At 45.3% G+C, this 143,786-nt stretch overlaps 3 protein-coding genes and 1 pseudogene across 4 annotated transcripts; 2 read left to right on the forward strand and 2 right to left on the reverse strand.

The window, feature by feature from the left end:
* The first annotated feature begins 25,017 nt into the window (after positions 1-25,017).
* On the forward strand, positions 25,018-63,011 carry NUB1 (negative regulator of ubiquitin like proteins 1). Of its 2 annotated transcripts, none has more exons than XM_023584009.3 (15): positions 25,018-25,460; positions 27,894-28,008; positions 31,423-31,590; positions 32,975-33,033; positions 34,396-34,466; positions 39,059-39,241; positions 39,846-39,937; positions 41,215-41,321; positions 49,605-49,791; positions 50,495-50,602; positions 51,363-51,515; positions 56,426-56,572; positions 60,223-60,318; positions 61,097-61,274; positions 61,549-63,011. In XM_023584009.3, the coding sequence occupies exons 2-15, from the start codon at positions 27,895-27,897 to the stop codon at positions 61,725-61,727; spliced, it is 1,842 nt and encodes a 613-aa protein (XP_023439777.2). In that variant the 5' UTR covers positions 25,018-25,460; position 27,894; the 3' UTR covers positions 61,728-63,011. The 2 variants fall into 2 exon arrangements, with proteins under 2 accessions (XP_023439777.2, XP_058153993.1); XM_058298010.2 differs by having other exon boundaries at positions 25,368-25,511.
* Positions 63,012-67,168: 4,157 nt separating this feature from the next.
* Positions 67,169-92,324, reverse strand: WDR86 (WD repeat domain 86). The gene is given in 7 exon segments (XM_058298011.2): positions 67,169-67,490; positions 67,929-68,032; positions 70,803-70,938; positions 80,997-81,236; positions 81,238-81,421; positions 85,026-85,167; positions 92,092-92,324. Coding segments are annotated over 7 exon segments (1,170 nt in total). The 5' UTR covers positions 92,255-92,324; the 3' UTR covers positions 67,169-67,289.
* Positions 92,325-117,572: 25,248 nt separating this feature from the next.
* LOC111759938 (UBX domain-containing protein 8 pseudogene) lies at positions 117,573-118,296 on the forward strand (annotated as a pseudogene).
* Positions 118,297-126,032: 7,736 nt separating this feature from the next.
* CRYGN (crystallin gamma N) lies at positions 126,033-136,791 on the reverse strand. The gene is made up of 5 exons (XM_071215527.1): positions 136,643-136,791; positions 135,217-135,664; positions 132,671-132,919; positions 130,519-130,664; positions 126,033-126,270 (listed from the first exon to the last, which is right to left on the reverse strand). The coding sequence occupies exons 1-5, from the start codon at positions 136,789-136,791 to the stop codon at positions 126,135-126,137; spliced, it is 1,128 nt and encodes a 375-aa protein (XP_071071628.1). The 3' UTR covers positions 126,033-126,134.
* Between the last annotated feature and the right edge of the window lie 6,995 nt (positions 136,792-143,786).

Here is a 143,786-nt window from a genome sequence, read left to right on the forward strand (position 1 = left end):
CTCTCTATTCTTTTTTTTTTAAGATTTATTTATCTACCCCCCTTTCCTCTCCTCCATCCTGCTGTTTTTGCTGTGTTGTCTTCTCTTCTCATTTTCTCTCCTCTAGGAGTCACCAAGATTTGATCCTGGAGACCTCTGATGGGGAGAGAGGTACCCTGTCAATTACACCACCTCAGTTCCTGGTTTCTGCTGCGCTTCACCTTGACTCCCCCCTTGTCTCTCTTTTGATGCATCATCATCTTGCTGCATGACTCACTTGTGCAGGGCACCGGTTCACCATGAGGGCACTTGTGTGGGCACTGGCTCACTGCACGGGCACTGGCTTGCTGCATGGGCACGCTTTCTCTTATTCTTTTTCACCAGGAAGCTCCAGGGGTCAAACCCAGGTCCTCCCATATGGTAGGCAGAAGCTCTATCACTTAAGCCACATCTGCTTCCCCCCTCTATTCTTTTTGATAGAAATAGATCAATTTCATTATTTTTAACTGATGTACAACATAAAGTATTTTATTGTATAAATACACCACATTTTCATTATCAATTCTCTTATTAATAGACAACTATATATAAATATTTGTTTAAAAGTCCAGAAAGCTGTGCTTTTCCTTCTTACATGCAATGTACTCTGATTATTTTTTATTGTATGTTATTTTATCTCATTAAAAAATGCCACTTGAGAAACAATGACCTAATTATAAGACTCTGGGTCAATGAAGAACAAAATCTTTTCTCCTGCCTGAGAATTTGACCTTCAGTTAACTTTCTAGCCTTTGTTCTAGAAACTTGATAAAGGTAAAATGTCAACTGTATTATTAAGGAATATTGCTTAAGACAGAAATGACCCCTGTTGGTAAATCACATCTAGACTGGGAGGAACTACAAATGTATTATAAATATCTGATGGGGATGCCATGTTTTGGGTTTCGCAGCCCATCTTAACTCTTATAATTAGTTATGTTCCTTGTAGGGACTTATAAGATATGGAATTCTTATAACACATATTGTCTGTTTTAAGACTTGAGACTTCTAAGTCAAACAGGTCTTGAACCTGTCTGACTTGAGTCTCATTTCCTTGCCCCTGAACCATCAGCTGGGGAGTAGGGCAAAGAGCATAACTCCTGGATAGCTGTGTGAACTGCTTCATACACTGCTGTCAGGACTACACTTCAGGAAGAGGGACACCCACTGTGGCTTGATGGGCAAGTTGGGTTTCCTCCCCTATATCCTTTGAGGTGAATTTAATGCCAAGTGTGACCTATGAGAGTCTTGTGAGTCTTACTGTTTAGTCAATCCACAAGCCAACATCAGAAGAAGACATCCTGGTGGGTATAGCAAAGACTCACTAATAGGGAAGTAGACTTGGCCCAGTGGTTAGGGCATCCGTCTACCAAACGGGAGGTCCGCGATTCAAACCCCGGGTCTCCTTGACCCGGGTGGAGCTGGCCCATGCGCAGTGCTGACGCACGCAAGGAGTGCCCTGCCACGCAGGGGTGTCCCTGCGCAAGGGAGCCCCACGTGCAAAGAGTGCGCCCCGTAAGGAGAGCCACCCAGCACAAAAGAAAGTTCAGCCTGCCCAGGAATGGCGCCACACACATGGAGAGCTGATACAACAAGATGATGCAACAAAAAGAAACACAGATTCCCCGTGCCGCTGACAACAACAGAAGTGGATAAAGAACACGCAGCAAATAGACACAGAGAACAGACAACTGGGGTGGGAGGGCAAAGGGGAGAGAAATAAATAAATAAATCTTTTAAAAAAAAAAAGACTCACTAATAGGTCATGACCCAGAGTTGGAGAAACACTCTTGGGGGATACATGTATATATGTAGAAGCTAGGTTGTTGTACTACAGGGTATGCAGTTTTAAAATTTTTCTACATGTTACCATGTCATTTTTCAAAGCATATAAATCATAATCCAACAGCACTATATGAGAATTTCCATCTTCCCAAATGTTTACCAACAATATGAATTATCAATTTTTAATTTTTTTCTCCCAACCTTTTGGCTCCAAACTAGATTTACTTGTTTTGAAGTCCTTTGGCCACCTCATCCCTGTGGGAATCTGACTGTCTCTTTTTATCTAATTTGCAATTCAAAATTACTTTTCCTGGGACGTGGATGTGGCTCAACTGATAGAGGGTCCATCTACCATATGGAGGTCCAGGATTCGATCCCCAGGGCCTCCTGACTCATGTGGTGAGCTGACCCATGCACAGTGCTGCCACGTGCAAGGTGTGCCATGCCACGCAGGGGCGTCCCCGCATAGGGGTGCCCCACTTGCAAGGAGTGTGCCCCACAAGGAGAGCCGCCCCATGTGAAAAAATCACAGCTTGCCCAGGAGTGGCGCCACACACACCAAGAACTAATGCAGCAAGATGATGCAACAAAAAGAAATGCAGTTTCCCAGTGCTGCCAGATAATGCAAGCAGACGCAGAAGAACACACAGCCAATGGACACAGAGAGTAGACACCGGGGGGGGGGGGGGGGGAGGGGGGAAGGGAAGGGGAAGGGGAGAGAAATAAATAAAAAAACAAAAACAAAAAAAAGGAAAAAACTACTTTTCCCCAATTTGCATGGTAGGTATTAAATACCAGTTGTAGAATTGAATATGTAAGCTTTATTTGGTGGAATATGAGCAAGTCAGTTTATTTAGACTGTAAAATTTTTTGTGGAGGAGTAATGGGAGGTAAGATGAATTGAGAAAGAATTCAGCTTAAATATAGTTTCAGCTGAGGTAGTAACAGTGAAAATATACAGATTCAACATAATCTTTATCGAAATCCCAGCTGTCTTTTTTTTCAGAAAGTGAGAAAGTGATCATAAAGTTCACAAAAAAATGCAAGGCACCAGAATAGCTTTAAAAAAAAAATCTTAGACAGGACTCACATGTCTTGATTTCAAAACCACAAAACTATAGTAATTGAGGTAGTATTGGGGGGAAGTAGATGTGGCTCAAGTGATTGGGCTCCCGTCTACCATATAGAAGATCCAGGGTTCGATTCCCAGAGCCTCCTGGTGAAGGCAAGGTGGCCTGTGTGGTGACCTGGCCCATGTAGAGTGCTGGCACACACAAGAGTGCTGGCCCATGCAGAGAGCTGGCGTAGAAAGAAGACACAACAAAAAGAGACACAGAGGAGAGACAAAAAAAGATGCAGCAGACCAGGGAGTTGAGGTGGTCGAAGAGATTGAGCACCTCTTTCCCACTCCGGAAGGTCCCAGGATAGGTTCCCAGTGCCATCTAAAAGAGAAGACAAGCAGACACAGAAGAATGCACAGTGAATGGACATAGAAAGCAGACAGGGAGCTCAAAAACAATGGGGCAGGGGCAAGTAAATAAATAAATCTTTAAAAATAAAAAAAGATAGTATTGGAAAGTAGATGTAGCTCAAGCGATTGAGCTCCTGCTTACTACATGGGAGGTCCCAGGTTCATTTCCCGGTCCCTCCTAGAGAAGATGAGCAAGACAGTGAGCTGGTGCAATGGGCTGGTGAGGCAAGCTGACGCAACAAGATAATGCAACAAAGGAGACACAAAGAGGAAACACAATGAGAGAGACAACAAAGAAGGGAGTGGAGGTGGCTCAAGCAATTGAGTGCCTCTCTTCCATATGAGAGGTCCCAGGTTCAAACATTCCTGGTGCCTCCTAGAGAGGAGACAAGCAGACACAGAGAGCACACAGTGAATAGACACAGACAGCAGACAGCGAGTACAATGAGGGGAAGGAATAAATAAATAACACAAAAAAATTTTTTTTTAAAGTTAGTATTGTACTGGCATAAGAATAGAAATAAAGATTAATGAAGTAGAATTAAGATTTTAGAAATATGGAATATACCCTCACATTTATGGTTAACTGATATTTATAAGGGCACCAAGACAATTCAATGGGGAATAATCTTTTCAATAAATGGTTCTGGAACAACTGATATCCTCAAGCAAAAGAATGAAATTGGACCCTTATCTCATACCATATACAAAAATAACTCAAAATAGATTATAGATCTAAATAAGAGTACTAAAACCATAAAATCCTAAGAAACAAACATAGGAGTAAATCTTTGTGACCACGGGTTAGGAAATGCTTTCTTTGATATGACAGCAAAAGCACAACCAACAAAAGAAAAATCAGATAAATTGGAGTTTACTGAAATGTAAAATGTTTGTGCTTCAAAGGATATCATTAAGAAAGAACCCATATAGGCGGAGACGAGGCATCTAGCCCTGCTCGGTGGGGCTGAGCCAGGCCGGGCCGCGGCGGCGTGCGGAGCCGGGCGGGGCTGGTTCAGGCCGCGGCGGCGGGCAACGGACGCCGGAGCGGGCCTGGGCCGCTGTAGCGAGCGGAGCCGGGCGTAGCCGGGCCGGGCCGCCGCAGCGTACAGAGCCGGGCGGGGCCGGTCCAGGACGCGGCGGCGAGAGGCGGACGCTGGAGCCGGGCCGGGCCGCTGTAGCGAGCGTAGCCGGGCGTAGCCGGGCGGGGCCGCGGCGGCGTAAGGAGCCGGGCGGGGCCGGTGCAGGCCGCGGGGGCGAGAGGCGGACACCGGAGCCGGGCCGGGCCGCTGTAGCGAGCGGAGCCAGGCGGAGCCGGGTCAGGCCGCGGCGGCGTACGGAGCCGGGCGGGGCCGGTCCAGGCCGCGGCGGCGGGAGGTGGACGCGGGAGCCGGCTGGGCTGCTGTAGCGAGCGGAGCCAGGCCAGGCCGCGGCGGCGTAAGGAGCCGGGCAGAGCCGGTCCAGGCCTCCGCGGCGGGCAGCGGCGGGCGGAGCTGGGCCTGCGGAGGGGTTTCTGTTCTTTGTTTTGTTTTTTTTTTTTTTTTTTTGGAGCATCTGCAGTACTGGGGAGTTCGTGGGCCCTGGGCGGCCTATTGGGGGTTTGTGGGAAGGGAGGTGCTTGCAGACCCATTTGGGCAGACAGACGGGGGGTTTTAGGGCAAAGCGGGGGGAAGTTGTTGTTTTAGATAGTGTTGCAATTGTGACACGTGTATACCTGTATCTCTCTTCCCCCTATCCGTTCCCCACCATTTGCCCATCCTCTTTTTCTTTCTTCCTTTCTTCTTGTCTTTCTTTTTTTCTTTATTATAATTAGTTTTTTTGTTTTTCGGTTTTCTCTTTCCCTCTTGTCCCTCATCTTCCACTTATTTTAATTCAAGTATACAATAGGTGCTACAGGGAACACCTCACATTTGCTGGGGTTTTCCCATCCTCCACTGTCTCATTTCTGTGTGAACTGATTTAGGCTACCTACACTATCCCCCTTCCCCTGCATCTTGATATCCACTATCATCTACTGTCTCTCCTATATTCCACCCCCCACCTCCCGTTCTTTGATCCACAAAGTGTCTAACTCTTAATTTCTAATACCTTTGTTCTGTTTTCTGTCTGTTATCCACTCTTGAAACTATTACCTTTCTTTTCTTTTTCCCTCTCTCATGAAAACAATAGCTTTGTAGTTTATACCATATTCCTCCCATATTCAGTCATCTACTTCATAAAAGGTACTCTACCTACAGCTATAACTCTATACAATCTACACGAATCTAACCTCCATCCTCCCAGATCTCATATTCTTGCTTTGTTAACATACATCACCAATACTACTTTACACTTTTCCCTTGCTTACACAATTGCCTTTCCCCAACACTAATACTTTCCTCTAAAGTGAGCTTAACCAACAACAAGTAACTAGAATAAGAAGAAAAAAGTGACAAAGAGAAGATATAACACCTATGCAAAAATAACAACTAATTAACCTCCAAGAGCAGACAAAGAAGCTAAGGAACTGATTAAATTCGTCAAAATAAAGAGATGACCAGAAAGCAACAAAAATCTACAAACCAAACCAATAATCAGGAAAACATGGCTGAATCCAATCAACAAACCAATAATCACGAAGGGGAGCAAAACTTGGCACAAGCAATGAAAGATCTCAGAACATTTATCACCGACAAATTTGATGCAGTAATGAAAGAGGTTACCAACATGAAGACATCACTTGGAGGGGAAATTGCAGATATACGCAAAAACATAACAGATATGATGGGAATGAACACCACAGTTCAAGAAATAAAAAATACACTTGCAGCAAATATCAGCAGACTAGAAGAGACAGAGCAGAGAATTAGTGATGTGGAAGACAGTACATCAGAAATCAAACAGATAGTAGAAGGGGTTAATAAGAAGATAGAAAAAATCCAATTAGGATTTAGGGACCTGAATGACAATGCAAAACGCTCAAACATACGTATTATAGGCATTCCAGAAGGTGAAGAGAAGGGAAAGGGGTCAGAAGGAGTGTTGCAGGAAATAATGGCTGAAAACTTCCCAAATCTACTGAAAGAGACAGATGTACATATCCAAGAAGCACAGCGCACTCCACAAGTCATAAACCCCAACAGGCCCACCCCAAGACATATACTTGTCAAATTATCCAATGCTCAAGACAAAGAGAAAATCCTAAAAGCAGCAAGAGAAAAGAAAACCATCACATACAAGGGAAGCTCAATTAGATTAAGTGCTGATTTCTCTTCTGAAACCATGGAGGCAAGAAGACAGTGGTATGATATAGTCAAGGTACTAAAGGAAAAAAATTTCCAACCAAGAATACTCTATCCAGCTAAACTAGCATTCAAACATGATGGAGAGTTCAAAATATTCGCAGACAAACAGAAACTGAAAGAGTACACCAACAAGAAACCTCCCCTTCAAGAAATTCTAAAGGGAGATCTGCAGGAAGAAAGGAAAAAACAGGAAAGGCAAAGTTGGAGGAGAGTATAAGACCAACAACAACAACAAAAAAGACAAAAAAAATATATACAAACAAAATATGACAAACACAAATCCAATCAAAATATGGCTAACACAAATAATTCCTTGATAGTAATAACACTGAATGTCAACGGATTAAACTCACCTATCAAAAGATTCAGACTGGGACATTGGATAAGGAAATATGACCCATCCATATGCTGTCTACAAGAGACACATCTTAGACCCAGAGACGCATGGAGATTGAAAGTGAATGGCTGGAAAACAATCATACAAGCTAACAATAACCAAAAAAAGGCAGGAGTAGCTATATTAATATCAGACAAAATAGACTTTAAATGTGAAACAATTGTGAGAGACAAAGAAGGATACTACATTTTAGTCAAAGGGAAAATCTGTCAAGAAGATCGAACAATCATAAATATCTATGCCCCTAACAAGGGTGCCTCTAAATACGTCAGGCAAACGCTGGAAAAACTAAGTGAAAGAATAGATACATCTACAATTATAGTGGGGGATTTTAATACACCACTATCAACTCTGGACAGAACATCTCAAAAGAGAATCACCAAAGAAACAAAACATCTGAATAGTATATTAGAGGAGCTCGATCTAATAGACATATATAGATTGCTACACCCAAACACAGCAGGATATACATTTTTCTCAAGCGCACATGGATCATTCTCCAAGATAGATCATATGCTAGGCCACAAAGAAAGGCTGAACGAATTCAGAAAGATTGAAATCATACAAAACATTATCTCTGACCACAGTGGAGTCAAGCTGGAGATTTGCAAGGGACAGAAGCCCAGATTTCACACCACGATTTGGAAATTAAACAGCACACTCTTAGAAAAACAGTGGGTCAAAGAGGAAATCTCAAAAGAAATCAATGACTATCTTGAAACAAATGATAATGATAACACAACATACCAAAATTTATGGGATGCAGCAAAAGCAGTACTGAGAGGGAAGTTTATAGCCATAAATTCATAGATCAAAAAAGAAGAAAGAGCAAAAATTGAAGAACTAACTGCACATTTGAAGGAATTAGAAAAACAACAACAAAGTAACCCAACAGGAAGAAGAAGGAAGGAAATAACAAAGATAAGAGCAGAACTAAATGAAATAGAAAATAAGAAAGCACTTGAACAGATAAACAAGACCAAGAGCTGGTTTTTTTGAGAAGATTAACAAAATTGACAAACCTTTAGCAACACTAACAAAGAAAAAAAGAGAGAAGATGCAAATACACAAAATAAGAAATGAGAAAGGCGATATCACCACTGACCCCACAGAAATAAAGACTATCATAAGAGGATATTTTGAAAAACTATATTCCAACAAAAATGACAATCTAGAGGAAATGGACAAATTCCTAGAAACACATAAGCAGCCCATATTGACAAAAGAAGAAATTGATGATCTTAACAAACCAATCACAAGCAGAGAGATAGAATCAGTTATTAAAAATCTCCCAACTAAGAAGAGCCCAGGGCCAGATGGCTTCACAGGTGAATTCTACAAAACATTCCGGAAAGAACTGACACCAATCCTGCTGAAACTATTCCAAAACAGCGAAACAGAAAGAACATTACCCAACTCCTTCTATGATGCCAACATTACCCTAGTACCAAAGCCAAACAAAGACATCACAAGAAAGGAAAATTACAGACCAATTTCTCTAATGAACCTAGATGCAAAAATACTTAACAAAATACTTGCTAATCGTATTCAACAACACATTAAACGTATTATACACCACGACCAAGTGGGATTCATCCCAGGTATGCAAGGATGGTTCAACATAAGAAAATCAATCAACGTAATACACCATATAAACAGATTGAAGGAAAAAAATCACATGATTATATCTATTGATGCAGAAAAAGCATTTGACAAAATACAGCACCCTTTCTTGATAAAAACACTCCAAAAGATTGGAATACAAGGGAATTTTTTGAACATGATAAAGAGTATATATGAAAAACCTAAAGCCAATATTGTTTACAATGGAGAAATCCTAGACTCCTTCCCTCTAAACTCAGGAACAAGACAAGGATGCCCACTGTCTCCGCTCCTATTTAACAGTGTCTTAGAAGTACTTGCTCGAGCACTGAGGCAAGAACCAGAAATAAAAGGCATTCAAATTGGAAAGGAAGAAGTCAAAATTTCATTATTTGCAGATGACATGATCCTATACATAGAAAACCCTGAGAGATCTACAACGAAGATTCTAGAACTCATAAATGAGTTTAGTAAAGTCACAGGTTATAAGATCAATGCGCAAAAATCAGTAGCATTTCTGTACACCAATAATGAGCAAGATCAGGAGGAAATCAAGAAACAAATACCATTCACAATAGTAAATAAAAAAATAAAATACTTAGGAATAAATTTAACTAAAGAGGTAAAGAACTTATACACCGAGAACTATACAAGATTGTTCAAGGAAATCAAAGAAGACCTAAATAAATGGAAGACTATTCCTTGTTCATGGATAGGAAGACTGAACATTATTAAGATGTCTATCCTACCAAAACTGATCTACACATTCAATGCAATCCCAATAAAAATCAACACAGCTTTCTTTAAGGAACTAGAAAAACTAACTATGAAATTTATTTGGAAAGGAAAGAGACCCCAAATAGCCAAAGACATACTGAAAAAGAAAAACGAAATTGGAGGAATCACACTACCTGACTTCAAAACATACTATAAAGCTACGGTGGTGAAAACAGCATGGTATTGGCATAAGGAGAGACACATAGACCAATGGAATCAAATTGAAAGCTCTGATATAGAACCTCACATATACAACCACATAATATTCGATAAAGCCACCAAACCCTCTGAACTGGGAGAGAGTGGCCTATTCAACAAATGGTGTCTGGAGAACTGGATAGCCATATGTAGAAGAATGAAAGAGGATTACCATCTCACACCTTATACAAAGATCAACTCAAGATGGATCAAAGACCTAAATATAAGAGCCAAGACCATAAAAACCTTAGAAAGCAGTGTAGGGAAACATCTACAGGACCTTGTAATAGGAAATGGATTTATGAATATCTCACCAAAAGCACGAGCAGCAAAAGAACTAATAGATAAATGGGACTTCCTCAAAATTAAAGCCTTCTGCACCTCAAAGGAGTTTGTCAAGAAAGTAAAAAGGGAGCCCACACAGTGGGAGAAAATATTTGGCAATCATATATCTGATAAGAAACTTATAACTTGCATATATAAAGAACTCCTATATCTTGAAAATAAAAAGATAAACAACCCATTTAAAAAATGGGAAAAAGACTTAAACAGACACTTCTCCGAAGAAGAAATACAAATGGCAAGAAAGCACATGAAAAAATGTTCCAAATCTCTAGCTATCAGGGAAATGCAAATCAAAACTACAATGAGATACCACCTTACACCCATAAGATTGGCAGCTATGAAAAAAACAGAATAATACAAGTGCTGGAGAGGATGTGAAGGAAGGGGAACACTCATCCACTGCTGGTGGGAATGCAGAAGGATCCAACCATTCTGGAGGACAGTATGGCGGTTTCTCAAAAAACTAGCCATAGATTTGCCATATGACCCAGCAATACCACTGCTGGGTATATGCCCAGCAGAACTGAAAACAAGGACACAAACCGATATATGTACACCAATGTTCATAGCAGCATTGTTCACTATTGCCAAAAGTTGGAATCAACCCAAATGCCCATCAACAGATGAGTGGATCAATAAAATGTGGTATATACACACAATGGAATACTACTCGGCTGTAAGAACAAACACACTACAAACACATGTGATAACATGGATGAATCTTGAGAACCTTATGTTGAGTGAAGCAACACAGACATTGAAGGACAAATACTACATGACCTCAATGATATGAAATAAACAAGCTGCCCTAGATAGCAAGAGACTGAACGATAGGCTTACAGGAAATCGGAGGGTGGAGGAAGGATATGAGCCGATGTCTGCAGGGGTGGAATTTAAGACAAGATGGTGGTAAGTATGAACACAAAGAAGAGATAAAAGGGGGGCAAGGGGGTGCCTTTGGTTGGGGCTTTGCGGGTTTGAGGGTGGCTGGGGAGGGACGGATGGGTAACGTTGCCCAAAAGTGGGGGGAGGGAGGGGTAGCATACGAACACAGGAGAGGGTCAGGTGTTGGTGGAGAGTAAAATGCAGAGAAAATCATATCAAAATATAATAAAGAGGGTTACCTGTTTAGAATGCTCGGAGGGGAGGGTCTGATGCAGGACGGGCTCCTGGGGAATGTCTAAATGCTCATTCTGCCAGAGTGGGTGACACCATGGGGTAGAAACCCAAGTAGTGAGAGTGGGGGTGGACCCACATCCTGGGGAGGACTAATGCCATCAAATAGAGGGAACTGTATCCCTCGAGAGAAAGGGTGGCTCCCAGGGCATTGGGGCAGTTGAGCAAGTTAGGCCCTGAACACTATTCCATCTATCTCTGGAAGTGGCTCCTCAGGAAACGGAGGTTGGCTGTCACTGTGGGCACCAAGGTGGAAGGGAAAATGGACGTTAAATGTGTGGAACCAAAGTAAATGGGGGGTAAGAGAGGAGTTTCTTGAGAGTACACAAGGATGGATATAAAACATGCAATATTACACCATAACATATAGGAGATGACAGACTGATAATGTAAACCATAATGTAAAACATAGGATAACTAAAAATGTAAAGAACTGTGTATCCTAAAGTATGCACCATAATGTAAGCACAGATGTCACCTTGTTAGAAAGCTAATGTCTCAGACTCTGTACATCACTTTAAGTAAATATGATATGAATAGGGCGTAAGAGTATCACTGTGGAAGGGAAAAGGTTTTCTGGTGGATGTGTGGGAGTGCTGTATATTATATATATACATTGCTGTGGTCTAGGACTCCTGTGCAGAAAAGCTGAATAATTAGGGGGGGGAAAAAAAAAAAAGAAAAAGAAAAAGATAGGATGTGGAATTTTTTCAAGTCAACATTCTTTATCTAAGCTCTTTATCTAACTTTATCCAAGTTCTTTATCTATCCTTTAAACCTATCGCTATATGCCATTCCCTAGTAAGGGACCATGACATTATATTGGGCTTCAAATTTCGGGGAGTTCTGGATCACAGAGTGTTTCAACAATGGCAATGGAGGGATACTGGTATGGGATACCAATGACAGGTGATATATGGCTGACAGGGAGCTGTACAGAACATATGTCCAGGGTGCATGGTAATGTTTGGATATACTCATAGTGGCAACAATTAAAAACCACAGCAGGGGGGGTACTGGGTTCCTGGCCAGTGGTGCTCTGTCGTGGTCCCTAGGGGAGCAGCGAAAGTCTCCCAGGTACAGTGGCGGGGACCGGGAGGGAGTGAGGGTTCAACAGTGAGCCCCTGATGCTAATGACTATGCTTGTGAGCTGATAAGCCTAAAATAAGAACAAGGCCTAGAGCAACATTGTGCCTGGGAATTTCCTCCTGTCAGCCTTCATGTTACTCAAATGTGGCCAGTCTCGAAGCCAAACTCAGCATGTAAATGCAATGCCTTCCCCCCAGTGTGGGACATGACACCCGGGGATGAGCCTCCCTGGCAACGAGGGACCACTATCAACTACCAACTGATGATGCAACTGGAAAATGACCTTATATGGAAGGTTCAATGCGGATCAGCAGAATATCCATGTCTACATAAAATACCATGACTTTAAAATGCTGTTTGACCTAAAGTAAGGGGGAAATGGAAAGGAGAAATGAGTTTATATGGCCACGAGTTTCTAAAAAAGAGTCTGGAGGCTGGCAGAAGGATTGCCCTCATGCACAACTGAGCAGAGTCAGAGAGACAGATAAAGCAGATACAACCCCCAGATATTGGTTCCTTTGAGGGCTAAAGAGACCCATGGGAGTTATGGTCATGGCCGATGGGGTTAACTACCAGGGCAGATGGCCCCTCTTTGGAAATGGTGTTTATGTGTGATGAATCTGGACTCAAATGGGATCTCCCTTCATAAGACTTTCATGCTAATGTGCTGGAGGTGCAGTTAATGTTGGGGTTTAAGATATATTTAGGGGATTTGAATCTCTGGACTGACAACGTGATAGCCAGGTCCTGAGCCTCAACAGACTCCAGCACCTACAATCTGATCTATTGGACTTACCACACTCAGCTAAGATGGAGTTGAAGAAGGACAACCACCACACCATGGAGCCTAGAGTGATTACAACTGAAAATGGGAGGATTGCATCCAGCATCCATGTGGAATCTGAGCCTCCTCTTGACATAGAGGTGCAATGGACACAACCAATCCAATGTCCACATAGAAGAGGTGGCATTGGATTGGGAAAAGTGGACATGGTGGACGATGGGTATGGGGAAAGGCAGGAAGAGATGAGAGGTGGAGGCGTCTTTGGGACATGGAGCTGCCCTGGATGGTGCTTCAGAGGTAATCACCGGACATTGTAAATCCTCACAGGGCCCACTGGATGGAATGGAGGAGAGTATGGGCCATGATGTGAACCATTGTCTATGAGGTGCAGAGGTGCCCAAAGATGTACTTACCAAATCCAATGGATGTGTCATGATGATGGGAACGAGTGTTGTTGGGGGGGGGGAGAAGGGGGGTGGGGGGGTGGGGTTGAATGGGACCTCACATATATATTTTTAATGTAATATTATTACAAAGTCAATAAAAAAAAAAAAAGAAAAAAAAGAAAAAAAAAAAAGAAAGAACCCATAGATTGTGAGAAAATATTTGGAAATCATATATCTGATATGGGACTGGTATCCAAAATACAGAAAGAACTTTTACGGTTTAACAATAAAATGACAAATAGCTCCATTTAAACATGGGCAAAGGATCTGCATAGGTATCTCCAAAGAAGATACTCAAATGGGCAAGAAGCACGTGAAAAGATGCCCAACATCATTAGTTGTTAAGTAAATGCAAATCAAAAACACAATTAAATACTACTTTATACCCACTGTGATGGCTATATACATAAAAAAAGACATAAGTGTTGCTAAGGATGTGGAGATACTGAAACCTTCACACGTTGCTGGTGATAACATAATACAATGCAGCTGCTTTGGAAATTTGGCAGTTCTCCAAAATGTTAAACATAGAATTACCATATGACTCAGCAACTCCACTCCTAGGAATATACCCAAAAGAAATGAAAACGTACATCCACAAAAATACATGAATGTTAATAGCAGAATTATTTAAATAGCCAAAATATGGAAACAACACAAATGTCCACCAATTGATGAATGGATAAACAAAATGTGGTAGACCCATGCAATGGAATATTACAACATATATGAGCCTCAAAAACATTATACTAAATGAAAGAAGCTAGACACAAAAGACCACATATTGTATGATTCCATTTATATGATATGCCCAGAATAGGCAACTCCATAGAGACAAAGTAGATTTGTGGTTGTCCGGGGCTGAGGTGATTGAGGAACTATGGGGAGTGATTGTTAATGGTACAGGATTTCTTTTTGGGATGATGACAATGTTCTAAAATGGATTGTGGTGGTGGGTGCACAATTCTGTGAATAGACTAAAACACATTGAACTGTACAATTTAAATTGGTGAATCGAACGGTATGGGAATTATATCTGAATAGAGCTGTTTAAAGTGAAAATGCATATCAATCTGAACTATAAAGAAAAGAACATAAATCATATTTTAAGATCGATCTATTGGAAGTGGACTTGGCCCAGTGGTTAGGGCATCCGTCTACCACATGGGAGGTCTGCGGTTCAAACCACAGGCCTCCTTGACCCTGTGTGGAGCTAGCCCACGTGCAGTGCTGATGCACGCAAGGAGTTCCCTGCCACCCAGGGGTGTCCCCGTGTAGGGGAACCCCACGTGCAAGGAGTGCACCCCATAAGGAGAGCTACCCAGTGTGAAAGAAAGTGCAACCTGTCCAGGAATGGCGCCACACACACGGAGTGCTGACACAACAAGATGACGCAACAAAAAGAAACACAGATTCCCGTGCCGCTGACAACAGAAACAGACAAAGAAGAACACGCAGCAAATAGACGCACAGAACAGACAACTGGGGTGGGGGAAGGGGAGAGAAATAAATAAATAAATAAATCTTTTTTAAAAAAAGATTGATCTATTGACAAATGTAGACTTTGTGGTATGTTCAGGAAAAAGATCAAGTTTTACTGCACTCAGTCACAAAGAAGCAAATGGCTTTTACCCTTGGTATTTTAAAAAAATAGTATTTTGAGTTTCTGCTTTCTTGGGATAACTGTTTTTGTCCAATGAATAAGGCCTGTCTGGAGTGTTACTTGATAATGAATGCTGTACCAGCTTTTGCTGCAGAGCAAACTACCCCAAAACCTAGCAGTTGAAAATAACACCATTTTTATTAAGCTCATGATTCATACATGAAGGGTGGGTCTTCTTGTCTGGGTTGACTCAGGAGTTCTCTAGGGGGTTTTCCCATGTGTCTGTGGCCACCTGGCTCTAGGACGGCTTCACTCCCATGTCTGGCAATTGGTAGGCTGATAGCCAGAGGTTCCTCAGTTCTCCTCCACACGCCCTTCCATACTCTAGCAGACTAGCTCAGGCCTATTCACATGGTGGTTTCCAGCAAGACAGAGCAAGCCCCAAGGCCCAAGCACTTCTCAAGCCTCTGCTTCCATCATATTTGCTAATGCCCCACAGGTCAAAGCAAATCACAAGGTCAAACTAGATTCAAGAGGTGACCTCTTGATGACATCTTCTAGTCATGCACACATCTTTAACACTGCCAAATTTCTGGTTAACGAGTAATAGTTTGTCCTCCTACTGAGTTTGGAACCCATTTTGAAAATAGTTTGGGGTCTGCTTGAAGGATCATCTTGAGTTATTCCCTCTGTAAATCCTTCCCCTATCCAGTACATAAGGCCTGGCAATTTTCAAAGAAATGAAATATGTTACATTTAATAACCCATACTACACTGAACTTATTAACACATCACTCAGAAAGCAGAAGGCAGTTCAGTTTTCTCCAGGCCTCAGGCTCACTGTTGCCAGTACTTGTTACACTGCCCTGAACTAATAATCCTCTTCATCGTCTGTGTGCAATCAGTCCTCAAGTCCTACTAGTTTCCCACTGCAGAGTTCACTCTGTTTCATACTCTCCCTCCCTTTTTTCCCTCTCCATCTCCAGTAAGATACATGTCATCATTTCATGTCTGGATCATCTCAGTAACATCTTTACTGTACTCCCTGCATCCAGTTTCTCCTTCCTCCACTCAATTCTGCATCTCATCATTAGACTGATCTTCCTAGAATTGGTCCTCACTAACCGAACAATCAATATAATATTTAGGATCCTACTGTTGAGAAATAAAAAGTATAACCTTGCAGAAAAAATATCTAACAAATCATTCTGGCCTCCACTTCTGTAAATCAGCCCATGAGAACATGGCTTTGCAGGAGAATATCAAAAGAACAACTCCTGCCCCCCGCTTCTGTAATCTCACAAACTACTCTGGCTTCCCACTTCTGTAAAATAGCCTATGACCTTGCACCTGCATGTTGCTTCTGTAATCCCACTTGCAAAATTTTGCCTAGCAATGCATTAGCCAATAAACAGAAGTCATGCTGATTCCACATAAATTGTATGAAAACTGAAAAGCGGGGTTCAGAATTTGGAGATGGACTCTCCTCTGGGCCTGCACATAATAAATCTGTCCCTCCGCCTCTCTGAGTGCTGTTTTGGGTTTTTCTGCTGCTCAGAACTCCTGGCTTTGCTGCAACATTTGGTTCCCTGACCAGGAAACCCAACCGAGCAGGCCCTTTGAGCCTACAGTTTGGGATTTGTGGGCGCAGTTGGTGGAGATCTCCACACATGAATGAATGAGGCGGCACCACCTGCCCCTTGACGGGGCTTCCTTTGGGGAAGGGATCCCTGTGGGCTGCGTCCTCTGACCTGGTCTGACTCAGGGGATAGGTGGATTGAACAACATCAGAAGACACCGCAAAGGCAAGGCCCCAGGGTTCTGAGTCCCAGTCAGGGCCGTCTATGGATGGAAGGGGAGACTGATCACCTCCCAAAATCTCAAGATTCAAGATTCCAGGATAAGGTAGTCCCTTGGATGGAACTCTGTGACCTCTGAGTGATTGAATGAATGAATGAATGCCTCTGCTGATCCCGTTTGTGCCTCCACAACCTGCACTACGGAGTCTAAGTGGGCCCCAATCTGCCCTCTGCAGCTATGGTATATGGCATAACAGCTAATCCAGACTCTACACAGACACTTTAGCTAAAACGAGCCTAAATTCTTGTGAAAGATGCGGACAGGTGGGCATCTGAGTGGCCTCGTGGAAGGCTTCCCTCCTTTGTTTGTCCTCGACACCGGTTCAGGGATGGGATCATCATAATCCAAACTCACAGTCTTAAATGGTATGTTAAAAATTTCAAAAAAGATTTCTCTTGGGATTATGGTGTCCGTAAATCCCCCAGAACTCTCCAGACTCTGTGTGAATTGGAGTTGCCTAACTTTGGTGTTAAGTGGCCCTCAGAGGGAAGCCTAGAGGTGGCCAAGATTTGTACAGTTTGGCAGGCAGTCAGCAGAACCCCCAGACACCCTGATCAGTGTCCCTACATCAATTCCTGGTTAGAAATTGCCCAAACTCTACCCCCTTAGGTTCAATTCAGTGTTGGAAGGAAGGATCAGAATAGGGTCCTAGTAACTCAAATGGCCAGACCTCAAAAACCTATTATTTTACGAAAATAAAAAAGTGGGAAGAAACCCACTACCCCCATGGTATGTTCCAGCCATTCCAGGACATCTCCCTGCCCTGGAACCTCCACAAGCAGATCTCCCAGAAACTCCTCCACCTTCAGTCTCCCCGGGCCCATCAGCAACCCCCCTGAGGGGGTTCCTGAAACCCTTTTGGCAAAAAAAACCCACAAAAACTCCAGTTAGCACAACTTGCACTTCAGATGCCGCTCTGTGAAACACAGGGTCCAGCCCAGATCAGTGTAGGCAGAACAGCCAAACTGGGGAGGCCAATTCTATTTTATCAGCCTTTCACAACTATAAATCTCTTAAACTGAAGGAACCACACCCTTTCATATTTAAAAAAGCCTCAGGCTCTAATTGACCTCATGGAGTCTATTTTCCAAACCCACTGTCCCACTTGGAATAATTGCCACCAACTCTTCCTAACCCTGTTCAATACAGAAGAGAAATTTCGAGCCTCACAGAAGCCAGAAAGTGATTGCGAAAACAGGCCCCCACATGTGTCTTGGAGCCAGAAAAATGGGCCCGAGAAGTGGCACCAGAAGCTCAACTGGCCTGGAACTTTAACAAAGATCAGGGACAGGCTGCCCTTCAGTGGTTTCGAAAAACCCTCCTCAGAGGGCTACAGGAAGGAGTGAGGTGGCCCACAAACATGTCCATAACAGCCTCCATCACTCAAAATCCTGAAAAAACCTCCGGGAATTTTTTATGAGCGACTCTGCAAATCCTTCAAGATTTACACCCCTTCAACCCAGAAGCCCCAGAAAGCCAGAGAATGGTCAACACAGCTTTCATTGCCCAGGCGGCACTGGACATCCAACAAAAACTTCAGAAGCTAAACAGGTTCACAGAGATAAACATCTCCCAGCTCCTCAAAGTCACAAACAAAGTATTCATCAATTGGGACAAACCTGCTGAGAGGGAAGCAAAAAAAGCCAATGAAACAGCAGTTCTCCCCGTTAGCAGTAGCCTAAAATAATCCAGACCCAGCCAATCAAGAAAGGTCATCCCAAAAAAGGGGGAATACTTCTCCCTAAAACACTCTGCTGCTGCCAGTACTGCCTGGGGTCACCTGGTTTATGTGTCTGAATTTTAAAAACTTTTTTTTCCTGCTTGCAGGTAGCTCCCCAGAGCCAGTCTCTATTTGCTTTTGAATGGGAGAATCCTGGGACTCAACAAAAGACTAAATTAACTTGGACTCGACTCTCACAGGGCTTCAAAAACTCCCCATCCTTTCTGGAGATACCCTGGTGGTGGATCTGGCTTCCTACCCATGAAAAACTTAAATTGTACTCTCCTTCGATATGCAGATAACCTCTTGCTGACTAGCAAAACAAAAGAAGTGTATGCCAGTTGCCCCGACCTCCAGGACAGGCCATTTCCTTGCCCAGATCAAACTCTATTCATAGACGGCAGCAGTTTTATCAGAGATGGAAAAAAGCTTGCTGGGTACACAGTCACCGCAGCTAAATAAGTAGTGGAAGTAGCTCCCCTACCTAAAGGGTGGTCTGCACAGCAAGCAAAACTCTGGGCGCTAATTCAGGCCCTATAACTGGCCACTGGGCAAATGGTAAACATTTACACTGATTCTAAGTATGCATTTGCTACTGTACATATCCATAGGGCAATTTATAAGGAGAGGGGACTCCTAACTGCAGTAGAAAAGGAAATCAAAAATTAAGAAGAAATCCTTCAACTACTGGAAGCAGTCTGAAAGCCAAGCTGGGCCACCATCATCCACTGTCAAGGACATCAGAAGGGAATGCATGCAGTTACTAAAGGAAGTACACTAGCCAATGAAGTGGCTCGACAGGCAGCCAAGAAAGCCCTCAAACTGCAAGCCCCATTGCTGGTACTTCACCAGTCCCTTTTAGGGCAACACACTGAAAAGCTAAACTATATCCGCAAAGAACAGGAGTGGGCTAAGAGAGAAAGAGGGCACCAGACCCCAGAGGGAAACTGGCTACTCCTGGATGGTCAAGTCTTCCTCCCAAAGGGGGCCGCCTACACGCTTGTTCAACAATACCACCAGCACACCCTCCTGGAAAAGACTGTTTTAAAAGCCCTGCTTAGGAAATATTACACCTGGCCTAGATGGCTTCGTTCTGCACCACCATTAGCAGCCGATGCCAAACCTGTGCTAAAAACAACCCCTCCCAAGGTCCCCAGGCCCTGGCCAGCATCCAACACACAAAAACTACTCCTTTGGTCCATGGTTCAAACCCTGGGCCTCCTTGACCAGTGTGGAGCTGGTCTATGCACAGTGCTGATGCACTCAAGGAGTGCCCTGCCACGCAGGGGTGGGGTGGGAAGGGGAGAGGAATAAATAAAGAAATCTTAAAAAAAAACAAAAAAAAAACTACTCCTTTGGAAAGCTTAACAATGGACTTTACAAAAATAAAACCAAGTCAAGAGTATAAGTACTTACTAGTAATAATGTACACCTTCCATGGCTGGGTTGAAGCCTTTCCCACCCATACTAAAAAGCAAAAAAAGTAACTAAAACTCTGCTCCAAAAAATAAATTCCCAGCATGGGATACCGTTATCCATAGGCAGTGACTATGGCCCAGCTTTCATGGCAGCCATCATCCAAGAGCTAGCAAAATGTTAGGAATTAAGTGAAAGCTCTGGGAAAGTAAAATGCATAAATCAAACCCTCAAAACCACCCTAGCCAAGTTCTATAAAAAAAATAACAACTAGCCTCCCATAAGTAAATCTGTTCCCATTAGCTCTCCTTAAAGTCAGACACCCCCGGACTCTCAGGCTATTCACCTTTTGAAATTCTGTTTAAACAACCACCCCAATTATTCAAACCTTTAAGAGAAATCTCAGGCTCCTAGGAAAAACTGGCCAGGAGTCTACCCTCTAGCAGTTAAAAAAAACCCTAGCCCAAATACACAAAACTGTCCTGTCTCGGGATCCCATCCCTTTAGGCCACCCAGTACACCCACACTTGCCCGGAGACATAGTTTCGATAAAAGACTAAAAGAAGGAGCCCTTCCAGCCCACCTGGACGGGCCCACCTACTGTTATCCTTGTAATCCCCACTGCTCTCAAAGTTTCAGGTATTGCCCCTTGGATTAATCATATTAGAGTTAAAAGGGCACACTCCAACAAAAAGCAAAACAACTGGACGAATCACCTTGTACCTGACTGTCCCTTAAAAATCCAAATTGCGCAGAGCCACCGAGAATTGTCATCACCTGACTAGATGGACTCCTGTTCCCTATAGTTCCTGCTCCTCTTCAAACTGCTCAGATTACTGTTTGGGACTGAACTAACAACTACAGCTCCCAGAGACTGGAATGTAATTTAAAAATTACTAATCTTAATAACGTATACTTGTGTTTTGTAAAATATTTTACTACCTTGTTTTTCCACTTAGCTCGAGCACCACCCTATAAAAATTATAAGGGTGTTAAGGGGAGAATTGTTGAGAAATAAAAAGCATGACCTTGCAGAAAAAATATCTAACGAGCCACTCCCACCCCTGCTTCTGTAAATCAACCTGTGAGAATATGGCTTTGCAGGAGAATATCAAATGAACAACTCCTGCCCCCGCTTCTGTAATCTAACAAACCACTCTGGCCTCCTGCGTCTGTAAAACAGCCTGTGACCTTGCACCTGCATTCTGCTTCTGTAACCCTACTTCCAAAATTTTGCCTAGTGCGTTAGCCAATAAATAGAAGTCATGCTGATTCCACATAAAATCCTATATAAACCTATGAAAACTGAAAAACAGGGCTCAGAATTTGGAGATTGATGCTCCTCTGGGCTCCCGCATAATAAATCTCTTCCTCTGCCTCTCCAAGTCCTGTTTTGGGATTTTCTCTCACTCAGAACTCCTGGCTTTGCTGCAACACTACAATGGTACTCTCACACTCACAAAAGGAGTCGTTACTAGGAAAAGTGAAGCTAGCCTCTTTTTTGGGGGGGAGGAGGGTAGAAAGTGGATAATAACAATAGCAACAATAGGCAGCAATCACTGGTTGCTTTACATATATTATTTCATGGAATCCCCACCACAACCAAAGATAGTGCTATTATTACCCCATTTTACAGGTGGGGAAACTGAGACAGGAAGAAAGATAAGTAACTTGCTGGGGATCACCTTTAGACACTCCCTGTGTTGCCGAAATGCTCTGTGTTTCTAGGTTCTTGGCTACATCACATAAAGGAATTTAAGGACAGGCCATTGGGTAGGCAAGCAAGTAAAGGGTTTATTAAAGAAACAAGAAAAGATCTAGTACACACCCAAGCATGGGTTCAGGTATGCTCCAGGCAAGAGACTCACAAGATGGGACCCCTTGGTAGGCCTTTTTTTTTTTTTTTCAAAGATTTATTTATTTATTTCCCCCTGCCCCGGTTGTCTGTTCTCTGTGTCTATTTGCTGTGTCTTCTTTGTCCGCTTCTGTTGTTGTCAGCGGCATGGGAATCTGTGTTTCTTTTTGTTGCGTCATCTTGTGTTAGTTCTCCGTGTGTGTGGTGCCATTCTTGGGCAGGCTGCACTTTCTTTTGCGCTGGGCAGCTCTCCTTGCGGGATGCACTCCTTGCGCATGGGCTCCCCTACATGGGGACACCCCTGCGTAGCACGTCACTCCATGTGCCCATCAGTACTGCACGTGGGTCAGCTCCACATGGGTCAAGGAGGCCTGGGGTTTGAACCGTGGACCTCCCATGTGGTAGACGGACACCCTAACCACTGGGCCAAGTCCGCCGCCCTGGTAGGTCTTTTTAAGGCCTTTCCTCATACCCCTTCCCCATATTAAAGAGGGATCTCAACTATTTGCTGTCCTGATTGGCTGCCTTTCTATCTCACCTGCTTTCAGGAAACCAATAGGGAGGCCTTCTGTTTGGAGTTATCCAGGGCTTCTTTTGAGCCCAGGTGTTTCAAATGGGACCTTATAACCAAGGTCTTGGCTGGCTTTTCAGCTGTAAGGGTTACAGCTTTGTTTTCAAGCAGCTGTGGAAGTCCCTCAGGGGGTTTCTGGGGGGGGGGGGGCTGGGTGGAGTGTCTCATGGTCATGTTCTTTGCTGGGTCTCGGCTGTGATGGTTATGGCTTTGCTCTGACCAGTGGCCTTCCCTGTTTCCTATACTAACCTGCCTCACCTGGATTCACACTTTCGCGCCACACCTGACAATGATTTGGAGCAGGTTGAAGGATGGTGACAAATACAATAAAAAATAGCTCCTGGGGGAAGTACTTGTGGCTCAACTGATAGAGCATGTACCTACCACAGGGAGGGTTCAGGGTTCGATAGCTAGGGCCTCCTTACCCATATGGTGAACTGGTCCATGTGCAGTGCTGCTGCAAGCAAGGAGTACCCTGCCATGCAAGGTGCAGGGGTGTCTCCCTCATATGGATTCTCCATGCACAAGGAGTGTACCCAGCAAGGAGAGCTGCCCTGCATGAAAAAAGCATAGCCTGCCCAGGAGGCTGTGATACAGGAAGATGACAGTTTTCCGGTGCTGCATGACAAGAAAGCAAGTGGACACAGAAGAACACAGTGAATTGATATAGAGAGAAGATAGTGGTGTGTGTGTGTGTGGGGGAGGGGATAAAAAAATAGCTCCTGCATTTTCTCAGAACCAACACAAAAGTTAAATTCTTAAAATGAGCACAGAATTAAATGATAAACATCCTCTTCAGAAAGACCCTACTGAAGCCAGATTTTGTCTAGGTTCTCGAGTAAACGGTAAGAAATGAATTTCAAGAGTAAGCCATGTTGAGTAGGCCAGTAATTTATTGAGGTAGGGAGGGGAGAGAAATGGGAGAAAATAACAGATCACGGGTCCCAGGTAGAGAAGAAGGGGCTGAAGAGTGATAAAGTGGACCAATTTACAGATTACAATTCCCCATTATAGATTATAAATGCCCAGGCTTCACTTGCATATTGATCTGCAGGGGCCAAGAAGGCCAGAATAGGGGTCAAAAGTCAAGAGAGAACAAAAGGCTTTTAGGCTTGCTTTTTAAACTATTAATTATTCCACCCCTTTGCTAATGGCATGGGAAGAGTTCCAGTTGTTTGCTGTTTTGATTGATTACCCCACCCATCAATTCCCCCTGGGAGGGCCCAATGATAAGGTCCCTGGAGAATATCCAGGGCTTCTCCTGGCTTCCAGAGGAAATCTCGTTCTGAGTGGAGAATCTTGTGAGGGTCTTCCAGCAGCCATCTTGGTGTTGATGTTCACGTGGACTTTTTGCCAGGTCCCCTATCTGTCTATTGATTCCCTGTTTTACTGGGCTGCTTCACTACAAAGATATTGGACCCCAAAATGCCAGTTAAGGCTGTAGTGAAACATATCTGGCCCAATTAAAAATAAAGCCCTTCTTATACTTGACCTACCCTATGAGACTAATAGGTTCCTGCTCTGATCAGCAGAACCTAGCCAATTTCCTTCTGTTTATAAAACTGCCTGCTAACTTCCCAGCCTTCATGCTACTTTTACTTTTGTATGTGATTGGGTTCCCTGTTTTACCAATTCTTGTATACAGAATAAAATGCTGTAAATGGTAACTGGACTCTGACTTGTCTTTTGACAATGGGTTTTGGAATTTAGAAAGGATGGGGCAAACAGCCTCATGGGACTCTTTCTGGGGTCCAAAATACACTCTTATCTTCTACAACTCCCCCTTACCCCCCAAAAAAACTCCTAACCATATTCCAAAGCTCTGCTCAGAACATGTGCCCAACTATCTGGGCTCTTCTTTCATTCTCATATCAGTTCACAAGTTGCCCTTTTTGTGTGTGTATAAGTGTCTTATTTTTTCACCTAGACATAAGGCATGGACCATGGCTTAGGTTTATTTGTATTTACCACAGCGTTGAGCAGACTGCTTTGGAAGTAGGCTTGTTGGTTGATAATAGTGATGGACATGAGTAGTCCACCCAGCATTGGGGGCCAGAAGCACAGGATATGAGGGTGGGAAGTTCTGGTGAAGCAATTAAACTTCACGGTGAGGGGAGGCTCAGGGTGGGATTATCCAGCTTGTGATGAGAACCAGGTGGCCCTGGGGGGTTGGGTTGGGTGCAGAGGTGGGATATCCCATTTGGTACCCTCTAGACCAGGGGTTCTTAACCCTTTTTGTTCCATGGACCCCTTCTCAGAATGTAGCAGCAGGTAGATTTACAACACTCAACATTGGCATATCTTTAAATTAAATTTTAGGATCATTCAAAATTACATTTTACAACTTTCCCATAATTTCAATACCTGATAACCTAACACGGTTCAGTATCTTTTCAAATGATCATTTTCAGTAAACATTTAGAAATTCGAGTTTTCCCACGTTGTCATAAAACCATCTCCTCCATCCTTACCAAGCTTTTTGTAGGGAGTTATCCACTGCACTCAGAACACACTACAGCAAAATAACAGTCACAGTAAGTCCACACTACACTGTGTATTACTTAACAAATCTATCACACCCGCAGCAACACGCACGCCCAAGAATTTTTTTTGAATTTTCAATTCAAGCTCACAGACTCCCTGAAATCTTCCCATGGACCCCTTCCGTGGACCACCCACTTAAGATCCTCTGCTCTAGACCAAGGGGCGGGGTGGGAGACCCCACCTGGTAGAAAGGGGTCAGACCCTCACTCCGGTGGATACAGGTCTTCCCGCAAAATACTCGGTTCTCTTTCAAGCCTTTGAGAAGCAAAGCCAGACTCGTCCTAGATCCGCCTGGGGCTGGAGCGCCGCCCCTGCCCGCCGCACGCCGCCTCGCGGAGGTCGGGTCCCTCGCCCCGCCCCTCCCCGCCTCCCGGCCGCCCCACCCCGCTCCTTCCCGGTGGCGCGAGGGCTGCGTGGCGGCGGAGGCGGGGGCCGGTTTCACCCGGAATGAAAACAAACGGCGGCCGCCGGCGCATCCGGGCATTCGGCAGGTCGCGGCGAGGCGCGGCGGTGGCGCAGGTGAGGCGGCGGCGGCGGCGGCGGCGGCCCGGCTCTCGCCTTCGGCTCTAGGTGGGTCCCCGGCGGCGACTTCCCAACGCCCGCCGCACCCCGGCGCGGCTCAGTCGCGACTCGGACGCCGGTCCCCGCCCGGGTCGTGCTCGGCCGGGGGCTGTGGCGGGTGAGCGGCCGCTGCGCGGAGGCCCGCCGGGACCGCTGGCTGTCGGGCGCGCTTTGGTTCGCTTAAGTTGCCTTGGCTGGGCGATGGGGAGGTATTTTTTAAAAAGGATTTAGAGTGTTATTTTGGGGGAAACACAAATAAATAAATAAATTTAAACTTTATCTAATTAGACCTAAAGCTTGAATAAAAGCACTGTTGTCTCACATAGCCATTTGGGGTTTATTTGCAATCAAAGCCAGTTTTTTTTTTTCTTTGCTTTTTGGTGAGTAAATACGGTTGATTCTCTCGAAACTTGACCATCTGATTCTGTATTTCTCACTTCTGACCCTTATTTTTTAATACAAGAATCTTATTTCTCTTGCTAAGAGAAAACGAGTTTTGGATATGGTAGAAAAGCTTTGGGCGAAGGTAGTGTCGTCGGTCAATTTTCTTACAAAAGTGAAAGTGAAACTTTGCAAGGCGTGGTTTCTGACATTTTGCTTTCAAATTTGGAGCAGTAATATTTTTTGGTTTTATTTGGTTGTATTGGATGGCAGGCACGAAACTAGCTTTCTCAGTGACCTAGTTAAAATCGAAAACTGATCTATTGAACTTGTATCCTTTTCAGTTTACTAAAAATATGTATCATAACTTTATTCTCTATCTCTGAAGTTCTGTGTTCCAAGGCAGTGGTATAACTGAAAAGAGAAATGAAATCTTATGTTGTTGATTTGCTGCACGATGTGTTGAACACGGAGTAGGTTTAGAAACGCCTTTGTCAGGAGGTGGGGTGGGGGCGGTTCTCTGAGGCCTGTGCCTTCAGCCGTTCAAATAGCTTGGCTCCCGTAGCCCGTGACATTATTCCCCTCGGTTGGTTGCTATAACATTTTGTTCAGAATTTCTGAAGATTTAGGAGTAAGGAGCATAACTGTGTAGTGGCGGTGCAGGTTATTTGTGTAAAGGTAATGCTCACAATTACTAATTTACTTTCTAGTGGGAGAAGCAGTTTGCTAGTGCTTGAAAATCTTAAGATTTTTTCCTGGGCGGTGCCGGGATGTAGGCAACTCTCGAGCCTTGACTCTGTTTGTTCCTCCTCCCTTTTCTTCCCCTGTTCGATTAGCCTGTATCTTGCCCCCAAACTAACATAAATAGGTTTGACTTTTCTTTTAAAAGTATTTGTTTATTGAATACACTTTAAGTTACCTGGATTTAAAGGTCAGGTGAATTGTGTTTTGGATGGTAGTTTGTGTGGAATAGTGGCCTTCAATAGAAAACAAGAAGTTACTTATCTAGGTTATACTACATATATATTTTTTGCTCTCTAGATCTTGCCTCCATCATCATCTGGGAGCTGATAACTTTTTACTTTTCATACTGTTTGTCTGATTTTGGCAGGCCTTAAAACACTGCACTACACTTGTCCACTGTTTAACTTCTCCCCAATCTCTCCTCCCCAACCCTGAATTGCTCTATTAGTAGGTTGGTGCTGTGAGTATATAGCTCCATTGCTGGCATGGGGTTCTTTGGGAAAAAGTATTACGTACAGATAACAGAAAAGCAGTAAGGGATTGCATTACAAAATGTAGTCTAATGTTGAAGGCAGAAATTCCAGCCTAATTTTTGTGACCGTGACTGAGTCATTTTGCACACTAGGGACCTTGATTTCCCCACCTGTAAAATGGTGCTCCATTAGTATTAGAATTGAATATAGTATTAATATTTGTAGCTATACTGTTATGCTATTATCACAAAATACATGAAAAGCTTTTTGAGTATTGTAAAACTTTAACTTCTCTAAATTCAGGTACAGACAATATGTATTACTGATAGTTTACAGTTCTAATGGGCTTTTCTTTATATTTATCTACCAGGGTGGTTGGTCTTTTTTGTTTTAATTAAATTAGCCAAAATATAAAATAATTTACAAGTTCTATGTTGATTTACTTAGAAAAGCCACTTCTCAAGTTATTGCATAACAAAATATTTAGAACTTAAGTTTGAGGTATTTTTCTACTTTAGGGATTCATCTTTCAGTAGTTCATCTTTTTTCTTAAGGAATAATAGGTTAGGAAATAGAAAAATATAAAACTTGCTACATACTATGGTTTTGGATTATATACATATAATTTTTAAAAAAGAGAAGTCCAGAGCTAATTTAAAACCTTAGTAATTTAGAGTAAACATGAGGGAATGGAAAGGAGCTTACTTTACAGAATACCTCAGCATATTAGGTAAGTTATAAAACACTGTACAGTATGTTATGGGGTTTTATTTTTAATTGTTTTACTCTCCAGGATGGCGCAAAAGAAATACCTTCAAGCGAAATTGACCCAGTTTTTAAGGGAAGACAGAATTCAGCTTTGGAAACCTCCATATACAGATGAAAATAAAGAAGGTTTGGCATTGAAGGTATTTTTCTTTTAAGACAAATAGTTAACAGTGTTTTAAATCTTTCTTGTAAATAAAATGCTGAAATCACCAGAAATTGGCAGGCACAACCGAGTAAACTTTTGGCATAACCAAAAGCATCAGTGGTAAGCATGTGCCCACTTTTTGCTAGGAGTTGACAACCTTATTTTTACTTAATAAAATTTTATTCATATAAAAATGTTACTTTCTCAAACATAAACTATTTTTAGTACCTTCACAGAATTAGATACAATTATTAGTCTGGGAACTAATTTTGACTTGATGACTCTGCAGTACTTTTGTAACACAAGTTATTGTTTTATGTTCTTAGGGTGACAGGGTTTTGGTTGTTTCTCATTCCTTCTTGCTTATCATGGTCTGCTATAAAACAATCCCTCCCCTTCCCCAGTTTCTTACTCTATCACTATTGGTGTTCATTTTTCTAAAATACCTTCTTTTTTTAAGATTTATTTATTTATTTCTCCTTCCCCGCCCTATTGTTGTACGTGGGCTGTCTGCTCTCCGTCTGTTCTCTGTTCATTGTGCTCTCATCCTTTTTTTTCCTCCCCCTCCCCCCACCTGCTGTTTTTGCTGTCTGTGTCCATTTGCTCTATGATTTTCTGTATCTATTTCGTTTTTTGTTTTTTTTTTTTGTCTTCTCGTTTTTTCTCTAGAATTCACTGGGATTTGATCCTGGGGGACCTCTTGATGTGGAGAGAGGTTCTTTGTTACTTGTCCCACCTTGGTTCCTGGTTTCTGTTGCGCCTTGCCTTAACTCTCCCCTTCATCTCTCTTTTTGTTGTATCATCATCCTGCTGCATGACTCACTTGCGCAGGCACTGGCTTGCTGCACCGCCAGGCTTTTTTTTTTTAGCCTCAGGGATCAAACCCAGGTCCTACCATATGGTAGGTGGAAGTCCAGTCACTTGAGCCACATCTGCCTCCCTCATCTTTTTTTTTTTTTTTTTTTTTAAAGATTTATTTATTTAATTTCCCCCCCTCCCCTGGTTGTCTGTTCTTGGTGTCTATTTGCTGTGTCTTGTTTCTTTGTCCGCTTCTGTTGTCGTCAGTGGCACGGGAAGTGTGGGCGGTGCCATTCCTGGGCAGGCTGCTCTTTCTTTTCACGCTGGGCGGCTCTCCTCACGGGCGCATTCCTTGCGCGTGGGGCTCCCCCACGTGGGGGACGCCCTTGCGTGGCACAGCACTCCTTGCGCACATCAGCACTGCGCATGGCCAGCTCCACACGGGTCAAGGAGGCCCAGGGTTTGAACCGCGGACCTCCCATATGGTAGACGGATGCCCTAACCACTGGGCCAAAGTCCGTTTCCCTCCCTCATCTTTTTTAGGAGGCACCAGGAACTGAACCCAGGTCCTCCCATGTGGGAGGGAGATGCCCAATGGCTTGAGCCACCTCTGCTCCCGCTTTTTGTGTCTCTTCGTTGTGTCACCTCACTGTGCCAGCTCATTGCGTCAGCTCACTGTCTTGCTTGTCTTCTTTAGGAGACACCGGGAACCAAATCTGGGACCTCCTATGTGGTAGGCAGGCACCCAACTGCTTGTGCCACATGTACTTCCCTAAAATATGTATTTTTAATAGTTTATGCTTCAATTTTTTTATGGCATCCTCAGAAATGAAATTTCTAGAAACTGAAGTTACCTGCTCTTCTAAGTTGAAAAACAATCTTTTTCTTTAAATAGAAATCTATTAAATTGGAAAATCCTATCATGATTTCTCAATTTTCTTCAGTTTGAGTATCCTAAATATGATATAACATTTATAGGGAATGAAAGATTATATATCATGAGGGTTTCAAATTGTTCTTTGTTGTGACATGGTGATATACTTGAGAAGTGACTGAAACTATCAGGATATTAAGGGTTTTCCTGTCTCTTGTCTCCTGCCTCTGACAGATCTCACTTTTATTTTTTGTAGCCCACCTGTTTTAGTTTGCTAGGCTGCTGAAAGCAGGTATCATGAAATGGTTGGCTTTTAACAATAGGAATTTTTTACAGTTTGGGGTGCTGAGAATGTCCAAATCAAGGCAATATCAAGGTGATGCTTTCTTGTTGCTAGCCATCATTGACTTCTCTGCCACGTAGCTAGGCACTTGGCAGCATCTGCTGGTCTCTCACTTCTCTTATGAGTCTATTGCTTCTGTGGCTTTCTCACTCTCTATTCATTGTTTATAAAGGTCTCCAGTAAAACCCATACTGAATGAAGTGGATCATACCTTAACTGAAGTAGCCTGGTAGAAAGGTCCTTCTTACAATGGGTCTACACCCATAGGATGGATTAAACTTAAGAACATACTTTCTGGAGGTACATTCAGCTTCAAACCACTATACCACCTTATGGCCTTATTTCTGAATTTGCTTATTAAAATCTTGACTCAGAAACTAAGTAATTAGGTATTTTAGAGAATTACAGAAAGTTGTAAAGAAAGTGTTATCTTTTTTTAAAAAATTAGGTGCTTTTTGGTGTTAAAAATAATGCATATTCCTGGATTAAGAATATATTAATTTTTTAAAATATGTTAAATATATCATTAATAGTAGTGTATTTTTCAGGCTTTCTTATAAATATGAAAGTATTATAAGTAGGTGTATGTTATTTTTAAAATAAAATACTCTGTTTTCTGCTTTATAACTATGTAGATCACGAACATTGTCCTCTATCATAAATATATACTTACACTATCATTTTTAAGTGCTGCATAGTAGTGTATTATAAGTTTAATAAAAACTTGGGCTTTTTAGCATTTTCCGTAGTGCTTAATGTTTTCTGAGGAGTGAGATCCCTCAGTCCTGAATGAGCCTGTAAGCCTCAAAAGCAGATATTCTTTGGGAACAAAACATAGTGACTTGACTTTATATGATAACTGGTTCACATCTTTCTCTGCAGCCCCTTAAGTCTTCTACATTCTCTTTCCCAAGTCTAACACTCTTTAGGGCAAATAATTTTACTATCAGTACCGGTGATTTGGAATTTTCTGTTCAGAAAATTAAGTCTTATCTGACTTATCATTACAATTAGAATGTTTTCTCCTTTTTTTTTTCCTTCCCATTTTGTTTTCCTAAGTGGAGATCATCACATTTTCTTAAAATTTATTTTTTCATATTGCCGTCATATTAGTCACAGCTACCCTTCTTATTCACCTGCAGTAATCCCAGTTATTGTCACTTTTTCTATTGGGCCTGTTTTCTAGCTTTTGTTTTTAATTTTTCCCTGGATTTTCTCCATATTCTTTGCACCTTGCAAGATGTCCAACTGCAAACTGGATTTCACTATAATAGAGTGACCAGTACTCAGCAGAGTTTATTGCCTTAAAGTCTTGCATGCACTGTTCTTTTGCCTTTTTTTTTCCTTTTAAGTTCGTATGATATTGATCTGTGTTTTCTGATTTCACTTGATAGGACCTTGCTAAAAAATACTCGGACAAGCTAGAATGTTGTGAAAATGAGATAGAAAAAATAATAGAAGAAATACGTTGCAAAGCAATTGAACGTGGAACAGGAAATGAGAATTATAAAACAACAGGGATTGCTACAATTGAAGTATTCTTACCTTCAAGACTAAGAAAAGTGAGTAATTTCTCCAAATTTACCTAAGTACTAATAGTTAACTTAGTGATATGATTAAATTAATTGTGATTTTTAAAAACTATAATACCAGCTTACACTTCTTTTAAGTTGTTTTGCATGTTGAACATTTATTGCCTTAGAAATTAATTTTGGGGTGAGCGGATGTAGCTCAGTGGTTGAGTGCCTGTCCTCTCATGTTCAAGGTCCTGGGTTCAATCCCTGGTACCTCCTTTCAAAAAAAAAAGTTCTAATTTTCTGACTGGTAGTTTGGTTTCCCAGATCCCATTATGTAAGTTAAAAATCAAGTGCAAAAAATGATATGATATCCTACTTTGGAATAAACATTTATGTATATAAAAACAAAAGGGTGACAGATAAACAAAATCTGGTATAGCCATACAATACAGTGTTATTTGGCAGTAAAAGGAATGAAGTTTTGATATATGCTACAACACAGATGAACCTCAAAAACATTATACTAAGTGAAAGAAGCCACACACAAAATACCACATTTTGTGTGATTTCTTTTATGTGAAATGTCCAGAATAGGCAAATTCATAGAGACAGAAAGTAGATTTATGTTTGCCTAGGGCTGGATGGGTTAGGGGAGTGGGATGAAGAGGGAATAGGAAGTGAAAAGATTGGGAAGTGTATGGGGTATGATTTTTGCAGAGGGAAATTACAATGAAAATGTTCTGCAGTTGGATTATGATAATGGTCACACTGTAAATATACCAGAAACCATATATTTTAAACAGATGAATTTTATGATATGCTAATTATATCTCAATTGTGAGGGTATCAAAAACTTTAGCTTCCACAACAACTTCTGACAAACTGCAAATACTGCAGTAACTCAGTTCTGTTCAGCTTTGACTCTGACTACCCAGAGTTATGCCAGTTCCACAGGTTAAGGGCAATCCTTTACAAGAGTGTCCTTTAGTCACAAGTCTGCCCTCACAGCCTGTCAAGGCCACAGAGTAGAGTGAGGAGGAAATGTTTCTTGCTCATAGTGGTGGCCTCTCATGTTGGAGGTGGTGGATTAAATCCTTATAGAGCTTAGGCTGCCTCCCTTGCTTGAGTTTGCATAAACGGGTCATGTGACAAACCTCTCTAAGCAACTCCTTTTCCACCAGAATGAAGCCCTGCCTGGTGTCCAGTGGTTTTTCTGATGCTGCTACGCTATTGCCCCCCTGAGGGCTTTTAGATTCCCAGTACCATAATCTGGTTCGGGAGGGTTCAAGAGGCTGTCTTCTATATGCATTGTTTCGGTCCTTAATCAGTGACCAAAGTATTTGCATCCTCTGATATCAACTTCCTGATTTTATGGACATATAAAAAAGTGCCCAATTCAAGTACATTTTATTTTTAATTTTTTGAACAGGATAGGAAGAACTTGTTGGAGACCCGATTGCACATCACTGGCAGGGAACTGAGGTCTAAGTAAGTATCTTTGTGCTCTGGTGTCCAGAGTGGTCTCAGCCATTTTTACATTTGTTATTCTGTGACCATTCCATGGGATGGATAGGGCCAGTATTACTGTCCCCATCTGATGGAAGGTAAAATTGAGAATTCGAGGTTGTATGACTTATTTAGGCTGACACTGGTAGTTAAGTGGCATAGTGAGAACTCAATACACACAACATTTTTCATTTCCTTGTATAATCTTAGATCAGGTCTCAACCCAATGCCCACCACATAATAGGTCCTTGATACATATTTGAATGAAAGAATGAGTCGTGTATAAAGGAGACGGTCTAGTGTTTGCCAGCTTTTTAGTTTCAAATTTTATTTCCTAATAGCTTTCTGTGACCCTCAGCAAAATATTTTAGCCTGTAACCGACTATTGAAATCCTAATTTTGGGGAAGCAAACTTGGCCCAATGGATAGGGCACCCACCTACCACATGGGAGGTCCGCAGTTTAAACCCCGGGCCTCCTTGACCCGTGTGCAGCTGGCCCATGCACAGTGCTAATGTGCGCAAGGAGTGTCCTGCCACGCAGGGGTGTCCCCCGCGTAGGGGAGCCCCACATGCAAGGAGTGCACCCCATAAGGAGAGCTGCCCAGCGCAAAAGAAAGTGCAGCCTGCCCAAGAATGGCGCCGCACACACGGAGAGCTGACACAACAAGATGATGCAACACAAAGAAACACAGATTCCTGGTGCTGCTGATAAGGATAGAAGCGGTCACAGAAGAACACACAGCGAATGGACACAGAGAGCAGACAACTGGGTGGGGGGGGTGGGGAAGGGAGAGAAATAAATAAAAAAATCTTTAAAAAAATCCTAGTTTTGAGATCTGGTCAGTTATTTCATCTACTTGTGTATCTTGAAATGGTAAGTGTTTTGGGTACCTCCAGGGCTAGTCAGTCATTGTCTCTTAGGCTTATTTTTCTCGTTTTCTTCTTTGGTCCACATCAGGGCTGTTAGGGATGGAGTCAGGAAACATCATTTATTCAGCACACCTGAAGAGATGTCCAAATGGAACAAATTCCCTGTTACTAGCTCTTCCAAGGGGACCATAAAAGGTCTAGGGAATGGATTTTCTCACAGACAGAAAGGGCCCTTCTCTTCAGTCAGACACATTATCAGTGGTCTCCACTTCATAAGGAAACAAGCAGTAAAGCAGTTTAAAAAATGACATTGTCTTTGATGCAGTTCTGAGTAACTCTGGTATACTGTCTTTTTCATGAAGTGATGGTTGTGGGTTTCTGAGTAAGATGTTTAAATAGTTACATTTAAAATTTATTTAATGGGTAATTACTAAATTTGTTTTCCTATACTTTTCACTGGTTTTATTTTACAGAATAGCTGAAACCTTTGGATTTCAAGAAAATTATATCAAAATTGTTATAAATAAGAAACAGCTTCAACTAGGTATGTTATGGCAAAGCATGCAGAATTTTAAAATCAAGCTAATATAGGAATAATGGCTTTCCATCTTTTTTTCTCACTGCTTCTTTATTCAGAAATTAATGATCGTTTTATTACATATATAACCCAAAACTAGTTATTTTAGAAGTTTACTAAAATAAAAATGTAAGGTAGAAAACCACTTTACCAATAAATAGTTGTCTAATCTGTCAGGCTATAGTCTAGTGGAGAAGAAAGACTCTAATTATAGGTATGATAAAATGTTACAAAATAGAAGTCTGTAGTGAATGGAGAGTAAAATAAGGGTTAATAAATTGTCCATGGGAGAAGAGAGCTGAGTGAGGAAAGTGGGGAAGGTGTGGACATGTGCAGAGTATTCCAAGCTGAGCGAGTCTCATGTTGGAGCATCGTGATATGAATTTGAGGAACTGAAAAAGGTCCAGGGTGGCTGAGTGTAGAAACTGAGGGAACAGTAGCTCTTTGTAAGAATGGGGAGTCAGAGAGAGGCCATAAATTGAAGGACTATAGTAGTAGTTCTCAGCTGGGGTGATTTTACCCCCTGGGGGATATTGGCAATGTCTGGAAACATTTTTGGTTGTCACGGGGTGGGGATAGGGCTTGCTACTGGCATTTTCTGGGTAGTAGAGGCCAAGGATACTGCAGAATACTCTACAATGTACCCTCTTGATGATCTGACTGTGTTGCTGTATGCATCTAGTTTTTGCCTTTTAACTCCTGCCTGTATTCATCTCCTCAGTGAGTAGGGCTGCCAGTTCCCCAAAGCCACAAACAGGGCCACCCACACCAGTTGTCCTTGTGCACCTTTGCTCGTGGGCCTGTGCAGGGATCCAGCAGTCTGGTTGCTGAGTCAGAGGTTCTATACATCCTTCTAAATTCATGGGTATCTGCCAATCTGTTCTCCAGAGTGACTGTTCCTATTTACTCTCTAGAATGTGAGAATTCCCATTTCTGTGAAACTTGCTTTTAAACTTGTCAGTTTTTGATGGGTATGAAATGGTACCTGGTTACTTTGATCATTGTATTAGTCAGCCAAAGGGGTGCTGATGCAAAATACCAGAAATTGGTTGGTTTTTATAAAGGGTATTTATTTGGGATAGGAGCTTACAGATACCAAGCCATAAAGCATACGTTAACTTCCCCCTCACCAAAGTTTATTCGGAGCAAAATGGCTGCCGACATCTGTGAGGATTCAGGCTTCCTGTGTTCCTACGTTCCTGGGATTTGCTTTACTCTGGCTTCAAGGTTCCTTCCTTCCTGGGGCTGGTTTCTCTTTCCTCTGCATGCTGACTTCCTAGGGCTTCAGTTTAAGTCTTCAGCATCAAACTCCAAAATCAAAAATCCAATATTAAAATCCCCAACTCTGTTCTTTGCCATGCCTTTTATCTGTGAGTCCCCACCCACATCGTAACTCAGTCATGCCCAGGTACAGATCAGATTACAAGCATAATCCAATATTTCTTTTTGGAATTCATCAATTCTCTCAAACCGCTACAATTATGTTTTGTTGATTTTAGTTAGTTTGAGCATCTCCTCCCACACTTTGCCTTTCTGGTTTTCCTTTCTATGAGTTGCCTACTTATATCTGCCCATTTTTTCTACAGAATTTTACACATGTGTGCTTGTGATTGAATTGTAGGAGCTACTTTCATTTTTTTCTTGATATTCTTTGTTAATTTTAGATGTTATAGATATCTTTTCACTGTCTTCTCTGTATTAATTTTGTTGTATCCTTCATTGGGTAGAAATCCTTGATTTTGATGTTATCAAACCTATCAGTTTTTTGCATTATGTTTGTTTTTGTATTTTGGGAAGTTCTTTCCCCAAGTCCAAGGTTACAGGAAGGATCTTCTACACTTTCTTTTATTAATGTCATCTGTATTAGGTCTTTAATCTGCTCAGAGTCTACCTTTACATATGGTAAAAGGTAAGAATCCAGCTTTATTTTTCTTCCAATACCACCTACTAAATAGTCTGCCCTTTCCCCACTGATTTGTGGTGTCACCTTTATTAGGGTTCTGTTTCTGCCCTTCCCATTCTTTTCCATTTATCTGTTGGTTTATTCTTGTGCCAGTACCAAAATGTTTTTTATTATCGTGGCTTTGTTGTAGTCTTTATATCTAATACCGTGGGCCCCTCCTCTTGGCTGTTCTAAATCACTAAAGTGATTGTCCCAAAATCACTAAAGTCATTGGTGAATCTTTTTTTTTTTTCTGTGTAAATTTTAGAATGGTTGTCAAGTTACTTCTTTGAAAATTCAGTTAGAGTTTTGATTAGGATGGCATTAACTTTATAGATTGATTTGGGGAGAATTGACATATTCAGTCATCCCATTTATATACATTGGCATAGCTTTCCATTTATTTGGATCTTTGTGGTTTTTAAAAAAATTTAGAGAAGTTGTAGATCTACAGAAAAATCATGCATAAAATACAGAGCGGATCATCTTTTATATTCTTTAATAGAATTTTTTTCCTCTGTAAAGGTCTTAGGCATTCCTTGTTAGATTTTTCTTGCTACTGTGAGAGGTATATTGTTTTATTTTTCCCTTGGTAATTACTGATATAGAGGAATTCTGATGATTTTTATAAGTTACTCTTCTATATAGCAGCCTTACTGAATACTCTTATTCTATTGGTTTGTCTGTTGGCGCTCTTGGATTATATATGTCTATGAACGTATCATCTGTAAACAATGACTTTTATCTTTTTCCCTTCCAGTTGTTGCACTCTCCTTTTTGTTGACTGTTCGTCAGCCACAACTTTATCGTATAAAATAGTAGTAGTATCAGGCACCCTTGCCTTGTTCTCATGTTTTAAGGGAATGGGCTAAAATTTTTCTACTCTAATATTTGCTGTGTTTGGTATCTAGACTTTATAGGTAAAGGGCGTTGACTTCTATTCCTTGTTTTCCAGAAGGGTTGTATGTGGTGGGGTTTTTTTTTGTTGTTGTTTTATAAAATAAGAGTTGAACTTTACCAGATGGTCTTTCTGTATCTGTTGGGATAATCATCTAATTCTTCTTTAGTTCAATATTGTGGGAATTTATGCTGATAGATTTTCTGATGTTAAATCATTCTTGAATTTTTAGGATAAAGGCTATCTGATCAAGCTGTATCTTTTTAAAAAATATTATTTTGGATGTAGTTAGATTATGCTTTACAGATGATTTTTACCTTCTTATTCATAATTAAAATTGACCCATAATTTTATTCTAAGATTCATTGGTTTTATAATCAAGATTACACTAACTTCATAAAATGAGTTGGGCAACTTGTCTTTTTATTCTTTTTGGACCCAGTTGTAGAAGTTCCTTGAAAGTTTGGTGGAGCTTGCCTGTAAAAGTTTATGGGAAGTGAATTTAGCACAAGTGGTTGAGTGCCTGCCTCCCACGTGGGAAGTCCTGGGTTTGGTACCTGTATACAAGTTCCTTGAAAGTTTGGTGGAACTTGGCCTGTAAAAGTTTATGGGGAGTGGATTTGGCACAAGTGGTTGAGCACCCACCTCCCACATGGGAGGTCCTGGGTTTGGTACCTGGTACCTCCTGAAAAAAAAAAACAAAAACGACAAGGAAAACAAATTTAAAAAACCTGATGTTGCTCAGGGTTTCCACATACAAGGTCTCAGGTTCAGCTCCTAGCTTTTGGCTCCTCAAAAAAAAAAAAAAAGTTCATGAGCATGGGGCCTTATTTGTGTTTTTTTTTTATTTTTGGTTGGTATATGTGTGTATGTGTGAGGAAGAGTTCTTTGACTACTGTTTTAATTTTTATAATGCTTTTTGGCCTATTCAAATTTCCTATTGTTTCTCAGGCCATTTTGACAGCTATTTTTTAAAAATGCTCTAGTTTTGATAATATTGGTATTTAAAATCTGTTTACATCTGTATTTATATTGCCATTTTCATTTTGTATGTTATTAATTTGCAACTTGTATTTAATATTTGCTGGGTTGGAAATTTGATTCATCTTTTCAGAGAGCCTTCTTTTGGTTTTGTTACTGTTCTCTCTTTCATTCTGTTTTATTGATTTCTGCCCTTGTCTTTATTTCCACTTTATATATGAGGAAATTGAGGCCTAGAAAATAAGTAATTTACCCAGGGCCACATAGTTAAAAGGGGTAGAACCATCATAGTCTTTGCTTTTAACCTCTGATAAATTTCCCTCACAATGTTCTCTGTGGCACTGTAGCGTCTCTTCTGTTGCTATGAGTTAGGTTTATTTTTTTCTTCAACTATAGGGTAGGAACATTGTCATTTTCATTAATATTGCTTACCAGTGCTCACTCTGTAGTAGATTCTCAAATACTCTCAAATATCTGTGTTCAGTTTGGTTTTATGTTGAGAATAAAGAAAATCGAAAAGAATGAATTTAGTTGGTTCTTTCTTCATGGGCTGATTTTAACAGCTGCTTAATAGTAACATTTATGCAACCAGATATTATAAACATATTCTAACCAATTATATGGCATAGTGGTTACAAGTGTTAGTGAAGATTTTAGAATTCCATTTAAACATCAGTAATGGATTACTACCCAGTAAATTTAATGGCTCTTTTTATAATACAAATTTTTTTTTAACAGCAAAAACACTTGAAGAACAAGGAGTGGCACACAATGTGAAAGCAATGGTACTCGAACTAAGACAGTCTGAAGAAGATGTGAGAAAAAACTTTCAGGTAGAAGAAGAAGAGCAAAACGAAGCAGAATTAAAAGAAAAAAGAATACAGAGGACTAAGAGAGGACTAGAAATACTGGCAGAGAGAGGTACACAGAGTTTTGGGCATTTTTCTGATTAGCTCAAGTACTTAAAGATGGCAGTGAATCATGTAAACATGGGAAGTCTGTATATTTCTCACTGATTTTTTTTTTCCCTAACAGTCTGACTTTTAAAAAAAAAATTTCATTTTTTCAATTTCTCTCCTCTGTCCCCTCCCCCGCATTGTCTGCTCTCTCTGTCCATTTGCTGTGTGTTTTTCTGCATCCACTTGGATTATCCAGTGGCACGGGGAAACTGTCTTTTTTTGTTGTTGCTGCATCATCTTGCTGTGTCAGCTCTCTGTGTATGCGGCGCCACTCCTGGGTGGGCTGCACGTTTTTCACGTGGGGTGGTTCTCCTTACGGGGTAGCACCCCTACACAGGGGCTCCCCTGTGTGGCACAGCACTCCTTGCGCATGGCAGCACTGCACTTGAGCCAACTTACCACATGGGTCAGGAGGCCCTGGGGTTCGAACCCTGGACCCTCCATATGGTAGATGGGTGCTCTTATCAGTTGAACCGCATCCCCTTCCCCAGTCTGACATTTTTAATGTTACTCTGTCACTGCATTTTAACACTGAATTAGTAGAGTTCCTTTTGGTTTTGTTGCAGCTGAGATGGTGGTGGATCCAGAAACTACACCGTACTTAGACATAACTAACCAAACAGGCAGATCAATCAGAATTCCCCCCTCAGAAAGAAAAGTAAGTGCTGTAAGAAATTTATGATTGGTTCTTTAATTTGTTATCAGAACGCTGGTGGCTTTCTTGTTATTTTATCTTGGAATGTTATAAAGGATTAAAAATTTTTCCCTCTTGAGCTTTATAAACAGAATAAAAACTTGTCCTGAGCAGTTGCATACAACAAATCTTACCCTCTGATTTTCAGTGCAGTAGTACAAAATATTTTGATCTTGCTGTCCTACAGTGATTTTCATTGTGCCCATGTGATATGACCCACTGCCTTCATTTTAACTGGTTCCCTCTTGCAGTGGTTGTTTTGATTTGGTTTGGTTTGGTTTATTTTATTAGGGGCTGTATTCCCTAACGGATGCATCAGAATAGGGGGTAGGAAAAGACTGATAGGTGATTTTGAAAACTCTCCCCTATCTCCTGTTACTGCCTTTTCCTATTCTATAAATTGGATTAGGTTGCAGGTGATTTCACCTTTGAATATAGTCAAGGGAGTCTTTATAACAGAATTCCCCAACTTGAACCCTGAGACCAATTTCTGAGCCTAAGGTCCAGTAATCTCTTATAATAAAGAGCTCTAATAATTATTAACAGTAAATTTTAATATTTCTGTTATTAAAGCACAATTTTGAGTGGTCCTCAGTATATGAATTACTCTGTTTAAAACTGAGATTTAGGGTTAAGTTTTAATAAGAGAACTTTATAACTATAGCTGTGGATCGATGTTTGTTTTTTTAAAATTTTGGTGATTATTTGTCTTGTTATCCTATGTTAAATAATGATGTCTAGATCTTTTTGGAAAATCTTTATATAAAAATTCAAATCTAAAAAAAATGGGTGAGCTTAAATACAATTTTAGATCAGCTTTTAAAAATTGTGTTGGGAGTTCTATAGCTTATACTTCAAAAAAAACTTGATTAAGAATAGAAAGTGAAATGAATGCTCTTTTTTAAAAGGAAATAGGCATTACCAGACGTTTTTTTATGTTTGATTATAGAGTACTAGAAATAGACATAGCTCTGAAGATACGAAAATAAACTACTGAAAACGAAGGGATAGGTGAGGTTATGGCCATATCAGCTAGAGTATATGGAGTGTTTTGTTTCATTGTTTAAAAGAAATAAAGCTTTAATTAAATTTTTCTTAATTTGACTTTTAGATTTAGTTGTGATCTTCTTTGTTTTTGGGTTTACTTTATTAGATTTTTAAAATAATTAATATGCTTTTAATAGAATTTGTTTTTATTATAATTTAAAGTGATTTTTTTAAAAATCCATGTTTTTTCCTAGGCCCTTATGTTAGCTATGGGATATCATGAGAAGGGTAGAGCTTTCCTGAAAAGAAAAGAATATGGAATAGCATTGCCATGTCTATTGGATGCTGACAAATACTTCTGGTAAGAACTTTTGTACTTGGAAAATACTGGTTTTAAAGAAGATGACCCAAATTATTCGGTTCCTTTCCCTCCCCTGTTCATTTCAGACTCTCTTATTTTCACCTAAGGCAATGGTTATTGTAAAATAGTAGGTATGGTGTAAACGAATTTGTCAATTTTTTCCTCTTCCCATTTTTAATTGATCACCCTTCCCTATGAAGAAAAGTATTTTATAAACATACATATGTGTGTGTTGTTTTTTTCCCAAGTATGTAGGATGTTCTCTTTTTTTGGTGGTATGTTGTCAGCCTAAACTATTATTAAGTTCCTTATTAGCTCATTGTCTTTTCACCTAATGGTTTGATGTGGACATTGATCATGCTTCCCTAAATCCATTGTTTCATTAGAGGGTACAAAGTGGTGATGTTCTCCTATTCCTTCTGTATTTATTGGGTGGAATCTGTAAAGAAATATTTTTCCTTATTAGCTATTTGGTTATGCTGGGTACAGAGTATATAGGAAAGATAGAATAAAATGCTTAGTTCTTTGCCTTTATTTTCTTGTTTTCAGAATAAGTGAGACCAATGAGATTTTCTTTAAGTATTAGTATGAACACATGGATTTATTTTTTTCACCCTCACTCCCGGAGACTGCTCCCTCACCTGTCTGTTCGTTGTTTCCACTCGTTATCTGCTTGCTGTCTGCTTGTTTTGTGTCTGCTCATTCTTTTAGGAGGCACTGGGATCCAAATCTGGGACCTTACATGTGGAAGGCATGTACCCAACCGCTTGAGCCATATGTACTCCCTGTTCCTTGTGTCTGCTCATTGCATCAGCTCGTCTTCTTTAAGAGGCACTGGGAATTGAACCTGGGACCTCCCATGTGGGAGGTGGGTGCCAAACTCCTTGAGCTACATCTGCTCCCCATGAGCACTTGAATTTTTAACACATTTGATGTGTTTCAAACCTCAGTGCTTAAATCATCTTTGGCTAGCAGGTGATTCCTAAGTCTTTTTTTTTTTTTTAACCTTTTGTAGTGACAACTTAAATTTCCTGTTTTAAACACTTTCAAGTACAGATTTGGGTGGTATTAATTAGATTCATAATATTGTGCTATATCACCAACATCCATTACCCCAATTTTTTATCATCTCAAACAGAAATTCAGTACCCATAAAGCAATAACATACCCTGCCCCTAACCCCCCAGCCTCTGATGGCATATAACCTATTATCTGTATCTCTGAATTTGCATAGTCAAGGTATTTCATATAAGCGAGATCATATATTATCTTTTTGTGTCTGGCTTATTTCATTGAACATGATGTCCTTAGAATTCATCCGTGTTGTATTCCTGAGTCTTTTTGACATGATACTGGTAGTCTTTGTAGTGTCTAAAGTCTCTGGTACCCAAAGATAATCCAGATTCCTCTCGGACATTTCTTGCCCCATATTGGGAATTGGCAATTTCCCTAAGGATTCCTGGTTCCTTTTAATAGGAAATGGTATTTGTATGAGACTATAGTACAAGAATGTTAAACATGTAACTTGATAGTTGATATTAAAGTTAACAACTTTAGTGTTACTTTCTTTTCCATTTTGGTAAATTCTCAAGAAAATACTCTATACAGGCATACCTCATTTTATTGCGCTTTGCAGATATTGCGTTTTTTACAAATTGAAGGTCTATGGCAACTCTGCGTTGAGCGAGTCTGTCAGTGCCGTTTTTCCAACATCATTTGTTCACTTCGTGTCTCTCTGTCACATTTTAATTAAGGTATGTACATTGCTTTTTTAGACCTAATGCTATTGCACACTTGATAGAATAAAGTATAAACATAACTCTTACATGCATTAGAAAACCAAAAAGTTCATGTGACTCACTTTATTGTGATATTCACTTTATTGTGGTGGTCTGGAATGGAACTTGCAATATCTCTAGGTATGCCTGTACTTCAAGAAGAAGAAAAAAATGTTTATAGTATCCCAGCAGCATTGGTCAGACCATCTGGATTTTAAGTAAACAAATTCCAATTTAAGCTACCTTAAGCAGAAGAGGATTTATTGTCTCATATTTAGGAAGAGAGGGGCAAAATGGGATTATGAAAACCAAGACCATGCTTCTTTGTCTTTGCTTTCTGGATGCCAGTTTTGTTCTCTTCCATTGCAAACAGTGCAGAATATAAGTTGTATTCTTAAAATTCAGGGAAGTTTTTTCTTTCCCTCCATAAAATTGTTTTTAACTTTTTTTTTTCTTGATTACAGGTGTCTAATACAATTTAAGTACAAAATATTTGACTTTTTTTAAACCAGTTTTATTGATACATATTAATAAAGCATACAATTTATCCAAAATGTACAATCAGTGGTATTTGGTGTAGTCACATAGTTGTGCATTCATCACTTCAGTCATTTAAGGCATTTTCATTATTTCAATAATAATAAAAAACAAACAAGAAAATTCCTCACCTGTCAATCTGTTTCCTCTGCTGTACATAGCTGCTATTTCTGCCTATTCTTGCACAATTATTTATTTGCTTATTAAGCAGTTTTATTGAGAGATAGTCACATGCCATATGATCTATCCAAAGTGTGTAGTCAGTGGCTTTTAGTATAATCACAATATTGTACATTCATCATGTCAAAAATTTTAGAACAATTTCATTACTCTAAAAAGAAAGACTCCACACCCCTTAGCATTTCTTCCCCAGCCCTACATAACTGCTATTCTAATTTTATCTTCATAAATGGGTTTATATTTACATTTTATTTAAATAGAATCATACAATATGTAGTACTCTGTGTCTGGTCTCCTTCACTTAGTATAATGTTTTCTTTTGTCTGATACTAACACTTTGTAGTATTAACCTACATTTGTTCAGCTTCAAAGAAAAATGGTCATATATATACAATTTTACTCATATACATATTTGACAATATATTTCACATAATATATTTAGTTCATAATAGGGTAATCATACAGTGTTTGCCTTTTTGTGTCAGGCTTGCTTCATGCAACATAACTTTTTTATGGGAAATTTCAAACATATATAAAAATAGACCTAGTATACATCCATCATCTGGCTACAGTAGTTGTTGAGATATAACTCATCTTGATTCATCTTTACAAACCTTACTTAATCTTTTAACCTGGACAGGTCCTTGAAATAATTTTCAGAATCTAGGGAACCCCTGAATAAAAATAAGTCTATCTACATCTCCCAGTATATTAACTTGTTTAGTTAAGCGATAGATATAATAATAATTGGCAGTGCTTTTTATTTTATATTATTTTTAATTTTTTTAGGAGGCACAAGGGATTGAACCTGGGACCTTGTACATGGGAAGCAGGCACTTAACCACTGAGCTACACCTGCTCACCATGTCAGTGTTTTTTTGGTAATGACTTTCCCCACCCCAAACCTCTGTTTATTCTGGCCAACTTATTAGGATACTTTTTGTGTGATTTCCCCCTCTTTATAAAGATAGCAAATCTAATGCAAGTCAGTAATTTAGGTGGGGGAAACTTCAATTGTTACATTTTCTTTCTCACTTGACTTTATTTTTCTATCTTCTCCAAGTAGCCTAGATGTCTCATCACAACTCCGTTATACATGACCCTAACACCTTATTAGCATCTTGAGATATGGTATGTAATATGATCAAGAATAGTTTCTTTCCCTATTTAAAACTAAAAATAGGACTTGCACTTTTAGCTGAAAGAGAGAAACAGGGACTAGATTTACCCTCTTGCCTGAATCAGCTGAAAAACTGGACAAAAAATATGAAATAGTGGTTTTCAGGCAGTGCAGGACATGATCCCCAAGATAGGGGAAACAGTTGAGGTGAGTCCTGTAATTGCTTCTGCTTACTGCCCAGAAAGAATTTCCAGGCCACAGTGTAGAGAGGGGAAGTCCAGGCAGAGCCTGGTAGTCTCCCTTGAATTTTGGAGAGGGAGCTAGGAATCTGGGAGGTTTGCAGGGCAGAGATCCTGAAAGATGAGAGCTGCTCAGAGGGAGTACTTTGGAGATCTTCAGTCGGTCATCTTTGAATCTTCACTGAGTAATGATCAGTGCATGCATGTGAAGAAACTACTCAACACTGGGGGAAAGTACTAACCCAAAGCAGCAGAAAGAACAATCCTCAGAGTGCACAAATGACCAAGAATAGTTTTGTGTTCCCACCAGCCAGAGTGGAAAACTTTGTAATCGTGGGACATTGGATAGAGTACTTAGAAAGGGATTACCCCAAGTAGTGGGCAGAATTAGCCCTAGAGAAAAGCTCATCTGGTCCCACTTAGCAAAGCTTATAAGCAAGTCTTGAGCGTCCTCCCTGATCAAGATGGTGGAGTGAGGAACTTCCAGGCTCTAACACTCCACAGAAGCCTTGAGTAACCAGCAAGAACTGGCAGAATGTCTTTCTCAAAGCTCCAGAAGACAGTTAAAGGACAGATGGCAGATCAAGAAAAAGACTGTTTAAAAGCAATAGAATCTCTTGAGTTTGGAGACAGCCCATGCTCCCTGTGTGTATTCCTAGTCCCAGTTTCAAAGGGAGAAGAGTAACCTCCTTGCACATGCTGGGAATATGTATGTATGGTCCAATCTGGCAATGGCCTGAGGGGCTTACTGTCCCAGAACTTGCCGTATGTGTAGAAGGCAGCTCACAAAAGTTTCCTACAGAACTCTGGGAGCACAGTCAAGTGGATGCCCAAGGCAAGTGATTACTGGCAGAAGAGAATATCAGTGGAGAGAGGGTAATTATGAAAAGGAACTAAATAGAGCTGAAGGCCACACTAAGACATTAAAAATTCCTTAGAGGGGAGCAAATGTGGCTTAAGTGGTTGAGTGCCTACTTCCCACATGGGAAGGTCCCAGGTTTGGTTCCTGGTGCCTCCTAAAAATGAAAAAGTGAACAATTAGCAAACAAATGAGAAAACCCACTCAGGGGAGCCAGTGTGGCTCAGTGGTTTAGCACTGGCTTCCTACATATGAGGTCCTGGGTTCAATCCCTGGCCCTGGTACCTCAACAACAAAAAATTCTTTATAGGGGTTCAGTAGCAGATTGGAGCTGACAGAAGACAGAATCAGTAAACATGAAGATAAAACATTTGAAATCATCCAGTCTGAGGAGTGGAAAGAAGAATGAAGAAAAGTGAACAGAGCCTGAGGAACCTGTGGTACACGGTCAAACATACCAATATATGTGTTGTGAGCATACCAGAAAGAGAAGAAAGAAAGGGGCAGAGAAAATATTCAAAGAAATAATGGCTGAAAAATTTCCCAAATTAAACAAAAGACATGATTATATATATCCAAGATGCTCAGTGAATTCTAAACAGGATAAATCCAAATAGACCCACAGTGTACCATGTTTTTATAATCAGGTGAACCTCAATAGATGAAGTGCTCATTTCTCATTGGAAACCAAAGAGGAAGAAGGCAGTGGAAAGACATATTTTAAGTGCTGAAAACAAAAAATTGCCAGCCAAGAATTCAATATCCAGCATAACTGTCTTTCAAAAATGAGGGAGGATTAAGACATTCCCAGATTAAAAAAAAACAACACTGAGGGAGTTCATCACCACTGGACCATCCCTACAAAAACACTAAAGGGAGTTCTGCAGGTTAAAAGGAAGGCACTAAATAATCAGCTGAAGCCAGATGAAGAAATTAAGATCTCCAGTAAAGATAATGGCATGGGTAAATATAAATATCAGTAATATTGTATTTTCTATTTGTAACTCCACTTTTAACTTTCTACAGAATCTAAAAGGTCAGTGCACAAAACGTGATGATAAATCAATGGTTTGGAGCTCATACTGTATAAATATGTAACTTGTGCCAAGAATGGCATAAAGGGGAGGGATGGAGGGGTATAGGAACATAGTTTATTTATACTGTTGAAGGCACCCTGTAATTCCTTAAAACTAGTAATAAAATTGAAAATGACTGTTCAGCCAACCTTTCTTGGGGGGTAGGGACAAAGAGCTACATTTAGCCTACCTTTCTTGAAATTATTGCTCTTCTTTATTTTACATAAAATTTTAAAACTCATAAGGCAAACATATAATTTCTGTTAAATAACTGGCTTGAGCCCATATGGGATTTAATTTTTCTAAAGCTTGGCTTGGCAGAATTTATTTAAATAAAGGTGGTAAATTTATTTTTACTAATGTTGTTTCTAACATGAAAATTTATTGGCAGTGTTGAATATTAAAACTACTAAAACCATAAACCAAAGCAATATTAATATAGTCTAAGACACAATTTTATACAAGGCTTTAAAAAAACAACTTTTTTCTAAATGATATAATAGGTTCGAATATAGAACTACCAGTTTCAAAATTATTATAGATACAGTTGTCATTATATTACATGTAAGCTATGTGAGCAAAGAAAGTGTTTTCATTCTAATAGTTGATAATAGGTCAAATTTAAGTTTTTATCTAAAACCTGACATACCTAATTCACTTGGAGTGTATGCAATTATTGGTTTCTTGGTCTCTTTTATAGGTCTAAATATGTGTTATTTTTGAAACTAAAAGAATGAAATATATCTGTTTAATGTGAGACCTATACCTGGTTTTTTTTGCTGTACAAATACCCAGTTCTAGGTTGAGCTTTTGAAATACCTACATACTGATTTTATTTTCAGCTGAAACAAGATAATAGCCATCCTTGCTCTGGATGCTTATTAAACAAGAAAGAGCCTGTTTTCCACATGCAAGAAATTGAGCACTGGCAAAATGGTCATTGCTTTCCTCTGAATGGCAGAATATAGTCTGTCACAGAAATCAGAACATTTCCACAGGCAGATCAGTAAATCTCATCATGAGTGTAAGATCAGACCCCAATCCACAGAGTTCTTCCTCTTCTCAAAGTCATGTTTGCAGACTGAGCAGAAGATTCAGAGAAAGTGCCTCTTACCAGTTACACACATGTATGTGTATGGTGTCTTTATTCTAAAATATTCATAAAGAATAGGAACTTAAAAGAAAGAGACCATAAACAAACAAAAATACTGCTCTATTATAGTCTTCTTGCACCTCTATGGATTGTCTTGTGCGTACCTTATAGTACAGGCATTCTACTTAGGAGACCACTACCCTAAAGGGTAAATGTTAAAACCAAGTTCCTTTTGGTTTTTCTATTTTTCAGCAGATTTCAGTTGGCAAGATGGGAAGCTTGTGGGCATGTGGACTTTGTAGTTTTATTCAAGAGCAGTCTTATTTTTAGTAGAATACCAATAAAAATAGACCAAAGACTTTTAAGTTCGTTAATATATGATTCCAAATGTTTTCCATATTTAAGGAGGAGTTCAGACTTGAGATTTAGATTTGCATTATAAACTTTTATTTTATTTTATTACTATTATTTTAGGAGGTACTGGGGATTGATCCCAGTACCCTTGCACATGCAAAGCAGGTGCTCAACCACTGAGCTACACATGCTTCCTGCATTATGAATTTTTAATGTAATCACAGTGTAAAAAGAAGATGATCTTTATGTCCATCTTTAATATTTCTTCCTGGACCAATCTGACTTCTGTTTACTGCCTTGTCTTTCTGCTCCCTTTCTCAATACCTGGGTTTATCTTGCTGCCACTGTCAGAAAATGCATTTAGCCTATACTGTCAAGAAGTCACCTAGGCACTTAGAGCCAGGCAGTTTCTGGATTTATTTTCCTCCCAATTTGAATGTGATTGAATATGATAGCCTTGTTAGAGTCTTTATCAGGTGAAGCATTCTCAGTGAGTAGTGCTTTTTTTGTGTGTTTCTAAAGCCATGGCTTTCGACCTTGACTGTACGTTAGAATCACCTAGGAAGATTTTTATACAGTGTTCACGCCCCATACCTGGGCATTTCTGTTATAATTGGTCCAGATGGGGCCCCAGCATCAGTATTTCTCAAAAAGAAAATTGTTTCTCCCTTACATCTGAGTGATTCTAATTTGCAGTCAGGGTTGGAAACCCCTGCTTTAAGGCAAAGGTTGCCCCTCTTTGCCAAGAGGCTCTGACACAGTGGCCCAAATTTCAGCTTCCTGCCAAGACATCTTTGCCAGCATAGCAAGAAGGGGTATGTGTATGTGTTGACAGATGGTCTTAAGCTGCTATTCCTGAGCCCAAACTTCTTTTTTTCCCATTGGAAGGATTCACATTATAAATACAGTTTTCTTTGTAAATATTGGGGATCTTGGTTTTAGATCAGTCTTTGAAAATACAACAAAAACTGGAAAGGAATTCTAGTAATTCACAAAAAGATTTTAAATGCTAATTTCGAGTGATGTCATTTCCTTTCTCTCTCACAGTGAGTGTTGCAGAGAACTACTGGATACAGTAGATAACTATGCAGTGCTCCAGCTGGATATAGTATGGTGTTACTTCCGCTTGGGACAACTGGAATGCCTAGATGATGCAGAAAAAAAATTAAACTTGGCCCAGAAATGCTTTAAAAATTGTTATGGAGAAAATCATCAGAGACTGGTCCACATAAAAGTATGTTATGGTAATTTGTTTTGTGAATGGTTTAGGCCATTTCTAGAATTTGTGTTTATTCCTCTTCAAGTATTTAGACTATAGTCTGAAGTTGCTTTTATTATATTATGCAGTATGCTCTTTTTAAGCTGTCTTTTAAAAGTGATTGTTAAATGTTTCACAGATCTAGCTGTGTCTTCTGTCTGTGCAGCAGTTAGCCTAGATCAACAGGTTTCTAGTTGTAGAACACCACTGATGATCACATTTGACCAAGAGGAAGCTAATGATTTATTTATGCCTAGGAAAGTCTACTGGAAGATTTAAATGCATAAAATAGATACTTTGATCAGTAACAGTTCACACAGAGCTCTGATTTGAATAAGGATTTTTCTTTGGTGATTTTTCTAATAAGTCATGAGAATTCAGCTTAGAAATTGCAGGGCACCATCAGATGTCTGCGGTTTTGGTGTTTGTATACTTCTCCACTGACCAGAAGAGCCACTGTCCTTGGTGCCTGTAGACAGGAGTTTTCTGATAGCATTTCTTTGTGGGCACAGAGAATGTTGTACTCTGGAGAGCCTCACTTTTGCTTCAGTAAGAGTGAATATATTAAATTTTTAGTAATATTATTTTGCCCTTTTGGAGGCAAAAATGATTACAAATGTATTACATATCTGTAATTAGAAATGACAGTTTTATCCTTTTTTCCCCCCAATAATTTTAGGGAAATTGTGGGAAAGAGAAGGTATTGTTTTTAAGACTTTACTTGCTTCAGGGTATTCGAAACTATCACAGTGGAAATGGTGAAGAGGCTTGCGAGTATCTCAACAAGGTAAGAGAAGGACCACTTCAAAGTTGTTATATTTTCACCTGCTTCCCCCGCCCAATTTTCAGAAGTTAAGTGGTTTATAAACTTACAGTTTGTGACTCGTGAGAAACATGTGTCTCTTTCCCTTTCCCTCACATATGCCATAAACATATTTATATTTGTTAAGGTAGCGGCAGGGTGCTGTAGTAAAGAAACCTCAAAATCCAACGACTTTAATTGGATAGATGTTTCTCATCTAGCGTTTAGAGCTGAGCAGATCAGGGCAAGTGAAGTAGCTCTGCCTACTTTAGGATGTGGTATCCAAGGTTGCTCCTGTTAATGTCACTTTCGGCCAGTAGAGAGGAGAAGAGAGTATCCAGGAAAAGCCTCTTTAAAGAGATGACCCAGAAATTGTGTTCATAATGTCTTGCATCCCATTGACATAGGCTTATCCACCTGGCTACACCTTCCTACAAGGGAGGTTATGAAATGTACTCTCTAGCCATGCCATGTGCACAACTCAAACTCAAGGGATAATGGATACCAGTCCCTTCTAAAACACCTAGCCTGTTTTCTCATCTTACCTGTATGTTGTATAAGCAGAGATAGTATTGTCAGTTTTCATTCATACTAGTTGATAATAGGTTGGAGTTAGAGTTTTTATCTAAAATCTGACACACACTCACTTGGGGTACAATTTTACTTTTTCTGGCTTTAGATTCGTGTTAAGTTTATTTAACATTCCTGCAGTTGTATGATTCTTACATTTTCTCCCTGTTTATAGGCACGTCAGCTCTTTAAAGAGTTATATATTGATCCATCAAAAGTTCACAATTTGTTGCAGTTGGGCTTTACTGCCCAGGAAGCCCGGCTTGGCCTAAGAGCATGTGATGGGAATGTGGATCATGCAGCCACTCATATTACCAACCGCAGAGAGGTACCTTAACGTGGTCTTGGGCACTTGATGGGGGTCTGTGCCTTGTTCTTTGAGTGGGTTGTGAAACTTGAGACAATAGCAAGAGTTTATTTTCCAGGATATCTTGGCTTTCTTGAGTATGAAAAAAAAATCCACAGTAGGTATTAATAACTCACTTCAGATTGGGAAGTAAGGAGAAACTAGTCTCTCTTTTTTTTTTAAAGTATTTGCCAATAAACTAGTCTTTTTTGATTGCATCAATTTCCTGCTATGGTGGCAAGTAACTCAGTATAGTTGTGTAAGCAATCTCTCCTTTTTTTAACCATAGTGTAAAGGGGGCTTGGCTTTTCCATAGGGTCATTGTTATAATTAGGGTAACATTTTCACCTAGAAACATGAGTCAAATCATAAGCACAGCTAGCATTATACTGTGAAAGTAAAGGTACGAAACTATCACTATATAAAACAACCTGGTGGGATTGGGAAATGGTATAGCCACTGTGGAAAACAGTTTTATGGTTCCTCAGGGTTAAAAATAGAATTGCCATATGACCTGACAGTTCCACTTCTAGGTGTATACCCAAAGGAACTGAATACAGATACTTGTACACTAATGTTCATAGCAGCATTATTCACAGTAGGCAAAAGGGGGCACCAACCCAGGGGTCCATCAACAGATAAATATAAATAAAATGTGGCATATACATATACAATGGAATATTATTCAACCATAAAAAGGAATGAGGCTCTAATGTATACTACAACATGGATGAACTTTAAAAATATGCCAAATGAAATAAACGAGACAGAAAGGACAGCTGTTATATGATTCACTTACATGAAATATCTAGAAAAGATAAATTCATAGCAATAGAAAGTAGATTGGAAGTTACCAGGAACTGGGGGAGGGGAGGATGACGAGTTATTGCTGAGTGGGTACAGAGTTTCTTTTTGGGGTAAAAAGTTTTGGTAATAGATGGTGGTGAGGGACCACCATCATCATGGTTTTAGATTTCTCTTTTTAAAACACAAGCTTTATCTTTTTCTCTTTCCCTTAGTTTGGCTCTGACTGCTCATCCAAATCATGGTCCATTGGGTCTTGCTCTGTGTGTGTGTGTGTGTGTACACTACACTTTTTTTAAAGGAAGTACCTGGGATTGAACCCAGGACCTTTAAAGTAGGCCCTCAACCACTGGGCTACACCTCCTGCCCTTGGGCCTTGCTGTAGAAGTCAATGAATAGGTAAAGGCAAAGACTTTAAAAAACTAAGTTCTGTGTGTATTTGCATTTTAAAGAGTCTAATTCACTACAAATAGAAGAGCATACATTGTCCACAGTAAATTTTTTACTTTAGATTATAAGATTCTTTTAGCATTTGGAAAGCCAGGTTGCTTTTGTTTGTTGTTTTGTTTTGTTTTATTTTACATACCTATCCATTCTGCCTCCTGTAACATCTTTACTATTCATGGCCTGATAGGAGTTTGGGATTTACTCAACTTTGATAGGGCATTTGAAAGCCAATGTTTTTTTTGTTTCTGTTTGTTTTTTCTCTTGCAATTTCATTATAACTTTATTTTTAAAAAAATATTTTTCTTTTTAAAGAAGATTTAGATTACGTAAATGTTACATCAAAAATATAGGGGAGGGGAATGGATATGGCTCAGCAGTTGAGCTCCTGCTTCCCACACGGGAGGTCCTTGGTGCCTCCTAAAAACTAAAAAAAAACAAGCAAACAAACAAAAAAACCAACTCAGGGGGAGCCAATGTGGTTCAGTGGTTAAGCACTGGCTTCCTGCATATGAGGTCCTGGGTTCAATCTCCGGCCCTGATACCTCAAAAAAAAAAAAGGTTGGGGATTCCCATATACCACCCCCCACATTCCCACATTAATGTCATCTTTTATTAGTGTGGTACATTTGTTACAATTGAGAACACATACTGAAGCATTGTACTAGCTAAGGACTGTAGTTTACGTTATAGTTTTTACTTTACCCCACACAGTTTTATAGGTTTTGACAAAATATATAATCGCCTGGATCATTGCAGTGCCAAGCAGGACAATTGCAGTGTCCCCAAAATATCCCCATGTTGCACTTACTCTTCTTTCTTCTTCCCCTCAGAACTTCTGGTGGCCACTGCCAGAGTTTTAAAATGAGAGAGTTTGAAAAATTATTCTCATTATATAATCATTTCTTACATTTGTATATTTTATGGTTTATAAAACTTATCACAATGATGATGTCACTCTGTTCTGCCTGTGACCATTGTTGAGGCTGCTAGGGACAGGTATTTCTAATTTTACAAATGGCTCAGAGATTGACTTTTCTGGGCCATGGGTCAAATAAGTGGTAAAACCCTAAAACTCTGATTTTCTCATGTACTTTCCATGTCCTATCTGAGAATAGTATTCTGATTAAGGTTTTACAATCAGAAAAACCAAGAGATACTATTTTATGAAGTGGCAAAAGTTACCGTTTCACTTCCATAACTTTATAAGTGGGAAAAACGAATGTTTAAAAGTATAGTGGAGTTATGTCATTTGTGCCCCTGGGTAAAAATAGAGGTAAAAACAACAATGTACATGGTTCAGCTGATCCCATTCAGTGGCTGTGTATCTGTTAGGATGCTTTTGGCTAAAAGCAATAAAAATAAAAAATAAAAAATTCAAAGTGGCTCAAACAAAAAAGGAAATTTTATTGGTCTCTTAGGGATAAGTCTAGGGAAAGTTCTCAGGGTTAGCTGATTCATTCACTTAGTAATGTCATTGGGGACTTGGTTGCTGTCTTATGGCCTTTCCCCTCGATGTTGTCCATGTCCTCCAGTCACACTAAGAGGGATAGTCTGGCTCCCAAAATCATCAGGAAGTTGAGCTTCTCACTGACTGAGCCACACTTGAACCAATCAGTGTGGGTGGATAGTGCCAAGGTCTGATTGGTTTAGGGCTGGGGCAGGAGATGCAGGCTTGCTCTCATTAGCTTAGCCCATCCAGGGTCACCCTTTTCTGGACCTCTTCAAGTCTCTCAAACTTGAAAAGTGGGTAGAATGGATGTTGGGAATACAACAGTGCCCTGTAGAACATAACCTCCCTGGGATCTTAAGACACAAGATATGATCCTGCCCTCTCAGTTCCTGAGGCTCTAGGTTTGAGTTTCTCACTTAGCAGAGTGTAAAACGTAATTCTTAAAAGTTTGCATCTTTTGTATATGGTCCTGAGTATAGGCCAGTTTCTTATCTGGTGAAAGAAACTTAAGATCTATTAGAGGACTAAAGTATGAAGAGACTGTGAAATTCAGCATGGCAGTATTCCTGAGGTTTTCATGGGTAAATTTGACCATACCTAATTATTACCGTAAGCCCTTACTTTAGAACCTAGTTCTTATGTAAGATTTGACTGTACTGTGCATACTTTAGTGTAAGGAGAAATATCAGAAAATGCCTTAATTTCCTTGGATGTTTACATGACTAAAAGAAATTAATCATTAGATAGCATTACATTTGTAATGAGGAAAAAAAAGTATTTTTTGAGGCTCCAATTTTGTGTCAGGTTTATGTTAGATAATGTCTGAGTCCTCTGACTGCCCAGCAAAGTCTTTGTCTGTGCTTGAATGTTAGGCATGTTTCTTAGCCTTTTAAAATATAAATGGAAGAAGCTTAATTGAGAGCAGAGGATGGAGCATAGCAAAGACATTTTACATGGAATGTGTATGGGAATAAAAGCATAAAAGTTGAAATGTGACTCACAAGTTGGGGTGGGAGTACAGCAGGGAGAATAATTTGTTGGCTGCATGCTTACTATAGTGGAGCAGCATAGGATCAACTTGAAGACATTGGGAAGGCCAAGGGAGCTGAAGCCTTGAAGGTCAGAGTGAGGATTTGAGCAGGTAGTAAGGAGCCACTGGAGGGTTGTGAGCAGGTGGGGGAGATGATGAATCCCCTTGCACTTTGCAGAATGGCTTGGAGTGGAGAGAGCCTGGCCACCAGGAGACAGGCCTGTAACAGGAGTGTGGACACAGGGGAGGGCCTCCCACAGAAAGAGCAGAGGGGAAAGGAAGTGGCCAGCAAAGCTGTGGTGCTGTGGCAAGTCCAAAGAGTTCATCATTAGGCTTTCTTATGTTTTAATTACAAATCAAGGAGGTCTTAATCCCTGGAAAAGCTTTCAGCAGTCTCTTGTTCTCTTCCTACTGATGATCCTGTGGAAATTTTTGGTTAGCAGTGTTTCTTTTCCTAAGGGATTAAGCCACATTCTTGCCATAAGGAAGAAGGTAGAGGGGGCACTTGTTATCTGAGCTCAGCACATGAGGCAGGATACATACATCAATGGAGAAAAAGTTGTTTTCTTTATGGTGCTCACTGCCCCTTATGGTGGAGCCTCTCCCTGTGAAGCCACAAAAACTGAACAAGCTCTAAATTGTGCAGAAGCCTTTGTCCCAGCTCTCCTCTCAGTTGTGTCCAGTCAGCAGCATTGGCATCACCTAGGAACCCCCCTATCCCCCACTGATTCAGAATTCACATTTTAACAAGATCCCCAGGTGATTCGTCACAGGTTGAGAAGTCCTCCCACCTGGTAAAGGAATCTTCTCTACTCTATTTCTAGACGCTGATCAGTCCCCCTTTCTCTGGCTACCTTCTGTGAGAGTACTCGCCGGGCTCCCGCAGCCTGTTCTGATGCCAGGTAGTAACCATGAGGCGCTCGATTCCTTCCTGCTGTGGACTGGAATCTCTAATTTCCACTGGTCTGCCCTCAGGAGAATCACCAGTAGGTCTCTTCCCTTCTAGCTCTCATGCTGTCTGACTGGACAAGAATAAGTAAAACAGAGGTTCACGCTCACATTTTTGCTTAACCTGGCAACCTGAAGAGTCCTGCAGAGCATAGATTTAGAAGGCTTTTTCTAAAACCTCAATCCGTAACTCGACTGCTTTTTTTCCTAAAGGAATTGGCGCAAATAAGGAAAGAGGAAAAAGAGAAGAAAAGACGCCGCCTGGAGAGCATAAACTCTTTGCGAGGAATGGGCTACTCCATGCATGCAGCCAAGCAGGCCCTCCATCAGGCAAGTGGAAATCTGGATGAAGCCCTGAAGGTAATGCACTCCTAGCCAGTCTCTCTGGCCTCACGCTGACTAGTAGATGTGCTCAGTCCCTGCTTCCGTGTCCAGGCACCATGTCTTTTGCTTCTTTAGAGAAGCTGTTCACCAGTGTCCTTCCTTGATTCAAGGAGCCCCACTCTTGTGGGGCCATCCTCTTCATGACTTTGGATCCAAGAGTCAGCTCCTTTTTGTTCTCTAATCCAGTTACAGAGCCAGAATGATGGTCCCCATGCTTGGTTCCTGGACCAGCCTCCCTGGCTCAGGGACAATTGTCCTTATTCACAACTTGACACAGCCCACAGGGCAGGACTTTTTGGGCAAGATTCTAATTTTCAACAGAAAGAGTTAACAGTACACATAAACAGGCATAATTTCCACCATGGAGGAAAGAGAGTGTTGAATTATACTTAAGCCTCCGTTGCTGGGAGAATGGTCCTTAAAAGTTTAGTTAGTATTTTTTCAATATAGGTTTTTTGAATTAAAATTTTTATTTGAATATCTATCTTAATTTTTTTCTTTTTAAAAAGTGTCTAGTATATGTTGGCAAAGGGGCTGTTTAAAGATATCCCTAGGCGGCGGACTTGGCCCAGTTGTTAGGGCGTCCGTCTAACACATGGGAGGTCCACAGTTCAAACCCCAGGCCTCCTTGACCCATGTGTAGCTGGCCCATGCGCAGTGCTGATGCGCGCAAGAGTGCCATGCCACGCAGGGGTGTCCCCCGCGTAGGGGAGCCCCACGTGCAAGGAGTGTGCCCCGTAAGGAGAGCTGCCCAGCGCGAAAGAAAGTTCAGCCTGCCCAGGAATGGTGCCGCACACACGGAGAGCAGACACAACAAGATGATGCAGCAAAAAGAAACACAGATTCCCGTGCCGCTGACAATAACAGAAGTGGACAAAAAAGACACAGCAAATAGACACAGAGAACAGACAACCGGGGTGGGGAGGAAGGGGAGAGAAATAAATAAATAAATAGTGTGTGTATGTGTGTGTGTGTGTATAAAAGATATCCCTAGATGGCAGCAGACTTGGCCCAGTGGTTAGGGCATCCGTCTACCACATGGGAGGTCCGTGGTTCAAGCCCCAGACCTCCTTGACCTGTGTGGAGCTGGCCCATGTGCAGTGCTGATGCACGCAAGGAGTGCCCTGCCACACGGGTGTCTCCCGCATAGGGGAGCCCCATGCACAAGGAGTGCACCCCGTAAGGAGAGCCGCCCAGCGTGAAAGAAAGTGCAGCCTGCCCAACTATGGTGCTGCCCTCACGGAGAGCCAACACAAGATGACGCAACAAAAACACAGATTCCCGTGCCGCTGACAACAACAGAAACGGACAAAGAAGACGCAGCAAAGAGACAGAGAATAGACAACTGGGGTGGGGTGGGGGGAAGGGGAGATAGAGAGAGAGAGAAGATATCCCTAGAGGAAAGCGGACTTGGCCCAATGGATAGGGCATCCGCCTACCACGAGAGGTCCGTGGTTCAAACCCTGGGCCTCCTTGACCCATGTGGAGCTGGCCCATGTGCAGTGCTGATGTGCACAAGGAGTGCTGTGCCACGCAGGGGTGTCCCCCTGTAGGGGAGCCCCATGCGCAAGGAGTGCGCCCTGTAAGGAGAGCCACCCAGTGCGAAAGAAAGTGCAACCTGACCAAGAATGGCACTGCCCACACGGAGAGGTGACACAACAAGATGACACAACAAAAAGAAACATGAATTTCCAGTGCCGCTGATAAGGATAGAAGCGGTCACAGAAGAACACGCAGCGAATGGACACAGCAGACAACTGGGGGGGGGGAGGAGAGAGAAAGAAATAATCTTAAAAAAAAAAAAATCTTTGAAGATAACCCTAGAGTGACAAAACAAGTTGGAGGAGTGGATTTGGCTCAAGTGGTTGAGTGCCTGCTTTACATGTACAAAGTCCCAGGTTCGATCCCCAGTACTTCCTAAACACAAAACCAACCAACCAACCCAACTTTCTTTCCCGGAATGGATGTAGCACAGCATCTGAACACCTCTTTCCCATGTATGAGGTCCTGGGTTCATTTCCCAGCACCTCCTAAATAAAAAACAAACAACAAAACAGGTGGGGATCCTGATTAGTAGTAATTTTACCTAGGTCCCTTACTGATTATTGCTCAGTGAGCACATTGAATACCTAATAGGGGCAGGTGCTCAGTAACTTGAAGTGAGAGACAGGCATAGAGCTCGGTAGGGTGAAGGCTACAAGAGGAATGAGCACAGGCTATGGGAAGGTCAGGGAAGGCCTACGGGAGGATAAAGGAAACTGGTCAGACAGCCAGAAGAAGGCTCTCTGGGCAGACAGCAACCAGTGTGAAGGGCTGGAGGCAAGAGACCACAGGAACACTGGAGCTGCTGCTCAGAGTTACTGAGGCTTAGGTTAGGAGTTTGCCTGGGTGGAGGAGGGGATCGATGGGGTTCGACAGGTGGGCAGTAGCCAGATTAGCAAGTATCATCTTGTTTGCCCTGTCAGGAAGTTCATACTTGATCCTGCAGGTAATGGGGAGCCATTCTCCATTTTTACATTTTATACTCAAGACCTCTTTCTGTTCCATTCCTCACAAATTCCTACAAGTTATTATTTTTTAAATTAATAGATATTATTTTTTTATAAGTTTTAGGTTTACAGACAGATAAATTGAGCAGATAGTACAGAGTTCCCATATACCACTCGCCCCCACCCCCTACTAGTTTCTCCTATTACTAACATATTGCATTAGTCAGGTACATTTGTTAGAATTGATGAGCCAATATCGATATATTATTAACTAAAGTCCATAATTACTTTAGGCTAACTCTGTGTTACGCAATTCTGAGTTTTGACAAATGCGTAATGTTGTTTTCACCATTATACTATCATACAAAATAGTTTTGCCACTCTAAAAATCCCTGAGCTTCAGTTTCAATATATATTTTAATTTTAAAATGTATTTGAATACCTAGTTTTATTTCTCGTGTTGGAGAAATATGAAAGAGAGAAAAGTCCTGATGGGGTCCAAAAATAGATTTCACTTATATAAGTAGTACCTAAATACATTCTTATTGTAAAAGATTTGACTAATACAGAAGTATTTAGTGTTAGAGGGGAAATTCCTCAAAAGGGTTTTTTAAGGTTAAGAGGAAATATCATGTGGCAAAGAGATCAAGCGTTAAATGAAGTCTTTGACATTTTAAATTTAGAGAGCATGAAGCCTTCAAAAGATAAACTGTATTGGGTAGCCCTGAGCACTTAAGAAATCTGTTTAAAGATTTTCATAACTTCTTAGCCCCAAAGTCTAAACCCTAGCAGAACTTGTTTTCTCAGAGTACTTCTTCCCTCCGCTATCTGTGGCTAATCTCTACCTCTTTTTCCTCAAGAGAAGCCATCTTTCTGCCTGGCTAACCTTGCTTGTTCTTCAGACCTCATCTCTAACGTTACCTTTTGCAGGAAGCATTCTTTGAACAGCAGCCTTTCTAGCCCCAACTTGGATTAGGTGCCTCTCTTCTCTTTTCTGCTTCCAGAGCATCTTTTGCATAATCCATTATAAGGTCCTAGAATTGTTTGCTTGTGCACATAAAGGTGTGCAGTCGGTTATTTGTGTAAGTGATTAATTCTTAGTGATCCGTAGTAAGGTGTCTTTCTGTATGTTTTTAGATTCTTATCACTAATCCTCAGATGTGGTGGTTAAATGATTCAGATCCTGACACCAACAACCATCAAGACAGTCCTTCCCAGGAAAACATTGATCAAGTAAGTGAAAATGCATGTGCCCCTCTGGCAGTTTTGGCTGGGGTTTCAAGGTTGATGACAGGGCCAGAGGCGGAGTCTGTGCTGATGGCGTGGCTCTCTGGGCTCTAGGTTTGCTTTGGACCTACCCTAGAAGGCCACCCATTCATGAGGGAATTAAGGTGGTGTAGAAGAAAAGCAAGAGATATTTCCTGAGAGTAGGAAAAATAAGAAAGCAACTGGTAGTTCTTTCTGAAGGATTTTCTCCTCTTGTATATGTGTACCATTTTTTGTATCATCCTACTCTCTTATCAGCCCTTTGTCTCTGCCTGTGACCTAAAAGGATGTAACTTTCCTGTGAAACACTGCTTAATAACTTTGTGACTGAAGTGATAACTGTCCACTTAAGCCTGCCACACACACCAATTAGAACGCCAAGTACACTGTAGCTACTTTACTGACGGTTACTAGTGTTACAACACTTTTCTTGGAGCCCAGGAGGTTGTTACCTATTACTAGGATGATTGGACATGGATCCAGTATAAGGATGACTTGGCCCCAGTGTTCCTGGGTCCTTTCCAGGTTGCTTCAGGCTCATATTGGCTCTAAGAATGAGCTGTGCTGAAAGGGCAGTGGTATATAGGGCATGAGTTTTTAAAAGTTTATAGCCTTTAAGATGAGACTGTGTTAGCTGTGCCTGTGTGGAAGACAGGAATGTTGGATGTGGAACCAGAGGTCAGTCTCAGGCTGTGTAGCTGCAGTTCATCATCAACGGCCATCACCTCCCTCTGTTCTTCCCTAGCTGGTGTACATGGGTTTTGATGCTGTAGCTGCCGGAGCTGCACTGAGAGTATTCAGGGGGAACGTCCAGCTGGCAGCTCAGACCCTGGCTCACAACGGAGGAACACTTCCTCCTGACCTACAGTTCTCGGTGGAAGATTCTTCATCAACACCATCCACATCCCCTTCAGATTCTGCAGGTAGGCCTGAGGTCTCTGAATACTGAATTGACAGCCAAGCGTTCCTGTTAAATCGGATGCTGACAGTTTGGGAATGTAACATCCACATAGGCTGAAATGGAGACTGAGGAGGACATTCCTGGCCATCTGCTCTGCAGGCTGGTTTGAGAGTGTGGCCAGCAAAAGCAATATCTGAGGCTGACTTTGATCAGTGCAATCATTCCATGGGTTTTTCTTCTCTTACTATTCTTCTCACCTAACTCCCTTATTACTACAATTTTTTATTTTATTGTAGGTACTTCTAGTGCCTCAACAGATGAAGATGTGGAGACAGAAGCAGTCAATGAAATATTGGAAGATATTCCAGAACATGAAGAAGATTATCTTGACTCAACTCTGGAAGATGAAGAAATTATTATTGCAGAGTACTTATCCTATGTAGAAAATATAAAATCAGCAACAAAGAAAAACTAAATAATGAAAAGAAATAAGTACTAAGTTTCCACTTATAAATTCTGTCATTATGAAAAGTCTAATACAGGTCTTCTTTTTCTTTTCTTACCTTTTATCTGAGTGATTCCTACTTGGATATAGGAGGGAATGGGCAGGGAAGAGAGGCATGGCAGGTAGAGAAGCCTTGGTGGGGAGAGAGGTCCTTGTCAGTAATGGGTGCTCTTGGGGAAAGATGGCTTGACTCTTGCAAGTCATCTTCTGCCTCAGGCCCTGCATTCCTAACTCTGGCCTCCCTGCTTGGGTTCTTTTTACCAGAAATGGGAAGGAGTTGGGAGTTGGGTTGCTGTGGAGAATAGGGTGGTCCCTCGAGGTCTCTAGGAGAAAGGTAATCAAGAGGGAAAGCATCCCTGATCTGTTGCCGCCTCTTTCTTTTGTCCACCTTTCCTGCCCTCCTGAGCCCAGCTGTTGGTTCTTTTCCTTTTTCCCATGATGCAGTCTCTGCCTTGTGAGTCCCATGTTTTCCTACATCGCCTTCACCACCCTGGCAGTAATAATCGTCCTTTAAACCCTCAGCCATTCCAAGTCTTTTGGCAGCTTAAAGATGAGGCTACAGTAGCCATATCAAATTGTGACAAATGTCTTTAGCTTGAAATGTTAATGTTTTTTAATACTCTTATAGTAAAATATACAATTGAAATTGAAGGTTGAAATTCAGGACTGATACATATTCAGAATTTCTCTTAACAGCAAAACATTTTTATTAAATTGGAAAGTCTTAAATGTGAACCAAAGCAACTATTTTTAATTAACATTTTTAGACTATGTTGTCATATTAAACTCTCTGCTAACTAATATACCTATCAGAGATTTAGATATATTTTCTCCAGGTTTTGGCAGAGCTTTTTGGTATAGCTATCTATAGTACAGAGAGAGATTTCTGAAAGCCCTTAGCCTTTTAATGGCGTAAATAACCGTTCTCTTTGCACCATGCATTCTTCTGTAGATGTGTATTAAATGAAAATTGGTTTCAACACCTAGGACATAGCTGGCAGCAACCAGCTGCTGGCTGAATAAATCAAGTGCCAGATGTATTCCTGAGATTCTTTCTGCCCTTCAGAGTTCTGGGAAACTACTTAGGATTGAGGGCCAAATGTGCCATATTGTTGCTGTCAAGAGACTAAAATGATTTGACTCTTTGAATTATCATTTTATAGAGCTTGGACAGCAGTCCAGTTTGCATGTATGGGAATCTTGTTATTCTTTTAAGATGGATGATACAGACAGAAATAAAAGGTGAAAAATGTATTCAAAAATTGTCAGCTTAACTTTACAACAAGTTACTCAAAATTTTAAATTGTTTTAAGTGTTGAAAATGTCTGGGTGAGCAAGAATTTCATTTTGACTCCTAGATTTTGTTTCCATTGGGTTTTGTGAGCAAATCAAATGAGTGCCCTTAAAAACAATATTGGATATGTTACAAAAAGATCAAGTATAAAAAGCAGATCTTAGAGGTGATCATGGGAGAAATAAGACTAAGAAGGGAGAGGCAGCTGAAGCAGGATCTGTCAAGGTTTGCTCATAGATTTGGAAGCTGCTGCTGAGCCAATGTGAAGATGTCTCTGGACCTTATTTGACTTGAGAGAATGTCAAACTTTCATCCTTGAATTGAAGCCTTTGGCTGACAAGTTACTGTCCTGGGCTTGGGCCAAGCATAGCTTCTAGCATCCCAAATGTTTTGTTAATGGCAATGGCAGAATGCCAGGGATATACAGCCAAACTGGCAGGTGTCTGCTTATGCTCCATTTTCTTTTGAAGAGATGCAAAAAGAAGCCAGTTCTTGAGTTAGGAAATAACAAGGCAGGAGTTGCCTTTGGAGACAGTTCCGGTTATATACTGTCTACAAGCAGGGGCCAGGGTACAGATGGTTGTATGTCTGCATGAGTCAGAGACTCGGGTTCTAGTCCCAGCTCTGCCTCTAATTAATCATGGGAAGTGGAACAGTCACTCACTGCTGCTTCCTGCTCCTCAGGGCAACAGAAGCAGCAAAGGACATTTGTTAAGAAAATGTTAAATAGGAGGGAGCATCCTGAGGCTGGAGGAGTTAGAGAAGTCATCCCAGAAGAGGTGGGCCTTGAAGGGGAGCTCCTTGGAAGTGGAGAGAGAATATTCCAAGGCATGGACAAATGAGGACATCATGGTGATAGGACAGATTGTGACCATGGGGTTGTGGGGCTGATATTCTTGACTCATCAGAGTGTGTGTATTGGGGAGAAAAGAAGAATGAGGTTGGATGGGTTGCTAAGTCTAATTACAGAGCACCCTAAAATGGGGCAGAGGAGTTTAAATATGTGGCAGAATGTCAGTGCCATAAGAGAATTTTGAGGAAAGGGATATTGACGTATTTAAGGCAGATAAAGTCAACTGTGAGGCTGTTGGAAAACTTACTTGATCAGACGGACTAGACTGAAAACTGATAAAATTGTTTACTCTTAGCCTTGGTGGCACTATGTCCTTGTTTTCAAACCCACACGTCTTAAATGGTACTTAGGTCTTCTATCCAAATGAATATATTTATCAGAGGCAAATACCTTGGCCTTCTCATTTCTTTCTTTTGAGCAAGGAAGCTGTGGTGTGGCTGGAAGGGTACCAGCTCTCCGTTTAATAAATCTGACCATATGGTACAGTCTTCTCTCATGGGCTTCTGGGAACCAAAGAGATAACAAATATCTGGTCTTTTTTATATCTCCCTCAACATTAGTAAAGGCCTCTGTTGCCGAAATAAAAATTACCCAGGGAAGTGGACTTGGCCCAGTGGTTAGGGCGTCCATCTACCACATGGGAGGTCCACAGTTCAAACCCTGAGCCTCCTTGACCCGTGTGGAGTTCGCCCATGCGCAGTGCTGATGCGCGCAAGGAGTGCCATGCCATGCAGGGGTGTCCCCCACGCAGGGGTGTCCCCATGTAGGGGAGCCCCACACACAAGGAGTGCTCCCCATAAGGAGAGCCGCGCAGCATGAAGGAAAGTGCAGCCTGCCCAGGAATGGTGCCACACACACGGAGCTGACAAAACAGTATGATGCAACAAAAAGAAACACAGATTCCCAAGCTGCTGACGACAACAGAAGAGGATAAAAAAGAACACGCAGCAAATAGACACAGAGAACAGACAACTGGGGCGGGGGGGGGGGGGCGTGGAAGGGGAGAGAAATTAAATAAATCTTAAAAAAAAAAAAATTACCCAAATGTATTATGCTGTATAAATGCAAAATAGTGGTTTCCTATTATATTTCCGACCCTTTCTCCAGGAGAGGCAGGGTGGAGAAAACAAATGTGGCAGTATGTTTTAGTATCCATATCCAGCTGGATATTTCTCGAGTATCATAGCATAGGCATTTTGTTCTCTGTTGCAGTTGAGTAAGATGGCGGATCTCAAATGACGTATAAGCAAGAGCTGTTGTGGCAGCATTGCCTGTTACTATCAATGTCTGGTTACTTCCTAAATCAGGAATCTGAGAATGTGAATGTAAATATAGGCCCAGGATTTGTTCCCTTCAAGAATATTGACAAGCAGATACTCTGCCTGGCCTTCCCAAAATGTCACTTCAGCTTTTTCTTAGGAAGTCCCCTTTCAGTGGCTCTCCACCTAGAGCTGTATAAAAGGGCAGCTAGAAAGTGATGGTTCCCAGGCAGCTGGCAGCAGGACCTGGCAATCACACCGATGTGTACTATGTGCTTAAGTCACACTCAACAGCAAATCAGCATTTCTGCAAGTTTTCTTAAAATATTCTGCTTACTTACCAGCACCCTGCTCTCCTGAGGAGGCTGCTTGTGTTGCCAGGGCTTGGAAGTTTGGCCTGGAGCCCAGTCCCACATGTACCCATTCCTCTCTGCTGTCGCAGTGCTGACGCTATGCCTGCTCCTCTCGGACCAGAGGGGTAGAGTCCACCCACAGGCCAGAGCCTGAGCCCTCCTGGGTATCCCAGAGAGCAGGTGAGACCTGTTCTGCAGCACACCTTTTGCATTTTTAGGACAGCAAGGGGCACACTTCTCTAAGTCAAGGGCTGCTTCTGCACTGGAGGCTTGTCTCCCTAGAGCAGGGATTTTCAACTAGGGGTCTGTGAGCTTAAAAACATTATTCTTGTGGGGATGTGTTGATGCAGGTGTGATATTTATACACAGTATAGTGTGTACTTAGTAAGGGGACCATGGTTTTCACCTGACTGGCAAAGGGGTCTGTGGAACAAAAAAGAACCCCTGCCCCAGAGGGATCCTGAGGTGAGCCACTGAGCTCTCAAGACAGACTCTTGTCTTTTACAGGTGCTTCTCGCAGCCTCAGAGAATAGCCAGGGTCTGTTCCAGGGTTTGGTAAGCAAAAAAAGAACCTGCCAAAAGCTTGAAACATTGCCTCCAAGTAATGAGGGGCTGCTGATGGGTATATGTGGGGACAGTCTGGGCTTGCCTCTCCAAAGCCTGAACCCCACTTCCCCCATTAAGATTCTCTTCATGGTGCTTCACCTTGAATTACCTCAATTGCTGCTTCTGTATGTCTAGCTCAGAGCTAGCTACTATGACTATTCGTAGACAGAGGTCCCTGGAACAGGGCTGAAGCTAGGTGGCTACTACCCCCACCTTTCCACACCATGCCCTGAGAAGAAGCCCCTCTTTGATTCATGCTAGAAAATGATGGGAGCTCCAGAGCAGGGCATGACGGGATCCCCACTGCTACCTAAACACGCAGAAGAGCCTGGTTTTTGTTCCCCTGCCTCCTCCACAGCTACTCCCAGCCACAAATTGACACTTAAGGGATCTTCATCCATCAGGGGCAGGTGCAGGCAGGGTGTATGACTTTTCTAAGGTCCCAAGGTGAGGCAGAGCTGGGACAGGCGGCCAGGCCTCCCCTTTGTGCCTGGAACCCCTCCTAAAGGAAGCTAAGTCTCAAATTTGCAAAACAAAATAGGCATATTAAAGACCACTTTTAAAGATATGTATTTTAGTTCTCCACAAACGTCCTCATGACAATTTGCTAAAGTGAAAAAAACAATCTGGCTCAGTGGTTTTTGTAAAAAAACATGTCCCCCATCGCCACTCAGCAGGAAAAAGCAGGCTTCGTTAGCGGCTGGGGGAGCGTGGGGACCAGTGTGTGTTTCCACAACCACCAAAGCTCTCAGACTGGCGACCCTGAAAGCTGGGAGAGTCCTAGGGGTCTGACAGGTGTCAAAGCCTGCGGGCTGGGGCCCTTCTTCCAAGGCCTTTCGCTGATGGGGTGTAAGGAGAAAGGAGCAACCCTAAGAGGAAACCGGAAAGAGGGCTTGGAGGACATTAGTTCCCCAAGGGGGAGTACAATCTGTTGAGTCGACTCAGTCTCTTTCCAAGATGCCGTCCCATCGGGTGGGTGGCTGCAGCAGCTGAACAAGAGAGGGCTTTGAAAAAGTCCATAAATACAAAGTTAAAAACAAGACCAAATAAAACGCCCCACCAAGGTTTCCGGCTTCAGGGTGCCTCTTCGTTCCCCTGCCCGCCATCCGCAGCAGCGGGCAGGAGGCGACCTTTCCGGCGTGCGCGTCGCTTCCCCAGCCGGGTCGCTCAGTCCCCGCCCGCGGGCGCCGCGGCGGCGCAGCCCACCTTGTTGTTGAAGAGCTGCGACAGGCTCCGCTTGGGGGCGCCCCGGCGCTGCGGCGGCGGCTCCGGGGGCGCGCGGCCCGGCCCGGGCTTGCAGAGCCCGCGCACGTCCCAGAGGCGCAGCGTGCCGTCGTGGGAGGCCGTGTAGAGCACCCGGTCGTGCACCTGCGCCGGAGGGAAAGGAGCGGGTCCGTGCGCGCAGGAGGGCGAGCCTGGGAACGCAGCCTCCCGCGTGAGGAGCGCGGGTCGGAATCGCTGGACTGCCGGACCATGGGCAGGACCCAGTGTGGCCCAGTCTGGTGTTAATTACCCCACATTGATTAGAATATACAGAGGCCTTGGCAGCTGGTTAACAGCATCTTGCAGGTGGTAAAACACCAGGTCAAGGAGGCTCTAGAACTTGGGAGAAGGGGGGCTTCAGCTTGCCTGCGGGGCAGCAGCTCCGGGGATGGCATGACGGGGAGGACGCTGGAGACCTGGGTCCAGGACCAAGGCCGCAGTGCGACCTTCACCTCTGGGATGGTTTGGACTGAGGCTTCCTCTTGGCCCCTTTTCAGTTAACAAGCCAGGGAGGGTCCCAGGAGACATAGGGGTAGATCCTACCTGGACGCAGTTGATGACGAAGGCGTGGCCCCGGAACACCCTCTGCAGCACCCCGGACTGGGCGTCGAAGGCCCGCGCGCAGGCGTCCCCGCTGCCCGTGAACACTGTGGACACAGAGCACGCGCGCTGGGCCCCCGCCCTGCCCGAGGCCCCTCTACCTTCTCCCACCAGGGAGCCCGGGGACGGAGACGGAACGGGAAGGGCAGGAACCCAGCAGGAGGGCGGGCACCTGGGACTCGGCTTCATTTGACAGGTGGTGACTGCTGCCCTGCCTATGCCTCAAGGAAATTATAAGGTTCAAATGGGAAATACGCAGAAGCCCTTCTAAAAGAACCGAGGCGGTGTGAATGAATAGCACCGCCATCGTCTTCCTCCTCTCCTGTGAGGTCAGTGAATAACAAAGGCCGAGGAGGGCTTCCCTGTGAGGAGGCTTCTCTGCACGACCAGCAGCTGTCACGCCCTCCTTCCTGGTCAGCACGTGCTGCCCTTCCAGGTGTCTCTGTCCCTCCTGAATGTCTCCTGGCCCACTCCTACGGGCCTGGTGGCGGAAGCCTTTGGCGAAGCGCGGTCCTCTGCCTGCTCTGTCAGGCAGGCCACGAAGCCCCTGGAGGGGCTAATCCACCCTTGCCCTAGAAGCTCCCCACCCCCCAACCCAGCTCACCAGAGCAGGCTGTTTTGGAGCAAGGGCTAACCAACCAGAAACCTGTTTCTCCTGAAAAGGGAGCCATCTGCCTACTCCCAGCTTGTTTGTTAGAGCTACAGGGTAAATGTGGCCCTGGATGGCCTTGGAGGGGGAGTAACATTTCTGAGTCTTTAGATCTCTTTCCTGCCTTTCCCTTCACCAGCTCTGAAACTGGCCTGGCCCCCAAATCCCAGTGTGGCTGGGCATCCCGGGGTGGTGGGGTTCAGGAATAAAGCCTGATCATCCTGGGCTCTTTTTGGCAAAGACCAAGTACTGCATTTCTTAATAGGTGGGAACAGATAGAGCCCGTGGAGGTTCTCTTCAGCTGCAGATTTCATTCTAGCTGCTACCCAGTGAAAGTGCCCTAGGCGGGCTGGAACATCCTTCTCTAAATTAGAAGTCTGGGACTTAGAAGCAGAGCCATCATCACACTTACAGGTTTTAACACAGGAAGAAGGAAAAATAATTTTGTGGTGCCAGACACCTAAATCTCGAGGGCATCTCAGGCTCTATTTTCAGAAATTCTCATTCTGTCTTCATCTAACACCTTTGCTGTGAAACCAACTTTTAATTTTCCACTGTGACTTTTCCCCCAGCCCAAACCCCTCTCCCTCACTGCCCATGCTAGGAGATGACACTCAGGCTCAGCTGTGTAGGGCTGGCTCCCTGCTGCTGTCACCAGAGTTGTGGCCATAGAGGGAAAAGGATAGGTAGGACTGATGACAGAATGAGAAGTTGGGGAAAGCAGGGAAGTTCTGGAAAAGAGCTTTTCGGGAAGCTGGGAGCCCCACTCCCCTGTAGGTGTTGGGAGGTTGGAGGGTGGCTTCCCCTGTGCAGAGTGTTCTCTGGGTGTGTTGGTATAAACATGGGGCAAGCCAGCTGGACAGAGCCAGCAAGGCCCAGATGTGTGGCAATTTGAGACCTGTGGGACAGCTTGCTGCCTCCCCAACAAGACATTCTGCCCTTCTTTCCAGAATAACCCTGATTTTAATCCTGGCGGCAAAGTCACCAGATAAAAGATATCATTATTCAGTCTTTCTTCCAGGTATAGTAGTCAAAGGATGTGATGTGAAACGTTTGGGTAGAGCTTCCAGAAAAGATCTTTAATGGGGTCTACACAGCTAGAAGTGGCATCCTTTTGCCTTTCCCTCCTTTTTCTTCCTTCCTGCCTAAAATATCACCTGATGACTGGAGCTTCAGCAGCTATACTGAACCATGAGGCCATCTGGAAGGTAGAAGATATAAGCTAAAGGTGCTAAAACAAAATAACAGAAGGAATGTGAACTTTACCTAGTCCAGCCCAGACTGCCAGCCTCTGAAATTTCTTTGCCTCTGAAAATAAACCATCTTACTTAGTTCATTTGGGTTTCCTTTTATCTGTACCCAAATCTAATCCCAAGTGAAGTAAACCCCATGTGGCCCTCAAGTGTGGATTAACTGGATGTCACTGCCCCACTGTGATAATTAGAGCAAGGTGCCTTCTACCACAGGAGCTCCGAACATTCAGGTCTTCCCACATGTTCTTGTGGGGGAAACATGGGAAGGAACCCCTAAGCCCTTTCTTGGGCTTTCTTTGCAAAATAACCCTGGAAGAACAGGAGATAAGGAGCAGGCATGGCTACTATCCTTGGGTGCTGACAGTCCTGAACAGAAGTGGAGGCTCAGTGAGGGGCAATAGAGCAGGCAAACAAAAAAGTCTAGAGCTGGGAAGCGGCTATGGCTCTATCGGACTGGGCTCCCATTTACCATATGGGAGGCCCTGGGTTGGCATCCCAGGGCCGCCTTGTAAAGGCAAGCTGGCCTGCGCCACTGAGAGCTGATGGCCCATGCCCTTGGAGAGCTGGCACAGCAAGATGACGCAACAAAGGGAGACAAGCAGACACAGAACGCACAGCGAATGGACACAGAGCAGACAGCAAGCAAGCTCAAGGGGGGTGGAATAATATATATGTATTTATATTTATATTTATATATATATATTTTTAAAAGCCTAGAGTCCTGTGGAGCAGGCTCCAGGTGTGGGGAAAGCCTGAGAAGGTTCCTGAGCAGTCTGGGAGGGAAAGGTGCAGGTGGCCCTGGCAGCAGGAGGATTTGGTGGGCCAAGGCCTGAAGTGAAGGGCCAGGCACAGACAAGGCCTGGGAGTGGCAGGCTGGGATTGGCGTGGGCAGTGCTAGTGGGCAGGGGCACTTACAGGTGCCTGCGTGGTACTTGAGGGCACTGACGCTGTGTCCGTGAGTCTTGAACGTGCGCACGCGCTCCCCTGTATCTGCCAGCCAGCACTTGACGGTCCTATCGGCACTGCCTGAGTAGACATGCTGGTCCACGAGCTGAGGAGAAAGGGGGGGTCTGTGCCCAGACGGGGACTGCTGGCCTGCTGCATGGACCCCTGCCCCATAGACCTGCCTGCCAGTTGGTGGCTCAGAGCCCCGGCCTGTTATGTCCCCACTCCACTCTCTCACTGCAGCACCCCACTTCACACTGTTTCTCCTTCTCCAGAAGGCAGGGCGGTGTGAGGTCAGGAGAGCAGGTGGTACGGTCAGGGCACAGAGCTAACTCTGCCACTTGGCCCTGTCGGTAAGGACAATGACAGCCCCTTCCTTGTTGGGGTGCTCGGAGGCTTACACAGATGCAGCATGCACAGTACAAGCTAGTACACTTAAGTGTTAGAGAGCATCATTATTATTAATTACATATCTCTGGTTAGTAGCTCCCTAAAATGGTTAAGTTCATTGTCAACTTGGCCAGGTTATGTTTGGTCCAGCAAGCACTGGCCCGATTATTACTGTGAGAGTATTTCATGGATTTAAATCATCAGTAAGTTGATTGCATCTATGGCTGATTAAGTCTACAATCTATGGAGGCTGCCTTCAGCAAGAAGAGAGGTCTCATTCCATCAGTTGAAGGCCTTAAAGGGAGAACAGATGATTTCAACCATCAGAAGAATTTCCATCTCTACTCCAGCCAGCTTCTCCTGGGGAGTTCACTGAAACCTTCATCAGAGATCCCAACCTGCAGCCTGCCCTAAGGAATTCACACTTGCCAATCCCCACAGGCTCGTGAGCCAATTCCTGTAATAAATCTCATAATATTTATATATATAGATATCCTGTCGTTGTTTCTCTGCTGAACTCTGACTTATATACTCCCTGTTAAAATATGGCTCTGTACCAGGGAAGCCACATGCAGCTCAAGTCACAGCCATATCAGTTGAGTCATGGCGTCCCAGCTGAGAAAGGGGCTTCCGGGGGCTTTCATGAGGGACTTTTGCTGGTGGAAGGGCAGATAGGAAAGAGAAAGCTCTGGAAGAAATCTGACTGGGCTGGGGCTGAGTGTGTGAAGAGGTCAACCCCTCCTAGGACTGGAACTGGCCATCTAGCTGTTCACTTTAGTTCTATAACCAACTCAGTTCCCCATATTTCCCAATTCATACTCCAAAGAACAAGAACCTGAAGCCAACTCATCTTTCCAACCAGGCCACAAGGCAAAGGGTCTCACTGGCCTTAGGCCAATCAACTGTGACCACAGAGGGGGATGGTATCATAAGGAACGAAACAAGGCAGTGGGTTCCCTGAGAGCAGGAAGGCAGCTGTTCTAAAGTTCTCTGGAGTTCTAAAGTTCTGTGGCCCTAGCAACCTGGCCTGGCCTTCGGCCAGTTCCATGTGGATGAGTCAACTCTGCTCCCTTGTGTAACAGCCTCCTCCTTAGAGGGACATCTGACCATCTAAACCCAGGAGGGCTCCAAGCACACCGACACTCAGTCCTCTCACCACCTGCACATCCCCTGGGATTTTGGTCTTTAGCCATCAACTAGAGCACTGGCAGAAAAGTCCCATCTGTCTCCCCAAGGTGGCTCTGCACTCCTGCTCGAGACCTTTGACGGGAGAAAGGACCACCCTGTCAGCCTGGGGCTCAGTTCTCGGGGCAGCCGAGAATCCCAGTTTCCATTTCACATACCTGCTCCAAGGCTCCCATGTCATCACTGTCCTCCAGGTACACCGGACACAAGTTTTCCTCCCCACGTTTGCTTCCAAGTCCTCTCTGCCCAGAGAGCACCCCTGAAACCTGGTCCTGCTAGGACAGAACCAAGACCCTCCTCCTCATGATGCCCACAGACCTGCTCGCTTCTGTCTCCCTCAACAAACTGGCCACTGCTGCTCGGCCTCGCGTTTTCTGGCCATCTCCCCAACCACACTGGGATCTTCCAGAGAGTGGGTTCTAAAGCCTCCGGTGCCCGTGTTTTCCACACTACCCACTGCGGCTCATGGACTCGTAATAAGGAGTGTGGATACGGGAAAATGTTTGAAACCGAGACCCACCACCTGGTCAGGCTACGTGGCTCTGCATTTCTGTGCACCCAGCACCCCAAACAAGGCAGTCCTGGGTCCATGGCTGCTGAGGACAAAGTTTGGAAAGACCCCTCCTGCTCTCCATATTGTGTGTTCTAACTACTCAGGGCCTGTTGACACTTTTTTTTTTTTAAGAAAAATGATTGAGGAACACACTTTGAAAGTACAAACCCTGAACCACCAGAGGCCAAGGAACTAGCTCCATGTACTATTGTCCTTGGCTGGCTGAGGCTTCTCTGTTCACCTTGGCTGATTTCCTGAGAGGACACCCATGGGGAGCAGCAGGGCAGCCCAGAGCAGCCAGGGAGGCCCGAGGCAGATGGGGAAGGCTGGACAGACTGCAACAGAGACATAGGAACATACCAAAGTGCCCCCACAGCAGTCCCTGCTGCCAAGGGGGCTCTGAAGAGACACGGCTCGGATGACAATCTCTCCTGGTCTCCCTGTGATGTAATCTGTTAGCCGAGAGCGGGATGGAGCCTGCAGGCCTGGAGCTCGGCTGCCGGGTCCCTGGGACTGCGAGCCCTTGCCCTCCCCTCCGCTGAGGCCGTGGGGCCAGGCTGTGAGCAACACTGGGCTGCCAAAAGGACAGCTGGGCTCTGGACCGGCATCCTAAGCCAAGACCCCCAAAGAGGCCCCCCCACTCCAGCGTGGCACAGGGGGCCTGATCTCACCATCAGGAGCCAGCTCCTAATCCTAGGCCTTTCAGCCAGCCTCTTCACATAAGGCGGTGGTGAACAGCAGGGGCCTCTGAGATGTACAGTCCTGGGTTCAAATCCTGGCTCTCCCCTTGCTGGCTGAGACCTCAGGCAAGTTACACTCTCTGGGCCTCAGTTTTTGCATGTGCATAATGAAGACTAAGATCTCCCTCTCCTCGGATGTCTGTGAGATCATGCACATGGTGCCTCGGTGCCCAGCGCCGGCCCAAGGCAGACCCTCAGAAATGGTGGCTGGTAAAAGCAACAGCAGTGCCTGCCCTGCCAGCTTCTCAGGGCTTGGTGAGACTCACAGGAGGTTGCTCTGACAGCGCCCGTGCAAGCAAAGAGCGCCGCAACGACGACAGCGGCGCAGCAGCCGACCCCCGCCCTTGGGGGCCCTCACACCTGGCCAGTCTTTCCTTTTCTCTTTCTGGCTGTATTTGAACTGCTCTATTTCTTTTTAAAAATATGAATATGGTACCATGTTAATATCTAATTTCAAAAGTGGGTATGGGTACATGGAGGTCTGTTTTCTTCTTCTTTTTTTTTAAAGATTTATTTATTTTTCCCTTCCCCTCCTCCTGCCCTGCTGTTTTTGCTGTCTGTGTTGCCTTCTCTTCTCATTTTCTCTCCTCCAGGATCACTGGGATTCGATCCTGGAGACCTCTGATGGGGACAGAGGTTCCCAGTCAACTGTGCCACCTCAGCTCCTGGTTTCTGCTGTGCTCTACCTTGACTCTCCCCTTGTCTCTCTTTTGATGGTTAGCATCTTGCTGCGTGACTCACTTGGCGCGGGCACTGGCTCACCATGCGGCCACTCGAGCGGGCACTTGCGTTCACCGTGCAGGCATTGGCTCGCCATGCGGGCACACTTTCTCTTCTTCTTTTTCACCAGGAGGCCCCAGGGATCGAACCCGGGTCCTCCCATATGGTAGGCAGAAGCCGTATCACTTGAGCCACATCTGCTTCCCTGTTTTATTGTTTTCTATACCTAAGTTTGAAATGCTTCATAATTTTGAAAATTGTTTAAAAACAAAAATCAGAAGGGTGATAGGGAAGATTCCGTGTTCCCTTTCCTCACAAGGACCACCAGGAAACCCAGACCACCAGGAGCTCCTCAGTGGTCAGAGCCAGTTACAGACCAGATGCCCAAGTGCCTTGTTGACTCTGGGTTTGTCACTTAGAAGTGAGCCGTGCCTCTCCAGAGAAGACCTGTGTGGCTCCTGGCGCTGTCCCCTCTGTTCCATGATCAACAGGGGCTTGGCCAATTTCTTGGTTCTTGTTTCTGTTTCTAGAAGGTCCTGAGTTGGCCACAGGACTGCGGGAGGCAGGAGGATAAGACTGTGTAACTCTCTGAGGAGTTTCCCATTCTTCCCTGACCTCCGAAAAGGCAGCCCACAAGTTTATCTCAACGAGGAAAAGGAGCTTGGCCTGTTTACATTCGTAGTTTAACTGCAACACACTATTATCTAAAGGCGCAATCAGGATTCCAGTAGGTGCTCCATGCTTGCTATAACAGGAAGCCACAGACTAACTCCCCCTCAGCTCTCATTTTGCAAGCACAGGCACTTCCTCCTCAGAACAATCCCAGAGGTGAGGCCACCAGGATTTGGGCTCATGAAATCATCCACAAGACCAGTAAGAGCCGAGGCATCTCACGGGCTCTCCGCCTGCCTGCGAAGGGGCCTTCTGGGAAGGCTGTCCGTGCCTCACCTTGCTGTGGGGGGCACTCGGGGCTGGACTTCTGTGGTAAATTCCTTTTTAAAGAACTCGTTCCCCTGAATCTCACACGTTCACCTTGACTTGTACATACAGGGCGTTAAGGACAGAGAAAGAAAATTGGATGTTAACTTGAGGTTGATCCCCGGCTTGGGGGAAGGTGTGGGAAACGAGACAGAGTCTCACAGACCACAGCGTCCGGGCCCTGGCTCCATGGCTGTGTGACGTGGGAAGGGAAACAGAAACACCTGTACTTCACACGCTCCGCTCTTAGAATGGACATGACAGCAGTCTCGTGTGCCCCACGCCGTGTGCTTCCTGGAGGTGTCTGAAGGCAGGATGTGCGGCCACGCAGCTGTGTTAAGGGCACGGCACTTGCGAGAGCAAGGACTTCCACGCATCCTGGGCTTTACTAGCCGGGCTAATGCGTTTTCTACACTCGGTCAGAGCAAACCAAAGGCCAAGGGAGGGATTCGGTCAGCAAGTGTTCAGATGCTGGGGCTGAGGACCTGGGGAAAGAGAACTTTCAGAGGGGCCCCGGAAGGGACCTGAACACGGCGGTGATGTGTGGGAAGCAGAGGCTTAGGAAGTTTAACCCACTTTGGCGCACAGGCCTGATGCAGGGGCCAGGATGGGGAGTGGCAGCAGGAGTGGGGGGCGTGGGAAGGTGTGAGATCCCCTCTTAGGCCCTCAACTAGGACACTCCCCTTGTTAAACCAGTGGAATCCAGAACTACCTCCACGGTCACCCCCACCAGGAGGGAGCAGGTATGTGGTCTCCCTCTCTACGAAACATGACAGACAAGCCCACAAGACCAGGATCCTGAAGCCACACGGCAGGGGGACGTGGGCTTGCAATAAGCAGATCTGGATTCTTGGTGCCCTGGCTCCAGCTGGGGGTGGGGGAAGCCAAGGGGCTGGGCGCGGCACCTGCCCCCTCCCCTCTTCCACTAGTCACTCTTTCAGAGTCACTTCTTAGTCATGGGGAGAGAAGTTGGCAGCTGAGGCCTACACGCTCTGGGAAATGGCTTCACCGTCTCTGCTTCAGCCATCCTCTGAAGACACCCATGAAGACTAACACACAAAGCCACGGTTTACACCAAGGACACCCGGCCAGTTCCTCCTGGACTAGGGGCATCACAGGACCCAAGCGGGACCCAGCAGCCTCTCGTGGAAACTGCAGTCAGACAGTCGGCACTGCCAGAGGCCCTCGGCTGGAGGCCTTAACAGAGGTGCCGTAGTGGCTGGACAGAGTCCTGGGCAGGCGTGTCCCGTCCATGGAGAGAAGCCAAGAAAGCAGAAGAGGGAAAGGAATGCGGCCAAACCACAGCAGGCAGAGACAACTGTGGAGCCCAGGGAGAGGATCAGACAATCTTGACCGGCCGTCCCACTTCTGGAGCCGCTTTCGTGAGGCTGGCTTCCTCCAGGAGCTGCGTACCCCTGAATCGTCACCATAAACCACCCTCTGGATCAAGGTAAAATGTGCAAATTTCCATTACCTTAATCAGTGTGACTTGTAAGATAGCAGTCTTCTAGCCTCCAGAAACCCCAATTTTCTGAGAGGTGTTAAATGAAAAAAAAAAAAAATCCCATTAAAGTGAAGAGAAAAATAAAATCCTCACTTCTATGAATTATATGGTCTCAACTGCTCAGCTGTTCTAATAGAAAGAAACCAGCTAGTGAGGTTAAAAAGGAGCTTAATAAGTTGCTTCTCCTTTCAAGGGAATCTGCCTTGGGCAGTGGGTCTGGGGCTCTTGGAAAATTCTAGGTTCTGAGTACAACAGTTCTTTTAATATAAACAGATCCGGAGATGTAGAAAAGGGTGCCGTCCCCATCCCAGTTATGGGAGAGAGAGGCTCTCAGAAGTGGGGAACACCTAAATTTTACACTCCTGCATTTCCCAAGGGATTAAAATGAAGGTCACTATACGATTAGATTTGATTTTGTATCCAGGGGTCAAAATATAGGAGGGGAGTGGATGTGGCTCAAGTGGTTGAGCGCCTGCTTCCCACACGGGAGGTCCCAGGTTTGGCTCCCAGTGCCTCCTAAAAAGAAACAACCAAAAACCAAACAAACGAAAAAACCAACTCAGAAAAAATTAAAAAAAAAAAAAACAAAAACAACAAACACCTCAGGGGAGCCGATGTGGCTCAGTGGTTGAGTGCCCGTTTCCCACATACAAGGTCCCAGGTTTAGTCTTAATCCCTGGACCCCCGTACCTCAAAAAAAAAAAAAAAAATTTTTTTTTAAAAGAAAAAACAGAGAAACTCCTCTCTAGAATCCACACAGGAAAACATCGCCCCCCCCCCCCCCCCCCCCCCCCCGCCACCCTGTCTGTGGTGAAGGCAGCCCTTGGCCCACCTCTCGCCTCCCCCACTAGCCAGGTGGCGCTTGTGCCTCCCACAGGGTCTAGTTCAGGACGAGGCACAGAGGCCACAAACACAGGCCGGCATGCCCGAGAAAGCCCTCAGTGTTAACAAACAAAACTGGATGTGCTTTCTACATCAATAAGGAAAGATCTGATGGAGCGTGAGCACTGGGTTCTTCACTGAATTGTTCCCCTGAAAAGTGGGAAACCGTCTATGGCAGCTAGAACACCTCAGCCCACCGTTGGGGACAACGGGGGCTTTTCTATCTCAGATCCACTGTGGAGTGAGGCCAGGGGCAACCTAATAGCTAACTATGTAGCTAACTAACCAACCAACCAAATAATTGGGGGCTCACTGAATCACGCCAGCTGCTCTTTATACAAAGGGCGCGCGCCTTCAGGTTGCCAGACCTTCCCTCCCGAAACCCACGTGCGGCGGCAGCACTCAGCTCCTCCAGCTGCAGATCCTCTCCCGGGGGTCCCAAGCAACGACTCGGCCCCTCCTCACCTCCAGAGCCTCAGCCTGATGCTCCATGGGCTACTTGGCCTAGGGGCCCTCAACTGCACCCCTCCCCCACCTCCGAGCTCAGCAAGGTCCTCCCCCACGTGTCTCCAGCCCTTCCCCACCCAACTCCTCTTCGGAGGGAACAGCAGCCTCATTCCTGGGACCTCTCTGACCTGGACCCACCCTGGAAACTGATTTGTGCTTATGGGGGTGACAGTAACCCACACCGGGAGTCACGTCGCACCCTCCTTAGCACCCTGCACGGTGTGGAGCGCCTAAAAGTCCTGTACTCATCAATTCAGTCACTCAAGCCCTTCAGGCTGCAGGCCACTGGACAGACAGATGTGCCCGCTGGAAGTTACTGGAAGCCGAAGGCTCTCGTGTTGGCTGGCTGCCCCCGAAACCTCCCCCTGCTCTTCGGCTCCCTGGGGCCTGAGTCTGTTGCAAGCCTTGGGAGAGAGGCTCCTCTGCCACAGGCCGTGTGCAGGCCAGACAGAAGCTGCCTCCCACGAGGACGCATGTCTACCGGCCCCGCACGCGCCCCCCCCAAACACGGCCCCAGCGCCTGCTTGCGGTCCTTGCTTTGCCCTCCCTTTTGCTCCTTCTCCAGTCTACCCAAACCCCCCGAGGCCTTCGAGGCTCACCCCTCCTCCCCGGAGCCTTCTCCGACCTCAGCCCGAGGTCTGGGCTCCTGCGGGCATCTACAGCCCCACTACTCACCATCCTCTGGAGTCTCTCACACCACCAGGCAAGCAGTCCCCCCACCAGAGCTCCCCTGCTGGTCCTCTTTGACATCCTCCCTGTTCCCATCTCCTCCCATGCAGTTTGCTGTGGGGGCTGTTTGGTTGTTTACGTCTCAAAGGGAAAGAAAACAAAGGTACAGCACTCTGTGCCTCGGCCCCTGCCCTTCCGGGCTCACTCGCTGCCCCATGTGCACACGCTCTTTTAGCGGGGACTTAAGTAGAGCCTTCCAGAGCACCCCCAGCTTCTCCCACTCTGCCGAGAACACTCAGGTGCCAAGAATAACCGTGTGGAGGGGACCCCGAGAAAGCCACCCAGCCCCCAGCGCAGGAGGCAGCTCCCTTCCCGGCTCCCACCTTGGGCTCCCGGCTGGGTTTCTTCTCTCTTACCTTGGTGACCATGAAGGGACAGTCACCCTCTGCCCGGGACCAGCAACCACATGTGCCCCCTCCTGCTGTGGCAAGCTCCGAGCCAGTGCAATCACGAGGGAGACCCTCTGCCTGACAAATTAATTCTTCACACAGGGCCCACCACAACACTCCGCTGAAGGAGCTAAGAGCTTGGACTTCCACAGCCACGTAAGACGTCCTCAGAGCACTTTCCCATCTGCCATCTCTGAATCTCAGTGTCCCCAGGAGGCTGGAAGGGCTGTTATCATTACCAGCATCTGCCAGGTGAGGAAACTGAGGTCCAGGAGCCTAAGATCACACCGCAAGTGGCAAAGCTGGGATTAGAAACCAGGTAGTGACTCCCAGCTTAATGCTTTCCCCCCAACTGGATCACAACATCCTAAAGCAGGATTTGAAGTGACAAAAAATGCAGTTTCCACAAAACCACTTAAGAAGTGAAGCCAACCATCACCAAGGGACCTCAACGGCTCTGGGGTTCAGGGTGGCCTGAAATCAGGGGCCAGAGGGTCATTCCATGGTCCAGGTAAATGTCCCCTTCCCATCTCCATTGGTCCTGGAGCCCCAAGGCTGCCTGCCCTTCATCCCCAGAACAAAAAACGGGACTTCCTGCTGGGCTCTCACCAGCCGAATGCAATGAAAGCCACTGCCAGGGATGCGCTTCTCTGGGCCGTGTGCCTTGGACCCCTCCCTTTGCTTCATACGTGGCTTCACAGAGCATCTGCTGCTGCTAAGCACCACAACCCAACCCTCTTGCCTTCAGGTGTGGGAACTGAGGCTGAACAAGATCACAGCCAAGAACATCTAGACTCCTAATATAATTATCAGAGGGTAGGTATACCATCCAGCAGACAGCCCGCTGCCAAGCTGAGGGCAGCACCTTCCTTAGCTTAGCAATGGCAATGACAGTGACCGATCTCCAACTATGAACCAAGCACTGGTTAGGCTCTTTGCTTGTCTTCTATTAATTCACTACAACCCCATGGAACAGGTGCAATTACACATCCATAATCCTTTATCCAAAACCCTGGCATCAGATGTGTTTCAGAATTTTCTGAATTTTGGAAACATACTCTTGTCTCAACAGCAGATAGTCACATCAAGTGGGACAGATAAAGCTACAAATAAGCCTTGGATCTGTTCAAGTCAGGATTTGCCACCAAATGGGTTAACTTTCTGGTCTTAGCCATGATGGACAAGGTGTTGTGGGTCTATATAGTCCTCATTTCACAGATAAGGAAGCAAAGATGCAGAGAGGTTAAGTGACTTGTCTAAAGTCAGGTGGGTCGTGATAGCGCTGGGATTCAGTCGCTGCCTGCCTCTACGCTAGCCATTCTGCTAACGTGCTAGATGCCTAATAAATCCTACAGGCCAGCTGATAACCTGGCAGGGGCCAATTTCCATGACGCCAGGCTGTGAGGAGCAGGTCCCAGGAGGCGCCGGTCCCTAACCTGGCAGTACAAAGAAAAACACAGGAAAACAGTCGACACCCACCCCAGGCTCCTCTGCCGGCTCTGGGCCCAGGTCTGAAATGGCAGATTCGGAAGCGAAAGGCCCTGGAACCCTCACGGCAGGCAGGCTGCAGCCCGGGGTGAGTCTCACCTCCAGACAGATGACAGAGCCCTGGTGCTCCCGGAACACCTGCAGCTGCTCCCCGCTCAGGATGTCCCACGCACGGATGGTGGCATCGGTGCTACCGGTGAAGACCCTGCGGCTGGGCACGTCCAGCACGAGGCACAGCACGGCGCCTGTGTGGCCCCGCAGCGTCTGGTGGCAGCAGCCCCCGGCCACCTGCCACACCTTGGCTGTGCCGTCCGTGCTGCCCGTCACCAGGACCCCCCCCGGCCACGTCCTCCTCCAGGTCGCAGGGAGTGCTGCGGAGGTCCCAGGAGGCAGAGAAGGCCAGGGTCAGGACGCAGTTACGGTGGCCTCGGAACTCCTGGAACACCTGCCCTTCGTCCACGCTCCAGCAGCGAGCCGTCCGGTCATAGGAGCTGCTGAAGAGCTGGCTGTTGGCCACCAGGATCCTGGCGAAAGTAGGGAAGGACCAGGGGTCAGGCTGCACAGGGGTCCCCAGCCAGGCTGGTCACAGGAGCTGGCGTGCATAGGGCACAGGGCTGTATATACCCCACACCCCAAGCCGTGAGGCTGAGGCCCAGAGCTGAAGCCTTAAGTGTGCAATGAGTCTGGCTAATGGGGAGAAAAAGCTCCCAAAAAACAGTTTCAATTCTGAGAAAATCAAGGGGGAAGGGAATCCCAGGTCCCCTGCTTCAGCAGAGGGCAGTGAGTGGGCACCAAGAGAGGCCAGCTCTCTCAAAACGCCGGGGGCCTCAGGCAGGAGGCCTGGCACCCAGGCCCCCACCCACAGAACGAGGCCCAGCCTCCAGGTCTCCTCAGCCTGGCCTCAAATACTAGCCCAGCCACACCGCTGCCTCCTGCCAGGATCCAGGCCATCCCCTAGTCATCCAGACTCTGCTCTGCAGCTGGAATACCCTCTTCCTTCCTCTCTACCTGGCACACTCACCTTCTGTGACCCAGCCCAAAGCCCTCCTTCTCAAGGAAGCCTCCCTGAATTCCCTTCACAGCACAGAGCACATAGCAGCTGCTCAATAAACGGTATGGGAAGAAGGGAGGAAAGGAGGTAGCAGGGAGGGAGGAGGTAACTGAATGGTTTCATTTCTGGGGGCACAAGACTTTCAGTTTCCAAACTGGGGAAGTCCTGGGCAACCTGGGATGAGCTGGTCAGCCTAGGAACAGGCCAGACTCAAGTAGCTGGGCAGGGGCCCTCCAGATTCAGGGACCTCGAAGACACTGATGAAGTGCTAGAAGGAAGGGCCTCTGTGCTCCCAGACCAAGGCTGACCCCTCCTGCTCCTCTCAGAACACTGGTCCCCAAGAGTGTGCCCATCAGGGGCTTTCCATAAAGGCCAGGTCCCTCGAGGAGCGGAGGGGAGCATCGGCCCAAGGCACAGTTGCAAGAGAAAGTCGCTAGTGGGGTGGGGGCGGGGCTGGTGTCAAGGCTCAGAGCCTCATCTGCACCGGTGTCCACCGGCCAGACACCCGAGCTCTAGGCTCACAGCTCCTGGACTCTGGCTCACGACCGGCCAGAGTGTCAGGGATGGAACTCTAGGTGGGGGGAGCCAAGAGGCCACGGTTCTGCTCATTTGTGGAACTGGCCAGCGGACACGGGAGAAAGAAGCGCCCCAAGCAGGAAATACAGATGATTCTTATTTTCATTCTCACAAATGCCAAGAGCTTCTCCCAAGAAAAACACGTTTGTTTGTATGTGTAACTTCAAAGGCTTTACACACCCTTGTTAAGAACCAGGGGAGGGGACCACAAAGGGCTTTGGGGTCAAAGCTGCAGCTGGAGTGCGGCTGCTAGGATGGCGGGGCCCGGATGGAGGGGGGCTGGGTGCGGGTGCCAGATGAAGGGTTTATGCACCTGCCAGGAGTGTCCTGGGTGGGGAGAGAACCTCCACCAAGGGTGCAGGATCCCAGCCGAATCTTCGTATCAGAGGTACAGGCATCACTGGTCTTTGGGCTGCCTCTTAAAAAGTCTTGCTGGCAAGCTTGGCAAGGACTATGTAGATGAAGAGACCAACCAACCCCTGCTGACTTTTTACACACCACCCATGTCTTCCATCTCTTTAGGATCGTTCGGACTGTTCACATTTTCAGCCAAGTCATTTAGTGAAACAGAAATGCATGAAAATAAGAATTCTTGCTTTCTGATTGGCTGTTTCCCTACCACCCATGCTGTTCTTGAGATGTATCTTTCTACAGTGAAGTGATGACTTGATGCCACTTGCACCAAAGGATGACGTTCTGGGAGGGAGAGAAGGGAGAGCCTTAGGGCCCAAGGACGGTGGCGGGGCGTGAGTCCAGAAGGAGTGGCCTAGTGTGGGAGAAGGGACACCTGGCCTGGTGCCGCTGAAGGTGCTCCCAGGGCCTCACACGAGAGGTATGACTCCCACGTCCCCGCCTCAGGGGTTCTGTACAACCTTTGTGGCCTGAAGTGCTGAATAATGCACTGTCCACCAGAGCTATGGCTCTCCACGAGCTGCCCATTCAAACACAGCATGTGTGCCTGTGTGTGTGTATGGGCTGGAGGCGGAACATGGCAGAGCACAATTTCTAACCTTGGAGAAGCAGCTAATAATTTTCAGGTGAGCTAAGTGACCCGAGGACAGGGTGGCCAGCGGACGGCCTGGCGTTCTCCCACCTGGCCCTGTCTCCTGGTGGGCCTTTCAGCTGCCTCACTACAGGAAACTGCCCCCACCCTGACACATTTCTATTTTCAGTGACACACGTCTTTCTCCGTAAAGGCAGAGTACTGGCAAGGGCCCAGCAGGAGCTGTAGGCGACCTGAGTTCTAGTTCCAGCCCCTTCCCTACAACTTCTGTCTTGCCCCTGGGCGGTGTCCAAAGCTTTCAGAGCCTCAGCGAGGGGCCGGGTCGGACACTCCCCTGGGGTCCCTTCCAGACTTCTCTACTCTGCACCATCCCGAGTCAACGCGCAGCAGTCCTCTAGTTTATTTTCATCTTTCTGCCTAGGGATGCTCTACGTTCCGTCCTGTTGGCCGACTGTCCTGATGGCAGGCATCCAGTGCACCACGGCTGCTTGGAGTGCTCGGGCTTGCCCCTCTCTCCACCCGCTGTGCTGAGCCACTAAGCTCATGGGTTCGCCAGCCCTGCCCAGCGTGCTTAGAGCCCGTGCGGGCCACAACGTCCTCCTGGCCGAGAACATCCTTTCTTCTCTGCTCACCCCGAGCCTGAGCCTGAGCATCCAACAGCAGCAACCCCCTCCAAGTTCCTGCCTGCACCGAGCCCTCTTCTTAGCCCAGATTAGCTTCCAGGACAGAAGGCAGGTCTGGAAGGTCCGGGCAGCAGCCTCCTCCCCGGCTACTGAGGCTGTGCGGGCTGCACATTCCCTCGGGAGTCTGATGTGGTCCTGGGCAACCACCACAAGTTAAATAAATAGTGTCAAATTGATCTGATCAGCAAGGAATTTCCATTGCTCAGCTCAGACCCAAATTCAATAAGGACAGGAAAAATGCAAACCTCTCTGAAAAGGGGAAGGGGGTGGGTTATGTCCAACAACGTGGGAAGGAGAGACTTAAAAATATCCTCACTTCCATCTTCAGAACAATTCCCATTTTCCTCTCCCTCCAACCCCCTGGTCTGCCATCGGTTATCAATTAAGCAATTTCCTCTGGAATTTGTTTCCCATCAGTGGGAGCAGTAGGAGTGGTGCCTTTCCCTACACCGAGCAGAGGGCAGCTAGTGCCCCCGAGTGGGGGGAAGGGGTGTCCAGGCACAACTCATTGCGCTGGCGACCGGCAAAGTGCCTGGGCCTCCTCTTCCCTCACCTCCACCTTGCAAATTCCCAACTGCACTCCTGGGCATTTAGCACTTGGCCTCTGGAAATTTCTGTTCTGGGCCTTCCATGAACCACCTCCCCAGGGGTCCACATCTGGAATTCCCCAGAGCATCCAAGCTCTTCAAGGGCATGGACGCTACATCCTACATACAACTCTGTCCCCCTCGTGCCCTACTGGGAGGGGTGGGTTGTCCATGACCAGAGACCACGTCCTCGTCAACTGGCTGCCCGAAGACACAGGCCACGCTAACCTGTTCACGATGGACGTGTGGCCTCGGTAAACCGCCAGACACTGCCCGGTCAGCACGTCCCACTTCCTGATGGTGTGGTCAGCGCTGCACGTGAAGGCAGCCTCATTCTCCAGCTGGCAGAAGGTAACGTAGCTTTCGTGTCCTGCAGACGAGGGGAAACGTGAGCATACCAGTGGGTGCCAGCTGTTGTTTTTCTTCTGGGAAGAATGTATGAAGAGAGAGGAAAAGGGGAAAAAGCAGGACGGAGAATGTTTCTGACAAGTTCAGAACTGACTAGGCCTTTTAAAAAGCCAATGTAAGTCTGGGAGAGTCTCAAGAAACTCTGAGGTTCCAGGAGCAATTCAAGGGGGAACTCACCCTGCACCTCTGAATTCTTTTGCTCCCTCTTCTTCCACTCTGCTCTTTCTCCCTCCTCTTCACCCTCTCCTTTTAGTCTTCTTTAGACTTTTCATATGTTTGTAGTCACTCAGTCATTCAACAAACCTGACGTCACAGAGGCAGGTGTGTAGAGGCCAAGGGTAGGATCTTAGTAGCCCCTGCTTAGACCAGAGTCCTGGCGGTGCTACTTAATGCTTGTGGGCCAGTTCCTTACCTTCTCAGTGCCTCCACATCCTCATCTGAAATGGGGTTAGGAACCATCCCTACGTCACACAGTTGTGCAGGCTGAGTTACAGCAGCAGCTGCACAGCACAGGCTGTGTGTTCACTCTTCTTACGCTTGGGGATGGACACCATGGTGGGCAGAACATTGGCCCCTTAAAACCACAGGTCCTTATCCCTGTAACCACTGAACGCTACCTTATTTGGAAAAAGGGATGTTGCAGATGTGACTAAGTTAAGGCTCTTGAGATGGGAAGATTCTCCTGGATTATCTGGGTGGGCCTGAAATGCAATCACAGGTAACCAAAAAAGAGGGAGGCAGAGGGAGATGTGGTGACACACAGAGGATAAGGTGATGTGAAGACAGAGCAGAGATTGGAAGATGCTGGCCTTAAAGACTGGAGGATGTGGCCACAAGCCAAGGAATGCCAGAAGCCACCAGTAGACAGGAGGGGCCAGGAACGGATCCTCCCCTTGAGCCTCTTAAGGGCAGGCAACCCTGCCCACACCTGGATTTTGGCTCAGAGGTACTGATTTCTGACTCCCGGCCGCCAGAACTAGGAGAGAAAAAATTTCTGTTGTTTTGAGTCACCGAGTCGTGGGTAATTTGGTGCAGCAGCCATAGAAAACAAATGCAGATACAAAGATGAATGGGACACACCCCTGCCTTCCATGAAGCACCCAGCCCAGAGGAAAAGAGAAAAAATCAAGCCTAGCTGTGGCCTGTGCTGGACAGAGTCCAAGGGCATCAGCTGCTCTGCTTAGGCAGAGGCTGGTAAGTCACACAAGGAGTCTGCGTGGGGCCTGGGCCAAGGAGGCAGCATCTTCGAGCTCCGGTGGAGAGGGACGGGCATGCGGGGCCGAGGAGGCAGCACACGCAGGGCAGGAGCGGGGCCTTCCGGGCAGGCTGGGGGCTGTACTGAGGTGCTTGGAAGGAATGGTGCAGAGGCTGGAGAGACAGGCGGGAAGGCCGTGCAGAGTCTGCACAGCCCAAAGCTTCTATCCCACCTTACTGGGTGGTGCCCCTCGTTAGGGTATTTTGCTTCTCACCCTGGCAGTGGAGAGCAATGCTTACGCCTCTGGCAGCTGGCAGTAGGGCCTGACCTTCCAGGAAGGATATTTCCACTGCAAATAACAACCTTCTAACAGGCTGGGCATATCTGAAGGGAATTCAGGGGCCAGAAAATCAATAGAAGCCAAGAACCTTGGCACCCAAAGCCCTTTTTCGGATAAGGAAACTCATGAATTCAAATATCCATACATTTGATGCAGTGTACTTATTATGTAAAGGATTTTGATCAAATTTTAAAATTCCATTTAGATGTCCAGTATTGGACAGAGATTTACAATCCTCTGAGTAGTTTCAAGCTGATTCACACTTTTTTGGTGTGTCCTGGGCTTAAACTCGGTTACTCTTGGAAGAACTCAACTTCCTGGGTTCTAGGAAACAGAATTTAAAACAAAATAAGAAGAAAGAAAAGTTTTTAAGTCTTCTTGGATAGCAGATACCACCAGGAATCTTTACGAAAACAATGTTTGTGCGAACTAAGTAAACACTTGAAGAAACTACAGATTATGTTTCCCTTAAAATACACGTGGGTTTAAAAGTTAAGGGCAGAATGTGTTTGGCAAAACAGTCAGGATTTTTGCCAGCCCCCAAAAGTTTATAAAATATTTTAAGATTGTCAACAAACTTTCCCTGAGACCAGATTTGTTCCACACACCGCCCCACCCCCCATCTCCTTCTCCCCAGCTGTCAGGAGGGCTCAGAGCAGACAGAAAGAAGCCCCTTCCTCATGGGCAGGACCTCGCCTTACCTGCGCCACAGGGAACTGCCAGTAGGAACTGCGGGGGCGGGTGGGCGGGGCCACCAGGCACTGAGTTCAACGAGGGAGGTCCTTTAATGTGGTATCTCACTTAGGTCTGAGGACCCTGGGGTCCGGCCCTCGCTGGGATCCACCAGCCCGAAAGCCCCCGCCACTTCCATCTGCTACATAGCATCTCAGAAGCAGGCAGGTAAAGAGCAAAGAGTAAATTGTACATTAAGCCAAGAAGAGCACTTAAAGAAAAAAAAAGCGTGATTAATAAGCGATGGCACCTTTACTCAACTGGACTACAGCCGTCAAAACAGTGCTAATGTAGACCACGAGCTATGGGAGCCACTTTTATGACATGAGTTAGAAAAAAAAAAAAGGCTACATCCGCTGATTGGTAACAATAAAAATGCATATAAACAAAAAAGACCTGAAGAAAAGATGCAAGAACGAAAATGGGTTTTCAAAATGAATAAAAACTAAAACGCTCACCTCTGACCCTGGGCTCAGGCTGACCCAGGCCGTCTCCGTCTCCGTGAGGCCCTGCCGTGGGGAAGGCCCTCCTGGGGGCAAGCCCCTTCCGCTACGCCCCGGGGTGTGTTTTGTTTACAGAGTCACCCACCCCACATCTGAAAACACAAGCAGGAGTGAGTCATGGTTCAGAGCGCCAGCCCAGCGCAGGGGCTTGGGGGGACCGCGGAGTGCCATCGCGGTGGACATCTCTGCCCCACGTGCCACAGAACACCAGGGACAAGGAGGGCGCCGCTGACCAGGGCCTGTGGGGCACGCCATGGCGGGAGAAAACGTGCCTGCCTCCCACGGGGAGTCGGGAATGCCCCTGCCATCCCTACCCCTGGGACGGACGGACAGGCAGATGGACGGAGGGAGGGAGAGAGGGAAGAATGGGGCCCCAGTTGCTTTTCTCCAGGGACTCCCATTGCCTCATCCATTCAGCTGTCAGAATTGTGCAGAGAAGCAAAAAAGCCAAACTAAAAGTAAATATTTTTAAAGGGATGAAGAATGCAGATAAGACGAAGTTATTATGTTAAAAAGAACATGCTGAGGCTAAGGGGTTTCTTGCCAACGTAGTCTGCCCTTCTCCCCCTCCCTGCCCACACACAGTTCCCAATCTCACCCCATCCCATGAACTTGCTGCTCTTGTTGGAAGTTTAAAGTCAAACTGCTCCCTCCATGTACTCAAAAAGGTCAAAGCCACCTCCGGATCCAGGGCACTTGGGAGCCTGCTGAAATAATACTGAGCCTGGGGTAGCAGAAGGCAGCCTGGAGTGGGCACTCCTGCCCCAGGGCGAACGGCCACGCTGGAACATGCCTCTGGACCCAGCACAAAAAACAGCGTGTCCTTTGTCAAAGTGTCCCAGCTTTGGACAACAAAGCATAGACCTCCCCAAATAGCATAGGGTAATAGGGATGTTTGAGTTCTTTGTAGGGCGAAAGCATGGCACCCGTTTTCTCATTAGGTAAAACAAACAGCTTGGCATTATCCTGACACAAGGATTCCTCCAGGAGCGTTTTTATTTACGGCGGGGGCTGGAGGAGCCCACCCTCCCAGTTCTGACCAAGTCTGCCGCCATGTCCAAACCAGCTGTCTCCTGTTTCCCCTCCAGCTCGCCCTCCTCTTTGTCCACCCTGCTCTTGGCTGCTCCCCCTGATGTGAATACATTACAATTGTGGGCTCCTCTGTTCTCCCACTTCCATTGGGTTCACGCAATTGGGAGCCCTTGCAGGAGACTTTGGGTCCAGGTATGGATTTCCCCCAACTCTTCCCTGCAGGGTCACCCATGCTGGAAGCGTCCCTCACACCCAGCTCACACCTCCTTCCGAGGAAGCCCTCTCCTAGCTGTTTCTGGGCTGCAGTGATGATTCACCCCTTGCTCCTTTAGGACAGTAGTAGCCCTGCCCTACTGGTACTAGCCCCAATACTCTGCCCCCAGTTTGTAAATCGTCCCTTTCTGAAACTCTCTAGAATGATCCTATATGGAGGGTGCCATTTTGTTTCCCGCCAGCACCCTGGCTGACGGGCTCCCGAAGCAAGCCTGGAATGGCACGGAGCTCCAGGAACAGGGCAAATGTGGCTCAAAATGTTCTGGTGAAGGCTTCAGAGACACACGCTATCTGGGAATGTCCCACTTTGCACGGAGGACCGCCCACACTGTGGGCATCTCAGACGGTCTGGCGGGATCTGGCCCCACAGAGGACTTTCAGTGCTCAGCTCCCATCTTCCACCGTGTGGGCCAACTTGCCCCAGCGCTCCCAGCCAGGGAGGGAGGCGCTTGTCAGGGGTACGGCAAGGTGCCTGCCGCTTCGCGCCCAGGCCTCTCCCTCCCACGATGCTGGGATGCTGGCCCTGGCCGGGCTGCTCTCCTCCTTTTAGCTCCCTCCCTCCTCACTAGGCACCCACAGCAAGAGAGGACACCAGGCACAGTGGACTCCAAAGAGCCAAGAATAAATTATCGACACAGGCGTCCTTCAAATCCGCGGTTAGAACAAATTGTGTATTTTGATGGAATCCTTCCTAGACCAAGACACAGTTCATAATGATTTGCTTATGTTTGAAACCCTTTCCTCTGCTCCCCCGTGCCCTTTGAAAAACATGTTTGCAGTTGGGAGCTCACAAGAGACAATAATGCACCTCATCCCATCCGGCCCATCTTCCTTTTATTCCGCTGCTTTGTTCGGAGGCCCACTTGAAGCCCCACCCCGTGCCTGCTTATGCTGGCCTGAGGCCCGGGACCCCCGCTCTCTTTCCCCACGCCTCTCCAAAGGCAATCCTTCAAATCCCACCTGGGCCAAGAGGCAAACCCCCAGCTCACAGTAAACTCTTGTTTCTCTGGATTTCTCCCACACCCAGCTCTTCAGGTTAGCAATCATCCTCTCAACCTAATCTGTAAATTCACTGGGGCAGGATGCAAGAGTCTTGCTCCTTCAAATCCAACAGACACCCACTGATACAATAAAGTGCCCCTAAATTAGGAGATACCCACTGGATAAAAGAGAAGGGGGGGATAATTACGTTAATTGTCTTTACCGAATAATTGGCAATTAAGCCTTCTTTTTCACTGTGAGTGCACCCATTGCATTCGAAAGCCGATTCCATTTATTAAAAAGTTAATGTGTTCTTAGCTCCTCCAGCAGAGTTACTGGCAGAGCTTCTGCATTGTGGCGGTGCCTACTCTCCTGGGACCGCGAAAGGCAACCACCAGCCCCCTGAGCTCCCAACATGCAGGAAGCATTAGATTCACCCAAAGACAGATCCCATGGGGACAGCTGGAGCTGGGAGCCTAGGAACCTGCATTTCAGAAAGCTCTCCAGATAAATTCCTGTTTGGGAAGCAATGCAAGTTGGATTTTAAATTTCTCACAGAGCCCAGATGCTCTTGTCCCAGTTGAGGGTGTGAGTGTTTGTAGGGGGGAGGGGAGCCTTTTAGTTTGCGGCCAACTCTCCATCATCCACCCCAACATCCCAGTAACAGGTAATCCAAAATCCATCCCTACTGGGTTTTGAAATAACTATCACAATCGTTTTCACTTAAAACCAACTGTCAGAACCAGCCAATACTGAAGCTAATCTCTACTCTCTGGGCCTACATAAAATGGAAGGCCTGGGGCAGACCACCCAGAATTTGCTGATTATTGGGGAAAAACCAGCCCATGATAAATAACTGTACACAATGCCGAAAATCTTGTGCCTCACCAAGGAACTGTATGTGCTACTCTGGAACAGGGGTCAGAGCTCACAGACCAAGTGTAGACTCTGACAAGAACACATACTAAAAAAGGCCTTAGGCTCCTGAGTGAGTACACAAATAAATAAATCTGTATGGACATAAAAAACTATTTCATGAGGCAGTATTTACATCTACTACAATATATGTGATGCATCTTGATATTTCATCATATTTTCAAACACCTAAATTGACTTAACGATGTTGCAAAACTTCAATCTATGATTCCTCCCGGATTCCCTCCCTGGACAGCTGAGGGAGTAGAGCAAACAGGGCAGGGAGGAATGGATGGGGAGTGGATTTCGGATTTCAGCTCCACCAGCTCTGTGCCTCAGTTTCCATGTCTGTAGAGTGGAACAAGAGTAGGAGGAGGATCAGAAAAAAATCACCCCTGTTATGCACAGTTCGGTGCTGGCACATAAGCCGCTAATAAATATTACTTTTATTTATCATAAAAGCCCCAGAGATGAAACGTCTGGCTAAAGATCACAGAGCAAATGAGAAAAAAGTGAAGGTTTTGTTCAGCGGAAGGGATAGAGGTACGATTTCTTTTTGTTTGTTCAAATTATTTTAGCGGTAATAATTGAATGCGGTTGGTTGACAAGGGGTTTTAGTCCCCGCAGGCGGGCAGCCCTGCGCCCACCCGACCGCAGGGCACCCCCATTCTGCACCCCAACCCACACGGCCGTGCCCTCGGCCGGCTGGTCGCTGGGCCACAGACGAACGCTCTTCCACGCGTCGCCTCGGGATGGGCAGAGGACTGGACTTTTAGAAAGGCGCGCGCCGGTGGAGAGGCTGAGGTCCCATTGTTTGAGGCACGGCTCCCCCCAGAATCCAGGTGAGAGGGCAGAAGAGAAAGACAGCGGGAGAGCGGCGGCGCGGGGGAGGGGCGGCGCGCGAGGGGGCTCTACCTTGGAAGAGGGCGCAGCACTGGCCGTCCGCGGTGCTCCAGAGCCGGGCCGTGCCGTCCTCGCTGCCCGTCAGCAGGCGCTGCCCGTCGGGGCTCAAGCTGATCCAGTTGATGCCTCCGCGGTGGTCGGCGCAGACCCTCAGGGCCGACCCACCGCCCCCCATGCTGCCGGCGGGGGCGAGAAGGCCGGGCTGTGCTAGGGAGGGGCGCCCCGGCGCCCGCGCGGCGGCTCCCTGCGGCGGCGGCCGGCGGCCATCGCGGGGGGCCCAAGGCGCACCCGGGTTCCTGCCAGAGGCACAAGGCGCAGCTGTGGGCCAGGGCAGCGGCGCCGGGGCGCGGGGAAGCGGCACCGGCTACCCTGCCCGCGCTCGGGCGCCGCCGACCCCGCCGACCCCGCATTCCACTCCGGGTGCGGGAACCCGAGCACCAGCGCGGCAGGGGGCGGCCCAGCTGCGCGGCACACTCGGACCCCAGCGGCTTCGCAGCGCACCCTCCCTCTCAGGCCAAAGGGGGATTGGCCCGCCCGCCACCCCCCGGGGCTCGGCCTCCTCCGCGTGTTTCCCGCAGAAGGACCAGCCTTAGCCCCGCGCCCATTCGGAAGACCCGCACCCCCACCTGACGAGGCCCCTCCCTCCGGGCCCCAAGCGGAGCCGGACCTCGGCGTCAGCAGTGCGCGGGGAAGCTCCCGCCTCTCCGCGGGGAGCCCACGCTGGCGCCCACGGGCCGGGGGTAGGAGAGGCGCGGGAGAGACCAGGCGCCCTTCGTCCCCGCCCCGCGTGTGCCCTCCAGGCCGCTCTGGCCGGTTGAGCGCCGAACAATAAAGTCCAGCCAGGCTCCTCCTCAGAGACCACCCCTCAACCTGTCCCCTCCCACTTCTCCGGCCTGCGCCCCCATCCCCCACCCCGCGATCCGGTGGCCTCCCCTTCCCCTAGGATCGATCTTCCCCGGGTGCCCAGAGCCGCCTTCACCCACCTCGCCCGCCACCCCCACCCGCCCCGAGGACGGTGGGGAAGGCTCCACGTGCACCCCTTCCTGGCTGCCGGGCGGCACCTTGAGGCTCGCGCCCTCTCCCACCCCTGCTGCCACCTTCCCCCAAAGCCCAAGGTCAGGGAGAGGGAGGCGAAGGCGAAGGTGGATGGAAAGGTCCGTCTCTCCGCCCGAGTTCCCCAGGAGCCGAGTGGGAGGAGAAACGCAAGCCCGGGAACTCGACTCGGGCCGGCGGCTACTCCCAGCTACCCCGGAGAAGCTGGTCGTTCCAGGGTCCCAAACCTACGGACCCTACCGGAGGGGCTCTCGCAGAGGGGAGGGGTTATGGGCGGGTGGAGAGCGCCACCCGATCAGCCCCCAGCCCACTTCCAGTGGGAAATCCCGCGCACACCCCGAATTTTAAAGAAGTCTTGTAAGGGGGGGAGGGGCCGGCCTCCAGTGCCACTGGGGGTGGGGTGCGAGCCCGCGCGGGGCGGGGGTCGCAGTTTCTCGGTGCAGTCAGGTTCGCCCGCTGCGGGCCCCACTCCGCATGGCACCGCGAGGGCCCCCGCGCCCGGTAATCCCGCCGCTCTCAGTGCGGTAGCCGAGGGGCCCCCGGCCGCCGCACCAGCCTCCTCTGACTGCCGCCCCCCATCCCCCGCGCTTCGCCTCCCGCTCAGGTCTGTGCTCCTTGGGATGGTCCCACTGAGGTCTCCGCAGGACTCCACGCGGCGGGCTCCGGAGCCTCCCGCAGCGCCCGCCCTTTCTTAATAGAGAGGTTCCCGCTCCCAGGTCGGCGCCGGGGGGTGGGGAGGGGTGACCCCCCACTCTGATCCCTCTAGGTCCTAGAGGTAGCAGGATTTCCCGAACCCTCCAGGACTCCTCCAAAACTCCAGTCAGGCTAACTTCCTTTTGGATTTGGGATGAGGGTCGGAATCGTTTGGAGACTCAGCCTTCATCACAACCACCGTACCCACTCCCACTGGTTGACCACAGCCAGAGTGCAAAAGAAAACCCCGGAAATGGGGTTCCACAGAGCCATGGGCCGTTGATTCCCCACGTGGCCTAACTAGACAAATCCATTCTTTCATTCCACAGACTTGTAAATCAGCATGCGCCTCCATTTAAGGGGCTTGGACTTTTATTTTGCAGGCCGTGGGGAGCCCGTGGGGTATTAGCAAAGGACTTGGAATCATTGAAGGGCGGCGGTTGGCAACGTGGAGGGGAGTTAAAAGGAGGCCGGAGGCTGCTTGGTGATCCGCTGGGAATAGAGAAGGAGCAAACGTGAGGGGTGTCCCTTCAGAAATTGGTCACATGCTGTGAGGGAGAAGAGGGTGTTTAATGAAGTGAGGGAGGGCTCTTTGGGTCAAAACCAGGGTGGGGTGAACCTGGTGGCGCCCTCAAGGAGCTTGCTTCCTAGTCTGGGAGACAAGACAAACACTAGGAGAAAAGTTTAAGTAACTTTCAAGGGAGTCACACAATATTAGCGTACAAGATGGGATCTGCCCCTCTCGGGTTTTTACATCCAGCCATCCACAGAAACCATCTTCCTTCATTCTTAGCCCCCAGCACACAGCGAGTATTCAAAAACGCTGCCAGCAATTTACCCCTCACTGTTGACTTCTACCAATTTCCTCTTTCCAAGCTGATATTTTTTATTCTTATTCCCAGTCCTCCCCTCCTCCACCCCTCCCTCTCTCTCCCTCTCTGCCTCTCTCTCTCCCCCTCCTTGTGAATTCTTCAAGATGTCCTAAGCCAACTTCTCTTCCCTTTTTTTCTTACAGATAGCAGGTTATAGGACCTGCTCTGGAGACTTCCCTTCAAAAAATCCAAACGGAATGCAAGGAAATGAGACAGTTGGAAAACAATGCCTAATTCCCCGGAAACTAGGGCCCAAGGGAAGAAAGACTTATCTGTTCCTGCCCTTCCCCAACTTGACATTACAGCTATAGAGATCCAGGATCTGGGTCAGATCTGCTGGCAAAACTGTGAAATAAGCAAAAACTTAGCTTCCTCCTCCACTTCATGCCCTTAACTGTCTTTCAGCGCCACTCCAAGACCTGGAATCCTTATGGTGCCCAAGTCTCTCCTACATCTAGTCATTTTATAAAATTAAGTCATCATAAGAGGAGGTCCTGGCGGGGTGGTGGAGAGAGTAGTTAAGTTTTTAAAAGATGCAGGAAAGGGGCAATGGTAAACAAATGAGTATGGAGAAGTCCCAGCACCAGTCAAAGGAGACCTTTTTGTGCCAGGAGTGCTCAGACCTCATGCTGCACAAATGGCTGCAATTTCAACTACTCAAAAAAAGGACCCTGCCGCGACTTCTCTGAGGGGAATCAAGAAAGGCAGATGTTCTCAAGTCTGGTGACTTATTGGAGGGATGCAAATTTTGGGGCACCCACAATGAACCCTCCTAGTCCTAACTTTGTCAGAATTGTTCTTTCCCTTCTGGTACAGCCCTGCCCAGGTGGTGATGAGGATGATTTTGATCATCATTGTTGTTATCATTTACTGAGCAGTTACTATGTGCTGCAGGTGCCATGCTAGCTGCCTGGTGTTTTTCAAGAGAATATAGACTCTCCCTGTCCTTAAGTAATTTACAGACTTGTAAATACTGCATTACCAATATGTACTGTACTCTTTAGAGGCAGGTTGTCAAGGGAGCACAGAGGCTAGATGTGGGTGAGAGTCAGGAAAGCTTTCTCTGAGGAGGAGAGGATTGAGAAAGGAACAGAATAGACAAGGAGAGAAGTACATGCAAAGGCCCTTCCATGGAACCTCCTGACCAGTGGGACAGAGCCTGGCCTTTCTGAGGGCCAAACAGGTGGTTTGTTCCAGCAGGAGCACAAAACATGTGTTGGGGGGTTTGGAGGCACATGAGGGTGCAGAGTGCTCATAAAGCTATTTAACGCAACACCGGTTGGGCAGGGAGAGCCTGCTGTGCCAGGCTCAGGAGATCAGCTTATTCAGAAGGAAATGGAAAACCGCTGAAGGTTCTCAACTAGGGGTGGACACACATGATCAAGTGTGTGTTTTAGGAAGATTGTACTGATATTGATAGCATAGGTTGATATCAGTTCATAGTTAGCATAGAAGCTGCTTGTAGAAAGGTAAGCAGGAGCTAGAGGAAGATACAGAGTTGAAGAAAGGATGGGGTTTTTTTTAATACTAAACTTAATTTTTTGAAAAGTTTTAAATTTACAGAAAAATTACAACAAAAGTATAGCAAATTACCCTATAACCCTATAACCCCCCCAGACACACACAAGTTTCCCCTATTATTAACATCTTACATTAGTACCATACTTTTGTTACAATTGATGAACCAATTGCTGCTAACCAAAGTCTATAGTTTACTTTTTGGTTTATACTTGGTGCTGTACAGTTTTATAGGTGTTGACAAATGTATAATATCCCATGTCTGTCATTACAGTATTGTACAGAGCAATTTCACTGCCCTGAAAAACCACATTCCACCTATTCATCTCTCCCCCTCCCTTCTGTGGCAACCACTATCTTTATATCAATGTTAAAGGTTCTTCTGTTAATACAAGATGACAACTACAACAACAAGGATGTGTTCCTAAGATTAAGAGGCTTGATTATGTTTAAATATTGCTAGGAAAGAACTCTTATAGAAGGAGACATTGAAGATCCAGGACACAGAGGACACGTGATAGAGTAAGGACCCTGGGAACAAGAAGAGGATGGTGGGTCCCAGGAGCAGGAGGAGAGATCAGCCTTAAATAAGAAGAGGGAACATTTACTGTGATGGGTAGAAAAGAGGCAAAGATGGGCCCTGGTGAGAACCTGGAAACTCTATCACAAAAAGCATCACACTATCCCTAAAACTTGAATTATTAAAAGTCTGGGAGAGCAGATGTAGCTCTAGTGTTTGAGAGCCTGCTTCCCATGTATTGGCTCCTGAGTTCAATCCCCAGTACCTCCTAAAAAAAAAGTCTGAAGTCAGAAGATTATGTGGGGGGAAGCAGATGTGGCTTAAGTAGTTGGGCTCCCACCTACCACGTGGGAGGTCCCTGGTTCAGTTCTCAGTGCCTCCTAAAGAACACAGCAAGCTGACGTGTCGGGCAAGTATGGCTAGCTGACACAACAAGATGATGTAACAAGAGACACAAGAAGAAAAACATAATGAGAGATCGACAAAGTAGGGAACGAAGGTTCCCAGTGCCTCCTAAAGACGACGAGCAAGACAGTGAGCTGATACAATAAGATGACACAACAAGAAACACAAGGAAAAAAATAATAAGAGACATGACAAAGCAAGGAACTGAGGTGGCTTAAGTGATTAGGCATCTCCCTCCAACATAGGAGGTCCTGGGTTCGGTTCCCAGTGCCTTTAAAGAAACAAGGAAGACAAACACACAGCAAGTGCAAACAACAAGCAGGTGGGGAGAAATAAATAAATAAATCTTAAAAAAAAAAAGATTATGAGGGGAAAAAAAGTAACCATTATTTGGAATCTTGGAGGTGGATGCATGAGTTTTCAGTACATTATTCTTTGTACTCTGTGTTTGAAATATTTTATAATAAAAACAAATTTATAAATTTTAAAACTATACAAATAAAGCTTTATGAAACTTCTATATTATTACTACTGCTATTAATGTTTGGCAAACAAGTATCTGAAAGAATTAAAAGTATTAATATTTGGAGAATAATACAGAGCACAGAACTTTGTGTAGACATGTGTCCCAGACTGTCAGTGTTTCCATGGCTCAGGAAAGAATGGGATCACCAGGAAACTTCCAAGAGAATCCCGAGTCTTTGATGAAGGGTCCTGAGCCAAGCCATGAGTTGGCCCACCGGGCTCAGGTCTCCCCCTACTCCTCATGCCCCTTCATTCCTAGGAAGGCATTCTCTAAATCCAAGAGATCACTGTCCATTCCAATCAGGTTCAAGATTAAAGCAGAGGCAGACTTAGAAAACCAAATCCGCCTCTCATGCCTAGAAAATCCCCTTTGTACTAGTCGTTCCTGGCAGCTATCTCTTGCTGCTGGCTGCCTCATGTCCCAAAATCAGGGGTAAAAGCCCTTCTAAGCAAGGTTTGCCCCTCAGAGACTGGCCCTGATGGAGTTCCAGAGCCTGGACCTTCTACGGCTCTTCCCAGCCCGCCTGCATCTGGGGCTGAACTGTCTGGGCCTTTCCTGGGTCTTTAACTAGGTCTGAGTTAATAAGGTCATGGCTATTTTGTAGAATGAAAGCCAGCTGGTAAACATCCCATCCCCCCCAAACTTCACTTTATCTCCAACAGACTTTTCCAACAGCTTTAGAGAAAAATCAGAGACCAACAACTATACAAAGAGAATGCCGTCTTAAACAGCTTTCAAAATTCACCAGCTCTGACTTCCACTTCTGGCCAAGATGGAATACTAAGGAGAGGATTTACTCTCCTGTCTGAAACAGCTATAAAACAGACAAAATATATGAAATAATGGTTTTCAAGACACTGGATATCAAGCAATGAAGTATAGTAATCCCTATGAGACAGGGAAAAAAGAGGTTAACCCTATAAATGCCCTGCCTGCCACTTGAATTTCCTGACCACAGGGTAGGGAGGGGAAACTCAGATGGAGCCCGGTGTTCTTCCTGAGTTGAGCGTCTAGGGAGAACAAAGTGGCTAGGGTTTGTAGGACAGAATGCAGAGAAGAGAGAGAACCCTGAAGATCTGCAGATGGTTCTCTTCCAGTATTCAGTTGCATATTGATCAGCAGGCACATGTGAAGCAATTACTCAAATTGGGATAATAACTACCTTAAAGGATTAGAGATAATAGCCTGATACACAGGACTGAGCATCGGACCTGTTCGTCACTAGCTAAATTGAAAATCTAATGATTCTTAGGGCATTGAGTAATCAGAAGGGTTTTGACTCAGTAGTGAGGGATAATTAGCCTGAAACAGAACACTTAGTAGTTCCATCTAACATCTTAAAAGAGCTAACTCTTCCCAAGTAAATTAACTACGTCCCAGAACAAAGCTTAAGGAAATTTATAGGTATGTTTGGTGGAAATGGAGTATTTATAAATAAAAATTAATTGTAAAATGTTACTGAGGGGAAAAAGGAACATTTATAGGAATGTAAAAGTATCCAGCATCCAAAAAGGTAAAATTGACAATGCTAACATCCAGACAAAAATGACCTTGCATACAAAGAAGCTGGAAAATATCATACATAATGAGGATAAAAATCAATCAATTGAAACCAATCCTGATGAAATGTTAGAATTAGCAGACAAGGACATCAAAACAATTATAACTGCATTCCATATGTTCAAAAGTTATGAAGAAACATGAAAGATAAAAGAATGTCAAATTGAAGTTCTAGGGATGAAAATGAATTTTTAAAAATAAAATGGGTGGGATTAGCAGATGAGACATTACGGAAGAAAAGATTAGTGAACTTGAAGATATAGCAATATACACTATCCAAAATGAAGCACACATAGAAAAAAGAGTTTCAAAAAATGAAAAGGGCATCAGTGAACTGTGGGACAACCTCAAACAGCCTAATATTCGTGTAATTGGAAACCTTGAAGAGTAGGAGAGAAAGGAAGGGGAAGAAAAAATATTTGAAGAAATAATGGCTGAAAAGTTTCCAAATTTGATGGAAAATATAAGCCAACAGATCCAAGAAATTCAACTAACCCCAAGCACAAGAAACATGAAGAAAACTATACCAAGGCTCAACTTGCTCAAAATCAGTAATAAAAAGAAAATTGTAAAAACAAGCAAGCCAAAAAAAAAAAAAACAAAAAACATATTACATATAAAGGAACAAAGACAAGAATGACATTTCTCATCAGAAACAATGCAGTGAGAAGACAGTGGAGCAAATATTTATAGTACTGAAGGAAGAAAAACTGTCAACCTAGAATTCTATACTGAGTAAAAATATTTTTTTCAAAAACAAAGGCAAAATAAAGACATTTTCAGATGTATCAAGGTTGGAAGAATTCCTCACCAGCAGAGCTTCAATACGAAATAAATGCTTAAGTCCTCCAGGCAGAAGAAAAACTATACCATGTTGAAATATGGAACTATGCAAAAGAATGAAGAGCACCAGGTATGATAACTACAGAATTGTAGTTTTACCCCTATTTGTTAAATAGCTTTACTTGATGATTGATTGATTAAACAAAAATAATACTAACACACAGTGAATGGACACAGAGAGCAGACAACTGGGGGGAGAGGGAAGGGGAGAGAAGTAAATAAAAATAAATCTTAAAAATAATAATAATAATACTGATGTAGTATGGAGTTTATAAAATAAAGAGGTATTGATGCAAACTACCAGAAATTGGTTGGTTTTTATAAAGAGTATTTATTTGGGGTAGGAGTACAGATACCAGGCCATAGAGCATAAGTTACTTCTCTCACCAAAGTCTATTTTCACATGTTGGAGCAAGATAGTTGCTGATGTCTGTGAGGGTTCAGGCTTCCTGGGCTTCTCCCTTCCAGGGTCTTGTTTCTGTCTGGGTTAAAGGTTCCTTTCTTCCCAGGGCTTGCTTCTTCCTGGGCTCAGTGTTCCTCTCTTCCTGGGGCTGGCTTCTCTTTCCTCTATGAGCTTACTTCCCGGAGCTCCAGCTTAAGGGTTCAGCATCAAACTCCAACATCAAAACTCCAACACTCACATCAAAAGCTCCAACTCTGCCCTTTGTAGTGCTTTTTATCTGGGACTCAATGACCTAATGACGTGGCCCAATCAAACACCTAATCACAACTTAATCATGCCCAGTAATAGACCAAATTACAAACATAATCCAATATCTATTTTTGGATTTCATAACTGTACCAAACTGCTACAAAGTATGTAGGAGAAACATAACATTACATGACTATATTAGAAAAGAAGAAAATTCTATCAATAACCTAGTTTACACATTAGAAAACTAGAAAAAGAAGAGCAAATTATAGGGCAGCAGATGTGGCTCAAGTGATTGGGCTCCTGCCTACCATATGGGGGGTCCCAGGTTATGTTCCCGGGGCTTCTTAGTGAAAGCGAGCAGGCCCGCACGTGTGGTGAGTTGGCGCAGCAAGATGACACTACAAAAGAGACACAGAGGAGGGACAACGGAAGGCACCGCGAACCAGGGAGCTAAGGTGGCTCGAGCAATTGAGTGCCTCTCTCCCACATTGGAGGTTCTGGGATCAGTTCCTGGTGCCTCCTGAAAAGAAGACAAGCAGACACAGGGAGCAGACAGCAAATGAAAAAACATAATGGGGCGGGGGGAATAAATAAATAAAAATAAATCTGAAAAAAAAAGAGCAAATTACACCCAAAAAGAGCAGAAGTAAGAAAATAATAAGGCATAGAGAGAAAATTAATGAACTAGAAAATAAAAACTAATGAATTGATTAAATGAAAACCTGTTTTATTCAGATAAAAAAATTGATGTAACTTTAGCCAGTCCAATCAGGACAAACAAGAGAAAAGTAAAAAAAAAAAAAAAATTAACATCAGGAATAAAAGAGCTGGCCTCACTACAGATTCTGCAGATACAATATGTTTCAGTTTGCTAAAGAATACCAGCACAATATACGAGAAATGGGTTGGCTTTTACAATAGAGATTTACTAGGTTAAAAGCTTGTTGTCCTGAGGTAGTGGAAGTGTCCAAATTAAGGCATCAGGTGAAGCTCTCTCTCGGAAGGCTGGCTGCTCGTGATTCTGGACTCCTGCCACGTGGCGAGGCACATTGGCAGCTCTGCTGAACTCTGCCTTCTCTTCCAGGCTTATTTTCCCCCTGAGCTCAGCTGTGGGTGATTAGGCACATGGTAGGGTCTTTTTGCCTCTCCCCTCTCCTCTGGGTCTCGTTGCTTTTAACTTCTAGCTTTCCATAAGCATTCTCTTTCAGCCTCTTGGGGGCCTCTTTCTATGACTTTGTGCTCTCATGATTCCAGCCTCCAGCCTCTAGGACTTCTCTCTTAGCCTCTCAGGATTTCTGTCTCTGTGGCTTCTTTCTATGTCTGTGGTATTTATTCCTCCATTTATAAAGGACTCCAGTAAGAATTAAGACCCATCCTTGGTCCTGCAATCTATTATTCAAAGGTCCTTAACTAAAGTAATTTAATCAGAAGTTCCCACCTGCCATAGGTTTACATGCAAAAGAATGTATTCACTTTAAGGACAGGATTTTCTGGGATCCACCCAGCTTCAAACTATCACAATAGGATAATAAGAAAATATTACGAACAACTTTATGCCAATAAATCCAACAACTTACATGAAATGAACCAATACCTTCAAAGATACAAACTACCAAAGTTCAATAAGAAGAATTGATAACCGAAAAAGCCCTAAATCTACTAAAGAAATTGAATGTATAGTTAAAAGCGTTCCACAAAGAAAACAAAAGGTCCAGATGGCCTCACTGGAGAATTCTGCCAAATATTTAAGAAATAAATACCAATTCTCCACAAACTCTTCCAGGAAATTGAAGAGGGGGAAATACTTCTCCATTTATTCTATGAGTCTAGCATTACCCTAATATCTAACACAAAGATAGTATTAGAAAAGAGAAATAAAGACCAATATCCATTATGAATATAGATGCAAAAATTCTAAACAAAACATGGTTAAAATTAGTCCAACAATATATAAAAAGATAAAACTTATGACTAAGTAGAATCTCTCCCAGGAATTCAAAGTTGTCTTAACATTTAAAAATCAGTCAATGAGTCGTACTCTGATGATGATGTTGGAGTGAGATGCTCCACATATGCCCCACCCTGAAGCTTTGAATGACCAGCAAGAACTGGCAAAAACATCTTTCTCAAAGCTCCAGAAAATGGTTAAAGGATTGCAGTAAGAGGGCAACTGCCAAATCAGGAAAAAGGCAAGTTAACATGGTAGGATCTCATGGTGCCCTTACTGACCCCTCCCCTATTCTCTCACCAGCTCTGTGAGGAGCTAGACCATATTGTCAGGGCAAGTCCCTGGTCCTGGTTGAAGACAGAGTAGAGTAACCCTTGTGCTCATACTTGGAGCATGTATGTTTGTGCTAAACTGTCTTGTGGCAGTCTAAAGGACTGAACTGGGACACTTGTTATGGGCTTATCATCCGCAAACTTGTTCTGCATGTAAAAGGCAGCTCACAGAGCCCTTCTACAGCCTGCTATAGCAGAACAGTCAACTTGAAGCTGCCTGGGACAAAGGGTGTCTAGCTGTGGGGCATACATTGCAGCACCTGGGACCATGAGGAAACAGTTTCCTAAGGAAGAGGAGATGTTCAGATCCATGTAAATGGGGGGATTCCTAGGGCCACGTGCACTCATGTACAGGACAAGACACATACATATACAGAAAGAACTGGAAGAACCATACACATATATTTTTTTTTATTTCTCTCCCCTTACCCCTCTCCTCTGCTTTCTGTGTCCATTTGCTGTGTGTTCTTCTGTGTCTGCCTACCTTCTTGTCAGTGACACTGGGAATCTGTGACTCTTTTTGTTGAGTCATCTTGCTGTATCAGCTCTCCGTGTGTATGGCACCACTCCTGGGCAGGCTGTGCTTTTTTTTCACACAGGGTGGCTCTCCTTGAGGGGCACACTCCTGTGTGTGGGGCTCCCCTATGCGGCAGACACCCCTGCATGGCAGGGCACTCCTTGCGTACATCAGCACTGTGTGTGGGTCAGCTCACCACATGGGCCAGGAGGCCCTGGGTTTGAACCCTGGACCTTCTATGTGGTAGGTGGGTGCTCTATCAGTTGAGCCAAATCCATTTCCCAAGAACTATATATTCTACTTGAGCTCTTCTCTGATCTCGCTGTATGGCTAATGGAAGGAAAGTACTCACACATGCCAAGCTGTACAGATTGGAAAAGTATTTTCTTTTTTGTTTCTTTGTGTGTGTGTGTGTGTGTGCATGTTTGTTAGCTCCTGGCATTCAAGAAAATTCCTGTCATAGCACTGGCTGGATACAAACTTGAGGAACAGATGCCTCGGTCTGTATGCCAAAGATAAAACATTAAAATATCAAAATGTCCAGGTTCCAATAAAAGGTTATAAAATATACAAAGAAACAGGAAGCAATGCCCTGTGTAAAGGAAATGTTTAAAGCATTAGAAACTAACAATAAGGGGGGCCAGCCTGGGACATACCAAAGTCTTTTTTAAAAAAATGGTTCTAAATATGCTCAAAGAGCCAAAGGAAACCATGAACAAAGAACTAAAAGAAATAAGGAAAATGACAGATGAATATAAAAAGAATGTTAATAAAGAGAAAGAAATTTTATGAAAAGGAACCAAATGGAGTTGAAGACCACAGTAGCAGAAGTTAAAAATTCCATAGAAGGGTTCAGTTTGGAGCTGGTAGAAGAAAGAATCAGTGAACTTGTAGATAAGACAATTGAAATCATTCATTCTGAGGAGCAGAAAGAAGAAAGAAGAAAGAAAAGTGAATAGACTTTGAGGAACATGTGGGATACCATCAAGTGTACCAATATATTCATTGTGAAAGTCATAGCAGGAGAAGAAAGAGAGAAAGGGGCAGAGAGAATATTCAAAGAAATAATGGCTGAAAACTTCCCAAATTTAATGAAAGACATGAATATACACATCCAAGATGCTAAATGAACTACAAACAGAATAACTAAAATAGATCCATACCATGTTATGTTATAATCAAACTTTCAAATGCCAAAGATAAAAGAGAAAATTCTGAAAACCACAAAAAGAAGCAATGTGTCACATACAAGGGAACCTCAATAAGATTAAGTGCCAAATTTTCATCAGAAATCAAGGTAGAGGATCTATATATTTAAAGGATTGGAAACAAAAAATTGTCAACCAAGAATTCTACATCCAACAAAATTGTCTTTCAAAAATATGGGAGGGAGTAAGAAATTCCCAGATAAAACCAGGGGAGTTTGTCACCACTAGACCAGCACTACCAGAGATGGTAAAGGGATTGCTGCAAGTTGAAAGGAAAGAACACTAAACAATAGAGGGAAGCCACATGAAGAAATAAAGATCTCCACTAAAGATAATGACATGGGTAAATATAAATGCCAGTACTGTTGTATTTTTGTTTTGTAACTCCAGTTTTACTTCCTACAGGGTCTAAAAGAAAATACATAATATATAATGATAGGGAAGCAAATGTGACTGGGAAGCAGATGTGGCTCAAGTGATAGAGCCTCTGCATATTATATGGGAGGACCAGGGTTTGATCCCTTGTCAAATATCAGCCTGGAGGGTATTGGGAATGAAAGACAAAGAGAGATTGGGATCAGGGGTTCTGAGAGCATTGAATCCTCAAGCTCATCAGACAACTTTATTATTTCCAAGTAGCATTATATATATTCAAGCTACTGTAAGCACAAGTGATAGCATGTAGCTGCATACTAAAAATTCTCACAAGCTGCAGGACTAAAATCTTATCTCAGAATACAAGGTCTTAGTGCTCTCTCAGACTACAAAGTGTGTTTTCTCATATTTCTCCCAGCCCCGGACAGCTTTGGTTCTGTTCACTTTCTGCATTCCCATGTTAACAGTGTAACCATGGAAACAGCACCACCGTGCCTTTGTTTCTTATAATCCCTGGGCCTCCTAGTGAAAAAGAAGAAGAGAAAGCATGCCCGTGTGGTGAGCCAGTGCCTGTGCTAGTGAGTAACACAGCAAGAGGATGACACATCAAAAGAGAGACAAGGGGAGAGTCAAGGTGGAGCACAGCAGAAACCAGGAACTGAGGTGGTGCAATTGACAGGGAACCTCTCTCCACATCAGGGGTCTCCAGGATCAAATCCCACTGAATCCTAGAGGAGAAAAAATGAGAAGAGAAGACAATACAGACAGCAAAAAACAGCAGGATAGGAGGAGGGGAAGGGGGAAAATGAGTAAATAAATAAATCTTTAACAACAACAAAAAATGTAATGATAAATCAAGGATTTTGGACTGTTTGTCACAAGAACTACATAAAGGTGGGGGGTCAGAGGTGTATAGCAACATAGTTTATGTATGCTATTAAAATTAAGTTGGAGGCGGTGGACTTGACCCAGTGGTTAGGGCGTCCGTCTACCACATGGGAGGTCCACGGTTCAAACCCTGGGCCTCCTTGACCCGTGTGGAGCTGGCCCACGTGCAGTGCTGATGTGCGCAAGGAGTGCCATGCCACACAGGGGTGTCCCCTGCATAGGGGAGCCCCACACGCAAGGAGTGCACCCTGTAAGGAGAGCTACCCAGCGCGAAAGAAAGCGCAGCCTGCCCAGGAATGGCGCCGCCCACACGGAGAGCTGACACAAGATGACACAAAAAAAGAAACATAAATTCCCGTGCCGCTGACAACAACAGAAGTGGACAAAGAAGACGACGCAGCGAATAGACACAGAGAACAAACAACCGGGATGGGGGCGGGGGGGAGGGCGGGAAGGGGAGAGAAATGAATGAATAAATAAATCTTAAAAAAAATTTAAGTTGGTATCAAAGCAAACCAGATTGTTAAAGATTTAGGATGTTAAATTTAAATGCAATGGTAACCACAAAGAAAATATCAGACAATATTCAAACTCACAGAAAGTAAAGGACAGGTTGCCAGGGACAGGAGTGGGGGAATAGGACATTAATTCATAATGGGTATAGAGTTGCTGTTTGGGGTGACGGAAAAGTTCTAGTAATGGATGGTGGTGAATGTACCACAACATTGTGAAGGTGATTAATCCCACTTCACGGTATGCTTGGAAGTGGTTGAGATATGAAGGTCAATTTTATATGTGTTTCCGCAATTTTTTAAAAAAAGAGCAACCTAAGAGACAATGACAATTAAATGCAATATGTGATCCCAGATGGGATCTAATAATGGAGGAGAAAAGGCTCAGACAGACATTACTGGGACATCTGAAAAAATGGCAATATAGACTGTAAGTTTTATATCAATGTTAAACTTCTTGATCTTGATCACTCCATGTTTTAGTTTCCTAGGCTGCTCAAAGAAAATATCAGGAAATGGGTTGGGTTAAATAATGGGAAATCATTAGCTTACAGCTTTGAGGCAAGGAAAACGTCCAAACCCAGGCATCATCAAGGCAGTGCTTTCTCCCCACCACTGTGGCTTTCTGGAGCTGGCTGCCGGTGACCCTTGTTAGATTGTCACATGGCAAGGCACATGGTGGTGTCTTCCTTCTCTTCCAGGTTCCATTTCAGCTTCTTGCTTCCTGAGGCTTTCTCTCTCTCTTGGTCTGAATTTCATTTTCTCATAAAGGACTACAGTAATAGGATTAAGACCCATCCTGATTGAGGTGGGCCATACTTTAACTGAAGTAGCCTTATAAAAGGTCCTATTTACAAGAGTTCACACCCACAGGAATGGATTAAATTTAAGAACATGTTTTTCTGGGGTACACAGAACTTCAAACCATCACACTATACTAAGAAAATCTGGGCTTCATCAAAACTAAAGTATTTTATGTCTCAAAGGACACTATTCAGAAAGTGAAAAGACAACCCACAGAATGGCAGAAAATATTTACAAATTGCATATCTAATAAGATTTAGTATCCATGATATATAAAGAACTCTTAAACTCAACAATGAAAGGACAAATAATCCTATTTAAAATGGACAAGGGATTTGAAGAGACATTTCTCCAAAGAAGATATAAAAATGGCCAATAAATACATGAAAAGATGCTCAGTATCATTAATCATTAGGGAAATGAAAATCAAAATGATAAAAAATATCACCTCACACCCACTGGGATGGCTGTAATTAGAAGAGAAAAAAAAAGGAAGATAACAAGTGTTGGGGAGGATGTGGAGATATAGAATCCTCATATATTGCTGGTGGGAATGTAAACTGGTGTAGCCACTTTGGGAAACAGTTTGTCAGTTCCTCAAATGTTAAACATAGTTTCTATGTGACCCAACAATTCCACTGCTGGTATATACCCAAAAGAACTGAAAACATATTCCCACAAAATTTTGTACATGACTGTCTATAACAGTATTATTCATAAGAGCCCAAAAGTGAAATCAACTCAGGTGTCCAACAATTGATTAATGGATAAACAAAATGTGCTAAATCCATATAATGCAGTATTATTTAGCCATAAATGGTAACGAAGTACTAATACCTGCCACAATGTGAATGAAGCTTGAAAAATTATCTGAAGTGAAAAGAAAGTCACAAAAGGCTACAACTTATATTCCACTTACAAAGTTATCCAGAACAGGCAAATCCATAGAAACAGAAGGTAGATTAGTGAGGAAAGGGGAAGGGGAGGGGCTGCTAATGAGTACGCAGTTTCTTTAGGGGGAGATGAAAAGTTCTGGAAGTAGGTAGTGATAATGGTTGCACCAGCTGTGAATATACTACAAACCACTGAATCATATACTTTAAAGGGTTGAATTTTATGATATATTGATTATACTTCAATTTAAAAATCAATGAATTAAATTCACCATAACAGACTAAAAAAAGAAGAAAAAACATGATTATTTCAACAGATACTGAGAACACATTTGACCAAAAACCAAGCTCCATTTATTTTATTTTATATATATATTTTTTACTAGAGAGGTTGTAAACTTACAAAACAGTCATACATAATGTGAAGAATTCCCATAAAACATCCTTCCACCAACACCTTACATTGTTGTGGAATATAAGTTAGAGATTATGAAAGAACATCCTTACCATTAACTAGGGTCTGTAGCATACATTTGGTATTTTTTTTTCCATACCCCCCCCCTTATTAACACAGTACCTTCTTTGATTATGGTATATAATTCTTCTAATGTGCTGTTGGATTTGGTTTGCTAATATTTTGTTAAGGATTTTTGCATCTATATTCTTGAGGAATATTGGCCTGTAATTTTCTTTTCTTGTGGTATATTTATCTGGCTTGGTATTGGGTTGTAGTTGGCATCATATAATGAATTAAGGAGCATTCCATCCTCTTCAATTTTATGGAAGAGTTCAAGTGGGGTTGGTGTTAATTTGTCTTGGAATGTTTGGTAAAATTCCCCTGTGAAGTCATCTGGTCCTGGACTTTTCTTTGTTAGGAGCTTTTTCATTACTGATTCAAACTCTTTACTAGTTATCAGTCTTTTGAGACATATTTCTTCTTGAGTCAGTGTAGATAATTTGTGTGTTTCTAGGAAATTGCCCATTTCGTCTAGGTTATCTACTTTATTGGCATACAATTTTTCATAGTATCATCTTATAATACTTTTTATTTCTGTGGGGTTAGTAGTAATGCCCCCTCTTTCATTTCTGATTTTAGTTATTGTGTCCTCTATTTTTTTTTCTTTTTCTGTCTAGCTAATGGCTTGTCAATTTTATTGATCTTTTCTAAGATCAATTTTCTGAATGTATTGAGTCTCTCTATTGCTTTTTATTCTCTTTTCATTTCTCTCTAACCTAATCTTTGTTATTTCTTTCTTTCTGTTCACTTTGGGTTTAGTTTGACCTTCTTTTTCTAGATCCTACCATTCTGAGGTTAGATCTCTGATTTGAGATTTTTCTTCTTTTTTAATGTCAGTATTTAGAGCTCTAAATTTCCCTCTTAGCATTGCCTTTGCTGCATCCCGTAAGTTTTAGTATGTTGTGTTTTCATTTGCCTCAAGATGTTTCCTAATTTCCTTTGTGGTTTCTTCTTTGACCCAATAGTTGTTTGAGTGTGTTGTTTAATTTCCAGATATTTGTGAGTTTCCTATTTCTCTTTCTGTTATTGATCTCTAACTTCATTCCATTATGGTCACAGAGAAGATATATTGTAAGATTTTAATATTTTCATATTTATTGAGACTTGTTTTGTGGCCTAATAAATAGTCTATTCTGGAGAATGATCAATGTGCACAAGAGAAGAATGTGTATTCTGCTGCTGTGGGTGAAGTGATCTATATGTCTGTTAGAACTAGATGGTTTATAATATAATTCAAGTCCTCTATTTCATCATTGATCTTCTATCCATTATTGAAAGTGGTTTATTGAAGTCTTCTACTACGAATGTAGAACCATATATTTTTCCCTTCAAATCTGTCAATATTTGCTTCATGGGAGCAGATGTAACTCAAGTGGTTGAGCACCTGCTTCCCATGTACAAGGTGCCCGGTTTGATTTCTGGTACCTCCTAAAAACAAAACAAAACAAACAAAAAACCAGCTCCCATTGGGGAGCAGATGTAGTTCACCTGCTTCCCATGTATGAGGTCCTCGGTTCAATCCCTGGCACTTACTAAAAAATATTGCTTCATATATTTGGGGTTTTGCTGTTAGGTGCAAGTCTATTTATGTTTTCTTGTTGAATTTACCCCTTTATCAGTATATAGTGACCTTCTTTGTCCCTCATAGCACTTTTTTCCTTGAAGTCTATTTTACCTGATATTTATAGCTACCCAAGCTCTCTTGTGGTTACTATTTCCGTGGTATGCTTTTCCATCCTTTCACTTTCAACCTACTTCTGTCTTTGAATTTAAGGTGAGTCTCTTGTAAACAGTTAGGTAAAGCTTTTTCTTAATCCACCCTGCCAATCTCCGCTTTTCACTGGAGAGTTTAATCCAGTGAAATCCAGAGAGTTTAATCCAGAGAGTTACATTTACAGTAACTACTGGCAAAGCAGGACTTCGTTCTGCCATTTTGCTATTTGGTTTTTATAAGTCTTATTTCTTCCTCAATTTTTCTGTCAATGTCTGCTTTCAGATTCATTTGATTTTTTGCATTGTACCAGTTTGAGTCCCTTCTAATTTCTTTCTGCATATATTTTCTTTGTGTTTGGTGTTCTAAATCTATAACAATCACATTTGATTTGATTCCAAGTTTACTTAAATAGCATACACACACATTGTTCCTATATTCTTCCATTACCCCAGCTTTTTGTTGTACTTGCTACAATTATATCCTGACAGATTTTATGTCCACACAATAGATTTATTGTTACTTTTTGTGCATTTATATTTTAGAATCTATAAGAGGTAAAAAGTTATGTTTCATACCAAAAGAATTAAAACAGGACTGGCATTTAATATTACCCATATGGTTACCTTTTCTGGTGGCCTTTATTTCCTTATGCCACAAAAATCCACTGTCTAGTGACCTTTACTTTCAGTCAGAAAACTCCCTTTAGGGTTGCTTGTAGGTCAGGTCTAGTAGTTATGAACTCCCTCTGCTTTTGTTTATCTGGGAATGTCTTAATCTCTCCCTCATTTTTAACAAATAGTCTTACCAGATATAAAATCTTGGTTGGCAATTGTTTTCTTTTAGCATTTTAAATATTTCATCTCACTGCCTTCTTGTCTCTTGGTTTCTAATGAGAAATCAGCACTTAATCTTACTGAGGCTCCCCTGCACCTGACATGTTACTTTTCTCTTGCAGCTTTCTCCTTGTCCTTGGCATTTGACGTTTTTATTATTATGTGTCTGGGCATGGCTGTCTTTGAGTTTTTCCTTTTTGGGATTCACTGGACTTGAATGTGCTTATTCATGTTTTTGGTTAAATTTGGTAAGTTTTCTGCTATATCTCGGAATATTCCTTCTGCCCATCTCTGTCTTTCCTCTCCTTCTCAGACTCCCATAATACATTTTGTTATGCTTGATTGTGTCCCATAAGTCTCTTAGACTCTGTTCACTTCAAAAAAAAAAAAAATCCCTTTTCTTTCTGCTTCTCATCCCAAATCATTTAAATTGTTTTGTTTTCTAGCTCACTAATTCTTTCTTCTGTCAGCTCCAATTTGTGAGGGAATTTTTATTTCAGTTATAGTGGTCTTCAACTCCAGTGTTTCTGTTTGGTTCCTTCTCTACCTCTTTTTTTTTTTTTTTTTTCCCACAAGGGAGAGTGTGAACATAGTCCTCCACTACCACAAATTATGCAGTCGAGTTTCCTGAATCTGGGGAAATCACAAGGGTCAGCATATCTAGAATGCAATGGATAAGCCTTGCCCCGGTAAGTATCCTTTTCTACCTCTTTATTTAGAGTTTCATATTGTTAATTCATTGTTTTTCTAATATCCTTTAGTTAATTTTTGTGTTTTTCTTTATATCCTTGAGCATACTGAGAATAATTTTGTAAAGATCTTTGTCAGGTATGTCCAAAGACTGGTCTTCTCTGTTGATGGTTTCTGGATTTTCCCTTGTTCCTTTGGATGGGCCATCAATTCCTGCTTTTTTTTTTTTTTTTTTTTTTTTTGTCTTTTAATCTCTTGCTGCACATTTTACTTTTTAATATTCTAAAGTGCTAACTCTGGGATTTAGTCCTTGAGGTGTTCAGTCTGTTCCTTAGGTTTATATTTAGCTGGTGATAGGATAGATATATCCTTGAGTGCCACGAGCTAACGAACTCAAATAAAGCAATGCAAAATACACCTTTCACAATCTTTGCAAACTGGCTCTGCATTGGCTGGTACTCCCCTTCAGAGTTCAGCCTCCTATCAAGAATAACAGCCCAAGGCAAATTTGACGTGCAGGGTCCTCTCCATCTTTTCTGAGCCTGTACCTTACATCTTGTCCTGGGCTTGTATTCACTCCTGGCCTTAGGAATTCACCCCTTTATAGGAATTCAAATGTCCCCTCTAATCTCTATGAAATGGTCATTCTCCCTACCCTGGGTGCTCTATTGTATGGCTTAAAGCAGGTAATCCTTAACTGGTTCTTACACAGGTAATCCTTAAAGCAGGTAATCCTTAACTGTTCAAAAGCTGTTTTTATCTGCAGGGCAAGTTCTGGGAGGACAAGCCAGGGTCTCATTTCCTGCTTCAGTCTTTAAGGATGCCACTGGATAGTTTGCCACCAATATACAGTCACCCAGTATGCTCCTGGGGGCTCCTCTGCTCTCTTAGGAACAGGGCAAGGAAGCCACAATGGGAGCACAGACTGACTCCACACTGCTCTGGGAATTGCTTTAGGGAGGGGCCAGCAAGGGGCCACAAGTTTCTCCTATCATTGTAAACCTGTGTTTTAAAAAGCTGTGTTTTCTTGATTCAACACTCATCCAGTTACTTCAACCCTTTCACTCTTTTCTGGAATTTTTAGAAATGTGGCTCTGCCAGTTGTTGTTAGTTGTTCAAAGATTCTGTGGGAGAATGACACCCTGGAGCATCTTAAACCACCATCTTGGTTGACCAGAAGCCTATGATTTAAGCCTGATATGTATCCAAGTATCCAGTCATAAGTAACCAATCACCATGATAATCTGCATTCTGCATTCTTTAAAAATAGTTCTGTAACAGCAACTGCACAGTTTTTCAAAACTTAGCTTCAGTTGATAACTGGTTCCTGTTTTCCACTGATGATAACTTTGTTGTTTGCCACTGTCTACCAGCAGCATCTATTCCCTCCCAGAATATAAAGAGGATGACATGGGAAGCAGAGGTGGCTCAAGTGATTGGGTCTGACTGCTATGTGGGAAGACCCAGGTTCAATCCCTGGGTACTCCTGGTAAAAAAAAAAAAGCGTGCCCACATGGCGAGCCAGTGCCTGTATGGCGAGACAAGTTGCCGTGCGAGTGCCCGAGTGGCAAGCCGGTGCCCATGCATGGCAAGCCAAGTGCCCATGCAGCAAGCCGAGTGCCCATGTGGTGAGCCAGTGCCCACACAAGTGATTCACATGGCAAGATGATGATGCAATAAACAAGAGATGAAGGGGAGAGTCAAGGTGAGGCTCAACAAAAACCAGGAACTGAGGTGGCACAAGTGACAGGGAAATTTGCTCCACATCAGAGGTGCCAGGATCAAATCCTGATGAATCCTAGAAGAGAAAAAACAAGAAGAGAAGACAAAAAAGAGAAATAGATACAGAAGATCACACAGCAAATGGAGCAACAAAAACAGCAGGGAGGGGGAAGGGGAGAAAAGAGGTTGGGATGATTAATTTCAGGTGTCAGCTTGGCTAGGGTATGGTGTCCAGTTGTTTGGTCAAGCACTGACCTGCTTCTTAATTGTAAGGCCATTATGTAGCTGGATTTTATCTACAATCAGTTGGTTGCATCTGTAATTAATAAAGGATATTGCCATCAGCAATATGGGGTATATCCTCATCCAATCAGTTGGAGATGTTAAAAGCAATAGCCAAGGATTTCAGAGGTCAGAAGAATTGGTTTTTGGCAGAGTTCCCATCCAGTCAGCTTCCCCTGGGGAATTCAGACTAAGGGCTTCAACATACTTACATTGGTGTTTCCAGCTTGTAGCCTGCCCTAGGAGAACAGACTTGCCAGCCCCCATGGTCACATGAACCAATTCCTTATAAAACAAATCTCATGTTGTTTCTGTTTCTCTGGAGAACCCAAATACATAGGAGTTGAATTACTTTTTGCCCATCTAGATCCTGATAACCAATTCTAAATAACCTACAATATATCTGACATTCTGTACCCTTCAATCTTCTGCCTAGTACAAATTTCTGTGTTAGTTAGGATTTTGGGTATATGGGGCACAGGAATGGACTTTAAGTTGTAAAGGGAAATTTGTTGGGATGATGATGAGGAGGTTATAATATCAAAGGAATTTCTCAATACCCAGACCTAGAAAGAGCAGAATTCAAAACAACTCTGAGCATCTCAGCTCAGGAACTTTGGACTCTCTCACTAAGTTACCTCTGAGAACTTGCCTCCTGCCTCCATCCATCTTTGGTCCCTTTGTATCTCCTCTCAAGATTCAAATTCCCGGGAGAATATCTGATTGGCCTAGCTTGTGGCAGGTAGATAAGGGTGGGGCATACCTGAACCACATGGAGGGGGAAGGGCAGTTCCCCAAAGGAAGGGATTCTGGGTAAAAAAGGCAACACTGGTTCTTGAAGGAGGGCTATGTTGCACAACTGAGACCTGATTTTTGGCTCCAGTTTGTCTCTGCTAGCAGTGCAACTACAAACACATTTTTTAATCTTGTGGGTCCTCAATTTCTTTATTTGTCAAATACAAACAATAATACATGTCCTACCCACCTGACAGGTAAGCAACAAGCGTGACTAACGACATGGATGCATTTGGAAATTAAGACAAATTATTATAGCTGCCAGGCATCTTGCCCACTTTTCCTCTTTAATCTAAATGATTACAGCTCTTTATTTTCCAACTTGAATCATTTTGCCTTCCCTTCTGGAAACCTTTCAAATTTTTCTTTCTAAAAGACCCATACCGAATGCAGTATTCTAGTACAATACTTTTCAGCCCACAACATCCCACAAAATTCTCTTCCAAAGAATTTGAGTTTGTGCTGATAGAATCAGACAAACAAAAATTATTTCCCTGAGGACATGTATATGTGTTCAGGTATCCTATAGTAATATTTACCCTTGACAGTAAGTTTTAAGGAGTCAATAAAAAACTGCAGTAGTTTTATAGGAAAAAATTATGTTGATGTAGTACTTTCGCAAAGGAAAGGTTGGGAAATGGAGGATTAAAGAAGCATTACGTGCCCAAGACTACTATTTGCAATGCCAAAAGGTCACAGTTGAATAATCAGGGCAGGTAGGATAAGTACTTCATCCATGTTGGTGGACTTGAAATTTGAGCCTTCCTCCTAAACTATGTCAGTGTCCCAAACACCACTGCTCAGGACATTGGAGTACACCAGACAGGGTGACGAGATGATGGATAAATGTTCAAAGACTTTTCTCTTCTTTGTGTACAGATAATATACTATTGGCCCACTTTCCACAGGGGAGAAAAGATGCCCCTGAAGAGTTATAGAACTCTGTAATGCCCATCTACCCCAATATGTCGCTAATTTGGACAAGCTGGCAAGAGGATACCTAGTTTAAAAAGTGAATTGTTGAACAATAGATTGTTTTTTTAAAAATCCGTTTTAGTACTTCCAAGTGCAAGATCCTAATCGTTTACCAGATTATGAAGCACATGGCAAGGTACATAGTAGGAAATATCTGTTTACTATCAGTTAGGAATGCTTCCCATTTCAAAAAGAGAAAACCTAACTCTAAGTGTGGCAAAACAAATAGGGGATTATTTCTCTAAGGTCACAAGAAGTCTGGAGTAGATGGTTGCTGATACTGGTTTAGCAGTTCAATAAGGTTGGAGCCAGCAGTTCTCTGATTCTCTTCGCTTTTCTGTCAGTATTGCAAGAAAGCCAGCCAAGCTCCTGGCATTATATCTTCATTCAAGGCAGGCAGCCAGGGAAAAGGGGCTTTTTATCAAAAAAGCAAAAACTTTTTCATGAGACCTAACAGTTTTCAGCTTACACCTCATTGGCCAGAGCTCGGCCACATGACCCAACTGCAAAGGAGGCTGAGAAAAAGTGTAGTTGGTATTTCCAGCCTGTATCCTGGAGGCAGGCAAGGGGAGAAAACTGGGATCGAATTATCTAATCCACAATGTCTACCACATTTTATTACTTGTTTGCTTGTTTGTTTACCCTATGAGGCATGGGATAGTTCTCAAACTGAATAATTGTGACCCACTGGGGCAATGAAGTCAAGTCAGGTGGTCTCTGACCAACATTGTTTTAAAAGGAAATAAAATTAAAAGATCAATTTTCATCTCAATAATAAGGGTACAGATTGGTTTGTGACTCAGCTGTTCCAGTTTTTTTTTTTTTTTTTCCAGGAGGTACAGGGAATTGAACCCGGGACCTCTTACATAGGAAGAAGACACTCAACCACTGAGCTACATCTACTCCCTTGTTTCAGTTGTATTTATAGTTGAAAGCCACTGGTGTAGGGTTAGGTGCAGGCTTTGGAGTCAGACTGGCTGGGGCACTCCACCATGTTGGCCACTCATGGTGTGATTTTGGGCAAATCACAACAATCTTTAAGCCTATTTCTACCATAAAAGGGAGAAAACCATATACCCACCTAATAACTTTATTATGAGAATCGAATGATCTTATACATGAAAATGGTGAAGCACAGTGTTTGGGGCATGGTAAAATCGCTCAATAAGCCCTAGCAGTGGGGAAAAGGATGTGGCTCAACCAATTGGGCTCCTGTCTACCATACAGGAGGTCCAAGGTTCGAAGCTCAGGGCCTCCTGGTGAGGGCAAGCTGAGCAAGCCATCCCACATCGAGTGCTGGCCCATGAGGGAATGTGGCCTGCGCAGGAGAGTCACCCTGCGTGGGAATGCCGTCCTGTGCAGGGAAAGCCGCCCCACACAGGAGGGCCAGCTGATGCGGAGAGCTGGCACAACAAGATGAAACAACAAGAAACACAGAGGGGAGAAAATAAGATATAGCAGAACAGGGGAGCTGAGGTGGCACACGAGAGTAATCGCCTCTCTCCCACTCCGGAGGGTCCCAGTAATGGTTCCCAGAGCCACCTAATGAGAATACAAGCACACAGAAGACACACCATGAATGGACACAGAGAGCAGACAACAAGGGGGAATGGAGGGTGGAGAAAAAATTTTTTTAAATCTTAAAAAAAAAAAACCAAAAAATGTTAGCTGTGTTATTATTTACTGATAACTAAGAATTGTTAGGTCTTGCTTTAATAACCGGATTTGATTTGCTTAAAATTAGCTAAATGTTTGTATGTAAATGAGTGATGTTCAAATCTTTTTCCCAGCAAAAAGTTTACTTTGGGTGTACTTTCTGCCCTAATGCAGGACTTCTGCTACCATGGCTTCCTGTGAGGTCAATGGCATTTTCCTCCTCTCCCTTCCTCTTGTGGATCTAGGAATTAAAAATCTCATTTTGCTGACTTTCTTACTGCTTGCTCTTCTTACTTTAATCATTTCTGAAACTACTTCATGGGGTAACTCATTTAAATCTTCCCAAGTATATCTAAAAGAAGAAGAGAAGAAAGAAAAATGCACAGAGAGAAACAGCTAGCAGATACATAAAGAATGTCTTAAAACCTCACCAGGAAATTAAATGGAAAAACCTGGAAATGTTCTTTATCACATGTCACATGAAAGTTAATCACAAGTCACAAATTTGGTGCGATAAGGATTTGGTCCTTGAAAATGCCAGGTATCTTCTGAAACATTACAGAAGCAGAAAAAAGACAGAACTTGCCTAAATCTGTAACCAAAGTTTCCCTACCTCCTGAACAGCCCACACAAAAAAGGCTATTGACTTACCTGAAGAACCTCCTAAAACGACTGAAGAAGTAGTTATTGTGGCTCTCCAGTATGAAAGTTGGAGTGTCATGAGAAGGTTAAGTCTTGAAGCTCACAGGTCTTATCTGAGTGGATGAGAAAAATTGGTGATACATCCCTATGTAGCCTTTCCACTTTCTTTCCCAGGGGGCCTCTGGAGGTGGAGGGAGCTTGGTCATTGGAGCACATAGGAATAACTGGATACTGTACTCGGTGTGGAAGAGAAAGTGGAGAGCAACTAATTAAAAAAATGAGAACCACCTGTCCTACATAGAATTAGTTATGCCATGACCTTACAGGACAATAAAGGGGTCCCATTCTGATTGTGCCATATCTTGAATGAGCTCAAGGCCAAAATGTTAACATCCATGAGACTATATGGACATAAAAGATTAGAAAAGGATTGCTCTCTGCATATAATAATTTGTGGAGTATGCCATCTTATAAGGTACCTAGTGAGCACTAGGAAAAAGTGAAGACAATAAAACATTCCCCTTTGAATCTCTGGACTGACAATGTGATAGCCAGGCCCTGAGCCTCAACAGACTCCAGCACCTACAATCCGATTTATTGGACTCACCTCACTCAGCTAAGATGGAGTTGAAGAAGAACAACCACCACACCATGGAGCCTAGAGTGCCTACAACTGAAAGTGGGAGGATTGCATCCAGTATCCATGTGGAATCTGAGCCTCCTCTTGACATAGAGGTGCAACGGACACAACCAATCCAATGTCCACAGAGAAAAGGTGGCATTGGAGTGGGAAAGGTGGACATGGTGGCTGATGGGTATGGGGAATGGCAGGAAGAGACGAGATGTGGAGGTGTCTTTGGGACTTGGAGCTGCCCTGGATGGTGCTTCAGGGGCAATCACCGGACATTGTAAATCCTCACAGGGCCCACTAGATGGAATGGGGGAGAGTATGGGCCATGATGTGGACCATTGACCATGAGGTGCAGAGGTGCCCAGAGATGTACTTACCAAATGCAATGGATGTGTCATGATGATGGGAATGAGTGTTGCTGGCGGGGGAGTGGTGGGGTGGGGGTGGTGGGGTTGAACGGGACCTCTTATATTTTTTTAATGTAATATTTTTACAAAATCAATAAAAAAATTAATTAAAATAAATAAATAAATAAAACATTCCTTTTGTTTGTTTGTTTGTTTACTCTGGCACAATGTCATGGGCCTGCCCTATGGGATGTTATTAACAAGAATCCTAGGAACCTTGTTGAGGATGCAGCTTCATGAATCATCAACATCTTCCTCCTGAGGACCCATGGAAGAAATTTCCCTTTGGCTTAAGTCCCAGGAATTGCTGTGCTTCTCTTGGGAAACTAGTTTCTTTTTATCTTTTGGACTCTGTGGATTATGGAACTGATCCTGTTTCCCTGCTTGCTTTGGCTCAATTAGTAGCCCATCTCTAGCAAAGAGGAAAGGGTTTGTGCTCTGTATCATGACATTATGGATGCTAACCACTACCTTTTAAAAAAATCTCTCCCCAAAAGATTTCCTCACATACATTTTCTATCTTAATTTTAGAGTAAGATGGGCACCTTCCCTGGTCTTGGAATCCGACCCACCCCATCCCAATATACCATGACTGTAAAGCGGCAGTGGAGCCTCCCTCTCTGTCTCAATCTGCTGCCATGTCAAGAGGCTTACATGGCTTTGGAAGGCTCCTCTCTGTTGCCTGGGGAAGAGGCCAACCTCACTAAGGAATTTGGACCCAGCAGCCCGATCTGATGGGCAGTGCACACCCTGGGCTCGGCTGTGATGTGGGCCCACCGTCCTGCTGCCCGTTTCTGGCACCCAGGGGCTGCCTTCCCAGTCAGGGACCAACCTACCACTCTATGGCAAAGGGATCCCAGAGCCACCCATCTCCAGCCTCTAAGCAGACAATCCACGGGGGCGTCTGGGCCCTCGGCCTTGGGGGATACGCAGGATGAGTGGAGGGAGGGTTTAGCTTCTGTCTTCCTGCTCACTTTCCTCAGCCTGCTTTGACTCCCTCTGCCTTCCCAACCTGAGCAGCCCTTCACAATTGGTGAAGCTTCTTCTGGTTGAAAATGCACCCTCACAGGGGGTTAAATGGCTCACCCCACTCTCAGCCTTTGCCCTCAGCCTCTCTCCCCCGCCCCCAGCCTGGTCAGCTGCCCTGGGGGGTTCCCGGGACCAAGACCAGGGCTAGCATTGCGGACCCCACAGGCTGTCCCCACCTGACCTCCACACACCTTGAGCAAGGATCTGGTTTCAGCTTCCAGCCTGGGCCTCCTCCAAATCAGCAGGCTGGCTCCAAGGACGCACCCCTGTAAGCACCCCCTCCCCTCGACACAGGACAGATGCCAAGGAAAAGATTCAGCTGGGCTTTTCAGGATTGTTTTAAATCACTGGATTCCAAAGAGGGACTTAACCACAGGCAGCAGGGAAGCCAAGAGCCAGTTTACAAAAACGTTCATTTTACAGTTCCAGGCTTTACAAGCAGCAACAAAAATCACTCCTTCCTGTGTCACTGACCTGCCACCAGACTCATGGAGGAGGGGGACAGAGGGTGAGGCGGGGGGCCGAGCAGGGGCTGGGAGTGAGGAAGTCTCTTGGGGTGACCCTGCTCAAAGACCATCACCTTTGTACATTTTCAATTCCTTCAACAGTCAAGTGAGGACAGCCCTGCACAGGAACCCGCGGGAAATCAAGCGAGATCAACAAGAAGGTGGTTGTGTGCCGGCAGATTCTTCAGGTAAAGAGAGAAGGTGCAGGCAGAGCACAGAGTGGCCTGTCTGGGCAGGTAAGGTGGAGATCCTCCAGGATCCAGGGCCTTGAATTCCCCAAATGACTTCACCACAGCCCCAGCACTCCAGCAACCAGCAGCCTAACTTTTAACAAGTCCCTCATCCTAAAGGTTTTCCATCTGTTGAAGTTTCTTGAGAACAAAGATATGTCCATCCCTGCCCCAAAGGTGATTTCTCTCTGGTAGGGTGAAGAGGCCGGGAGACAGGAAACCTTTAGCAAGCCAAGAATGTGGGGGGACAACGTTGCCACCTGGGAGAGACCGGGGCTCACCTGGGGGAGGGGCAGGGAGAAGGAAGGCTCTCGGGAAATGCAATGGGGCGAACAGAACTCCCTGGACCAGCCCCGGGGCTGGCTCCTTGTTGCTGGCAGGAAGAACATCTGCGGGGTTTTCAAAGGGAACATTTTTTCCTGTGGTCAGACAGAGCCTGAAAAAAAGCGCATGCCGATCTCTGGTCAACTTGGGGATGGCCAGCTGCGAGACCCGGCGGGGAGGGAGCGGCCGGCACGCAGGGGGGTCCAAGGGGATGCAGGGATGCGCTCGGTGGAATTCCCAACCCCCCAAACCACAGAGTGGAGACAAATATGTGAAGCATCTGTGGGTCTTGGAGTCTCATGGCAGAAGGTGCTTGCTCGGTCCTCGGTCCACCGACCCCCTGGACCGACTTCAGATAAATTACAAGTCTGCCCACAAGCGCTTTGGTGGGAATCTTGTTTTTCTTCTCTCAGACAAAAAGCAGATTTGCGGACAGATTAGGGCGCAGGGGGCAGGGGTGACCGGGAGGTCACGGAGGAGTGCAAAGCCTTGAAGCCTCTTGGTGAAACATTGAATCACCACTTAATGAGGTTCTGCTGTGCCTCAGAGCTCAGCCGGGATGAAAAGTTCAGGAGAAACCGCTGGAGCTCGCTTGGAAGGGCTGCTGAGGCCTGGCTCCTCCCGGGACTAGTGGGTAACAGGCTGAGGTCGCTCTGGCTGGGGGTTGGGGGCTTCACCAGCCGTTCTCGCTTACTTTTCACAAACACCCTCCTGGGTGGGTGCTACTGTTATCCCCCTGGTACAGATGAGGAAACTGAGGCACAGAGAAGTGACTAGTCCAAGGCCACAGACGAGGAAGGGAAAGGTCAGGCTCTCAACCTCTTTGTTCTGTGATACAGCTGCTTTTTCCAACACACTGCGTGACCTTGAACAAGGCACTTAAATACTAATGACCAATATCTATCTAGTACTTTCTCAGGCATTACTTTTTGGATATTTTACAACTCTGTGAAGTTGGTGCAGTGGATATTATTGTAGTCATTTCACAGAGTGGAAAAGCTGGGGCCTAGGAAAGCTATTTGGTTAAACATCCTAAGTGAATGGAGATGGCAAGCCTTTCGCCTTCCCCAGCCCCACTCCCCCCCACCCGCCTTGCTCAGCCAGGCTAACAGGGCCTGGCTGCCACGCCCTGTAGGCCACAGGGAGTCTTGAATGAAGTGGTATGGGGAACAGTGCTTTGAGCGCTAGAGTGCTAGTGTATGGGGTTATATTATTTTAATCAGGGTTTGAGTCCTGTCCCTGCTACTTAGTAGCTGTGTGACCTTGGACAAAATCCTTAACCTGGCTGTGCCTTCCTCTTCTCATTTGTACACTGGTGATCATAAGACAGTCATAATCATGGTGTCATTGTATGTGACAGGTAAAATCAAGCAGATACCATCCAGTACAGAGCTTGGTATAAAGTCAGTGCTCAATAATTAATTAATTAATATCCTTCTCCTCCTCATCAACAACCAGGGGCAAAAGGAGCGTGAGACCCTAGCGTGCTGGAGACCGCTGACCTACCTTTCCCAGACCTGGCCTGGCGGGGTTAGGAGTGATGGGTTTGACAGTCTCTGTTGCAGAACAGACCAGCTCTGTAGTGACAGGTGCAGATACGGGAGCACCTCCCATGGGCAGAGAGTTGCAGGACCTGCCCTCGTGAGGGGACAAGGCTTACTGAGTTCATATAGAAAACTTCACTCCCCTGCACCAACTAGCAAGAAACTAAGAACAAGGACATCGTTGCAAATAAACACTCTTGCTGACATGACATGTAAATGGCGATCGGTTCTGGGCTCACACACTTGAGCTCAGTAAACAGGGTTGCTTTGCAGTTTGTTTTGTTGTAGCCGTTTCTTCAAATTCTTGACTTGAGACTTCAAGGGGAGGGTCGGTTTGGGTGGGGAAAGTTGCGGGACTGCAGCCAGCTCACTTTCCTTGCTGTGCCTCAGTTTCACACTGTAAAAGGAGTTCTGGGACCCCAGGATCGATGATTTGCAAGCAAAGTGAGAAGGGACTGGGGGCACTTGGGTCCAGAAAACAGTGCGAGGGGATGCCCCCTGGCCCCACCTTCGTGGGTCTACCTGCCCACTAGCAGAGCCGCAGCCCCTCTTCTTTCCTGGGTGTGGGGGGATGGTTGTCTCACATGTAACTTCCTGGCTGTGCCTCTGCTGTCCCCAGGCAACCCTTTCAGAGGAAACCCACAGCAGAGTTGCCTGGACCCCCATATCTTTACCGCTCGGCTCTTTGTGGGGGTGTTGCCCCAGATGCCCCAGATGAATTACATGAACCATTAATGATTCATTTTTGTCCATTTCTCTCTCCTTGGGGAGTGAGGAGGTGGGGTAGGTGCCCCCCCCCAGGGGACCAGAGTCAACTGTGACCTCACACCCCACTGGGACAGTCACACCATTCTTTCCCATACTCAAGTCCCATTGCAGAGTCCAACCCCTTGACGTTTTTTCTTTCAGGAGCCCTATTTTCCCTTGCTAAACTCTGGGTCCCATTCTATCCCTCAAGCCCATCAGCATGTCTTAATTCCAGCCCTAATCAAGGCTCGAGGACTTTCCCATGGGAATCTTAGGAATGGGGGCAGCCTGGAATGGGGGGTGCTTCTTCCCAGTCAGGACACTCCTTCACATACCCCCAAAAGCAATGAGCAGGATGTGTGGTGAGATGGTGGTGGAGGCTGGATGGCCAGGCAGGAGCCAGCTGTGTTGGGGGGCAGGGGACCCCCGGAATCACAGTGGCAGAGCTGGACAAGGAGCTTGGCCTGTGGTCGGAACACTTGTGGGTGTGTTACCAGATGGTTCTAGGCTCTGGGCTTCTAGGTTCTTGGTGTGTGTCGCATAAAAGAATTTAAGGACACACCATAGGGTAGGCAAGGGAAGAAAAACCAAGAAAGTTACACGGTCCGAAGAACAGACCACAGTGGTACTGCAGGGTGATTGTGCATGTGGGGCCCCAGGTCAGGCCTTTTAAAGCCTTTGCTCCACCCCTTTCATAAGGTTGGGGGTGGACCCCAGCTGTTTGCTGTTCTGATTGGTTGTCCCACCTGTCAGTTCTTAGGGGCCAGGGGTCAGGCCTTTTGTGGGTATCCAGGGCTTTCCCTCTTGTTCCTAATGAGATTCTCATGGCCGGGGTCTTTGGAGATCCCTCAGGAGTTTCCGGGCTGGGTCTCAGGCATGCTGTCTGCAGGCCTCAGCCACCTTCCCCCTTTCACTGTACTAAGCTGCCTCAGGTGGTCTGACACATTCACAGTGTGTCAGTCTGGCCAGGGACCATGTCGGGAGGCAGACATCTTCGGGCACCCCCATCTCCAAGAACCTTCCATCCTCAGGTATCAAGGGCCCTCTGTTCTCACAAGTCCTGTGCTTGAGAGAGGATTTGATATCATTACCTACCTCCTGAAGTCAGCTGAGCCTTCTTCACCAGATGGACACATCTGCTCTACATCTGCAGTCTGTACAGGATCCCTGGCCGTCTGGGCCGGCTCTCCAATTCCAGATTCTGGAATTGGGAGGCTGCAGGTAGGGGATGGGCGATTAGCTGGGCCACCCCCAATGAGCAGCAGTTCCCTCTCTATGGACATTGGTTTTAAGCCTTTCTTCTCTTGCTAAGGAGTGGCTGTTGGATACTGAAGGCTGGTGGCAGTGGTGTTTCGGGGAGTGGACCCTCCTTTTCCCTGAAATCCCACTGTCTAGCTTGAGATGTCCCCTCCTGGGACAGGTCCCCTCCCTCCCTTCTTTCCCTGGTGGTGGTGGGGGGTGTGGACCCATCACTGGTGGGGTCAAGCCCACTCCCAACACGGTGGACCGAGTGCCAGGCCACAAGGAAGTTCCTTCGATGGGCACCTGGAGGCAGGCGTGAGCCCGATGGTGCCGGTGCTGAGGGCCCAGGGCCCTAGGTTCTGCCTCAGCTCTGCCCTGGCCCCTCTCCAGGGCTTAGTTCCCCGATCTGCAACATGAGGGGTTCGCGTCATTGCCTTCTGTGCTCCTTTCAGCCCTCCAAGCTCCTTCCAAGTCTCTGCCCCAGCAGCCTCTCTCCGGCAGTCTGCTCTCCTCTTCCCACCTGTTCGTGCCTCGCTGGCCCCCTCCCCACCCCCTTCCAAGGCCCTCCTCTAATTTCTCTCTTCCTTTCCTCACAGGATGCTTCTGGGCGTGGGCAAGCTGGGATCTGTCCCGCGCTTTCAGAGGGGCCTCCCTTCTAAACCCGGAGCATAAGATAAACTGAGAGGATACAGTCCAGAGATGCAGACACATAGAAAGCCCTCCGTCAGGCCTTGGGCGGCAGAGCGGGTCACGTGGCCTGGCAGCCCGTGTTGCTGAGTCAGGGCGAGGCGCAGCCAGGAGGCGGGGCCTCTGCTGTCAGCTGTAGTCCACCCTCAGCCCCCCTCCTGCCTCTCTCCTCACCCATCCTCCCCCCACGTGGCCCAGGGGTCCTGGGGGTGTGGGAAAGTAGTCTGAATGGGGAGGCAAGAACCTGGGGCCATGTCCTGGCTCTGCCTCTTCCGGCTTCTCTGTGACCTGAGGCCCCAGCTTTTCATGTGTATAATGAACCGACTGGACTAACTGACCCTACAAAGTTCCTCCCAGCTCCCCAAATCCCTAAACCCGCAAATCGAGTGCCTTCCTCCACTTTTCCCAAAGGGGGAGGGGAAACAGGGATTGGATGATCTTTGGTCTCAGTGCTTATCCCGGCGGGGGGGCCGGGGGGAGCAGGCGTCAGCCGGGGCTGGGTGGGAAGAATGTGAAGGTGAAGGGAAGAGGAGCCTCTCCCAGTCCTGGAAGGGAAAGGCTGGGGAGTCTTGCAGGCCTCCAGCTCTGCACAGGAACTGGGGTCCCCCACCCGGTTGCCGCAGGGTTGGAGGGTAAAGAGAAGTCACGCAGAGGCCTCCACTTTTATGCTGTTTATTCCCCACTGTCCCAAGTCCTGGGGGTGGAAAGGGACTGTCGGTGTCCCTGGGGGCCTGGCCAGAGACAGGCAGACAGGTCTGGGCTAGAAGAAGTTGACAACTCTGCGCAGGGACTGGACGCGGGCGCTGGGGGCCTCCCAGTCGGTGAAGCTGCGGAAGTCACCCCTCTCCACCACGAACATGCGGCCGTGGTAGTTGGGCTCCTCGTACAGGACCCACCTAGAGCAGAGGAGAAGGGCAGGAAAGGGGGAAGGAGAGGTCAGGGTGATCTCTGGGGAGGGCAGAGCCTGTGGGGAGCAGAGCTGCACCTGAGGCTGGTCAAAGCGAAACCCTGGAGGCCTGACCTGGGGCCATCCTGGGGCCAGTGCCTTCTCAGGCTCCTGCCATTCCCCTCCTTCCCTGGGCAGGGACAGGAGACCACCCACCAGCCCCTGGTCACCCCCTCCCTGCCCCTGAGCCAGCAGGGGCACTCGTGGGAATGCAGACGGAAGGTGCCCTGGCCCTGTCCATGCCCATTTCCGTCCCTCCAGTCCCGCCTTGCATTGCCTGCGTGGATTATGTCAGTGGTGAGCCATGACCCTGAATCCAGGTGGGGCCTGGCAACTGTCAGCATCTTTAACCTGCCCGGTTCAGAGCGTTCTTGCAAGGGCCGGGAACCATTCCACCCTGCTCTCTCTCCCTCCTGCACCCCTTCCTGCAAGCACTGGCTCGCATATGGCAAGCACTTGGCAGGAGGCCGGGCCCAGCGTGGGAGCTGGTTAATATTCACTCACTCATGAATGTGCCTAGCACTGTGCAGATCAGCCAAGGCTCCTGCCCCCGTGGAGCAAACACCCTAGAGGGAAATCGTGTGGTGGCGAATGGAATGGCGTCGCACTGCAGAGCGCACCAGGCCACTGCTGCGTCTGGAGCAGGCGCCCCTTCCCTTCCTGCCTCACGCCATCCAGCTCCTGGCTGCAGCTTTGCTACTCTGAGCTCCTGAGAGGCTGTTAACCCAGAGAGCAGAAAGAGGAGAGCACCTCGGAGTGCCCTGCCCTGTGCAGGAGGAAGCTGCGGGTTGCAGGTAAAGGGCACCGGGCCCTGGGCATCAGGGAGAGTTTCTCTGTTGAGAAGGTGGAGTGGGGAGGTACGTGGAGGGCAAGGAGAGTCATCTCAGCCGGGGAAGAGGTGGGCGGCCCAAGGACGAGGCTGTCAGACAACTGGGATGCGCAGCTGCCCCCAACTCTCTTGCCCCTGGCCTCCGCCTCACCTCCCTGAGACAAGCGTGGAGCTGTGTGGAGCGGGACACAGAAAGGCTCCGTTTTGAACCATTCCCTGCTCTGAGGCAAGGTCTGAAGCCTGTCCTGAGGGAGGAGGAGAGGCTAAAGGGAGAGGATGAAGGGTTACAGGTTTGGGCCCACTGAAGGAGAACTCAAAGCTAACTTGGCCCACCCCCTATTTTCTCCAGTGACAGTCCCCTGCACCTCCTGTTTTCAGACCCTCTTTTCCATTATCGCCACTGATAGAAATTTGCTTTTTCTTCATGGAGAGGTGCTGGTGGTCTTGAGAAGCAATGAGGGGCTCAGGCTCTGGGCCTCCCCCAAGGAGCTACACAGACCTGCTCTTCTGCTTGCTGGGGTCCTTTCTGGCCTGGGTCTCGGGGATTCTCTTACCCTGCCTCTGCAGTGAACCCTCGCCACCCCCAGAGCACTTTGCTGTTGAAGGCACTTTCCCCCACGTAAGACCCAGGCTCAGAATTTCTGAGCCCATCTAGCCCAATGTCCTCGTATACGGGTGAGGCCCTGAGCAGGGCAGCGGCCACCCAAAGCCACATGGCCGTGGTTGGCAAGCTCAGGGCAGGGTCTCCTGGCCCTCACCCTCTCCTGCGCCTCATGGGCCCCTCGGCCCTCAGTCCCAACCCCACATCTGGTGCCTGGCAGAGCCTGTGAGGGTCAGGAGTCAAGAATGAGGAGGGAGAGGCGGGAGCATGGGCAGGTCTGGTCTGCCCCCAGCCTCCGGCGCAGCCCCCCCACTGCCCCTGGCTGCAGCTGAGGCCTGAGGCTTCCCCTCCTCCATGGCCCCCAGCCCAGGCCCCCCTCAGGGAAATATTCCAAGCAGTGCCCTGGGCCACCCCGGAGCATGCGTGGGTGTCCCGGAAATGCAGAGGAGAGGAGCTGGCTGGGCCTCGGCAGGAAGCCCCCCTCCTCCTGGGAATGGGGAGACGCCTCCTCCCCTCTGGGGACGGCGGGGCAAGGGGGGGCGGGGGGAGGGGGGGGAGGAGGCAGAAAGAGGAAGCGAGGGGCCGGGCATCCAGGGGCCGGGGCAGCACAATTCCAAGGGCTTCCGGGACTGCCTGTGGGGAGAGGTCATCCCTGAACTGAGGCTCTGGGCTCTGGGGGGGGCTCGAGGTATCTGGGAGGAGCCAAGAGACCCTGCTCCCCACCTCCGCCCTCCCAAGCCCCGGAAAGGCCTCCAGGAGTATCACCATCTAGGAGGCTTTTCTTTGCCAAGGGCTTCAACTTAGTTTTTAGAATTAGCCCCTGGAGGCAAAGCATGTGCACTCCCTCGGGTCAGGCAGAATTCGGGGTCCCAATGGGGAGCCCACCCTATGCAGCCTCCAAATAATTTCTTCACTACTGTGGCCTCCACTTCCTCACGTCTAAAATGGGAGTTAAGCTACATTTTAAAAATGTGAGTCCCTGTCTTTTCCCTTTTAGCTAGCAATTTTTCCAGAGCAGATTGTTTTGGAGTTCTACCCCTGCACTCTAGGGACCATCAGCTTAGGGCAAATGAGGGATTTCAAGGGCAGAGCAAGAGGCGGAGCATAGGCAGACCTGAGAACCTGCATCCTGGGGAGAATCCAAGGGGCAGAGAAATAGCTGGAAGGGAGCAGAGCCCGGCAGCAGCGCCTCCTCAGGCAGCCCTGAGGAAGGGTGAAATCTTACAGTCCTTTCTTTTTTTGGGTAGCTGTCTCCATTTAGGCTCCCCAAGTGGCTCCTCAGGGGCATCCTATGCTAGAGAAATCTAGAAAGCCAGCAGCTCCCTCAGCTGCTTTCATGGCAGCCAGGTTCCAGGGACCAAACCGAGGGGGTGGCTCTTCTCCTGGGTGGCTGGGGGTGAAGTCTGGGAAAACTCCTTGCTCTAGAACAGGAACAGTATAGACCTGAAGTCAAAAGACCCGCCTGCAGTTCCAGCTGTGCCACTTATAAGCTGGGTGAGTCCACATTTCAGCTTTCTCCTCTGTAAAATGGGTCCAATCAAACCTACCCCCTACGCATAGGGATGGCTGGGACCCTAAAATGAAAGTGCTCTGGGGCCTGTCGAGAGCCTCATCGATGGAAGTATTTATCATCCTTGTCCTGATCAGAAAGAAACACAATGTGTACAGAGACCAGAAGCTCAGCAAGCATGGGGTTCGGACTGCATTTTCTGAGCAGGGCAGGCAAGCACCTCCAGGCCCAGGTAAAATCCCCCCAGCCCCAGGGAGACAGCCATCCTGGAAGTCTGTCTCCCCAAAGTTTGCCAGCATGGTGGGGGCTTGCCCACTCAGCAGGAGAGATGTCCAGTTCAGGGGTCAGCTTTGCCGGCTAGGAAGTGGGCAGGGCCGCTTTTTCAGAGCAGGTGAGCACACTTGTGAAACTTGCCATGCCTCAAGGGCTCCCAGGGGATAATGTCAAGAAAACAGAGAGTGTAAACTACATTGTAAACTATAACCCATGCTGTGTAGCGATGTTCCAAAATGTATTCATCAAATGCAATGAATGTGCCACACTGATGAAAGAGGTTGCTGATGTGGGAGGAGTGGAGGAGGGGGTGGGGAGTAGGTATATGTGGGAACCCCTTATATTATTTATTTATTTTTGTTTTTTAAAAAATATTTTTAATGTAACATTTTGTGTGATCTATCTGTCTTTTAAAAAAAGAGATAATTAAAAAAAAAAAAAAGAAAGCAAACCTGCAATCTTAAACAGGGGTTCTTAACAAGGGGTCTGTGAGCTTGAATTGAAATTCGAAGAAACATTATTCTTGTGGGGATGTGTTGGTGGAGGTGTGCTATATTTATTAAATAATACACTGTAGTGTGGACTTAATAAGGGGTCTGTGATTTTCAACGGACTGACAAAGGGGTCCACGGAACACAAAAGGTTAAGAACCCCTGATCTAAATCATCAACCCAATGGTTAGAGAACCTTCCAGTTCACAGAGAGCTCCCTCATCCTTGTTCCAGGACTGACACCCCCAGAGGGTGTGTCTCTCTGGGGTGCGTCTGGGACACAGTGCCCTCTCACCTCATGGGAAAGCCAGGGAGGAAGCCACCCCATTGCTTGCCTGGGGCAGGTGAGCTTGGCAGGAGCAGCTGAGGGAGGGAAAGGGCTTCTGGGGCAGGGGTCCACTACCCACTGGCTGGGGTCTGATTCTCATCCCATGCTGCCCCCCGGGAAGGACAGAGCCGGGCCTGTGGTCAGCAGCCATGCTGGCATTACTCACGCTCCGTCCCCAAACACCTTGATGGAGTTGACACAGTTCTTGGCCCAGCCCTGACTCAGGAGGAAGGGGCAGTCCTCTGTGAGCTCCAGGCACTGGCCCGTGAAGTTGCAGCCCTCAAAGATTTCTAGGCGGAAATGCTCTCCATGCTCCGGGATCCAAAGGAGTAGAGGAAAGAAAGAAAGAAGGAAAACACTCCTGAGTTTCCTATCCCCATAAATAGAAGAAGGGAGGAAGTCAGAATCACCCATGGCTGGGCATCCCAAAATTCCAGGGGCCTCTGGGCCAGGCTGCAGTGGGACAACACAGCATGGAGACTCGAGTGCCTCCACCCTCCCCCCATACAGACTTCAACCCAAACACTTCTGTTTGCTCCTCCACATAAGATTTGGACTGATGAAGGGGTTTTATTACTTTAGAAAGTTTCAAAATTCCTGAACAAGTCCAATCACTTCTTTTTACAGCTAAAAATTCCAAGGTCCAGAGAGGGCAAGTGGCTTGCCCAAGGTGGCCACGGGCCAGTCGCAGAGCTGGAGCAGGGCCCAGGCCGCGGGGCCCCTCGCTAGACTCCCTCCTTGTGCTCATGCCCCAGGCATACTAATGCATTCCTCTGCCCTCGTCTGCCTTGCCTGGGCCGCATGCCACATGCAAGCCTTTAAATGATAATATTTTAAAAACTGTAATAGAACCTTCTATTAAAACATGAAGCCAAAATCTAAAACAAAGAACAGAGAGCTCTTTTGCTGAAATCCCTGCTGGACTTGACATCATCATTCACTCGGATCAGAACATATATCTCCCTATATGATTCCCCACGTTTCTGGAAGACAAAGGAAGACCCAGCCTTCCTACAGGCTCTGAGGGCTGGAGCATGGGCCCTGGCTGCGGGTGCACCTGGAGCAGCGCCACAGCCGGCCCCAAGGAGACTTCTTAGGAAAACAGCATTCACAAGATACTTAGTATATTTTTCATATAAATAGCATTATGCAGGGCCAGCACTTTTAATTCCCTTTCCTGAGTGGCCATGGCCTGGTAGAAATACTAAGAAAGCATTCTCCCAATTTGAAATGCCAAAGCCAAGTTGGTTTTGCAACTGATGTGGAAAGGAGATGGGGCCCCACACAGAGAGGCGCCCTTCCCAGAGATTTCCCAGATGATCAACAGAGCCGGTTGACCATGGGTCCAGGGGAGGACCCTCCAGCAGACACGTGGCTCAGACGCTCTCTGCTGAGTGCTGTTTGCCCCTGGTTTCAGGATTCAGCCATTTCCCACTCGGAATGTCAGGAACTCACAGCAGGTTAGTACCTGTGACTTGGGGAGATCCCAAGGAGACTCATTTCTCAAATCCCACTATAGGGGCCACCAAACATAAATAGTCCTTAGCCATGAAGGAGGTCCTCGTTTGTTCTCCCTATGCACACTGGGCCATACCTGTGAGAAGGCAGCCCCTGTATGGCTCCAAGAGACCCTCTGTTCCCAACTTTTCCCTCAATGGCCTTTGATATTTCAGCTTCCCCTATTAGTCACCCCAAGGTTAAAGCACAGAGACCTCTGAAAAGCTCTGGAAGATTACCTGCATGAGTTGATAAATGAAGCCCAAATCAGCCTTACTTTAGCTAAGTGTTTCCCTAAAGGGTCGTAAATTCAAAGTTATATCATAATATTTCGACATCATTTTAACTGGAAATTTTAACAAGCGTTTTGGATCAGAAATTTAAAGTGATTTCCTAATATGTCCATGTATGAAAACATATGCATGAAAACTTGGCTGATCAGATAAGTTTTGGCCACTGGGCAGAACCGAAGAATGCACACGGGAAAGACACAACTTGATGGGGTGATGTGCTCTGGAAGCTCTGGCCAGGACTCAGGAAAACCAGGCCATGACAAGGTTGGACTTGGAAGTTCTCAGGAACAGGTTCATAAACTTGAGGGGCCCCTTTTCCAGAGGGTCTCCAATTTGGTCCGTGGCATTTTGGACCCATAAGAGAGTGGGTGGGTCTGTGTAGGGCTCTCTCTTATTTTAAAGATCCCACAGTCACATCAGATCTTGAAGTCGAGGGGGCCAGGCCTCCCTGATTATTTGTCCCCAGGCCTGACCCTTCTGTCAGTCTGACAGCAAGCCCCCCGCCCCCAAGTTGAACGGCTCCCTCACCATTCCTACAGGTCGACAGGAGCCCACGTGGTCGTTGTGGCTGTTCCAGCGGAAGAAGTCGGGGTAGTCTCCGTGCTCCAGGATGAACTGCTGGCCCTGGAAGTCAGGGTGGTAAAAGCCAATCCAGGCGCCACTCTCCACACGGATGGAGTTCACTCGGTTCATGAAGCCTCGGTCCTGGAAGTTGTCACAGTCCCCAAAGACCTCCAGCTTCCGTCCCGTGAAGTGCTTGCCCTCATAGAAAGTGATCTAGAACAGAAAGGTTGGATTAGAGGGTGCAGGGCCAGGGGCTCTTTCTTTCGGTTTCGAGAGCTGACATCTGGGCCCACAACCTCCCCTGAACCTCCGATTTCAAGGCCATCCCAAGGCCACTCTAATGCACAGCCTTGCTGTGCCTACTAGGGTGAAAGAATGAATGCTTTCTTTCTCTTTTGTGTCTAGTGGGTTGCTGTTAGACACAGTACCCCTGGCCTTCATCTACCCCCTGGAGCTCAAGGTTGAGAAGACTAATTTCAGTAGACATTTGAGGATAGGGATTTCCCCTTTTATCTAGAGGGCCACTTGGGAGAAAAATTTAAAATGCTCTTTTCAAACTTCCACTTTCCACAGCTCAATTTTTGTTTATGGTTAAAGCATAATATCCATAATAACACTAATGCAAATGTTTTCAAAAGAAGAAACTTTGCCCACAACCACACCATCATAACCCAAAATTTATTTTCCAGAAAGTCAAGTTCCTGGGACCTCCTTAACTGGAGGCACTGAGTCCCTAAACCCACCTGGCGTGTTACGAATGTTCTCAAAAGAGGGCTTCTTTAATGTAACTCCATCTCTCTGTTTCCCAGACTGTGTCAGATCAATGTGTCAGATCCAGCACTTTATTAACCCAGGGGTCAGTTCAGTCACAGTGCCCCATAGCAGTCTAGCACGTACACATTTCTCCTTGTCACCAAACAAAACAATGTGAAACACTAACTGTCCCCAAAACTCCCTTTCTGCAGCGGAATCTAAAATTCTCTTTGGGGGAAGCGGACATGGCTCAAATGATAAAGTGTCTGCCTACCATATGGAGGGTCCAGGGTCCAGGGCCTCCTGACCTGTGTGGTAAGCTGGCCCATGCGCAGTGCTGCTGTCGCAAGGAGCACTGTGCCATGCAGGGGCGCCCCCATGTAGGCATGCCCCACATGCAAGAAGTGTGCCCTGCAAGGAGAGCTGCCCCTCGTGAAAAAAGTACAGCCTGCCCAGGAGTGGTGTGGTACACACAGAGAGCTGATGCAGCAAGATGACATAACAAAAAAGAGATGCAGTTCCCAGTGCCGCCTGATAATGCAAGTGGACGCAGAAGAACACACAGCAAACGGACACAGAGAGCAGACAACAGCGGGGCGGTGGGGGGCGGGTGGTGCGGGGAGGGGAGAGAATTAAAAAAAAATTCTCTTTGGGTTTCAAGAACTGTGCTCCTAGAAGGGTCGTGTTAAATAACATTACCTAGGAGCTCAATAACTGGCAGTCATTTGTGCCTCCCACCTTCCCATCTGCCCAGGAGAACTCAGTAGACTTGCACTCCTGGGCCCCTTGGAGTTAGGTATGGCCATATGCTTGGACCAAAGAAATGTCAGTGGAAATGACAGCTTTCAGAACTGGTGCATGTTTTGCCACGCTTTCTCTTTTCCTGCTGCTGCGCTGCTCCATCAGCTGGGGCACAAGGTGAGGATGCTAAGGAATAACACATTAGCTGACCCAGGATGGATGTGTAGAGTGAGCCATCAAGGCATATAGCGTAGTTGTTTCAAGCCACTGAGATATCGGGGTTGTCTGTCACTGAAGCATAACCTACCCATCCAGACTGATACAGCTGTCACCCATGAGCACTCTTGAATGTAGCCTCTGGAGACAGACGGCTTTAGCTAGGACAGAGAAACTAGAGAAGTAGGAGAGAGATCCACATTTGCCACCTTTCCTGCACAAGAAGGGCTGGTTGTGGGCCTCAGTGGAGGGTCCCAAATATCAGGAGACCTGGGCACCACAAGATTTAGAGGTACCTCAAATCTCAACCTTTGCAGACAACCAGCCCCAAATGCCCTTGAGGAGATCCTGAGGAAGAAAAAGGCATTTTCAGGCCGTCAGGCAAAGGAGACAGATAGAAGAGGGGCTCAGGGGCTCGATGGACAAGTCCAGGCTCCCCCACTCCAACCACGGCCTGGGTGTCTGCCCACCAGCCCTGAGCTGGGGCCAGAGTTGGGATGGCAGAACAGCACTAGAGGGGACTGGGAGAAGGAGGGGCTCAGCACACAAGAGCCAGCAGAGAGCTGGCTGGCTGCGTTTTATTAAGAAACAGCGCTAACTTTGCTTGGGTTTGCATATGGCAAAACAGTGTCAAGAACTCGGCAAGTAACTGTGTCCCCCTCAGCTCCCCACGTAAGAGTGCCCCACCAAGTCTGGCCCCAAGAGCCACCTGACCGGTTGAATTTGGGAGGGGGTTGAAATCGTCCCGTCTGGCCATGTCTCAGCAACCCCTGTCCCTCCAATGCCCGGGATGCACTCACCTTCCCCGAGCGCTGCGCCACGGTCAGCACCCGCAGTCCTCCCGCGGTGCCGGCAGCCAGCCCGGATGTATTCCCTGGGCGGGGGTGGGCGGGGTGGAGGGCGCTGCCGGCAAGGCCCCGGGACGGCACCCTGCTGGGTCTGCAGCCCGTCGGGCCTGCTGACGCGCCTTTTGAGTCAGCTCCCGCCCAGGACAAAAGATTTGCTTGGCAGGACTCTGCCGCATTAGTCCTGTGGGGCGTGCTCAGCCCCGCGGGGGGCCGCCGCGGCCTGGTGGGACCCGAACCCGCGGAGCCGGTGCCGGGAGGCCCAGCCCCTGGGGACCGGGCCCTGACCCAGGCGTCCCAAAGATGTCCTATGCCACCCGCCTGTGCGGCCCCCACCGCCTCCCTGGGTCTCTCACTGGACTCACTGCGGATCCCGCGGTCCCGGCGCCTGGGAGTGGAACCTCTAAGCCCCAGCCAGCCCCCAAGCCCTCCTCTCCCTTTAACCCCACCTCTCCAGCCTGGTTAGCTGTCCCCTGCTGAGTCAGACAGTCACTCATCACTGCCACAGTCCCTCCTCTTCTGCCCTGGGGGTGGGAATGGGGGTCTCTAGACCTTCTCTTCCTCTGAACAAATGTGACCCTCACTCCTTCAGGTCAATTCTCCCTCTTGCTCAAATCCGCCCCTCCCCACCCCCCATCCCCACCCCTCTTCTCACCTGGTTATATAGAATCTCACATTGTTACTGATTCTTTTATTTTTTTAATTTATTTTTAAAAATTTATTTATACCCCCCCTTGTCTGCTCTCTGGGTTCATTTGCTGTGTGTTCTTTTGCGTCTACTTATATTCTCCACAGCACTGGGAATCTGTGTCTCTTTTTGGTTTGCGTCATCTTGCTGCATCAGCTCTCCCTGTGTGTGGCACCGCTCCTGGGTGGGCTGTGCTTTTCTCATGGGGGCAACTCAATGAGGGTGCACTCCTTGCATGTGGGGCTCCCCTACTCAGGGGACACCCCTGCATGGCACAGCACTTCTTGCACGCAGCAGCACTGCGCATGAGCCAGCTCACCACATGGGTCAGGAGGCCCTGCGTTTGAACCCTGGACCTCCCATATGGTAGGTGGATGCTTTATCGGTTGAGCCATGTCCACTTCCCTGTTACTGATTCTTTTCACCGGCAGAGGCTGAGTCCAAGCTTTCCATCGGCACAGCAGCAGCCCTGTACCCAGCCCCTGCTCTTCCAGTCTTAGCTTCCACCCCCCCCCCCCCCCCTTAAATCTCTGCTCCAACACTGAACTCGCAGGTCCCAATCTCTAAGCCAGGGCTTTCTCACCTTCTAGCCTTGATCCTGCTGTCTTCTGTCCCTGGAATAATTTTCCGAATCCTCTTTCTCTGGCAAACACTTACCCTTTAAGATGCTGCTTGGGTGTTACCTCCCCTTACCCAGCATGGCTTGGAATCTGCACGTTACCCTTGTACCCGAAGAATGACCCCAAATCATGCACATGGGAGTGGGGTCCTTCCAAGCTTGCCTCAGTGCTGCCCACTGCAGGGACCCCCGTTCTGCAGCACGTGCAGGGCTGCAGCCCCATGTCCCAGCCAGTCCCGTTACCCTTACAGCATCCATGCTCACGGGACCACGCATTCCAGTATTTGGTTCTGAATGTGGGTGCCAGGGCCGGGGCACACAGATTATCCAGGCAGGCCGAGGGTGCCGAGTTCAAAACAGAAGCAGGGGTTGGGGTGTTTTCTGAAAGTTAGACATGAAAAATGATGAACTACAACTCTTTTCTTTGAGTGAGAGTCCCTCAAAGAACCAGTCAAATTGAACAGTGGTAAGCTTTCTAGAACTTTTACCTCCATTCCCCATTCTTAATCCAGTGTCTTAATTCTCATCTAAGATTTTCATTACAAGTAACTTACCAAAGGTGCCTGCCCAGATCATATGATATGAGTTGTACTCAAGAGGAACCCACATACATACATATGTAAATGCTAGCTCCCCAAACCCTGAGTCATCTTCAGTAGCATACTCTTAAAATGCACTTCCAGACATGTGAGATTTTAAGCCACAAATGACTGCTAGTTGCAGGAAAAATGCTGTGGGGAACGGACTCAGGATAAAATGGAGAGCAAAAAGAAGGAGCAGGGCTAAGAATGCTGTCTTGATTTTAAGAAAACGTCAGTGACATGAAACTTTATAAGCTGCTATTAGCAGTCCAGTGTTGGAGAGTTACAAAGCATGTGCTGACCCAGGGCATACCTGCTTGCCTTCCTCAACCCTCTTGTTTTTCTCAAGTCTCTCCTTCTTTTAGGTAATTTAGAGCACAGAAAATTCCAGAGAATAATATAAGGAACAAAAGCTTACCCACTACCCATGTTTGTCAAATCTTAACATTTTACCATGTTTATGTTGGACCGACTTTTCTTTCTTTAAAGAAAGTAATCATTTACAAATATAGATGCAGCCTTCCTTCCCCAGAAATACTCACTATCCTGATTTATTATTTCTTTACTTCCTTTTTATTTTTACTGACCTATGTGTGTACCTGTAAATAATATAAATTATGTTGTGGCAACATTGTTTGCATGCTTCTCCAACTTGCTTCTTTGTTGTTAATGACATCAATTTCTGAAATGGTGAATGAACAACTCTTGGGAAAGCTCCTAAGAAAATTAAGTACAATCTTCTTTCTACTTACCTAGAAAATTCATTGTACGTTAAGACAATGCAAAAATATTCCGTGTTTATTGGTGAAACTGTGGGACAATTCTTTTTTGCATGGGATCTCCTGCATATTGCAGGATATCAAGCAACCCTGGACTCTGCCCACGCAAGGACTGCCCCTCCTCTGTCATTATGACAAATGGAACACCCCCAGAATTTCCAAATGCCCCCCAGGAGCAATACTGTCCCCTTTTAAGTCCACTGCACTTAGATAAACACCTAGAAGTAAAATTGCTGGGTCAAAATATGAGCTCACCTTCAATACCTCTAGGTATAGGAGTAGTTACCGTAAGTGATGCTACTGAGTTATAAACCCACTGACAGTGGATTCCAAATTCCAGTTACTAAAAAAAAAAAAAAAAAAAAAAAAAATCCAGTTACTCAACATCTTTTCATGTGTATATTGCTATTTGGGTTTTCTTTTCTGGAAATTGCTTGTTCAAATCCTTTGCTCATTTTTTCTGCATGTCTTTCCTTATTGATTTGTATGTGTATGTTTTAATCCATCATCTATTCTACTGTTTGCATGCATTGCAAACTTCTTCTTGGATCACTGGGCTAGGGCCCATTTTTGCTAGTTTCTTAGATTGGGAGTTTACAGAGAACATGAATAGTATAAATTCAATCACAAATTTTTAAAAATGAGAATTCAGCAAAGTTGTGGGGTACAGGATCAACATACAAAAATCAGTTGTGCTTCTATACACCAGCAATGAACAATATATAAAGAAAATCGAGAAAAAACGTTTCATTTAAAATAGCATCTGAAAAATAGATCTAGGAATAAATTTAACCAAGGCTGCAAAAGACTCGTACAGCAAAATCTACAGAACATTGCTGAAAGAAATTAAAGAAGACCTAAATAAAAAGACAAAAACATTCCATGCTTATGGATGGGAAGACTAAACATTGTTAAGATGTCAATACTACCTAAAGTGATTTACAGATTCAATGCAATCCCAATAAAAATTCCAACAGCCTTCTTCACAGAAATGGAGACACCAGTCATCAAATTCATATGGAAAGGCAAGCCAAAACCATCTTGAAAAGGAAGAAATGTTGAAAGACTCACACTTCCTGATTTTAAAACTTACTACAAAGCTATAGTAATCAAAACTAGTATTTGGACAGGCAAATGGACAAATGGAATAGAATTGAGAGTTCAGAAATAAACTCACACATCTATGGTCACCTGATTTTTGGTAAAGGTGCCAAGTCCACTCAATGAGGAAAGAATAGTCACTTCAACAAATGGTGCCGGGAAAACTGGATATCCACATGCTAAAGAATGAATGTGAATCCCTACGTCCTATCATATATAAAAATTAACTCAAAATGGATCAACAGCCTAATTTAAGAGCTATTATAAGAGCTAATATAGGGAAGTGGACTTGGCCCAATGGATAGGGCATCCGCCTTCCACATGGGAGGTCCGTGGTTCAAACCCTGGGCCTCCTTGACCCGTGTGGAGCTGGCCCACACACAGTGCCAATGTTGCTCAAGGAGCGCCGTGTCATGCAGGGGTGTCCCCCGTGTAGGGGAGCCCCCCACACAAGGAGTGTGCCCCGTAAGGAGAGCCACCCAGCGCGAAAGAAAGTGCAGCCTGCCCAGGAGTGGTGGCCGCACATACGGAGAGATGATGCAGCAAGAATGACACACTAAGAACAGACACAGAATCCTGGTGCCACTGACAACAATACAACAATACAAGTGGACACAGAAGAACACGCAGCAAAAAGACACAGAGACCAGACAACTGGGGTGAGGGGTAGGGAAAGGGGAGAGAAATTTAAAAAAAAAAGAGCTAATATAAAACATAAAAGTCTTAGAAGAAAACAGACAGGAAAAATTGTCAGAACCTTGTATTAGGCAATGGATTCCTAGATATGATACCAAAATAATGAGCAATGAAAGGAAGAATAAATAAATTGAACTTCAAAATAGATAAATTGGAATTAAAGGATATTGTCAAGAAAATGGAAAGACAATTTACAGAATAGGAAAATATTTGGAAACCACATATCTAATAAGGGGTTAATATCAAGAATATATAAAGAACACCAACAACTCAATAATAAAAAGACAAACAACCCAATTTAAAAATGAGCAAAGGACTTTGTAGCAGTTTGATATGGTTATGAATTCCAAAAATAGATATTGGATTATGTTTATGATCTGGTCTGTACCTGGGTGTGACTGAGTTATGATTGGAGCTTTGAGTGGGCCACGTCATTAGGGTGTTGAGTCCCAGCCCCTTGGTGGGTGGGGGGTCACAGATAAAAGGCTTGGCAAAGGACAGAGTTGAGAGTTCTTAATGTTGGAGTTTTGATGTTGGAGTTTGATGCTGAAGTCTTAAGCTGGAGCCCTGGGTAGAGAGACAGAGCCATTCACCTGATAGTCTACAGCTGACCTTGCAGAGAAAACAGGAGCTGAGCCCAGAGGAACCCATGAAGCCTGAACCCTTGCAGACATCAGCAGCCATCTTGCTCCAACAATTGGAAATAGACTTTGGTGAGGGAAGTAACTTATGCTTTATGGCCTGATATCTGCAAGCTCCTACGCCAAGTAAATATCCTTTATAAAAACCAATCAATTTCTGGTATTTTGCATCAGCACCCCCTTGGCTGACTAATAAAGAATTTCATACCAAGGAGTGGGGAAGTGCTTTTGCAATTACCAAAATGTTGGAATGGTCTTATAAATGGGTAAGGGGTAATTTTTGGAGGAATTGTGAGAAGCTGGAAGAAAAGACCTACAGTGCTTTGAAGAGACTGTTGATAGCAATATGGATGCTAAAGAGACTTTTTATGATACCTTAGAAGTAAATGATGAAACTGTTACCAGATTTCATTTAGGTTCTTTGACTATGCTGGAAAAATGAATTTCAAGAGCATGTCAGGTGATTTAGGCCAGTAATTTATTCCAGTAGGGAGGGAAGAAAAATGGGAGAAAATAACAGATCAAGGGTCCCAGGTAGAGAGGAAGGGGCTGAGAAGCGATAAAGAGGGCTGATTTGCAGGCTACAATTTCCCATTATGGGTTATAAATCCCCAGGTTTATTTGCGTGGTTACATGGCAGAGGAAAAATGGTGAGAGTGGCGCACAGAGGGCAGGAACGGGTCCAGAGGTGAGAAGGTGGAGCACGCACATACACTCAGGCCTGTGTCTAGCTTTTAAACTGTTAATTATTCCACCACTTTGCTAATGGCAGGGAAGGGTTCCAGCTGTTTGCTGTTTTGATTGATTACCCCACCCATCAATCCCCCAGTGAGGACCCAATGATAAATGCCTTGGGGAATATCTGGGGCTTTTCCTTGCTCCCAGAAGAAATTTTTGTTCTGGATAGCAGAATCTTAGGGGTGGGGGTCTTTCAGCAGCCATCTTGGGGGTTACTGATGTCCACGTGGACTTTCTGCCAGGTTCCAGATCTGTCGAGTAATTCCGTATCTTACTAGCCTGCTTCAAAACTATTATTGGAAACTGAAGGAAAGGTGATCCATGTTTTAAAGTTGTAGAGAACTTAGCAAAATTTACTCCTGGTGTTTTATGGAAGGCAAAATTTGAAAATGGTGAGCTTGGGCATTTACCTGAAGAAATTTCCAAAGTAAACCAGGAACATGAACTTGGCTCCTGCTTGCAGCTTATGGCAAAATGATAGATAAGAGAGATAAGCTGAAGACTGAACTGTTAGGCACAAAGGAAACAGAAACTGATCCTGGAAGTTCCAAGTCTCTGGAAATCAATCTCCCAGATGAAAATGCCCCATTGGTAGATTTAATTAAACTTGGAACTTGTAAATCAGGATTGAAGATGCAGTTATCTCAGAAAGACTTATAGAAAGTCTTACTGTCTAATGACTTGGACCCTTGCTTCCTGCATGCTACTCCCAACAAGGTTTTTGAGAGAGCTGTATGAACAAAACTACTGTCAGCCCAGGATAAAAAGGACATGGAAAGGAGATTGAAGGAGAAACATCTTTATGAGGAAAACCATGGAAGCTAAGATATGGAATTAGGACATCACCTTGGGCCAAGAGAGGAACCCCACCCATATGTACAGAGAGGGTAAGTTTGCCCCAGCAGTTGAAGAGGATGGATGTTCCTGTCCAATGTTCTGGGAGAGTTTTGCTGCCCCAGGGTTAAGGTCAGCGCCCCACAGGTCTGAGAGGGTTGAGCCTGTATGCCAAAGGTTAGGGAAGACCAGGTGGTCAACTCATTGCTCTGAGAGGATTGAGTCTATATGCCAAAGGTTAGGGGGAATGTTGTCTTCATATCACTGTACTAGGGGGCTTAAGATTCTAACCCAAAGATTGGGTAAGGTGTGGCAATCACCCCAACTCTTGGAGGGTTGATGAGGGTGGAACCAAGAAAATGTCCATTGGGCAAGCCAGTGAAAAGGGTGGGTCTCCATATGGCCCAAAGGAGAAGAAACCATTATCTTAAGAATGACTCTTAGACTGAAATTGAATGGAGGATGCCCTGCAGGTTTACTGAATTGTAGAGGACCCATGACTCATATTTCCCTCCCAATTTCTCCTTATTGTAATGAAAATGTTTATCCTTTGTCTGTCCATTTGTGTATTGGAAGTAGATGAATTGTTTTGTAAGTTTCAGAGGTCTAGAGCAGACAGGACTTTGCCCCAAGACAAACTGTATTTCTTTAAACTGATTGTGATATGATTTAGTACTTGCATTGTTACTGATTTAAGGTTTTTTTTTTTTTTGAATATTGTATTATCTTTTTGGAATTCAGAGGGTAGAGTGTACAGTTTGATATGGTTATAAATTCCAAAAATAGATACTGGATTATGTTTATGATCTGGTCTGTACCTAGGCATGATTGAATTATGATTGGGGCTTTGATTGGGTCATGTCATTAGAGCATTGAGTCCCAGACCTTGGTGGGTGGGGACTCACAGATAAAGGGCATGGCAAAGGACAGAGTTGAGGTTCTTAATGTTGAAGTTTTGATGTTGGAATTTGACGCTGAAGTCTTAAGCTGGAGCCCCAGGGGGGAGAGAGAGACAGAACCTTGAATAGACATTTCTCTAAAGAAGATATGCAAATGGTGACTAAGCACATGAAAAGATGTTCAACATCATTAGCCATTAGGGAAATGCAATCAAAACCCATTACGATGAGAAGCCACTTCAAACTCACTAGGATGGCTATTATTAAAACAAAACAACAACTCAGAAAATAATAAGCATTGGCAAGGATTCAGAGAAATAGAAACCCTTAACATTGCTGGCGACTTTGTAAAATGGTACCACCACTGTGGAAATCAGTTTGGTTCCTCAGAAAGTATAGAACTACTATATGACCCTGCAAATCCATTTCTTGGCATATACACAAAACAATTGAAATAAAGAGCTCAAACAGATATCTGTACACCAATATTCAGAGTAGCATTATTCACAATAGTAAAAATTTGGAAGCAGCCCAAGTGTCCATCAACTGGATGAAACTGTTGTATAAATATACTGTGGAATATTATTCAGCCATAAAAGAAATGAAGCTATGATATATGCTACAACATGGATGAAACTTGAAGACATTATGCTGAGTGAAATAAGCCAGAAGGACAAATATTGGATGATCCCACTTATATGAAATACCTAGAAGATGGAAATTCATAGAGAAAGAAAGTAGCTTACAGGTGACCAGGGGAACAGGGAGAGGATGGAGAATTATTGCTTAATAGGTACAGACAGGACTTCTGTTGGAGGTGGTAAAAGTTTTTGGTAATGGATTATGGTGATGGGAGAATATTATTGTGAATGTAATATCATCAAACTATACACATGAAACTGATTAAAATGGGGAATTTTGTGTTGTATAGATGTTGTCACAGGCGGCG

This window comes from Dasypus novemcinctus, chromosome 5 (genome assembly GCF_030445035.2).
Source record: "Dasypus novemcinctus isolate mDasNov1 chromosome 5, mDasNov1.1.hap2, whole genome shotgun sequence".
Classification (NCBI taxonomy): domain Eukaryota; kingdom Metazoa; phylum Chordata; class Mammalia; order Cingulata; family Dasypodidae; genus Dasypus; species Dasypus novemcinctus.

What these genes read in the sequence shown, in the direction of transcription:
- CRYGN (XM_071215527.1), bottom strand. Translation starts at nt 136,791, where the DNA reads ATGGGGCTGCAGCCCTGCACGTGCTGCAGAACGGGGGTCCCTGCAGTG. An exon ending in CCTGTCGACCTGTAGGAATG is followed by an intron (nt 130,665 to 132,670) that starts GTGAGGGAGCCG and finishes TGGATCCCGGAG; the next exon opens with CATGGAGAGCATTTCCGCCT. An exon ending in AAGGTGTTTGGGGACGGAGC is followed by an intron (nt 126,271 to 130,518) that starts GTGAGTAATGCC and finishes CCTCTGCTCTAG; the next exon opens with GTGGGTCCTGTACGAGGAGC.
- NUB1 (XM_023584009.3), top strand. Translation starts at nt 27,895, where the DNA reads ATGGCGCAAAAGAAATACCTTCAAGCGAAATTGACCCAGTTTTTAAGG. An exon ending in TTCCCCCCTCAGAAAGAAAA is followed by an intron (nt 39,938 to 41,214) that starts GTAAGTGCTGTA and finishes GTTTTTTCCTAG; the next exon opens with GCCCTTATGTTAGCTATGGG. An exon ending in ATCCCCTTCAGATTCTGCAG is followed by an intron (nt 61,275 to 61,548) that starts GTAGGCCTGAGG and finishes ATTTTATTGTAG; the next exon opens with GTACTTCTAGTGCCTCAACA.